The 127,681-nt window shown below is 38.8% G+C and overlaps 2 protein-coding genes and 1 long non-coding RNA gene across 5 annotated transcripts in view; 2 read left to right on the forward strand and 1 right to left on the reverse strand.

Moving 5' to 3' along the window:
• Window positions 1-34,848: 34,848 nt before the first annotated feature.
• Window positions 34,849-94,167, forward strand: LOC127639603 (protein phosphatase inhibitor 2-like). Its single transcript, XM_052121714.1, has 6 exons — window positions 34,849-35,155; window positions 76,631-76,738; window positions 80,353-80,436; window positions 88,339-88,439; window positions 88,717-88,893; window positions 91,983-94,167. Exons 1-6 carry the CDS (start codon window positions 35,031-35,033, stop codon window positions 92,000-92,002), a joined length of 615 nt encoding a protein of 204 aa, XP_051977674.1. The 5' UTR covers window positions 34,849-35,030; the 3' UTR covers window positions 92,003-94,167.
• Window positions 94,168-103,924: 9,757 nt separating this feature from the next.
• On the reverse strand, window positions 103,925-106,415 carry LOC127639608 (uncharacterized). Its single transcript, XR_007969988.1, has 3 exons — window positions 106,347-106,415; window positions 105,315-105,517; window positions 103,925-104,357 (listed from the first exon to the last, which is right to left on the reverse strand). It is a non-coding gene; the product is annotated as an uncharacterized LOC127639608 (long non-coding RNA).
• Window positions 106,416-108,185: 1,770 nt separating this feature from the next.
• Window positions 108,186-127,681, forward strand: part of LOC127639594 (arf-GAP with coiled-coil, ANK repeat and PH domain-containing protein 2-like) — a 139,330-nt gene continuing 119,834 nt past the window's right edge. For all 3 annotated transcript variants that reach the window (XR_007969983.1, XR_007969984.1, XM_052121700.1), the window contains exon 1: window positions 108,186-108,482. Coding sequence is in view for 1 of the 3 variants with exons in the window: in XM_052121700.1 (XP_051977660.1) it covers window positions 108,430-108,482 (53 nt within the window). In the remaining 2 variants the exon portion in view is untranslated. The remainder of the gene's footprint in view (window positions 108,483-127,681) is intronic.

A 127,681-nucleotide genomic window follows, 5' to 3' on the forward strand; every position in this document is an offset into this window, starting at 1 on the left:
CCCCTCCATGTTCATGTGTCTTGTTTTCATTGTCTTGTTATCTCGTTTATTAGTTCAGACTTGTGATTGGTTATCTTGATAATGTGTTCTCCCAAGTCCATGTATTTATACCCTCATGTTTGCCATTGTCCTTGTCTAGTATTGTTAATGTAACTTTGTTGTTTTAAGTTAACATCAAGTTAAGTTACATCAAGATTTAGTCAAGTCATGTTTTGTTTGTGTCAAGTCTAGTTTAGTCAAGTTCATGTTTATGTTTCACGTTTCTAGTTAGGGTATTTGGATCTCACTTTTGTTTAATAAACTGCAATTGGGTTTGTCACTCCATCGTCATCATCTTCATCATTGTCCTTGCCATCAGCATCATTACAGAATACTTGACCTCACAATGGACCCAGGATTTCAGCTTCTGAACCTCTGTCAGGGTAATCGTCTCCTGGAGAACTATGTGATGGACTTTTGCTCTCTGGCCAGCCAAGTGGACTTTAATGAGGTTGCCCTCAAAGACATTTTTTGCTTTGAACTGATTGAGGCTATCACACCCTTGATGCCTGGCAGTCACAGTCCCCTCCATCTGGCCCAATATATAGACCTCGCCCTGCAGATCGGTGGTTCCACGTTCACTATGGGAAGGAGGACACCGAGCCAGAGTTCCACGACATGATGTGTGCATTGAGTTCACGACAACAGAGGTCACAGCCATGCCTCAGCCTGCTCCATGCCATGTCACAGCCAGGCCTCAGCCAACAGTTGTAAACTACAACAACAGCAACTAAATGTGTGCATTGTGAGTTCTGCACAAGAGGAATAAAAAACAAAATGACGACATGGACAAAGATTCAGAAACAAGTATTTCTCCTGATCAACAACAAAAGGGTCTCAAGCATCAACATGGAGGTGTAAATGCAGCAGTGACACGCTTGATGACACAGATTACAACCGCTATGAACTGTAACCAGCCCAAAGATGTAGAGATGAAACTTGCTACTTTGGATGAGGCTGTTATGTGGTTTCATAAGATTTATTACATGTACCATAAAACAATAGAAGATTATGATGATGACCTTGATGCTTCTAAGGGCTATTTAACATCAGTCCTACGTGATGTTCAAGACTTGCAGCACACAGTCTTGAGCTGGCCTGAGGACTTTAAACCATCAATGGAGGATCCAAATATAGAATCTTCAGATGCACTTGTTTTCCAAGAGGAAGTGTTAATGCTTGATGAAGCTGTTAAACATCCAATGTTTTCTGACCAACTATCTACCCAGCTTCAAGGGTTACAAAAACTAAGACAGAAACAAATGAAAGAGTTTTCCATGCTTATAGTACAACAGGAAGAACGCCTGTGTGCAGAGTTTAAATTACAACTTCAGCATGCCGAATTGGAAATGGATGGATTGAAAAGCTTACTGAGACGCTGAGTTAACAACAATAAATAAAGACTTTTCAACTCCTGTCACAGGTAACCCATCCCTTAACTTCAGTCCATCACTCTCAGCAGTGAACAAGAATTATTTATGCCAACTACTAGAGCTGTCAAGGCAACAATATCAGTCACACATCGATGATATACACCAACCCCCTGTTGACATCATCAAGTTCGATGGAGAACCCTTAAAGTACTGGCAGTTTATGAGATTGTTCTCCTCTGTGATTGATAAAGAGACAGTGCCAGATCAAGAGAAGCTCACTCGACTGCATCAGTACACTGTCGGCCAAGCTAGAGATGCTATCTCACATTGCTTGTACAACCCCAATTCTAGCCTGGGCTATGCAGAAGCCATGGCTATTCTGAAGAGACATTTTGGCAATCCACATGCAATTTCACAAGCATGGGTTGACAAGGTTCTTAATTACAAAGACATTAAAGACAACAAGCAGTTGCAAAGCTTTGCGGACATTCTGTGCATCTGCAGAGACACTTTAAAGGCAATGAAGTGTGAGGAAGAGCTGAATGGTGGATGCACTTTGCTACAAATTGTGGAAAAGCTACCTGAAGACATAAAGAATAGATGGCTCACAAAAAACTACGAGATCGTCAAGTCTGGGCATTTGCCAAAGTTGGATGACATAGTCAGTTGTTGAATCAGAAGCTGCTAAGAGGGCAGATCCTATCATTGGGAATCTTATTAGCCCTGCCAGTCGAAATTCTCCAGCAAGTTCTAAATCAAGTACTAAGTCAAGTTTCAGTAAGAAAAGGCAGACTTTCACAACCGTGTCAGTTACTAAACAATCCACCACATCGTCCATGCCAAAGACAACATCAACATTTAAGTGTCCAAATTGCACTGAAGGGCACTTTCTGAAACGGTGTCAATCCTTTAGGGCTCTTTCTGTTCAAGAGGGTTTGACCTTTGTTCAGCAAAAGCAACTCTGCCTGAACTGTATCATGAAAGGACATCGCAGCACAGTCTGTACTCGCAGCTGGGTATGCAAGGTGCCTGGATGTGGAAAAAACACAACAGTTGGCTGCACTCTGCCATTGTAGCTTCTAACAATGACTACAGACAATCTAATAGCCAATCTACTGGAGATGAGCCAGCTGCTGAACCGCCACAAGCCATTAAAGCACATGCCACCAGAAAGTGCAGTGAAAAGAAGATTGCACTTCGAAACTGGATGATCCAGAGCATGTGAAAAATGAATCATTGTCAATAGTTTACAGGCAAGTTGTGAATATATGGATCAAGCAAGCAGTCACTACACACTACCAATCCCTTTCCAGGAACATAACCCGCAACTACCCAGTAACTATGCAATGGCTAAACATCGGCTGGACCTTCTAGGAAGGCGGCTGAAGAAGGACCAAAAAATTTCCCCCTGCTGGAAAAGTTTGCTGCAGGTATCTGTGACTCTCTGCAGAAATGCTATGCATTAGAGGTTGTTGACATCAGCAGAGATGATGGTTGTGTGTGGTACCTGCCACATCACCTGGTACTACATCCATGTAAGCTGGGAAAACCCACTAGTTGCTTGATAGCCACCCAGCTCCATCACTTTTCGCACACCCTCGATACTGACTACTTTATCAATGACTTACAGCGATTTATCGCTAGGAGAGGCCCAGCCACGGAGATACGATCGGATAATGTGTAGCGCAGCCACATAAGGGATGAATATTTATATCGCTGTTAATTACCCTAATTATGCTTGTAAGACAGCTGTTATGTTTTAACTATTCTTCCTGTGTTTATTGCCAAGATAAGTGTTTGAGATCCCATTTTACTCACGCGAGAGTTCTGTCGCGTAGCTCCAAGGAATTCCCAGTGACGTCACTCCAAATCAGCTGGGTGACTTTTTCTTCCGTTTAAATGGAGCCAGGAAACCGGCGTTCGAGAGCGACACGTTTATGCTCAAGGGGATTTGTGATCGATTGCGCGAAATCCTCCACCATAGGCTGTTACAGACTGTGAACAGAAAGACACTGTGGGATTATCTTTTTTGTTGATTTTTCACCTTTGGATTTCGTCACAGAACAGCGCTGCTTCACATCGAGCTCACGGACATAACATAACCACCGGTGAGGCCGATTCAACATACACACATAAACAGGACATTGTACGGGACTCCTATAGTCATTCCATCTACTTTTCATTTATTTTATTTTTTTGCACATTTGTATATATATATGTATGGATTCACTTTGATGTTTTTTCTTCTACTTATTGTAAATACACCTTGGGTCTAAATCGAGTTGTTGTCTTCATAGTTTTTTTTATATAAACTTCATCACCCTACAAACTTAGGGTCAAGACCGTATTTTATTTGTGTACCATCTCCTATAAATCTAGGCTGAGCGTTACATATTGGTGGCCCGTACGGGGACCCTTTATTGTTATTACTGTGTTTGTTTGGGGTGGGGTTTTTTCTTTCTCTCTCTCTATCTCTCTTTTTTCAATTTACAAAATGGATGTGACAAATGTTGATTTGGTGGAAGTTCCTAATAAGAATATTGATAACCCTGTTAAATCTGGAAATGTTCAAAATGATGTTGAACAAACAGAGGTGGATTTTACCACAGGTTCATTTGTAACCAGGCGTAATCCGCCTGAAGAAATAACTTCAATGATTAGTTAATTATACATGTCTGACACTGAACAATCTGATGATGATGATGATGATGATGATGATGAAGGTAGCATACTTAATATAGGCATGGTACAATTGATGCATACTGACTTGACTCAATGTAAAGGTAATTTATTGGCTCTAAATAAAAAATTACAAACTTTGGAACAAGATTTCAAACAGTCAATGGACAGTACATTGAATAGGGAAGCAAGCTTTAGGCAAGCCGTGGACTCTAGCTTGGCAGGGTTGGAGGATTACTTCGTTAAGGCACTGGAAAAATTAGAAAAGGCTGTAACAAATTGTTTTTTGAGGAGAGATGCAAAATGGGAAAGTCAAATGAGAAAAATGAGGCTCACTAGCACTCCCACACTCTCCAGATTACAGGCCTACTCACCAGATTCCTCCCATTTTTCCACTGTCCGTCAACCACTGACCCCAGCGCTAGTATCTAGAGAGAAAATTCCCACTCATAAATCGATCAATGATACTTATGTTGTTCAACCTCAAGTGCTTGCTCACCATCCTAATGTGCTTACCTCCTCTGTAGTGGCAGGTGCATCCTCATTCTGTGCCCGACCTCCTATCCGCATCGAGTTCCCCTCTTTCGGAGACTCCTGTGAGACGGCAGAGGTGCTCAACTTCATCGAGCAATGTGAGAACTTCCTGGAGATCCGGCCCCTTCCCTGTGCTGAACTACTAGGAACCTTGAGTACGGTACTGAAGGGACCCGCTCTGAGCTGGTGGAAGGCAGAGAAGGTCAAGGTAACGGATTGGAGATCCTTCAAAAGGGCATTCGTGGCTGATTTTCTTCCAGATGATTACCTCTCAGAAGTGGAGGAAAAGCTGAGGACGATGGTTCAGCAGCCACGACAACGCCTGAGGGACTTTGCATATGACTACCGGGCCTTATGTCTGAAATGGAAGCCAGAGATCTCTGAAGAGGAGCTAGTGAATCGTATACTGAACAACATCAACCCCAGAGTCGCCGGGTGTATGAGAGGAACAGTCAACTCTGTTGAACACCTGGTGAAAATCGGATCCATGGTGGAAAAGGACTACATGGGAGCTAAAGACTATTGGCAACGCCTGAGGGACTTTGACAACGCCTGAGGGACTTTGCATATGACTACCAGGCCTTATGTCTGAAATGAAAGCCAGAGATCTCTGAAGAGGAGCTAGTGAATCGTATACTGAACAACATCAGCCCCAGAGTTGCCGGGTGTATGAGAGGAACAGTCAACTCTGTTGAACACCTGGTGAAAATCGGATCCATGGTGGAAAAGGACTACATGGGAGCTAAAGACTATTGGCAGAAAGTGGGAACTCAGAGCAGCAAAGAAAAGACCAACAAGAAATCTGCTGAACGTACCTTCAACAAAAATCTGGCCAGAGTAACACTAGCTCAACCCCATCCAGTGTCATCTCTCCTTGTGGTGCCTGTAAGGGTAAATGGCAAAGAAGTGAAGGCAGTGTTAGACACAGGTAGCACTTACACTTTAATGCAAGAAAACCTGTGGAAACAGTTGAGAGGTGAGATTCCATCAGTTGTTACCTTCAGCCCACAGCGGTTCATTATGGCAGACGGAACAATTCACCAGTCCAGAGACCTGCAAAGGATTAGGTTTCAATGGCATGACCACGAATGCAGTATGGATACTTACATCCTAAAAGACACTCACCTCGCCTTTCCTCTTATTGCTGGTCTGGATTTCCTGAGGGCCACGGGAGCAGTCCTGGAAGTGGGACGAGGCAGGTATGGGTTAAGGTCTGACAAAGGATACACCTATTACCCTTTCTTGCCATCACAGATTCCAACAGGTCCAGCCAACCCGTCTGGTCCAGTTCTTTCTCATATGGCTACAAAGCTGAATTTATACTATGCCTTACCCACAACTGGTAGACTTCCCGAACTCATGTCTGTTTCCACTGAGATCACTGCGTGGGACTCTGACAATCAGGAGGAGTTAATGAAGTTGATCTCTGCCTGGCCACACACCACTTCAAACACCCTGGGTAAGACATCAATAGTACAACACAAAATCACATTATCGGATGACATACCTCTCAAATCCCGAGCATACAGAGTTTCTCCTCTTAAGAAGCAGATCATTGAGGAGCAAGTAGATCAGATGCTACGAGATGATATCATTGAACCATCCTTCTCGCCTTGGTCTTCACCTGTAGTCCTGGTCCCCAAACCTGATGGCGCTTACAGGTTCTGCGTGGATTACAGGAAGCTGAACAGCAAGACAGTACCAGACGCTTACCCAATGCCATTGATTCACGACATCCTTGAATCCCTGGAAGGAGCTTCCTGGTTTAGTTCCTTGGATCTGCAGTCTGGGTACTGGCAAGTGGAAATGGATGACCAGAGTAAGGAGAAAACTGCTTTTATCTCAACCAAGGGGCTATTTCAATTCAAATCGATGCCGTATGGGCTCAGAAATGCCGCTGCTACCTTCCAACAGTTGATGGAGAGAGTACTGTTGGAGTGGTGGTGGCGTAGTGGCTAAAGCACAGGGCTGTTAATCAGAAGGTCACAGGTTCTAACCCCATGGCCACCACCATTGTGTCCTTGAGCAAGACACTTAACTCCAGGTTGTTCCGGGGGGATTGTCCCTGTAATAATTGCACTGTAAGTCGCTTTGGATAAAAGCGTCTGCCAAATGCATAAATGTAAATGTAATGTACTGTCTGATCTGAGGGGGACAATTTGTTTTGTCAAGTCAAGTCAAGTGGTTTTTATTGTCGTTTCAACCATATACAGTTAGTACAGTACACAGCAAAATGAGACAACGTTCCTCCAGAACCGTGGTGCTACATAAAAACAACAAAGGACCAACACAGGACCACATGAGACAACACAACGAAATAAAATACCTATATAAAAAACCTATATATACCTATATAAAGTGCACGTGCAAACATGTGCAAAAAGTACAGGACAGTACAACAAATTTCTGACAATGAACAGGACAATAGACAGTGCAGCGCCGACCAGTACTCAGTAGTGCAAAAAGATGACAGTTTCTAAAAATGTAAACATAACATACTATGAGATAGTGTTCTATGCACATAGCAGTTATTGAGGTAGCAGACAGTTATAAAGTGACAGTAATTAAAGTGCAACTCAGGACACGTGTGTGTCAAACCAGTCTCTGAGTATTGAGGAGTCTGATGGCTTGGGGGAAGAAGCTGTTACACAGTCTGGCCGTGAGGGCCTGAATGCTTCGGTACCTCTTGCCAGATGGGAGGAGGGTAAAGAGTTTGTGTGAGGGGTGTGTGGGGTCGTCCACAATGCTGGTTGCTTTGCAGATACAGTGTTTTTTGTAAATGTCTTTGATGGAGGGAAGAGAGACCCCAATGATCTTCTCAGCTGTCCTCACTATCCTCTGCAGGGCTTTGCGGTCCGAAACGGTGCAAGTCCCAAACCAGGCAGTGATGCAGCTGCTCAGGATGCTCTCAATAGTCCCTCTATAGAATGTAGTGAGGATGGGGGGTGGGAGATGTGCTTTCCTCAGCCTTCGAAGAAAGTAGAGACGCTGCTGGGCTTTCTTGGTGATAGAGCTGGTGTTGAGGGACCAGGTGAGGTTCTCCGCCAAGTGAACACCAAGGAATTTGGTGCTTTTGATGATCTCCACAGAGGAGCCGTCGATGTTCAGCGGAGTGTGTTCACCTTGTACTCTCCTAAAGTCAACAACCATCTCTTTTGTTTTGTCGACATTCAGGGACAGGTTGTTGGCTCTACACCAGTTCGTCAGCCACTGCACCTCCTCTCTGTGTGCTGACTCGTCGTTCTTGCTGATGAGACCCACCACGGTCGTGTCATCGGTGAACTTGATGATGTGATTCGAGCTGTGCATTGCTGCACAGTCGTGAGTCAGCAGAGTGAACAGCAGTGGACTGAGCACACAGCCCTGGGGGGCCCCAGTGCTCAGTGTGGTGGTGGTGGAGATGCTGTTCCCGATCCGGACTGACTGAGGTCTCCCAGTCAGGAAGTCCAGGATCCAGTTGCAGAGGGAGGTGTCCAGGCCCAGCAGGTTCAGCTTTCCAATCAGGTGCTGGGGAATGATTGTGTTGAATGCTGAGCTGAAATCTATGAACAGCAATCGAACGTATGAGTCCTTATTGTCTAGGTGGGTGAGGGCCAGATGGAGGGTTGTGGTGATGGCATCGTCCGTTGAACGGTTTGAACGATACGCAAACTGCAGTGGGTCTAGTGAGGGGGGCAGCTGGGTCTTAATCTGCCTCATGACGAGCCTCTCAAAGCACTTCATGATGATGGGTGTAAGTGCGACGGGACGGTAGTCGTTGAGGCAGGACACTGAAGACTTCTTTGGCATGGGAATGATGGTGGTGGCCTTGAAGCACGTTGGAACGACGGCGCTGCTCAGAGAGATGTTGAAGATGTCAGTAAGAACATCTGCTAGCTGGTCTGCACATCCTCTGAGCACTCTGCCAGGAATGTTGTCTGGTCCAGCAGCCTTCCGTGGGTTGACTCTACGTAGAGTTTTCCTCACATCTGCCGTGGTAAGACAGAGCACCTTGTTGTTGGGAGGAGGGGTGGACTTCCTCGCCATCACGTCGTTCTGCACTTCAAACCGAGCGTAGAAGTCGTTCAGCGCATCTGGAAGGGAGGCATCTTTGTCACAGGCAACTGATGTTGTCCTGTAGTTGGTGATGGCCTGGATGCCCTGCCACATGCCGCGTGTCACCGCTGTCCTGGAAGTGACTGTGGATTCTCTGGGCGTGTGCGCGCTTTTCCTCTCTGATTGCCCGTGACAGTTTGGCCCTAGCTGTTCTTAGGGCTGCCTTATCGCCTGCTTGAAGGCGGAGTCTCGGGACCTCAGCAGCGTGCGCACCTCCGCAGTCATCCACGGCTTCTGGTTGGAGCGTGTGGTGATGGTCTTGGAGAAAGTGACATCATCAATGCACTTGCTGATGTAGCTGGTCACTGATGCTGTGTATTCCTCCAAGTTGGTAGAATCACCATATGTTGCAACATCCCTGAACATGTGCCAGTCAGTACACTCAAAACAGTCCTGAAGAGCAGAGATGGCTCCTGCTGGCCAGGTTTTCACCTGCTTCTGAAGCGGTTTTGTGCGTCTGACGAGCGGTTTGTGTATATTGACGACATAATAATCTATTCCAAGTCACTAGAACAACACATTCAACATTTCAACATGGTTCTACATAGACTTACCCAAGCCAACCTGACGCTGAACATGAAGAAATGCCACTTCTTCAAGCGTCAGCTCAAATTCCTCGGCCATACAGTCTCTGAGAGGGGAGTGGACATTGACCAAGAGAAGACCAGGGCCGTTGCAGAGTATCCCCCACCGCAAGATCTGAAAGCCTTGCAACGATTTCTGGGACTGGCGGGGTGGTATCATAAGTTTATTGCCCACTTCGCTGACATTGCTGCTCCATTGAACCACCTAAAAAAGAATGGAGTTAAGTGGGAATGGACCCCAGAGTGTCAAGCTAGCATGGAAGAACTAAAACAAGCTTTGCAAAATTCACCGGTCCTAATACAACCTGATATTAACCAACCCTTCCAGGTTCATACCGACGCAAGTGAGGTAGGACTGGGAGCCCTCCTCACTCAGCATTCAGAGGAGGGAGAAAAGGTGGTAGCCTATGCATCTCGGACCCTAACTGGAGCAGAGAAAAATTACAGCACTTCTGAAAAGCAATGTCTAGCAGTGGTTTGGGCGGTTGAAAAGTGGAGACATTACCTGGAGGGAAGACCCTTCGACGTCTTCACGGACCATGCGGCTCTCGTCTGGGCATTCAACTGCCCTAAAACATCCTCACGCCTTACCCGCTGGACACTCCGCCTGCAACAGTTCAGTTTTCAAGTTCATCACAGGAAAGGTTGCCTCAATCAGGGACCTGACGCATTGTCCCGGGTCCTGGAGAAACCTATTGCTGATGATGCTCCTTGTCTGATCACGTCTTCACACAATGCATCTACATTACCTCACTCTCTGGAAGAAATAATAAAAGCTCAAGGTTTGGATGATACCATCTCTCACCTGCAGTCTAACATGAACCCTCGAACAGTCAAAGACCAACCCATCACCTTTGAAGACCTCCAAGGGGTGTGGTACCACAGAGTTCCTATGAAAAATCAAGGAGTGAAATATCAACTGGTAGTACCACAATCCTTAACATCTGATTTCATGCATTACTATCATGATAATCCACTTGGAGGGCATCTTGGACGGTTGAAAACTCTGCTGAAGATCCTAGACGTGGCATGGTGGCCGTCCGTCCGGAAGGACGTCTGCCAATACATTAAAACCTGTGAGATATGCCAGAAATACAAGCCCAGCAATACCAAACCATCGGGACTGATGCAGAGCACATTGATCACAGAACCTGGACACACGTTAGGGGTGGACCTTATGGGACCCTTCCCCAACAGTAAAAAACAGAACACGTACCTCCTTGTCATTGTGGATTATTTCACAAAGTGGGTAGAAATGTTCCCACTCAGAGACAGTAAGACCCAGAAAATAGTGAAGATTCTGCGGGAGGAGATATTCACTGCTGGGGGTACCCAAATACCTGGTGTCCGATAGGGGCCCCCAATTCACTTCCAGCCTTCTGGGCGATCTGTGCAAAACATGGGGATGTGTTCAGAAACTCACCACGAGTTATCACCCACAGGCAAACCTAACAGAGAGGATCAACCGAACCGTAAAAACTATGATTGCTGCCTATGTGGGACAACAACATCAGTCCTGGGACCAGTGGCTACCTGAATTCCGCTATGCCATTAACACCGCCCAGCAAGAAACCACAGGAAAGTCTCCTACAGAGCTCATGCTGGGTAGGCAAATTCTAGGACCACTGGAACATCTTATCCACCGACCACCTTCACCAGATCAAGCTGCTTATTCCCTGGTAGAACAACAAAACATCATGATGGAGGAAGTGAGGAACAGAATGAGGATGTGCCAAGCCAAACAAGCTAGGTATTATAATAACCGTAGGAAAAATGCGCAGTTTCAAACGGGTGACCTAGTTTGGATTAAAACTCATCCTCTCTCTAGTTCCTCAAACAAATTCTCTGCCAAGCTAGCGCCCAAGTGGGAGGGTCCAGCTGAAATAAAAAGTAAAACCGGGCCAATAAATTACACTGTGTGCTGGGGCAACCCACAAAGAACAGATATATTAAATGTGGTAAACCTGAAGCGCTATTATGGACGCTCTCCTCCTATGCCGCTGGGGATTATGTAGCGCAGCCACATAAGGGATGAATATTTATATCGCTGTTAATTACCCTAATTATGCTTGTAAGACAGCTGTTATGTTCTAACTATTCTTCCTGTGTTTATTGCCAAGATAAGTGTTTGAGATCCCATTTTACTCACGCGAGAGTTCTGTCGCGTAGCTCCAAGGAATTCCCAGTGACGTCACTCCAAATCAGCTGGGTGACTTTTTCTTCCGTTTAAATGGAGCCGGGAAACCGGCGTTCGAGAGCGACACGTTTATGCTCAAGGGGATTTGTGATCGATCGCGCAAAAACCTCCACCATAGGCTGTTACAGACTGTGAACAGAAAGACACTGTGGGATTATCTTTTTTGTTGATTTTTCACCTTTGGATTTCGTCACAGAACAGCGCTGCTTCACATCGAGCTCACGGACATAACATAACCACCGGTGAGGCCGATTCAACACACACACATAAACAGGACATTGTACGGGACTCCTATAGTCATTCCATCTACTTTTCATTTATTATTTATTTTTTTGCTTTCTTATTTGTCTTTTTGTACATTTGTATATATATATGTATGGATTCACTTTGATGTTTTTTCTTCTAGGTACTTATTGTAAATACACCTTGGGTCTAAATCGAGTTGTTGTCTTCATAGTTTTTTTTATATAAACTTCATCACCCTACAAACTTAGGGTCAAGACCGTATTTTATTTGTGTACCATCTCCTATAAATCTAGGCTGAGCGTTACAAATGGGACTCATTTTCTTGGGATTACGAGAGATGCGGAAAGCCTTGAATGATAGCGTAGATGGCACCAGGTGCAATATCTGGCTCAAAATGGCTGCAACCAAAGAGAAATCTTCAAGTAGGAGATCTTTTGCTTATTCTGCATGAAAACACACTACACATTCACTGGCCGCTAGGTCTGCTTACTCAAGTCTATCCAGGTGCAGACAGAATTGTGCGTACTGTGGAAGTGAAAACACAGGCAGGGGTCTTCATCCGTCCTGCAGGAAAAATCTGCCTCCTGGAAGCCAGTCTTGTCAGTTGAATTACTTTAATTGAGCTTTCCTAAGAGACATCACCATTAATTTGCTTGAATGACCTGTTTTTTGGGTCATTGGTGCCCCTTTAAGGATGTTAATTTCTGTGGGTTCATGTGATCGCCTAGAAAAAGGCACAAAAAAAAGGGAAAACTTGGGGAGAAAGCCATGTTGTTCTTGTGTTGAGACTTGTTAAATTTCTGTAACAATTGCAGATGAAATTATGACTTAAAATGATCTATTCCCAGCATGGTTAGTAATACTTCTGTTGTTGTAAGTTGTTACCTTTTACCCCAGCGGCGCTCTCAGCAGCTGTGTGCAACAGTTCGTTTAGTTCATGTTCGTATAAATGATGAGTTGGACCGGATTATCCCAAACATTTTTCCCGGACTTCATTACCCATAAAACACTCCGTTAGAACTACAAAAACCACAGTCTTACAATCTTAAAGTAATAGTTCTCCCCTCCACAACAAGTATATTGATGGTTCTGGATGTATGTCTGTGTAGATCGCTATTTGCGATTATTTTTGCGCATCGCCTAAACGCCTAATGTTATACACTTGTTTTTTGATGTTTGTGTAGACATCTACTTTTTTATATTACCTGTTGAAATATTCTTTCAATATATGTTGCATTTGGTTGGTAAACAAAGTTTAAAGACATATTTGTAATACAGAGACTGTTTCTCCGTATTGATGGTTGTATCACATTTGTGATAATGTTTCATGCAAATATGTGATATTTTGCATTGTAGGGGATATCATTGATTTATAAGCAAATACTTTAGTGTTTATCATCTAAAAGCTGATGTTATAATTTTGTATAGATTTATTTGGTACAATACTGGAAATTCATTTTGAATTGTTTTATTTTACAGTTTGACCACATAAATGTGCACATAAATACTCAAAACTACACGTAAACTACAACAACAGCAACTAAATATGTGCATTGTTTGTTCTGCACAAGAGGAATAAAAGTCAAAATCCAAGTTAATGTTATAATTTCATGGGTAACAACAGAGAAGTTCAAAACAGAATGATTCAGTACAAAACAAAAAAATCTTAGAACAGTTCATTTAAATTAGATTAGGCCTAGATTAGATTCAACTTTATTGTCATTGTGCAAAATACAAGTGCAGAGCCAATGAAACAGTACAGTTCAGCACAGAACAGTTCCATTAATTCAGTACAGTTCAGTTCAGAATACAATGAAACAGTTCAGTACCTGTAAAAAACAGAATAGTTCAGCACAAAACAGTCCTGAAGAAATCAGTTCATTCTGTAATTATTGCCAAAGATTAGGGTTGGCCTGTTGCTCTAGCCATAGGATTGACATATGCTTGACTGGCTGTGCCCTCCATATTATATGGTCATGCATGATTAACATGCATGATTTACTTGCTTACAAAAGAGATGGTGAGAACTACAATTGACCTTTGGTCTGAAGTTAGGCTATAAACAGACAGATATCGAATAATTTCAGTGTCAGTGTCATTTCACTACTAAAACCATGACCATGCATCATATCCTTCTGATTATTGGAATAATTGTTTTATCATGCTTTAATGGAGGTTTGACCATTAATCCCAATAAGTACTTTTCCAAATGTTTCTATTATTCTTTTTTTCTCTCCAAACAAAGAAATGAAGTGTAAAAGAATAAATGTATTTAAAGAGGAGGTGGAGAGAGGACTGGGTAGCTCAGCAAGTAGACTAACCCCCCTGGAGTTGCAAGTTCGAATCCAGGACATGCTGAGTGACTCCAGCCAGGTCTCCTAAGCAACTGTAAGCCCGTTTATCGGTCCAATGGCGGTCTCCAATAATACGGGTGAAGGTCTTGCGTTACTGTCTTTCTTTGTACGCAACACAACAAGATTAAATGAAATACATTTTCTCTTATGTATTACCTCGTTATTTCATCTGACTCCATAAATGAAAAAGGTTTTTAATGATATCTGAGCATCATTAAAAGTGAGCGAATGTTTGATTATTCTTTTGAACTCCTTTAATTATATTTTACCTGTTTAGATTAGGAAACTATGTCGCTTTGAGGTCCTCGCGTGTTTTTCTCTACACCGCGGGTCTCACGATCACAAGCGGCCAGTATTGGATCATCAAACAGAGGTAATTGCTATATACGGTCACATTCACGCTCACTCAATCAAAGATACTTCAGTATAGCCCCCATGGAATTGCATACATTTGAATTTAACTTAACCTTTTCTTCAGTAGAGGTCACGGCCACTATTACAGATGTAAGTTGACCAACATAACTTCTCTTGTAATAGCTTTGGATTGGCCATGCGTGGTTTCCCACGTACACTTATCTGGAGAAACATCAAATCAAAACAGAGGTAAGACACACCCGAATTTAGATTGGTCCAGCAGCATTTGCTGTTCTAAACGGAAATTCCCTTTTTGTCTTTGTCAAGTACACTTGAATTGATGCCAAATATTAGTCGTCACTAATCTGACGCAGACTTGCGGTAACATACGAATCCTTTAATCTGTTTGGGAAACACAATGTCAGAGTCAGTCAGAATAAAATCAAATGTTGACAATTTATTGACCAGGTAACATAATCAATTCATCAATTCCAATTAGACAGTGATAAGTCAAAGTTAGACATTTTATCAAAACATAAGAAATTCGAATTGCAATCACCTGATATAAATTCCACACAGTAAACTGTGTGGAATCGTCTGACTACAGAGAACCCTGAGCAATGTGTCACATCTCCTTAAATACATAGATAATTCAATATGCTTACCAAATGGTGGTGTCTGTCATTATAATTAGATTTTGGTCCCCTGTTGAGGGGGTTCCTGTAGATTTAAATACAGGAGGTATGGAGGATCTGGGGGAGGGCACACCTTTAAGGGGCACACCACAGTTCTCATATTTTATTACTTCTTTTTGCTTTTCATTATGGCTGGGAGGATGAGACCAGTTTACCAGGCGCACTGAGACACTTTAAATGATACCAAACATGTTATAGTTACTTTTTTGTACACACTTCACATTGCATAGGTTTTTAGTGAGCTTTAAGTGAGGAGGAGGAGTGAGATGAAGAGACTTTAGAAGGGAGGTGTTAGCTGCACAGTTTGTTGCATCTCGGATGTTGCTGTTAGAGAGTTCAGATGTTAATTCTCATGAGAGCCTTTTGTTTTCTCGAGGAGTAGCCCAGACTCACTGGCACCCGCCTTACACAACCAAATTGGCTCGGTTGTTAGGGAGGGTAGAGTCACATGGGGTAACCTCTTCGTCGTTGCTATAATGCAGTTCACTCTTGTGCAAGGCGTGCGGTGAGTTTTGCGTGAATGCCGTGGAGAATAGCCTGCACACATGCTATGTCTCCATGGTAATGCGCTCAACAAGCCACATGATAAAATGCATGGACTAACGGTCTCTCAGACGCGGAAACAACCGCAGATTTGTCCTCCGCCAACACGAGCACTTAGAGCACATTGGGGATTGGGCATTCCAATTTGGGGAGAAAATTAAAAAAAAAAAATTTAAAAAGAGGAGGACCCAAAGTTCTGGAATGTTAAAGTGAAACAGGCTCTGAATACGGCACTCTCTATGAAGCCCAACATGCATCGTGCTGAAAATCTCATCCTCTTCCTCAGAGATGGTGATGTGGGTGGTGGTGGCGTAGTGGCTAAAGCACAGGGCTGTTAATCAGAAGGTCACAGGTTCTAACCCCACGGCCACCACCATTGTGTCCTTGAGCAAGGCACTTAACTCCAGGTTGCTCTGGGGGGATTGTCCCTGTAATAAGTGCACTGTAAGTCGCTTTGGATAAAAGCGTCTGCCAAATGCATAAATGTAAATGATGTACTGTTATTTTGCAGTGTGGTGGGCCTCTAATTATTTTTATGACATATTTTTTCTATTTAATCTAATTCCTCTTTATGCACATTGTATTCATTTTCCATCCCAGCATGTAACGATATTGTGGAATAATCTTGCATTATATCTATTTGCTTATAATAAAACTTACCAATGGATAATAACAAAATATACATTTGCCTAAATATACAATTTTATTTGAAGTGATGAACAAAGTTTTAAATAAATACACTTATTTTGTGAATCTGTGCACATGTGTGCTTTAGAGTTGCATAACATATTGTTCTTGACCTGTGATAAGGCATGGGAATTAGCACTACAACCAGGATCCTGAAGGGACAGATGAATGGACAGACAGGAGAAATCATCGTCCTGGCCATGGACACATCTCCTCATCTCGCTCTGTCCAAGGTACACAAAACTATCTCTGTTCGTCAGTATGTGGAGTGTGAAGTAAACCAAGCAGAACGATACAATTTAGTTTCTTTATTGTTCAGTACAGAACAGTTCAGTTACTAGGGTTGCCACCATGGACCTGTAAAATTCCTGGATACCTTAATCAATAATAACAACAACAAAAGTAACAGCATTTAACTAACTATTCAGCAACAAATAAGAAGATGTAAAATTGTGTTGAAGGTATTCTGAGTGAAGCTTAAATGAATTGTCCTTTAATACAGTTCATCTACATTAATCATATGAGAGGAGAGGACGGTTTATGATAGCTTTATATATTTTTTTTTATTTCAATTTAAAAGTACTTTATTGGCATGATTGTGTTTATATACAATATTGCCAAAGCATTAATACACAAAACAGATAATGAAAAGACAAATAATAATAATAAAATGGTAACAAATAGCAATAAAGATAGAATTAAAATAAGGTGCCAGGTAATGAATCAAATAAAATAAAAACTATAATAACAATATACACTATACAATATAAAATAAAATAAGCATTTAACATGACATTATAAACATAAGAGAATAAAAGTACTGTGAATTAAGTACATTAAGGCAGTAATTGGTTTCTAATGAGGTGCAGCTCAAAAATGAATTTAGCTGCAACTGATGCATGATTGTCCTCCCCCAGTAACACCTGCATCTGATCAGTTTCTGCCAAACTGGAAAACTGTGGCATGAGGTTTGAGAGTTTGTGGAGGTATTTCGCTCTCACCTCTGTAAATTTCTCACAGTGAAGGAGAAAGTGTGTCTCTGTCTCAACCTCACCCATGTCACAGTGAGCACAGACCTGTTCTTCCTTTGGAAGCCATGTTTGTCTGTGTCGGCCTTTTTCTATGGCCAGACTGTGATCACTGAATCTGTATTTGGTGAGGATCCATCTCTGTTTTGGATCTCTTTCAGTGTGCAGATATTCTGCCAGATTATATGTTCTGTTTAGGGACCAATAACATTCCAATTTGCTTTGGTTTTTACTTTCATTTTCCCAATGGTCCAAATATGATTTATTTTATGATTTGGTTTATTCTGGTTTGGTTTAGTTCAGCAGTGCTGGTCTGAAACTGGTGTTTGTTAGTTGTTAGTGGGTTTGTGAGTTTCAGAGCCAGCTGACAAAGGGGACTGGTTTTAGGCTTCAACTCTTGGGTTTTAAGGACTTCATGTTGCAGTGTGTTAGGGGAACTTGAATTTAAGTGTGTCCAAAATTTGAGGGATCGTTTTTCAATATGTATAATAAGGGGGTATCTGCCTAGTTCGGCCCGGCATGCATTAGTATGTGTTCTTCTCTGAACTCTTAGAATGTTTCTACAGAATTCTGCATGCAGGGATTCTATGGGGTGTTTGTCCCGTCTCGAGTAATCTGCCAGAGAGAGTGGACCCCAAACCTCACATCCGTACAGAGCAATAGGCATTATAATACTATCAAAGATTTTACACCAGATTGTTACAGGAATGTCAACTTGGGTAAATTTGCCCTTAATAGCATAGAATGCTCTTCTAGCTTTCTCTTTTAGTGCATTCACTGGCAGACCAAAACCCCCTGAAGCACTCATTTTTAGACCGAGGTAGTCGTAGTTTCGGGTGTGTTCTATTGTAGTGTTTCCCAGAGTGAATGTGTATCTGGTGTCCTGTAATCTGGCTTTTTTTCTGGAAAATCATAATTTTAGTTTTTTTCAGATTGACTGTCAGGGCCCAGTTCTGACAGTAGTTCTCCAGCAGGTCCAGGTGCACAGGTAGCCATTGTGCAGTAGCTGACATCAGCACCAGATCATCTGCATAGAGAAGAAATTTAACTTCAGAATGTTGTTGCAGATTGTTCCAGTAGCACTGCTAACTCATTAATGTAAGTGTTGAACAGAGTTGGACTCAAACTGACTCCTCGCCCTTGAGTGAAAAATTCTGTTCTTTTATTGCCAATTTTAACTGCACACCTGTTGTCTGAATACATAGATTTGATAGTGTTGTACATTTTACCCCAATGCCGGATTGTAGAATTTTATAATATAGACCATCATGCCAGATGGGATCGAATGCTTTTTTAAAATCAACAAAGCATGCATAAAGTTTGCCTTTGCTTTTTTGATGCACGTGCTGGTTGACTATCGTGTGTAGCGTGTGAATGTGGTCGGTGGTGCGGTGGTTTGGTAGGAATCCAATCTGACTCTTACTTAAGACATTGTGCTTGGTAAGGAAGGCCTGTATCCGGGCGTTCAGGATACGGCAGAAAGTCTTCCACAGATTGCTGCTCACACAAATGTCTCGGTAGTTATTGGGGTCGAATTTGTCTCCACTCTTATATAATGGGTGTATTACCCATACTCCAGGTGTCATGAAAATAGCCAGATTGCAGAAAGCAGATTGAAGAGTTTTAACAAGGCCTCTTGCAGTACTGCTGGACTGTGCTTCAGCATTTCTGTTCTAATGTTGTCTAAACCACATGCCTTTTTGGGTTTTAGTTTCTTAAGTGCATCTGCCAATTCTTCTCTGCTAATCTGATTGTCTAAAGGGTTTTTGTTATTTTTTTATTGTAGATTCCAATTGTCTGCTTTTCTGGTCAGGTGTGAGATTTTCTGGAGAAATGTCTTTGAATAAGTTTTTAAAATAGTCTTTCCATAATTCTCCATTCTGTATGGCTATGTCCTGGCTGTGTTGTTTATTCAGACTGTTCCATTTTTCCCAGAACTGATTATTATTAATTGAGTCTTCAATTTCATTAAGAGTGTGGTTTAGGTGTTGTTGCTTTTTGTGGCGTATTGTATTTTTATAATCCCTGAGTGCTTCACAATAATTTTGTCTGGTATCAGATTTGTGTGGCTCTCTGTGTTTTTGGTTAGAGATCTGTCTGAGTAGTTTTCTTTTAATTTTACATTCTTTATCAAACCAAATTTCATCTCCAGATTTAAGTTTAGTTTTCTTGTTTGTACAGAGTAAATTTGCTTTGACTGACCTTTGATAAATGTAATTTATTTGTTGTACATATGTTTCTTGCAGAATAATGATGTCCTGGTTATAAATGTTTTTCAGAAAGTCTTGGCCCCTAAGATTGTGGAGTAGGGGCCTTGAATATTCCAAGAGCTTATAGTGAAGGAAGTCATAATGAAATAAAGTGAGGTGTTTTGGTGGTCCAGATGGCTTACCCCAGTATTCTACAGATGAGATGTAGAAGATGTTTCACCTCTGTAATATCTGAGGAGTCTGTGTGTATTTTGCCCTTCACTACGTCAGCATAAGTGAGCTGCTGTGATTGTGGAAAGGGCTGTGCTGTTCTGTCCAGTGCATCCTGTTGTTGTGTGTGAGGGTCCATGTTTGTAGGTTTACTGGAGCTGGGCTGAGAGTTTGGTTGGGCTTCAGTGTGTTGTGGTCTGGTTGGTTGCTCTCTTCTTATTGGAGTGTGTCTGGTTTTTGGGCCCCTTTGTGTAATTGAAAGTTGGTTGCCACGATGACTGTTGGAACTTGTAAGCCGATGTTGTGAGGGTGCAGATTGGGAATTTCTGCAGAGTAATGAATTTTTTAGGTTTTTAGCAAAGACTCTTACACTCTCCTGGCATAGGTGCACATGGTTATATAAATCCTCAGTCATTAGACTTGGGTGGTAGGCAATGTTGATGGCCGTAAGGCTGGAACATGCAGTTGTTATCCTCTGGTTGATGCTATTGATCAGGTTGGCAGGGTAGTCCTTCCTATGTAGCAGGGTTGAGATGGTGATGTTGGCCTGCAGGAATTCCCTGCGAGCCTTCTTAGCCACTCTTATGACACTATCTGCAACTCTTTCCCTCTGGGTATAGAGGTCGTTGGTTCCTGTGTGGATGATAATGTTCTGTGGGTTGTGCAGAGCGGCCTGACAGAGGATTTGGAGTGCGCTGTTTGTTGTGGGGCACCAGAATTTGCCAACCGTGTGTTTAGGGAAGAGCTTTCAGTGGTGCAAGAACTTACCATTTGAGTCTATAAGAATGGCTGTTTTTGGTGGTTGTAGTTTCTGGATTTGAGGTTTCCGAGAGTGCTATGTGAGGGTGTGGTGAGGGGTTTGTGTTTGAGGAGGACTGCGCTGAGCTGGCTGTGTGACAGTACTGTCACTGGTCTCCTGACTGTTCTCTGTAGCTGGTTGCTCCTTGTCTGTCTGTGAGTCTGTGGATGAGCAACTGAAATGCACTGTATCGGTGGTTCTGTTTACGTCTTCCAGTTTTTCATTAATGCTATGAATAAGTGTGTCTTTTTCCATCAGTTCTTTTCTCAGTTCAGACACTTTTTCATTTAAATTATTGTTGTCTTTTAGGAGATTTTTTATTTTCATCTCCAGCAGTCCTATTGTGGTGTGGTATTTTTCTTTGAAAGCCTTTAACTCCTCTCTTAGATGTTGAGAAGAGTCCGTTTCTTGGAGTTTGATTTCTTTGAATTCGGTGAGTTCCATTTCCAGTTGGGAAAGGCACTCCTGAATGCACTGAATAGAAACTGTTGATCTTGGTGTGTGTGGGTAGAGAGGGGCAGTTTGTGTTCGTGATGGTGAAGCTGTGACCTCCTCTGCTGCTGTTGTTGGGGGGAGAGAAGACTTTTCCTTCTCAGCTAGGACTTTTAGTTCAGCAAAGTGTCTCTCAAATTGCTCAAGTCTGTTCTCGGTGCCCTGGACCATTACAGTGCCATTGTGCTACAGGTTGATGTTGAACTTTGGCATAGTGTCCAGATACAGTTGTCTCATGGCTCTGTTTCCACCCATTTTTAAGTCTTTAAAATTGGAGCAGAGTGCTGAGTGCCAGGCATTTGGGCACTCTGTATAAAAGAGCAGGTCTGTTTTTACTCTTCTGTCGTTTATTTCCATGAAGTCTGTTCTTCTTCTGGGAATTCTCTGATTCGTTTGGTTTTGAATTTCTTTCTTGCAGTCTCACTTGTTACATCGTCAGGATATGTGATGGCCACAGTGTTGAGGGCCCACCCTTCTGATGAGGCATATCCATCCATTGTCACCTTGATTGCTTTGGGCCTTTGAATTTTAAATAGATGTGAGGCTATACAGGTTTCAGAATTTTTGATTGGATTAGCTGTTCTCAGACTCTTGACCTCTCAGTGTGCTGTTCAGCCCTTTGTTTGGCTTAGATGCTTTCACACCTTCCACTTTGCACCTCCAGAAACAAAATCTTGGGTTGCTGTTGAGCAGGAAAGCAGACCTAGAACTCTCCCATTGATTATTTTATGTTTTAAACTTAGCTGTTTGTTTCCCTTAAATGTCCAATATTTCAGACTTTTAAAGGTACTATCTGCACACTGATACCATCAGATTCTCCATGCAGCTTCTCTGTTGGCTGGTGCTTTGTTTCAGGTGTGTTCTTTGGAGTCCTTAAAATGCTGAGATTTCCAGAGTGTTTAAATTCCAAAAATCCAAGTTTGTTGAAAAGTAATTTAAATCCAAATGATACTGATTCAAATCAGTGTAAATATAATCCAATATGATCTTGCAAACAATCTAGCAAAAAATCCAATAAAATCCTGGTTGAACTAGCAAAAATATTAGTTTTTTGTTTTTAATTAGCAGGAGCCCAGGAGTGCATGTCTATCTCCAAATGAACCAATTCACTAAAATGAATCAAACTTTCTAATGAGAGTGGTTTAGTAGAGTGTGTTTGAACAGTTTAATCTCCTGAACATGAGGCTTATGTACATAAAAAAGTGCTCCTAAGGGTGAATGCATTGGGGATTTTATGCATCCTGGAATGGATTTACATTTTATTTACTTTTATGCATTTGGCAGACGCTTTTATCCAAAGCAACTTACAGTGCACTTATTACAGGGACAATCCCCCCGGAGCAACTTGGAGTTAAGCGGCTTGCTCAAGGACACAATGGTGTTGGCTGTGGGGATTGAACCAGCAACTTTCTGATTACCAAATTACCAGTAATGTGATGTAGAAAAAGGAAATCCAAGGCACTCTTCTTAGGAAAATAAAGAAGCCTTTATTGGACTGGCTATATCATGACAGAAAAATTAATTAAAACATGTGGGGGATATTCATATATATTACAGGCCACAGTATATCCTGGTTTAAATGAAGAAATAGATTTCAGCCCTTTTCTGTGATTTTTTTTTTTTTTTTTTTTTTTTTTTGTTGTAACCACCTCCCAGTGGACCTTCTCTGTATGTGCAGGCTATTTGTCATCCAGGTGTTTCCAATTAGCATCTATAAAAGAGGAAATTGTTTGTTTGGAAAATATACCCTGAAGAAGGCTGTTTTGTGCCGCTACGGGTTGTATCTTTTCCCCCACATGTTTTAATAATTTTTTCTATCATGATATAGCCAGTCCAATAAAGGCTTCTTTATTTTCCTAAGAAGAGTGCCTTGGATTTCCTTTTTCTACATGACATTGAACTCTCGACCCCAAAGAGCACCTTCATATACTTTTTTGAACTCCTTGAGCACCCTGGACATACACCAGTAATGTGCTTTAGACCACTACACCACCACCACTCCCATTTTATCCAGGAAAGATGGCCAAAAACCTGGATGATTACTGTGTTGTGCAGAAATCAGGCTCCCTGACAGATTCTTACTCCCTGCTACCTAACTGGTCCCTGAAGCCCACCACTTTACCTAACCCTAATTCCGGAAAATCTTTTTTTTTTTTACATTTCTGTTGTTTCATGAATCCTTTTGTGCTTCAAAAAGAGAGGTGTGGTTTTAGTGAGGGGCAATTTTGAAACACTGGTTCACAAAACTTCGAGACTTTAGGAATCTTTTGTTTAAGATCAGTGCTTCAGATCGCGTATCAAGTCACATAATTTCAGCAAAAGCAGCTTCACTTTTCTGAAACGTGAAGAGAGTGGTGATCCCACAGCAAACCCCTGAATCAGTGTCAGATGTATGGCTGTAACTGATTTTGAGTCAAATAAAACAATAAGTAAGATTTTATTATTTTAATTCAGTCATTGCAAAGTGAAGTCTTTGACACAAGTCTTTGCATTGTATTTACACACCTGTGATTAACAGATGTCCTCAGCATGCTGTGTTTCAAGTGCTTCCAAACATTTAATAGTTTTTTAAATCAGTTCAGTTGTTATGATGTTTTCGGAAAGTGTTGTCTCTCCCATCACTTGTAGATTTTGTTCATGCTTGTGTTTTATCTGTTTGTTTTGTGTGTGTGTGTGTGTGCCCTTACGCAAAGAAAATATATTTCCTTATATATTAAGGCTCAATATATTAAATAATTGTCAGTATATTCATATATTATATAGATACATATATATAGAAATACATTGTGTTAATATATTACAATATACTAATACACTTATATGGTGGCTCAGTGGTTGAGGCTCAAGGTTACTGACCAGAAGGGCGGGGGTTCAAGCCCCAGCACCACCAAGATGCCACTTGGCCCTTGAGCAAGGCCCTTAACCCTATTTGCTCCAGGGTTGCCGTATCATGGCTTACCCTGCACTCTGACCCCAGCTTAGCTGGGATATGTGAAAACTAATACATTTCACTGTATATATGCAAAAAACTGTGTATAATGTGTAACCAAAATAAAGGATTCTATGTGATGAATTTTTTTATTTAATATATTTTATTTATTTATATTATATATATATATAAATATTGAGTATAAACACATTTTAACATATATATGGAAACATGTATGTGATCTATATGTTCACAATTCTGAGCAAAATTTTTACTGAAATATTTATCCATTTATATAAATATATATATGTATATATATTGAGTATACATACATTTGAACATATATGCACAATATTTTAACATATATATGGGAACGTGTATGTTAAATATATATATACACAAATCTGAGAGAAATGTATTTTCTAATATATATACATATGTGTTAATTATATAAATATATATATATGGCCAATCAGGGGCAGACTGGACAGTGGGCGAACCGAGCAGGCTGAATGGGCCGCGATAAGCAAAAATGAGCTGCAGAACAGACCACAAAACCGCCGGCATAAGCAGAAAAGGACAACGAAACAATACTTCATAAAAGAGTTCTAAGCCATGAACTAAACCAACCAGCTCTATAGAGGTGAATCACAACCTTACAAACTTTGATTTGAAGCAAAAAAGTATTTGAAAATCAGATTAAAAAAAAAAAACAAAAGGTAAAAGACTGTGTATTTAAAGTCTTTAATGAGGAAATTAACTTAAATCCTATGAAGCATTGCGAATTACGTAATCAGATGAAAAATGGAAAATATAAAATGATTGATTAACTTCTATCTTCTTTATATATTATAATTATATAAACCATATATTTAAAATGTATTGGAGACCAGTTCAAAGTGTGTCAAGAGTGTGGGCGATCTTTTGCCGCACTCTGTTTGCCGCAATTCTCTGATTGGTGTACCGTTTCCTTTCACAATCATGGGTAGTCTAGTTCTTTAGCAGGAATTCCACTATTATTATTATTATTCTCATTAAATTGAAATTACATGAACTGATGGCTTGGAGAAGCATATATCATCATTTAACAACATTGGAGCTCATGATCTTTAAAGGTTTATAAACATGTATTAGCCTGTGGAAAAAAAAATCGTTGTACTGCTCGTTGAACTGCTGGCATTACCATCACACTAAGCATTTTAATTACAATTAAGTTTTTCTAATAAAGTTAATATTTGTTGACCTAGAAAATTAGTAAGAAGCAGTTCTTTAACAGGGCAGCGGAGCAACAGTTTGAAGTTCTAGCTAACTTGTTTTTTGCTTTTTGTTTTTTCTCTAAAAAGTGAGAAATTACAATCATACACCATTACCATCAAACACAATATAAAGTATCAACACCATCACAAATTAAATCAAAATCCACTTGAAGTTTGATCAAAGTCTTGATCACATTTTTATTCCAAGACATGTGATACTGAATGTTTTAACAGCAGAAACAGAGTGCAATTTTTCAAGATTTCAAGTAGTCAGAAGTGCCCCTAATTTAGGAATCACCCATATATGGCTTAAGAATGACAAACTTCTTGTGTCTTTTAGGCACTTCGTATTCAAAAGCTATGGATGGTAAGCACTATACTAATGCACTTTATGGCAATGGTCCAGGAAACCAGATTGTGAACGGAGTTCGCCCTGATGTAAATGAGACCGTCTCAAGTAAGATTTATGAGATTAACTGTAATCCCCTCAGGTGTAAAAGAGCATTTTTAAAGGCATAGCACAAGCTGTGTGTTTTGAAAATACTGATACCCCATCTTGCGGTCGTGCATGTTACTGCAAAATAAGGAAACATATCTTCATTGCAATCTATTATTAAAAAAATAGGTCTTGTGAAAATGCTGCCATCAAAACCAGTATGACTTTCTTCAATGTGGCAGAAAAGTAAATGTGTAGCAGTATGTTCACGCTGCTCATTTCTATACAATGAATGTGAAACTGACTATGGCTGTCAAGCTCCAAAAAAAAAAAAAAAAACACCATAAAAGTGGTCCATATAACATGTGTGCCAAGAGCATAGCAGCCACGGGGGACATGTCCCCCACAGTCTTTACAATAGTGATTTTGGTCCCATTCACTATTTCAATCTAAACCCTTAATAGAGTATTCTATGCGTTTTGATACTTTGGGCTTATTGAGGAACCATCCAGCCAATCACAGGTGAGTTTCATGAGCCGAAACAACTCTTACGTAACAGGCCATCAGTCAGACTGCCTTTTCAAACTAATTTCACACAAGACACACATTTGTCACCACCTTCTGGCATCACCAGAAATGATCATTAAAATCATTAAATGGATCTGAATGAATTTTGGTGAGCCACTTGAATAAACTGAAATCCCACAATGCTCAAGCACAGAGTAAAAATTGTGCACATGCACAATTATCATTATTGTAATTGATTAAATATTTTTTTCAGGACTAGCTTATGCTCAGTCTTTTATTTAAGCAAGTGCTCCACAGGAAGCCCTTTAGTTTTGCAGCTAATTTAGCAATATTTTGCAATTAATTTACAATAGGCCTACTTGAATATTAAAATACTACAAATACAAGTATATAACAGTTATATATTAATATAATACTTATATCATACTTATATATTCATATATACTGTAAAATATTATTACTGCATTGTTAGTTTTGGGTTGTGGGAGCCACCTGCTGAGAGCTTTTTGTTATTCTTGGTGGTTGACAATCTCAGACCCCATTTATTTGAATTTATGGGGAAAAAGCATAAATTGTGTTCCTAGAAAGAAAGTCATAAAAGGTTTGAAAAATCACAAGGGCAAGTAAATGTTGATTTTTTTTTTTTTTTTTTTATTTAGTTTTTTTGTGTGAACCATTCCTTTTATACTTCAAGTTAATGTGATGTGTAATTTTTTTCAATATTACTATATTTTCTCCTAGCCCAGCTAAGCAGAGAGCACTATAAAGAAAGCAATTGTTGGCTGATGAAGACATTGCTCTATTTGCTTAAGCATCCTGACACAACAACATTGTCATACTTGTATAACCAATGGAGTGAATTTGGGGAAGGTCTATCCGTTTGTCCAACCAAACCTGAAAATAATCATTTTTAAAATAGCCATAAGAAGCAATTATTGAGGTCCAAGCACATGCAAAGAGAACATGACCAAATAGCCAAATGTGACAGAATAGATCCTGTGGATGCTGTGGACAGAGTTGTTTTTGGTATCAAATTTCAACTGCTTTCAACTTTGATCAGTTAGGATTATCTTAATTTATAGCGGCACCTAGCATTAAAGTTGGATCAAATTTGGCATGTGACCTCAGAATGTCCTGATGTGTTCTAAGCTTTATTAGGTTTGAATATTGCACAAAATAAACGCCAATTAGTCAAAATGGGCCACCCCCAAAAATGCATTGGCTCAAATCTTATAAACATAAAATGAATCAAATTTCTTTTGATGGATTTTTGTCAGGAGCATCTCTAGATGATACATACCAAATGTCATACAAATCAGACAAACATCCTAGGATGAGTTTGAAAATGAAAGTTTTCTTGCGGATATGGACATACATAAACAAATGATTTGGGGGCACTTAAAGATGCAGATTAAAGAGATGTTTGGTTCAGAAGCTATCAGCAAATAGTTACATTTGCTTTATTGCATCACATTGTGGCCAATTCTCACAAAATTGGGTATAGTCTAATTTTTCAATCTGTTAGTGGATGCTATATTTTATAATGATGGGCCGTTCACAATGCAAGATAATAGATACTTAAATTGAATAAAGGATCACTAATCACTTGGTTATTGTGCCTCCCATTGGCAGAAGTAGATAACAGTTTGTGTTCATCCTCAAATTGGCTTCATGTTAAAGTTTACCGAGATTCATAACATTTGGACAATGTGTTTAGAAGATATAGGTTGATAAGCAAAAATAGGCACTGCCCCAACATTTTATTGACCTGTAACTCTGAAGCGCTTTGACAATTCAAAAGTTTGTCAGGACGGTATGTAGACTGTGCACCAAGGGGATTCTTTGGTGTTAAGGTTCTTTCTCCTGGCAGTAATGAATATCTTCTGCAGGCTGCTCTTGATTCAGAAACTCATGGTTGTGAGGATGTTGCCATTTTTTCCAAAAGTCCAATGTCCTTCCTCTTCCACGGAGTCCAGGAACAAAGTTACATAGCTCATGCTATGGCTTATGCAGCCTGTATTGAGCCTTACACTGTCTCCAATTGGAGCTAGAACCCACAAAACCCATTGAACCCAATGGCAACTATGCAGTTTCCACTCAGTTCAGTCTCCTACTTCTGGTGTTGGGCTTTGTGTCTTCTCTCCCTGACATGATGCCACTGAATGGAATGAGGAGCATTTCTATGAACATACAGTACTCAAAAATGCAACTGCAACATTTGAAGCTCACACTGCGAAAAATCAGTTTCTAAATCAATTTTATGTATTTATTTCTGTAAGAATATCTAAACATTCTTTAAAAATCCTCTGTGAAATTATCTCAGTTTGGACTTTTGGAGTTCAGGCATGCAGGGGTTGTCCTACACTTCCAAAGGTGGCGGAGCAAAAATGTATTATGTTTTTTAAAATATCATGCCCAATGATGATAGTTTTGTGAAGTGTGCATGATATCAAGACCACTGTGATTTGCAGTTATTTGTTTTATTTTTTCAGGTGAAAAAGTGGCTTGAAACAAACCATTGCAGCATCACAGTTTGAAATGGCTAGTATATTTCGATGAGCAAATTCTGTAAATGTATTGTGAAATTTTATATATTTTACAGTAATTGCATGAAATTATTTATGTGTCCATTTTACAATTTTTTTATGGAGCATGAAAGCAGATCAATTCTGAAATTTGACAATAAAGAACAGGATTAATAATAATAAAGCAATCTCAGTCTCTTCCATTTCATCTGTTGTCTAGAACTGTTGACCATCTGCAAATCTGTAGTCTTTATCACTTAAGAAAACATTCCCCACTTTAAGGGCTATTGGCTGCATATTTAATCTGGATTGTATGAAGACACATAAGGGAGTGTTTATGGGGCCTATTAATCAGAAAGGGGTCTGCAGTATCACAATGCAATTTTATGAAATAGTAGATGTCTTAAAACCTGCACACTTTCCCATTACCAGTACAATATGTACTTAAATTAACCTAAATAATTGGGATTCAATTTGCTTAGTTTTGCCAGTACTTAATTCAGTTCTAATGTTTGTGATATTCTACTATATTTTTTATCTCTGTACATCAATCTCAACCTTTGGCTAGGTTTTTTTTTAACATTGCTGTAGAGTTTTCCAGTTTGCCCAAGGCGTTTGATTTCATTGATTACTCTACTCAGACATGGCACTCAGTTTTGCAGATGCAAGTGATTCTGCACAGTCTTGCAGGGACCATCAATCTGAGATGACTTTACCACAATCTGTGTCATCAGTGCATCAGTAATATACCTGTAATAACAACTGCATCTGTACAAATCTAATGTAGTGAATCTGTGGGCTCTATTGAGTCAGTCTTTCTTAGTGGCCAACTGATCCATGGTACCTGATGGCTTTTTGACATCCAAGTCTGCCAGTTTTCTACTAAAAAACTGTTTGAATCCTTGCTATCCTACAGAAGATACCGCAAAAGTTCTTACTGTAGCTGGCTCCGAGATATTCTCAATCATGCTAAAGTAACACCTGAAAATTCATATAGCTTTGATAGGCAACATATTAAAGGAACAGTCACCCAAAAATCAAAATTCTCACATCATTTGCTCACCCTCATGTCATCCCAGATGTGTATGACTTATTTTCTTCTCCAGAACACAAATTAAGATTTTTAGATGATTATCTCTGTAGTTATATCTCTGCAGAATGGTGGCCATAAATCTGAAGGTTCAAATATCACATAAAAACATCATAGAAGTAATCCATAAGACTCCAGTGGTTTAATTGCAGTGATCTCAAGTGATCAAGTTGGTCTTGGAAGAGAACTGACCAAAATGTAGCTCCTTTTTCACTATTCATCTTGCCTTTGCAGTCTTTAGGCACGGTCATGATTTTAAGCTCGATTACACTTCCTAGTGCTTGCCACACATGCAAAGCACCAGATGGCGCTAAAGGAAGTGTAATCAAGCTTAAAATCATGATCGCCAATGAGACTGCTGTCAAGATGTATGGTGAAAAAGGAATTATATTTTGGTCTGTTCTCATCCAAAACCAATTGGATCGCTTCAGAAGAGATTGATTAAACCACTGGAGTCTTATGGATTACTTTTATGATTCCATCATGTGATATTTGGACCTTCAGAGTCCTGGACACCATTCACTTGCATTGTATTGACATACACAGCTGAAGTCTTCTTCTTAAACTCTTTGTTTGTATTCAGCAGAAGAAAGTCATACACATCTTGGATGGTACAAGTAAATGATGAGAGAATAAATGCACAAATAAATGATGAGAGAATTAAAATTTTTGGGTGAACTACCCCTTCAAGTCCTTTTTTTACCATAAGATCTTCTCCCTGCCCAGTAGGTGATATGCACAAATTATGACATTACCAAAAGAAGAAGAAGGAAGAGAAAGTGGAGATTGATAGTTAAAAGTCCTTAAATATTGATCTGATTTTTACCCACACTTACATTACATCACACAACGTGGGTAATAAACCAGAAGCGTTTTTTTACAAGTTGGAAGGATCCAATTCACTTAAATGTTTTTCACGGTCACAATGTTTTCAGATTAACAATTTTTATTGATTTTCATAAATGAACACAGAAAAATATAACATAAACACAGAATCAATCCTATCAAAACTATTACCCCTCCTAATTCCAAATCCCAACCTGACCCCAACAACATCCCAGTGGCCGTGCATTATGTAGACACACATTTTTTTATCAAATAAAAAAATACAAATAATCACCCATTCATATATTATATATACCCTCCCCATTTCTCCACGAACCTGTTGTATTTCCCCATTTTTCTAAACAACCCCTCCTCAAAGGTCACCACTCTTCCCATCTCCGACCTCCAACTCCTTAGAATGATCTGTCTGGCGATCATGACACTGGTTAAGGGTCGCCATCCAAGGTTGCCACCCTTCCCATCTCCGAGCACCACTCCTGAAAGGAGGGTGCTCCAGCCGACCTCCAACTCCTTAGAATGATCTGTCTGGTGATCATGACACTGGTTAAGACCCAACTTTTAATATGTCTATATTCAAGCCAATGACTGCCTCTTCACCCAAAATACAGAGTCTGGGGCCAAATGATACCCAAGTGCCTAATATATCGCACACTGTACTTTCAGCCAAAGCTCCTGAATCTCAACACATCCTCAAAAGACATGGGTTATATCTCTATCCTCTGATTGGCATCGCCAGCAGGTGGGTGTGTCTTTAAGACCAAGCTTATACAATCTAGAAGGGGACCAATAAAACCGATGTAAGATCTTGAATTGCATAAGGCGCACCCTTGTATCTCTAGATGCAGTGTTGAAGTTTCTCAGAATTCCAGTCCACTCCTCCAATTCCAAGTTTAAATCTTTCTCCCATAATCTCTTGAGAGTGGTTGAGGTTCCATCCCCCAAACTCTGAATCAACAGGGAGTAATACACTGATGCCTCATGACCTTTTCCAAAAGCAGTTCACGTTCACAATGTTTAGAATTTCTTTATTTATCTTGGGCACTGGAGAAAAGCAGTTACTTTGTTTATCCATTTCCCCATCCAACATGGTGGCGGGGGCGTTTGATGACATTCTCAATCTAAAGTATGTCTTCAGAAGACTTCGAATAATACACACAGATTGTATGGACTACTTTCATGATACTTTTGGGTCCTTTTTAAAGCTTTAAAGTGAGGCACAATCCAATATACTGAAATGATGGAGCTAAATATTTATTACAACATGAATAACATTATTCATGTTAAATGGTGCATTCACGTCAGAATCACTGTAATGATGAGATTGCAACTCGTAGATTCTACTTGGATCTATTCCCGTCCTCAGACCTCGCTTCTATGGCAATACTTGTAACGCCAAAATGGCTTCTTTGCTGATAACAGTAAAATGTTTATCACTCCATTAATTCATTAACTCACCTCTATATATTTTAAGAACAAAAAATAAATAAAATCCTCTAGGCATCAATGGCATAATAAAATGGCACAGAAATATGTGTTTGCTTCCTTCTACTGTTTTAGCTGCTGCCATATTGGTTCATTTTACATGATATCAAGACTGCCAAGTCAGAGCTTTCATATATTTCTGACTTTAACATTTTTAATTTCCCTATGAAGATTCTATGAATGATTTTTACTATTTGGAATCTCGTAATTAGTCTTTGATAATTCCGACATGAGGTGATTGCACTATAAAACATGAATAATAAAATATAAACTGTTAAAACGTATATGTTGAATGCACTGTTAGTCACTTTGGATAAAAAGCATCTGCCAAATGCATAAATGTAAGTGTAAATGTAACATCAAACAAGTAAAATCATGTCAATTTTATTTGTATAACGCCTTTCACAACACACATCGTTTCAAAGAAGCTTTACTAAATCACATAAACTGTTAAACAGAAGGTCACTGGTTCGAGCCTCACAGCCACCACCATTGTGTCCTTGAGCAAGGCACTTAACTCCAGGTTGCTCCGGGGGGATTGTCCCTGTAATAAATGCGCTGTAAGTCGCTTTGGATAAAAGTGTCATCCAGCCATTCAGTGACACTAATCTACTATAAACCTCATCACCACTACGTGCAAGGAGGGGACCAGAGCATATTACAGTGTCTGACATCCTTTTTGCAAATTCACACACCTCTTTAACATTATCTTAAGTGATCTCCGATTGGCGATGACGGACATCGTTAGTGCCGACATGAATAACAATTTGATATTTAGCATTAGCCAGCACTTGTACATTTTATTTGATGTCAGACGCTCTGGCACACGAAATGCAATTACAATAATGGCTGGAGTCTCTATTTCCACGTTCCTTACAATAGAATCACCAATAACAAGAGCTCTTTCAACATGATTCTCAGTGGTTGCATCACTGAGTGGGGAGAATCAATTGGAAACCCTAACAGAACTGAGCAAATATGCCACCAAGATGTCACCCAAATGCCCTGCTGCGGGGGCTCTACAGCCGGAACCAAAGTGTGTGTGTTGCTCTCTGTACTACTCGCATCCTAAACAGTATCTACTGGCTTCTCTTTCTCACTGACCACCACTAGCGTTTCGATGCGTGTCTAACTCATTACCCTTCTCCGTCAGCCTGACTAATTCCTTACATTTATCACATGTGAATCCCTCACTGCTGACAGAGGAGGCTATTGTAAACATGTGACATGCAATGCAGGAAGAAATAACATGAGCGAATGCCATGACTTACCACAAATTGTTTGTTGTTGTTGTTGTTTGTTCCTGAGCGGTGAGGGTTTGAGATTGATGTGAACCCCTCACACAATTGTTAGTAGATGTTGGTTGTTCTTGATAAGTGGTGCTTTGAGATCGATGCAATAATCTGTGTAACACCGTTAAAAAAAAGAAAAAAAAAAAGGGGTGCGTGATGAAAAACGCAGTTTAATTGCGATAAAAATAGAAAGCGCTGAGAATATTGTTCTTTATATAGCACAATACTTGTTTTTGGGAGTAAATATTCAGTACTTTTATACAGATATTTGGATCCCTATAAACCTATTAAACTCAATGACCATTTGACCTAGAGACATTAAACCACCTGTGCTATATAAAGAATACTATTCTGAGTGTTTTTCAGTTGGCTTCATGTCTCTATAGGTCACACGGTCATTGAGTTTAATGGAATTAGATTATTACAAACATTTACACCACGATATTTATTTGAAAACATATAGAGTCAATTCCACAAACAAAGCTTTGTGTCATGAAAGGGATATTTTAAGAACATTTTATATTTGTTGTGATTTCATAATATCAAATGGTTAAATAGTTTAATTGATTTATAGAGCTAATAAATGTATACAAAAAAAATCCATTCATGCATATCTAAGTTGGTTTGGCTTGAAAATGTGATTTGCACTGAGAGTTGAATGAGTATTGTCGCGAATGTCAAATATAAAACTAACTCAACCGAAGTGCGGTATCCGTGGGGCGTCCGGGACAGTTCAACTGGTCAATTATGAATCCGAATATTTCATTCAAGCCAACAAATTTCCGATGGCAATGCCCATTAAACTTAAGAATGCGCTTCAGGTGTCTTTCTCTTATAACGTAGGCCTACCCGTGTCTTAATGCCAGAGACCGCACTATATATTTATATGAAAGTCCTAATTCAAAGTAAAATGTTATTTAATTAGTCATCTCCATCTCATGCCGACTGATGTAGCATATGGTTACAGTGACGGATGTCGTTCCCACAACATGAGATCTCGAGGCCACGAGTTAATATGTCGTGGCCACGACAAAACCAAGTGAACCGAACATGTCTCCTCTCGGTCGCCGAACACCATATTTCAAGTATATTATTTTAGTGCTTGCTGCTTTTATTCCTGCCTGATGGTATCAGTGGTGCAATCATAAAAAAATATTAAAAGTTTAAAAGGTTTACGTTGGTACGCAACCAGACGTTTTTGTGACCTAATTTACACAACAAACATGGCGCTACTCGCAGAACAAATAAGCGTTCCGTTGCTATAGCAACACTGCAATTCTCGCGATACGTTTGAGTGTGAGACTGACTGCGGCGCCCTATTTCCTTTCCTCTCGCAGTGAGTGGACAAGTGAGCGAGCTGTGAGAGAAATCAAGTGTTCAACGCTCACTAACTTTAGTCACAAACACCGTTTAACTTTGACTAAAGGCGGGAAACACACCAGAACTTACTTGGTCAAGGTGGTGGTTTTGCTGGGTGTGTTTGAATTTTAAACAGTGAAAAAAGGAGTTGTGGTGGGTTTGGCGGTTATGGCAGCACCGCGACCCATTAAAGGCATCCTGAAGAACAAAACCAGCACCAAAGCCCCACCCGCAGAACCAGCCCAGGACACTTCAGAACAAGGAGTCCCTACAAACCCTGAAGACGACCAACAGTGAGTAAACAGCCCAAAAAACAGGTTCAATCAGACTGACAGGCCGGCTATAGCAGAGACCATGAGAACTGCCAACCAAACTCTGGATGATAGTGAGAGTGAGTCAAACTGGCGTCCTGTAGGTTCACTTTTATAGGAGCCCAGGGTGCTAAACTGGTTAGCTACTGACCTGACATGCCAAAATGGCAAGCCATTCTATTGTAATAAGTACAGGCCTTACTAACCGCTGTTTTGTGATCAGTAACATGAAAATTACTGGGTGTTAAATAACTGATCCATGCGTATGTTCATACTTAAGATGTTATTTAGATACAATGATATACAGCAGTATGGAGTATTGGGCTAAGTTTTCATCAAAGGAACATACTGATTTAGGCATCAATCATTAATCACTGTCCACAGCCTGTTTATTTAAAAAAAAATTAATGTCATTGATGCACTAATGGGTAGCACTTTCATTATTAACATCAGCTACATTATTATGTTTCACAGATGATTAGTTCATGCACATTCAGATGGTTAAAAATGAATATTTGAATGTACTTAAAGTATTTAGATACATGAAATTCACTGAATTTGTGAAGAACGTCTTTTAGAGCAACATCAAAATAAATAAGAAATTACATTTGTAGCATAACATATATGCCTATTTTAGTACCATTAAGACATTTTGTATTGTGAAAGTTTTCCACATGTTGACATATTATAAATTTATTTATCATATTATCATTATAATTAGGCTAAGCATTTAAAAAACGTAAAGCAAAAAAAGGCTATTTGATTTAATTATTCATAATTATAGTTAAGTCAAGTCATTTTTATTTGTAAAGCGCCTTTCACGAAAGCAGCTTTACAGAAGATCAGGCATTAACAGAAGATAAAACTGTAATATCTATAATGTCTTGGAGTCATAATTGTGCAGTTTGATAAAATACGATTGTGAATTGTGTTTAAAAATAAGTAATTAAATAATAATTATATATATAACCCCAGTGAGCAAGCCAAAGGCGACTGTGGCAAGGAACACAAAACTCCATAAGATGTTGTTTAATGCAGAAAAATAATCTTGGGAGAAACCAGACTCACTGTGGGGGCCAGCTCCCCTCTGACTAAACATCATGAATATAATGTAAATATTACTTATGTATGGTGCAAGTCATGGTTTAAAATTATTAAACTACGAAAGTGTTAAGGGACAGTATTTAAACAGAATTTGTATGAACTGTAAGATTTTAATGACTAGAGATGCACCGATCGACCGGCCAGGGACCGGAATTAGCCGATTTTCCGCATGCTCGGCCCGGACCGGTGATCGGCCGGTCAGCCTCACGTCTTACCGATTCCAAGCCGGTCTGTTTTCTTGCCAGCAGCGCAGGCAATAACGTCACAGCCGCATGTAAACATTTCATTGGCGTGGGAGATCTTCACTGTGAGTGAAGAATACATAAAGTTCGAAATGTATAATAAATGTTAGGCCAAAATAAACCGTGGGGGATCCACCACAATAACTTGTGGATCAACAAACCTAATTAGACATTTATAACACCATCACCCAGCTGAAAATGCCCATTTTAAAAAAGAAGCTAAAAAGTGAAAGCGGCTAAAGCTAGCCAGAGCTCAGAGCCAGCCACAAGTCAGCAGCCTCTCCTATCATTCCTTGGTATGAGCAACGAAAAGACCAAAGCAATTACGAGGAAACTTGTGGAATTCATGGCCCTGGATGACCAGCTGTTCTCCATAGTTGAGGACAGAGGCTTCAGAAATCTGATACATTTCCTCGATACAGAGTAGGAGGTACTTTCCGATGTCGCGTTGCCCGAGTTGTTTAATCACGTGTCATGTAACACATGCAGCCTGTTATCTGTCAACATTTGGGTACACAAATCCGGGAGAGGGGAAGGGGGGTGCTAGATGGCAGAGGCAGGCTAAATACATACAAATTGTGCCGTTGTGATTTAACGTAATTTTTCCCATCGTGTCCGATATTAAAATCAGTGCGACACACATTGCAAAAGGCGTGGGCATTGTCGATATGGCTTTGGGATATGGAATTCAATTCTTCCATCCAGCTGTTGTTAAATGTACATGTATATTTAGTTTTTTTTTCGCCAGAGCACCAGCTGCTTGCTTTAACATCCTGCGTCTACTGCCTGCGCGGATATCAACAGCGCAAATGGGTTTCGGTTGCCAGATTGAGGTCATACATGATTTGTAATGTGTATGATGTGTCGATTATGTGAGTAGGATGCGTTTCATTCAAGATCTGGCAACTGGACCTCCTTGGAATAATATATTGATTTGATTATTCATATAACGTGGTTTGGGCCATACAAATTATGGGAGTTTTTTTTGGGAGAAATAACAAAACGGGAGACTCGCGGGAAAAACGGGAGTGTTGACAGGTATGCAAGCCGTTCCCGAAGCAGTGCTCAGTTTTACAACTGATATTTGTACATCTAATGTAAGTTGAGCATATTGGACACTGTTAGATGAGTAATAAAGAGAAAAAGGTCCATTTATAAAAATTTTGGAAAATGACATCTGTTATATAAAGCAACTCATTTGCATATGGTTGGAGTTGACATCAATTCATCCTATGATGTCCATCGTAATAGACTGAAGTGATGTTTGGCTGGCACCGGCTACTATTAGTCATCATCACATAGCGACACGTAGCAGTGGAGTCCAACACGAAGCAGGAATGGAGCTGGATCCAGCCGGTTCTGGTGACCTCAGGATAGGAGTCCTGAGGTTGAGACAGGGAAACAAATAAAATGAAATTAGCATAGATGCCATTCAATTAATTGCAGAGTTAGAGATCATGATCACTGTTTCCGGCAGACCTAAATAAAGCAGCCAAAGTGTTAGTTGAAGGATAAATTAGGTGTATGCCTGGCTAAATAAATTAGTCTTTAGTCTAGACTTAAACTGAGTGAGCGTGTCTGCATCTCGAACAGTGTTAGGGAGACTATTCCATAGTTTAGGAGCCAAATATGATAAGGATCTACCTCTTTTTGTGGATTTTGATACTCTAGGAATTATTAACAGGCCCGAAATTTGTGATCGTAATGAAGGCGATGGAATATAGTGTGCCAGAAGGTAATTTAAGTACTGTGGAGCTAGACAATTCAAAGCTTTGTACATAGTTAACAGAATTTTTAAGTTAATACGAAATTTAACAGGTAGCATATATAACGATGATAAAATGGGGCTAATAGGATCATATTTCTTGGTTCTCGTCAGCACTCTGGCTGCTGCATTTTGAACCAATTGAATTTTATTTATTGATCTTGATGGACATCCTCCCAGTAATGCATTACAATAATCTAGTCTTGAGGAAATGAACACATTAATTTGTTTTTCGGTATCAGCAGGTGGAAGAATGCTGTTCTACAAACATTGGTAATTTGATTTTCAAAGGACAGATTGGTAGAAAATATAACACCTAAGTTCTTTGCTGTTGAAGATGATGTCACAGTACATCCATGGAGAGTCCAATTATATTTTAGTGGCTTATTTTTAGAGGTTTTTGGTCCAATAATTAGTACCTCTGTTTTGTCAGAATTGAGTAGATGGCATTTTCTGGCCTCCCAATCTTTTATTTCATTGATACATGGGTAGTTGACAAATGGCCAAGAAAAAGTACTTTATTTGGAAAACATAACTTTTTAAGAAAAAATACATATATTTATGGAGTATGAAAACTGTAGTTTCAGAAAAGAGTAGTGGTCACTCATTTTGTCAATGACTTCACATATTTATTTTACGTTTTCACTCATCAGTACTGTAAATGTGTCCTATGGTGTGACATTTAAAAAGTACTAAGAAATTATATTAAATAACATAAAAAAAATACTTGAGAGAATTGTTCACATTATAAAATTTTTTTTTTATTAAAGTGATATTTACTTTACATGAAAGTACTAATTTGAATAATTTTCACCATGAATAGATGAAGTTGATAAACTTTTCCCTACGAATGTCAATAAAACTTTTTCGCCAACCTTACAAAACTGTTTGAAATTGTACCCATCTAAGAGGAGATATTATTGTAACTCCCCTAATGCCAAACTTGACTCTTTTTTTAAAAGATATTTTAAAATAAGTATATTTTTCTGTTGTTTTATGTTTGTCATACCATAGGACAAAACGTCACACCAAAGGACAAAGATAGTCATTGCATAAAAAGAGTCAGAATATAGTGTTTATTGTAACAATTATAAAGGAGGACATTTGATTTTATTTTTCAGCAATATAAACTGTGCAAAACATATCACAGCAAAAGTAACTTTGATACTTATAGATCCATCAATAAGAAAACATTGATGCTTATAATATCTTTGAGAAATTCAGTAAAATGCCATTTCAAAACAATACTGTGACATTGTCAAACTGCAAAATTCATCAGTTAATGTCGTGGAATATTGCGATGAATCTCTCTAAGTTGTAAGAAAACTCTCGGAGTCTTGAGTTCCAGATGCCAAAATTGTAGTTTATTGAACACCAACAAACATGAGACCGGCCAGCTGTCCGTTCTGACTGTCTTAGTCCAAAACCTCCACTTCTATACAGTTTGTTATCTGGCATTACCTCATTTCTGTGCCCCTTTGTTATTTTTGTAACCAATGGATACTATTTGCCACCATTATCTCACAGAGCCTTTTGATATCTTTTTACTGGTAGAAACTTGGCTTTAGTCTATCTTCAAGGTCCTTAGTCTCATTATTTTGTTACAGCTGGGTGCTCTTTGTGGCCTCTGCAGCATCAACACTTTTAGTAACCTCATATGCTCTCTCCTGGGTCACACAAAGGCCAGGAAACTCATATAAGTATTTTGATATATAAGAAACATACTAGAATATTGAAAAATATACTATATATTCCCACCTCTGAGACTTAAAAAGTGTCACACTCTATTTCCCTCAAACCAGAGTGCAGTCACACAAGCTAGCCTGTCCCATTTCATCATGTAGCCAAAGTAGGCCACTCAGTCCACTATCCAATGCCATTTTTATGGGGCTGCACTCTGCAGAACTTGGGACCAAACCTCTCCATCCACACTTAACTAGGAAGGAGTAAAAGATCCCAGTCCTCTAGCTAGCGCTGTGCCTGGGGGTGGGTGACAAAAATCAACTCATTTGTAATAAGCATGTGCATGCAAATGTGAAGCCTTGCGTGATGTAGAGTACAATTGATTATCCATTGAGTAGAAGATATATATATATATATATATATGCTTTAACAAAACACTATTAAAAGTAACATAGTAATATTTATCCTTCGTTGCCAGAGGAACTCACAGACAATTCTGGTAGCCTGGAGCGCTATCTGGTGGTGTGTTGGAGCAGACAGCGGGATTTTAAACCACCAGTTGAGTCTATTTGCTCTTGCAGCCAAGCACTGAGGTGCTCGTCGCTCCTGTCTTCAAATATAGCTCTTATATGTCTTCTCTTGGCAATAACTTCACATATACATTATATGGAACCATAATCTTCAAAAATGCTACTTCTATTTGGTTAGATGCAGTGTACTAAAGATATACTTCACCAATAAGTAATGAGTAATTGGTTACATTGATAATAGGGGAATATGTCAAAAATAACAAACAAAACACCCTCTAACTCCTTTCTTGAGATGCTACCTATTTTGTTATGTAAAATGAAAGTACAATAGTCTTGCTGTCTCCCTTACTATCAAAAACATGAGAAAAGTGTTCAAAAATAAAATTCCCCTACATTGTTATTTTCTTGATTGCTTCTCAGTAAATCTCATCAAGTTCATCCAATCCTGCCCCAATGGTATATTGTCTGGTTGCTACACTTGTTTGCGTTGTCATCATTGATACGGCTACCATTTGCTTAGCCTCTGTTCTAGTCATAATTGATCTCAGAATGGGTATAATACAACATAACAATAATGCAAATAGGGTCAGTCCCATAACTACTATTATACCTATTTTCATTAGCCCCAACTTCCATGAACCAAAAAGATCATCAAACCATTGCCCAAACCGCTGATCTCTCCCTACATTAGATTTAACTTCCTTTCTCAGGTCATGCAGTTTCCTCATCGCCTGGGTAAAAGTTCCTTCTGGGGATGTATTATTTGGTATGTATGTATATACAGCAATCTAAATCTAAACCTAATCACATTATTATTAAAAAAAACATTTCATCATCTAAATGCCATATTACTGCACAATTGCCCTTAAATTGTCCTACATTCGTTTTTCCTTTAGTTTTGTTAAAGCATTCATACACCAGTTGACAATTTATTTTATATGATAATGGGCTTTCTTTTTCTCATTATCCACACATACGTCTAATTTTTTGCATTCATCTCCCCACCCTATCATCTTATACTATTTATCATATTCGGATGACCCAAGAATGCCAAACATTCTGCTGGGCAGAACACTGTTCTCCCTGTTTTACCACAATTTTTTGGCATAATACTCAGCGTAATGCTTATAATCATACTGATTTGGGACTACTACAAATTTTTTCAATGGAGTGGGTGAGCACATTACACAGTTTGTCATTTTTGCTTGCTTAGCTGTATATCTGGCCCATTTATACCAGTCATTTTGATTTTCATATTGTAATAGTTCCTCTGTTCCTGCTGACTCTATGGGTTCCATATCATTTTCTAAATTTATTGGCTTTTTCAGTCTTTGGGTGATTATTTTGACAGGTGTCTTTTGAGGCGGATTCTTCGGTTTGTTCTGCTTAGCCAAATTGCTTATCCAGATTCTTTGCTTTTCGGGTTCACCTTTGTTTAGTGATCCAGGCGTTCGCTTCTTTCTGATTTCTCGTGCTATGTTATCTAGTCTCTGCTTATTAGGGAGAATAATATTGAAGGTCTGAGATGTCAATTGTAGGAAATTCATCATACCATGGTCGTTGTGATGGTCCCTCGCCTGGGGAGTCTGGGCCTTCCTGGATTTCCTCTCCGGTAGGCCCTGTATGGGATGCAATACCTGTCCCAAATATGTTAGTAAGATCATTATCCACACTAGTACCTCCTTGAGCTTCCATTCTTTTTTCCATGTCCCACAATGCTTCATTGAATGACTGCGCTTGTTGGCCTGCTTCATGTCCTTCAGTTGCTTCTGAATCTGTTTCAGCAGGACGATCACTTTCTTCTTGTCTTTCTCCTTCACCTTCTTGGTCCTGTTCTTCTGTGACATGTACTTCCGTCTCACTTTCTATGCTTTCCTGCTCTACTGCGGCACTTCAATCCCTTTTTCTGCCGCAGTGTGCTCTTCCCCTACTTTCGCTTGTCCTTCTACTTCCTCTTCTCTTTCCTCAGATTCTGTAGCCGGTTCCTGCTGATCTTCTTCTTCCTCGGGTTCTTAGTTTTGTGCTTGCTGCTCTTCTTTGTCTGAATCTTGCCTCGTATTCATCGTTGGGAAGTCCATATTCATAGTTTCTTCGATATAGTCCGTCAAGTGCTCTGTACTTTCTTAATTCACATTCTGGAGTATTTCGTTTTAGGTCAGCTTCATTGGAAAGGCCATCCAAGATCCCCAAGGCTGATTGTAGGGAACCCACTCTGCAGTATGCTTTCTTAGAATTGTTCATCTGGTGATCCTGATCCTTCTTGGGACGTTTCTCTGGTAGGCCCCATCATTGGGGGCAACACTTGTCCCAAGTATGTCAGTAATATTAATATGGATGTTATGTCTTTCTTATTCATTGGTATTGTAGGCCGCAATTGTTTTCCACCTTCTCTCCTTCAGCGGGTCATCCTGTCCTAACTTGCTTCAATGATGGCAACAGCATGACTATTTCATTTTATATGCATAAAGAACACTGTAATCACCTCATATGGTTACATGTTTTATATTAACTAACAATCATTACTTTCTGCATTCATTTGATTAATATATTAAATGATTTTCCTTATTAGAGTCATTTGCTACACACACATTTGTTGCATCTCATTTCTAGCACTAAATAACACATGGGTCCTCTGCCTCCTCCAGGCAGGAGCCAGGCATAGCCTGACTTTGTTCCAATTAAAAACATTAGATCATCCCTTTAGTATCTATACACAACATTTTTCATGGTCATTCACAGAAAGGGTCATTCACAAAAGGCTATAATTCTCCACAGAGGAGGTAAACTACCACAGGTGTTCCTTATCTTAAAACTCCCTACTCATTCACTTATCACATACATTTCATTTCCTCCTGTTTCCCAAGGACTCTCAATGTCTGTATCACATTAATTAATTTTCCCTGCAAGCTAAGCTGTTTTTCATAGTTTCAGACTATATCAGAGTAATTCAGAGTATTAAATCAATAAAAGAATTATCAAATATATAACATATCATTGGAGGAATCAATTTCCTCCCAGTTTGGTCTTTCTGTTGCATTGGGCCATTTACATTGATCAGTACTTCATCTGGTTTTTACATAATTATTTAATCAGTGGTAACACACAATATAATATTATTCCCTCTCAAGAATTGTTGTTTCAATTATTATACCAATTGTAGCCAACCCTGCACCCTATTTCTTAATTAATTCCATTTATATTGTTACAAACAAACAAGACAAGCAATCTTAATCTTTAGTCACCACCATGTATCTTTTCCATTCCTCATTACTTTTAAAATGTACATGAGTTCAATTAAATCATAAGTAAAAGTAATATATCATCGTCCAGTCTAAATTCATTATCATACAAACATTCCCCATGTTTGTTTAATACTTCTATAAAAAGTCAAGCACTCCTTTGTCTGCAATGGTTCTCAAAACTTTACCACCAAAATCAATCTATAAATAATCCTCTACACAGGGTATAATCCCCTGATAACACAGTGACAGAATGCTTAAAATGCAGTCGGGTTCAGTGGAACTTTAAATTTTTTTTTTTTTTTTGGGCAGGTCTCTTCTAGACCTCCCCTTTTGATGCTTCTAATCTAAGAGCATTCATCCACTTCCTTAAAACCCTTTCAAACCTTCTTGGGCGGCGACGCCATTGTCAAGTCTTACCCGTCATTGGGTCGTCACCTCTTGCCACTGGTCTTGATGCTGCTCAGTCCTCAATCCTTAATAATTTGGTATCAGTAAACAGATATTTTCTTTTTCAGGGAGTATCACCAGAGAACCGACACAGCCAATGGAACATCTACAAATGCTTAAATATGGAGACAATTCAAAACATGGTTAAATTCAAAAAAGCATTATTAAAAATTCATCAATCTATTAAAATTGTCCAAAGTAAAAGTAAAATATGCTAAAATTGAACTCATTTATAGATAATTAATTTCCATTCAGATTTTATTTCTGCTACTTTAGCAAATGTTACACAAAACTATGTATCATGGTGGGGACTAACATCAGATCAGAGCCTCTCACGCTTCTAGGAAGCTTAATTTAAAAACATCACCTTAATTCAATAATGGTCTCTAGATAGTTTTTGAACCTACATTTATTCTTTCAGATGAATTTTCAACTTAATCTGTTGTTTTCAGTATAAACCCTTAACTTTAGATTGCCCTCTGAATATATAAAATCTTTAATCATTGATGAGGAGAGCTGTTTGAACTCCTTCATATCACTCTATCTAACATTATTGTCAAAGCACATCATTTTACATATAAAAATAAAATCAAACCAAAATAAAATGAAATAAAACAACTTATTGATATTTCTTCAAAATCTGCTCTTGTGTTTCTGTTTCAAGCAGACATTTATCAATTTTAGACTGAGAGTGAGGAGTGGGGCATTACACTGTTTCACAATAATACATTTAATTTATTCTTCAACAGTAAAAATAGTGATATTTATAATAACTGATTATATTAATTGCTTTCAAACTTTCTCATCTCACACCATTTAAAAACAAAAACTACTCTCATCTTACTTTCTTCTGTCCATTCAAACAACATACAAATAACCTTTCTAATCTTTAATAAAACAGAACACAATGTCTTTTTCGACATTCTCTATATAATCAATACAACTTATGTTTAGCCTTCTGTTCATGCAGAGCTTTACATTTACAACACCTATCTTATTATTAATATATTATAATCCCTTTTTTATTATTAAGTAATAATTTATTATTACTACTTTCTCCATTTCTTACACTTTCTCAGGTGAAGGAACTTCCATTCTATCTAATAAAATAATATAAATCAAGTTTTTAAACTAACAGAAAAGTAAAAGATTAAACAGAATAAAGTCTTAAAGACAAACATATCTAAAAACATATCTCTTTTCTTGTGTTTTGAAATAATTGCTCAGTAAGATACACTACGTACTTTTAATTTTTCATGACTCTTACATTATTTATTTTTATTTATTTATTTATTTTTTATCCAAATGTTTCATCATCTTTTAACAGTTATCACTATTATACCTCTAAAATGATACTTTCATGTATTAACTATGGCAAACTAAAATAGTAGTAATAGAAATAGACACTCAATCAGCACTTTGTAGTACACACTAAGCTCCTTTTTTTTTTTTTCTTTATTATGAGGGTACTCTCTGGAAAATTTGGGGGAGTAACCAATCCAATAGGTAACTCTATAACTTTGCCACATGTTTGTAATATTTACTCTTCAAATCAATAAATCAGTGGTTAGCTGCTGGATTTAAATTTAGACCCTCAGAACAATTTAGACACAGGCATTAAACCCCATTGATGGCATTCTGGAAAATCATAAAGTGATCGTATAGGACTGAAATAAACTTTTCCAGAGAAATTTTAATCCACATTATAAATGGCAAATCAATAATGATTACCAGCAGCAATGAGCTTAGGAGGATATATCAGATCAGTCACATCATTTTCAGTCTTCTTTGTGTCCTGATTTCCTCCTGCAGCATTAGTAACTTCTATAAAATCATCTTTATCAGCCATCTGCAATGGGGAGAAACTAGTTCCAGAATGAGTTAGTGAAACAACACACATAATAATAACAAATGAAACACAGAATAGACACATGAATATGAAGTTATTAACATTCATATATGAGGAAGGTATGATGTTCAATTTAATCTTAACCTTTCTCCATGGGCTTCACCCGCCCCCAAGACCAATGTTTAAATGATCCAAATCATTCTTAAATTTATTTTCCTTTAGTCTCAAATGCAGCTCCTCAGTGTACCCATGATCAACCAAGACCTATTCTGTGTATACCAAACAAAAAATAAATAAAATAAAAACAAAATATCTATCTATCTGCTATCTGTCTTTTTCTAAAGTCGGGGCCCCTTTCTGTCTGTCTGAAGACATCAAGAGAGGCCTGTTTCCCCTCAAAGTCATCCTCAATGCCCTCATCAGACAGTCCCTAACAAAAATAAAAAATCTCTGCCTATCTTTTGTTGGTTGATCAAGTTTACACCTGTAGCGTGGCCACATAAGGGGCGTTTTATATAACTTTAAATGTGTGTCATTTATATTTATTAGTTATATTGCTTTCCCCTGTTTTCTGTCATTCCCCTCAGCTGTTGTGTGTTATTCCCAGAGCTCTGTTCACGCGAGATCTTCGCGTGAATTCATCTACGTGTTTTCCTGCCACGTAAACAGGAACTAACTTTCGGTTTCTATTTAATGAACCGCCATGCCGATAAACGGGGCTCATTTGCGAGTACTCTCACTACAAACCCGTTCATTCATTAAATTGGATTACGCTGGTGACTGAACTGGGAGCGCTGAGACGCCGTTCCTCCTGGAGGTTATTCGTTTGGCTCGCAGCCAGGATTACCTTTTATCAGAGGGCATTGGTCATTCATCAATTCATCACTCCATCACTTGGTCGTGCTCACGGACTATACAAACAACCGGTGAGGCTGATCTGGACACTGTAAATAACTCTGTGCACTCTGGACTTCACTACTACATGTACATACACCTTGTGTTGTTATTGTTGTAAATATTATTATTGGTTTTGTAATACACTTGGGTTTATTGATTTTTCATCAGTGTTGGTATTTATTTTCTCTACTCCACAACCTATCATTAGAAACGGTACGGAAGATCCCATAATTAGTGTAAACTCCTCTTTAATATATTGGAGAGTGTTACATAGTGGTGGCCCGTACGGGGAACTACGTGCCGTTTCTATTTGTTGATAGTATTTTTTTGTGTGTGTTTATAAAAATGGAAGACATGACACAAGCAAATGGTGGAATAATCAATGCACATAATTATGAAATTGAGACTGACGTGCATGAGTTCAGGGGTAGCTCTGATGAAACTAAGGATGCTGATTTCACTGCGGGCCCGTTTGTTACCAGACGTAACCCGACAGATGAAATAGCATCTATTCTTAGTTCTTTGTATAACTCTGATGAAGATGCTGATGATGATGATGATGAAAAAGAAATGATGAATATAAATGTTGTACAGACAATGCAAATGGAGATTGATAAACTCAAGGGTGATTTATTGGCTCTTAATGCAAAAATACAACATAATGAACAGGAATTACAACAGTCTGTAGATAGTTCCCTTAATAGGGAAACTAGTTTCCGGGAGTCAGTGGACGCTAGTTTAGCAGACTTAGAAGATCATATTCAGAGGTCTGTAGAGAAGTTGGAGAGAGCAGTGGTTGATTGTTTCCTGCGGAGAGATGCAAGATGGGAAAATCAAATGAAAAAAATAAGATTCACCAGTACCCCATCTCGATCTCAAGTACAGACTTTTTACCCTGCCTCTTCCCCATCTACAGCTAATGTCTTAAATACTCCCGTACCAGCTACCAGACGTAAAGTCCCCCCGGTTAACAGAGACAACGTTACCTATGACGTCACTGCTGGAGCACAAGTATCTAACCTGGCTCACCCTTCATGTATGCCCAGTATGTCGTCTTTCTGTGGGAAACCCCCTATCCGTTTGGAATTTCCTTCCTTCGGTGAGGCTAGCGAGACATCCGATGTACTCCATTTCGTCGAACAGGTCGAAAATTATCTGGCCATTAGACCCCTACCTAGTGGGGAGCTCGTTGGCACCCTGAGTACAGTGCTCAAAGGACCCGCTTTAAGCTGGTGGAAGGCAGAAAAAAACAAGGTAACAGATTGGCAATCCTTCAAAGATGCTTTCATGTCTGCTTTTCTTCCAGATGATTACCTCACTGAAGTGGAGGACAAGTTAAGATCACTGGTGCAGCAACCCAATCAGCGTTTGAGAGATTTCGCCTATGATTACCGAGCCCTCTGCCTCAAATGGAAGCCAGCTATCACTGAAGAGGAGATGGTGAGCCGCATTCTTAACAACATCAATCCAAGAGTTGCGGGCTGTCTGAGAGGGACGGTGAAATCAGTGGAACAGCTGGTGAAGGTGGGATCTATGGTGGAGAAGGACTGGATGGGAGCAAAAGATTACTGGCAGAAAGTGAGCAAATTGAACAGCAAAGAGACTACAACTAAAAGACCACCTGAACGCCATACTGCTAAAAATCTAGCAGGAGTATCCATTGCTCAACCCCACCCTATGACATCTCTTCTAGTAGTGCCTGTGACGATAAAAGGACAAGAGGTGAAGGCGGTACTGGATACAGGGAGCACATACACCCTTATGCAGGAGAGCCTCTGGAGACAGTTAGGAGGGAAGCTAAACCTGACCCTTCAGCCCCTCTTCAACGGTTCATTATGGCTGATGGAAAGATGCACCAGGCGATTAACAAGAGATCAGTCTGTTATGAGTGGCATGACAAGGTATGCAGGTTGGACACCTATGTAATGAAGGATGCTCACCTGGCCTTTCCCCTTATAGCTGGTCTGGATTTCCTGAGGACCGCTGAAGCCATAGTGGACGTGGGACACTGGAGATATGGTCTAAAAATGGGCAAAGGATATGTTTATCATCCATTTCTAACTGCACTTCTAAATCCTCTACTGTCTTCACGACTAATGGGTGAAAACCTAGGCATGACTGCTGCGGTGACTCTCTATTATGCCGTACCTCCAACCTGGAATCCAGCCACATACGACTTACCCACACAAATTGTTCCCAGCTGGGACTCCGACAATCAGGATGAATTGAAAAAGCTGATGGAAAATTGGCCTCATACCACCTCTCAAGTCCTGGGAAAAACATCTGTGGAACAGCACAAAATTACACTGTCCGATGAAATGCCCATGAGATCCAGAGCTTATAGGATCTCACCATTCAAAAAAAAGATTATTGATGCACAAGTGGAACAAATGCTACGGGACCATATCATCGAGCCTTCTTTCTCTCCCTGGTCATCACCTGTAGTCCTGGTCCCCAAACCTGATGGTTCCTACTGGTTCTGTGTGGACTATAGGAGACTGAATAGTAAGACCGTACCTGACGCTTATCCAATGCCAATCATTCATGACATCTTAGAATCCATGGAAGGCGCCTCCTGGTTCAGCACATTGGATTTGCAGTCAGGGTACTGGCAGGTTGAAATGGAGGAAAGTAGCAAAGCCAAAACAGCCTTCATCACCTCCCAAGGACTATTCCAATTCTGCTCCATGCCATATGGATTACGGAATGCCGCTGCCACCTTCCAGAGGCTGATGGAGAGGGTCCTAGCAGAGTTGAGAGGGATGTTTTGCTTAGTCTACATTGATGACATCATAATCTATTCAAGGTCTTTATCAGAACATGTCCAACACCTGAACACCATTCTACAGAGACTAAACCAAGCTTCACTTACACTAAATATGAAGAAGTGTCACTTCTTTAAGAAGCAGCTGAAGTTCCTGGGACATATAGTCTCAGAGAAAGGAGTGGAGGTCGACCCTGAAAAGACCCGAGCGGTTGCTGACTATCCTCCTCCCAAAGACATTAAAGCCCTCCAACGCTTCTTGGGATTAGCCGGGTGGTACCACAAGTTCATTCCCCATTTTGCCGACATCACAGCTCCCTTAAACAATCTAAAAAAGAAAGGAGTTAAGTGGGATTGGACACCTGAGTGCCAAACCAGCCTTGAAAACATCAAACAGCTGTTACAAGACCCACCTGTATTGATGCAGCCTGACCTCAATCAACCCTTCCAGGTTCATACAGACGCCAGTGATGTGGGCTTAGGAGCCATCATTACCCAGCACACTCCAGAGGGGGAACGGGTAATAGCTTACGCATCACCTAACATTGCGTGGACCTGAACTGAATTATTCTACGGCTGAAAAAGAGTGTCTGGCGGTGGTCTGGGCAGTGGAAAAGTGGAAACATTACCTGGAAGGAAGACACTTTGACATCTATAGTGACCATGCTGCCTTAACTTGGGCCTTCAACAGTCCTAAAACCTCCTCTCGGCTGACCCGGTGGACTCTTCGGTTGCAGCAATTCATCTTCCAAGTACATCATAGAAGAGGATGTCTGAACCTGGGACCAGATGCCTTGTCACGAGTCTGTGAAGCTCCTGAAAGTGAAGGTGTGCCCTGTCTAGCCATAATAAAACCAAAATGTGCCTCTGACATACCCCACACGTTACAGGAAATCTCACAAGCACAAAGTCATGACAATACGGTGTCTCTCCTCCAACTGGCCCAAAAAAACAGAAAGGTTCAGGAAAACCAAATTACCTTTGAGGTCCACCAGGGGGTGCTATATCGCCGAGTTCCTGTCAAGAACAATGGAAATAAATTCCAGCTGGTTGTTCCTCAGGCATTAATTCCTGGTTTCTTGCACTACGTACATGATAACCCACTGGGAGGACATCTGGGATGACTAAAAACTCTGCCGAGGCTCCTGGAGGTGGCGTGGTGGCCTACTGTCCGTAAGGATGTCTGGCAGTATGTAAAAGGATGCGATACATGTCAAAAATATAAACATGACAATACAAAACCCAGCGGTTTTCTACAGCATACTCAAGTGACAGAACCAGGTCACACTTGGGGAATGGATTTCATGGGACCTTTCCCGACCAGTAAGAAACGAAACGCTTACTTACTGGTGTTTGTGGATTATTACACCAAATGGGTAGAGATGTTCCCCCTTTGAGATAGTAAGACCCCTAAGATCGTAAAAATTCTAAGGGAAGAAATCTTCACCCGTTGGGGGGTGCCAAAGTACCTCATTTCCGACCGGGGAGCCCAATTCACCTCCAATGTGCTCGCAGAGCTATGCAGGTCCTGGGGAAGCATCCAAAAGCTCACTACCAGTTATCATCCTCAAACAAACCTCACTGAAAGAATAAACAGGACAGTAAAAACAATGATTGCGTCATATGTGGGACAACATCATGATAGATGGGACCAGTGGTTGCCTGAATTAAGGTTTGCTATTAACACAGCACATCAAGAAACTACAGGTAGAGCACCTGCTGAATTAATGATGGGCAGACTCCTACACGGTCCACTAGAGAGGTTGATCCTCAAAAACCCCACTCCTGACCAGACCTCGTATAACCTAATTGATAGACAGAACACCATGGCAGAGGAGGTAAGGCTTCGAGTAGGAGTGCAACAATCTAGACAAGCTAGATACTACAATGCCCGACGGAAAGATGCGCAGTTCCAGCCGGGAGATCTAGTCTGGGTTAGAACTCACCCTCTCTCGTCTGCCTCCAATAAATACTCTGCTAAGCTAGTGCCCAAATGGGAGGGACCAGCTGAAATAATAAAAAAAATGGGGCCAATAAATTACACCATTCGCTGGGGAGACCCATGTAAAACAGACAATAAAAATGTGGTTAATCTGAAACGCTGGTACGGACGATCTCCTCCTATGCCGATGGCTGGGGGGGGATCTATGTAGCGTGGCCACATAAGGGGCGTTTTATATAACTTTAAATGTGTGTCATTTATATTTATTAGTTATATTGCTTTCCCCTGTTTTCTGTCATTCCCCTCAGCTGTTGTGTGTTATTCCCAGAGCTCTGTACACGCGAGATCTTCACGTGAATTCATCTACGTGTTTTCCTGCCACGTAAACAGGAACTAACTTTCGGTTTCTATTTAATGAACCGCCATGCCGATACACGGGGCTCATTTGCGAGTACTCTCACTACAAACCCGTTCATTCATTAAATTGGATTACGCTGGTGACTGACCTGGGAGCGCTGAGACGCCGTTCCTCCTGGAGGTTATTCGTTTGGCTCGCAGCCAGGATTACCTTTTATCAGAGGGCATTGGTCATTCATCAATTCATCACTCCATCACTTGGTCGTGCTCACGGACTATACAAACAACCGGTGAGGCTGATCTGGACACTGTAAATAACTCTGTGCACTCTGGACTTCACTACTACATGTACATACACCTTGTGTTGTTATTGTTGTAAATATTATTATTGGTTTTGTAATACACTTGGGTTTATTGATTTTTCATCAGTGTTGGTATTTATTTTCTCTACTCCACAACCTATCATTAGAAACGGTACGGAAGATCCCATAATTAGTGTAAACTCCTCTTTAATATATTGGAGAGTGTTACACACTGACAACGCCGCACTCACATTTAAATTGTTCTCCAGACATTTTTTAAATCATAGAAAAATCAAAAACAACTTTCTAGTGTTTAATTTAATAATGTTAAAATAGTATTCTCTCATAAACTGGACCAGACAGAACATAAAACAGACACATGAATGTGAAGTTTTCACATTTAAGGTTTAACTTAATAAGATACAAAATATAATTTTCTTATTATTTATTTTATCATCATATCATTGGCCCTCTTTTGCCATTTGCTTGAATATAACAACACTTATCTTATATACAACCTTGGTTTAAAATCCAATAACTTATTTGACTTTAGTTTAACGCAATACACTCGACTCAAAGCTTTGTTGTTTGTCCAGATAATGTGATTTCCCAAATACAATTCAATCACTTTAACGTGATCACTTTTTTATAATCGAAATATTCTTACTCGTCACTTTGATATAAAAGGAGTTATGATCTGACACATGTCCATTCAACAGCTGCTCCCTCTCAGTTTAGTTAATCTTATATCAGGCTTCATTCATGGGATGAAAAGAACAGCCCAATAATAAACATTGTCCAGTCCGCTAAGAGTTAACTTTTTGATTTCATGCACATTTTTGTTTTACAGCTATTTGTTTGTTTATACTGTATTATATTTATCCTTACACAAACACACACACACACACACACACACACTTACACAGACATACACATATATTTTTTATCATTGGTTTTCATTCTACAATCATAATATTTATTAAGTGCCCTCTTTGTTTTTAATCATCAGATCACTTCTGCCTCTTATATTGATGAAAATAGTCTAAATAGATTTTCTTTTATGTATATTTCATACATACTCCTCATTAGTTATGCAGCAAAGGATCAACCTCTCTATCTGGATGGATATTTATAGGGCTCATATAACATACACTTCCATACACAATCACACTTCAGTCATACTTCCCATACTTTCAAACACAGATACTCTCACAAACACAGAAACTTTCACACTTTTTACAAACACAAGGCCTTTATAAACACAGAGCTCTCAAAAAATATTAAAACAAACCTATTACTTCTGCCCCTCCTTTTGCTCTCCTCTTTTTATCCCTCTCTCTCCTTTATTTCCATAAAAACACTCATTATTTACAGTGGTTGATTGCTATATCTGTTACTTCTTTTTATATTAAAACTCATGTACTTCCACCCACAGAGGTCACATCCATTTTGGGTCTCTGTTCAAGACAATTTCTACATTGGTGCTAATTCTCCTTTACTCTCTCTATTAAAAATCACCTTAACATTTTTGACTGTATTTAATTTGTTCATAACTCCAGAAATGATCACTAATTCCCTGTGTTTCTATTATTAATCTTTTTAATTCGATTTCTTTTCTCCTCTCATTTAGTCTCCTCTCAAATTCAGTAACATCTTATTTCCACATTATGATTTCTGCTTCAGGAGGAAAACTGAGACAAGGAAAAAAAGGTTTCTCTGTGCCTGCTCAAAGCCCTCCCTTTACAGCTCCCTATTCTCACTCTAGCAGCCCCTCCCTTCTCTCTTTCCCAGCACTCAGTCTCCAGCATACTGTAAGAGAGAGAGAATGAAAAAATCAACAACTGTGCTCATTTATCCGAGTCTTATCAACTATACTTCTGGATAACATCCAACTAAATAAACAAAATATTTATTACTACTAATACTTATTTATATATTTATTATACTTATTTTTATTTCTTATCTCTTCCCCTTATATTTATTTATTATCTTTTATTTCTTTCTTTTTACTCTTTTTGTTATCCTCTTTATTTTCTTAACTTATATTTTCTCTTATTCTTTTATTTTATTATTTGCTTATGTTCCTTGTTTTATTGCTTATATGGTTTCACTTTATTTCTTCTCAAAACCAACTATTTGTTTATTCATGCTTTATGTTTGTTAATATAATCTTATTTTGTGATTTACAAAACTTTTCTGAAAACATGGTTATACCTCACATACTACTTATACATACATCTTGGGTACAAAGTCTAAACTGGATAACATGATTATACATTACTTATTTCTTATACATACAGCATGGTCACAAGTGTTTAAACTAATGCATTCATTTTTCTAATTATTTGCTTTATCATGCATTATACTTTCATTTTTGATTACATATTTATTTCAACATGAGCAATACATTGCTTTCACGTAAGTAATGCATCATTATCTATGTCTATATTAGCAATACACACTTAAGTTTTGCATTCTGCCCTCTTAAAACAACGTTTCCCAATAATGTGCCACTTCAGATTTCAAGTAAGGAATATTCGCCTCCTTGACTGACACTTTCAAATGTCCCCTGTATATATCTATCTCATCTCTATGGCCTGTTTTACAGAGTGTAGTTATGTGATCCACAAATAATTTAGGATCTATGTTCCTAACCGCAACATCCAACCAGTTAACAAATGGCCACTCCTGTTCTATTTCTCCTAAATTCACCACTTCAGTTAAGGTTCTCATTAACTCCTTCTTTTTTGCAGTTAATTTTCTCTTCTGCCCTGCGTAATCTATGTACTCTGATTCTTTCCAAAAATGATCGCTGATTCCCTTTAACTCTATCAGCGCTCTTTCCAATTCTCTCTCCCACTCTTTAGATCTGCATTGATCTCCAACGTTACAAAACTCACTTGTCTCTGCATTTTTCTCTAGTCTTGTTCACTGTAATGGAAAACTTTTTGCCTTTTCTTTATCTTTTTCCCAATTATTCTATTTTTTGTCTTCTGAATCTCCCCTTCCCCTCACTCACAGAGCTGTCCGTTCAGCTGACCAGTGAGCGAGAGCAAGGCAGGGAGATATCAGAGAAGCCGGTGCCATTTTGCGTCTTTATACTTTTTCAACAATTGTTTTATTCAATTCACCGTTTCAATTAGTTTTCCACTTTTGCTCTCATTTAGCATTTCCTGCTTAGTGCACCTGATTCTCTGTATTATTCTGCCTTTGCACACAATACATCATCAACATTGCAATCATGCATTTGAATAAACACAAGAACAGCGCAATTAAAGCACACATGCACCAACAACATAGTTAGTCATGCACATTATTCATTATCTCAAACATGCACACATAGTTCAACAATTCCCGTTTTCTGCACAGTCCGGGTTCCGTCAAACACTGCAATAAATAACTTAATCTAACACCTGGAGGAATTTTGCGCGAATTTTCACTTCTCCACCCGTGTTAGGATTTTCACCTGTACAGGATTTTCAGCCACTCTTCTGGCAAAACCTTGAATAAATGCACCTAACCGGGAATTTTCACGTGCGTCGCTTCTCGACTCACCCCCAGGCTTTTTCTACCTTCTTCAAATAAACTTTCTTAAACTCTCTTTAAACAATCCCACCCCCCTATTTTTGAAATCTGGAACTCGCCTCTATTTTAGCCAATTAGTTCAAATTATTCTATGTCCGGACTGGCAAAAGTCTTAGGAAGCCACTTACCGGGACTCGCTACCACAGATCACACAAAAACACCTTAAGCAAAGATGCTTACCTCAGTTTCTGGCGCCGGTGTTTCTGTGCGATTCGTGCAAGCCGTCCCACCAGCGACCTCTGCCCCTTGACCTCAATGCCAGCCCCACGAGTTGGGTGCCAAAGATATGTCGTGGAATATCGCGATGAATCTCTCTAAGTTGTAAGAAAACTCTCAGAGTCTTGAGTTCCAGATGCCAAAGTTGTAGTTTATTGAACACCAACAAACATGAGACCGGCCAGCTGTCCGTTCTGACTGTCTTAGTCCAAAACCTCCTCTTCTATACAGTTTGTTATCTGGCATTACCTCATTTCTGTGCCCCTTTGTTATTTTTGTAACCAATGGATACTATTTGCCACCATTATCTCACAGAGCCTTTTGATATCTTTTTACTGGTAGAAACTTGGCTTTAGTCTATCTTCAAGGTCCTTAGTCTCATTATTTTGTTACAGCTGGGTGCTCTTTGTGGCCTCTGCAGCATCAACACTTTTAGTAACCTCATATGCTCTCTCCTGGGTCACACAAAGGCCAGGAAGCTCATATAAGTATTTTGATATATAAGAAACATACTAGAATATTGAAAAATATACTATATTAACAGTAACAGTGACATGAAAATAAAATCGCTAAAAACATTGCATAACATTCATGAACTCCATTCCATCTAAAACATAGTTTGTCTCTTCCTTCCTAGTGCTTTAATGTTGAATGTATCTAATTCCCCAAGAGCCTTCTTTTCATGATATCTGTTTGAAATAATGATAGAATATAGATGAATGGATCAACAGAGAAATTAATGTAATGTATACTTAATTATGAATAGAGGTCGAACGATTAATCGGCCGGCCGATTAATCGGACGATTTTTTGCATTTTTTACATAATCGGCATCGGCCAATATCCACGCATATCAAGCCGATTATTAGGCAGGCGCATCTGTGGGCAGCCTAGTGTTGTTGTGGAACACGTGTTCGACGCACGCTGCCCCAGAGTCATTTTCCAGCAGAGTGAGCAGACCTCATCCAGTGCCTAAGGAAGGAGCTAAGTTCCTTGGAGAAAACAGTAAGGGTTAAATTTGTATAACTTCTTTAGATTTAATTAAAAACTTTTGATATGTTACTGCCAACTTCAAGAAAAAACGTGACAAACGCGATAGTTGACATGACGTTCGGCTACTTTGGATATTGATAGCGTAGTTGAAGTTGCATTATCACAGCAGAAGGGTTGCTATCATGTCACAATAAGGAAGCAAGTATTTTGCAATTACAGACAGTGAATCTGAGACTTTTATTTGTTCTGTTTGTGTGTCTTGTATTTGAGAGGGTTGTCACTCAATGCAGATAAATAAGTAATACAAATATACCAACGCAGTATAGGCTATTGAAGGACTGGCTTTGGTAAGCTCGGACGTTATCGGTTCTGCTGTCGGTACTGGAGAAATTAAGAAAATACATTCTTTATTGCTATAAAAAGAAAGTTATTTTATCTCGCCAGCCATTTCTATGTATAATAATATGAAACCATTCGTCTGTGATGCAATTTAGCTATTCGCAGTCAGAGAGAGAGAGAGAACTCGCTCACGCGGTGCCACAGCGAGCACAAAACGAGCCCTGCTTAATGAGTGACAGAACTAAACATTCAGACATAGCCTGGTTTAGATCTGTGATTATTAGTCTGATTTTATTTTAGATTTCGCCTTCCAAAGATTATAAAAAGAATATTTATACATAAGCCGCATTCTGTCTAGCACAACTTCCTTCCCTTCACATCGGTGCACTGACATTTCTCCCTAAAACTCAAACTTAACGTCAGAATCAGCACGATCGGTGATTGTTGTAAAATGCTACTGTTGCTAAATTGCGGGACGCGTTTAATAATAAAAAGAGCACAAGAGATACCGTTCCCAAGGCGTGGCGCTCGAAACACACATCAAAGAGACAAGCAAAGTATAGGCTACTTTGGGTTTCATGTGCGCGTCTAAACGATCAACTATACACAAAAATATGTCAAAACGACCGGCTTGGAGATTCACTTAAACACAGTTTATGTCTTAAATGGACATAGTTAATGAAATAGTTGGGGAGAAAATATGCTGCATCATGAGCCTATTAGATCTGAACTCTGTCTTAAAGGGGAAGCGGTCTATTAAACATGTGACGATTGAGCCATTACTGCGAATCAAACAACAAAAGGCAAAGAGAAAATCACTTACAGCTCTTGAATGAATAACTTCTGCATTAATAAGCATTAATCTATCTATGATAAACTATGCAGTGTTATTTTACAATTGATTACTTTATTAGATTTCTTTTTAGACCACACCTGAACAGTAATGTTAGTAGACCTTCCTGAAATTAAATCACTGTGCCTATATAACGTTTATATTTGTGTAATATATATATATATCAAAAAGAACCGATAAGAATACCGTTAAAGTACCGGATCGATAAACAGTATCGGTAAGATTGTAATACCATTAAAACCTTAACGATACCCATCCCTAGTTATGCCTGTGCTTCTCTTGGATGCTCTGAATATTGGATTACATGTCTGGATTGCCCCTTAATTAAAGCTGCATTTGGATCTCAACCTTCGTGTCTCGGAGCAGTTCGTAACACCTGCTTTGTTTATTTAATATATTTGTTATACATTATTTATACAATATGTTTTTACATTACACATTTTTAATTTAAGTGTACAAGTGCAGATTGGTCAAGTGTTCAATAAATGTATTTGTTGAGAAATTTTGTCTATCTTAAGTAATTATTTGTGTTACATTTTATCTTTCAAATAAAAGGTTCAAATAAGAGGTTAAAAACAAGCACATATCGGCCAAATATCGGCCAAATATCGGCCAAAATAAATCGGCTGCATTAATCGGTCATCGGCCGACCCGGATTTCAAAAGATCGGCATCGGCCTGAAAAAAACAATATCGGTCGACCTCTAATTATGAACTCATGACCTACTGTGTTTTCCCAACAAATGTAACCACTTATCAGTTTCTTATAAAACACAATATAGATTATTATTCTGTAATAACAAGCTTATTATGTAACTATTGTTGAACCTGAACCTCACACAGGTTTATTCTGATACTGAATAATAAGCAGTCACTCAGCAAGATCCCTGAATTATTTTAAGATAAGTATATGTGTATGATGTATATGGCTACATTTCAGTTTGATTTACTTTCTCCGTCGTTCTCTTAGGATCGCATCCGTTCTCTGTGGATCCTTTTAAATTCGCTCCCTATACTGTCTGGTCCTCTCTTTTGCACTCATCTCTCCTTCAGTTCTTTCTGTTCTAAAAAAGTTAAGTTGCATTATAAGTAGTAGCACTGTATTTATGTACTTTATATTTGTTTATAGTTGTTACATTATACATTATAATTGTTTTAGTAACACTTCATAAAATTTTATGTAGTCTCCAAAAAACGGCAATAAACAATAAAATGTAAGTCATTATTGATTTTAAAATCATCAAAACTGGTCAAAAAAGAATGAAAAGTATGTTAACAAACTTTATTTATTTGTTTTAATAGCTTCTTAAGGAGGTCTTGTCCTATTGTGTGACATCTGTGTCCTATGGTGTGACAGGCCAAAGTGTCACACCAAAGGACATTTTCTGTCACACCAAAGGACATTTGAGCTTTTGTGGCATATTAATAACCATGCTAATGCTAGCTGAACTGTCATTAGCAATTGGCATGATGCATTTGCATATTATTTAGTCCTGCTTTTAAAAATACAAATTTGAATTAAAAAATTAAATTTAGTTGTGTCACACCAAAGGACAAAAACACTTAACAACTTCAGTGGTCTGAAAACATAGTTAAATATTTGAACAATTCTGAAAGAAATACTTACCATGTGCACTGCTCATGGGCTTCATAGGGGTATTCAGTCACATGACCTTGAATGGGGTCTTTCAAACAAATGTAGTTGTCCATGATATTGCCCAACTTAATATCAGGTTATTGCATAACACCAAAGGACATTTTTTTCTGTGACAAACTTTATAAAATTCCTACACTTTAAAAAATGTATGTATAGGAAAAGTGATGGCCACTTAGTGAAATAGACACTTGCGCAATTATGCCAGGAGTGTCCATTAAGATTTTTAAACATTATTTCCTTTATTTATAAAAGTTAATATTTATGAAATAATTTTGTCTACCGTCACACCATAGGATGAGATTTGGCTCAAAGTTGTAAAAAAATTAAAAATAACTCTGATATTAAAACAACAAATTCATGTAAAACAAGAAAATGTTTAACCATTTACAGTATTCTAAATGATGAAAATGTGAAATACTTTTTTTTTCTTTCTTCTGTGACGGTGAAAAAGCCACGTCACGTCAACTACAGAATTGTGAAATCTCATCAGGTTTGAAGAAATATAAAGTTGGGTATCATCGGCATAACAGTGGAAATTTATTCCACGATTCCTGTTAATATCTCCCATGGGAAGCATATACAAGGAGAAAAGCAGAGGCCCTAAAACTGATTCCTGTGGCACTCCATACTGTATTTTTGTTTGGTTTGACCATTCCTCATTGACAAGGGACCTGCTAAATAGGACCTAAACAGAACCAGATATTCCATTGCAGCACACGAGTAATGAATTCAAGCATTTCTTTACTGATAAAATTTAAATAATCAGAATTATGGGATTATGCTTGGTTGGTATTGGACATGTGGTGGCTTTTGATGTTTCTATAAGTTTTGTTAGCTCTTCATGACCTATGACAGCGAAGTGAAGTTGCTCATGAGGAAAATTATGAGACACTGTTTTCTGAGGTGCTATGACAGATGATTGCATAATCCCATAATTCTGGTTATTTAAATTTTATCAGTAAAGAAATTCTTGAACTCATTACTCTTGTGCTGCAACAGAATATCTGTTTTTTTGAGGCTTTATTCCTAACCAATTTAGCCACAGAACTGGAAAAACACCAAGGATGTTTCTGGTTCTTTTCTAGTTTGCTCAAATATGCTGACCTGTTAACTTTTAGTGCCTGTCTGTAGCTACAGACACTATCCTTCCTTACTCCGCGAAATGACTCTAATTTTGTATTGTTCCACTTGCGCTCCATTTTCCATGCTGCTCTCTTGAGAGCACGAGTGTGATCATTTTACCATGCTAAAATAAATATATATATATATTAGTGTCTTTACTTCTTTTAGTTTCTGTCTGACTTGCACTTGATGAGTACATTTTGACCAGGCAAGATTTTTGTTTATTCAGTTGCCATGACAACTAGATTCGCACCTTCCAAGGGCTTCTGAGAACAGAGCGTGAAATTGCGAAGCTAGCAGTTTTTGAGACTAGCTACCAGCAGCTACTGCCCGGATTATGCAAACCTGTGATTCCATTCAGTGCAAGTCATCAGAATAAGGTAAATGCCATGGCTATTGTAATCTATTGTGCTGCAGGTGTTTTGGGTTTAGTGTTAAAACTGAATGATATCAACATTGAACATTATTATATATTTTATTTATTTAATTAGAAGATGAATTCCATGTAGGGATACATGAAGTAGTCCCAACAAGCAACAAGACTCCACTTATTGAGTTGGTCATTTAAAAGTAGATCGTCACACAAAAAGGTGTGGGCACCCCTGACATAGTATGTAGATTAACATGGCAGAGGCAGAGCTGCATCTTCTACCAAATAATTACAATTCCAATGTTTGGAAACTCTTTGGGTTTTATAAGAGAGGTGGAGATTTTGATAAAACCATGCAGTTTGTAAAATATGTCATGCCTCTATAAAATATACAGGCAGTATGACTAATTTAAAAACACACTTGAAGTGCCGACACGAAAGCGCATTCCTCTGCTGGCAAGTTACGGAACTTTTCTTCATTGTTTATCCCTGAGCGTCCTTAAATTGTTTTCACTGTAGTGTGAACTGTTAAAATTGTAACTGGAGACAGAACAGGAAAAGAACATCTGGTTTTATTTAATCTTTTTTTTTTTTTTTTTGAACTACAAAGGCGTTTTTGCGAAAGGTCCATGCGTTACAAATCAGAAGGCACTTAAGTTAATTTATTATTTGCTGTCTGTCTGTACCAAAGAAATAAAAGCAAACTATCCATAGCCTACCATATTGAATTGCATAGCATCGTATTTTTCCCCATTGCATCTTATTGCATTGAATCTCATTGTGTTGAATCGAATCGAAATCGGATCGCACTGCATCGTAATAGGGGTGTATCACATCGCATCAGTAGCTGCTTCATATGTATCTTTTTCAGCTTCTGCAGCTGAGATTGGGCTATCCTCAAAATACTATGACTAGATTATTTGTTTTATTCAAACAAGATTTGTCTTCTGAAATATTATTAGTGCATTGGTAATATCTTGCAGTGTTATTTATTTATCTTTATATTTCTGACAACAGTGTGTTTTAAGTAGAATTGTATCTCATCTTTGTTCCTCATACTTATAATTTCCTCATACCTCATACATTTTTGACATATATAATTTATGAGATTCTTCTGAACGTGTACTGGAAACATCATAACGCCACCTGTAAAAACATTTTTAAAACAAGCTTTCAGCCAAGGTAGGACCCTCGTTTAATTAGGATCCATGTGTTTACTGATATTAAAGTATTATAGTGTTATAGTTGTGCTGAATATTCAAGTTAAGCTATTAGGGGTGTGAATCTTCAATGGTCTCACGATTCAATTCGATTACATTTATTCGATTCGATATCACGATGCATCACGATACATTGGGTCCTCAATTTTCAATATTACTGCACATGGCTACATTTATGTCAATGAATACAAGCAGTCAGATATATTAACATTTTTTATTTTATCTGCTCTAAGAAAGTAAACTTCCTGAATGTAGCACACATCAAACAAAACTTAAGTCTGAACATAGCAGACAACAGGAGCATTTAGAACTAATAAACACTAGTAAATACTAAACGTTCATGAAACTGTCAAGTACTGTACTTAAGTAATTGTTGTGGCAGGGTGGAGGGCGGGGCCAGGTCGTGATCATACACACCCGGTCCCTTATCAGGCTAATCAAGCCTCCGAGAGGGATAAAGGCCGACTGGGGAGGATTGTGCGGTAGAGAGAGATAGTTTACGGACATGTCCGTCATGTGTGTGTTTGTGTCTTTTAAGTTTATCATTAAAACTATTATTTATATTGTCAAGCCGGTTCTCGCCTCCTCCTTTCCATTGACTGCTTTACATTTGTATATAGTGCAATGTACTTCATAGAATATTTAAATATTAACAAATGTATAAACATTAAATTATAAACCAAAATCAGTAGTAGAGGCCAATCCTACTTATTGTATTAATTATCTTCAAACACAAAACATTCTGCAGTACTCTAATATACAAAATAAAAGCAAATAACAAATATAAAATAACAGCACAGGGCACTTCCTGAACGTGCCAAATGTAAAAAAGAAAAAAAAAGTAACTTCTCAGCATTTGGGAATTTGTAGGTTTTTCTGTAAGAACTCTAATTGCTCTGGTTTGAGAGTCACCTTGCGTTCAGACCATAGGCATCGATAGCGTCAAATCGACCGGAAGTCATTCATTTTCTATGACAGCCAGCGTCTCTTGGCGGCGAGAAGCGGCGCGGCGAGTTCGGCGGCAACCTATTGGAGTATAGAATTGCTCCGTTATAGCGAAGTCTAGAGAACACAACCGTGTAAACTTTGGTTCCCACCAAACATTAGTTCCGAAGACAAAATGGAGGAGAAACTGATTATTGCCGTGGCGGGTTTTCCCGTAATATTTGATCTGTCCCCGTTTGCTTCCAGGGATATAAATAAAATAAAAAAACGATGAGTGGACAAAGGTGTCTGAAATTGTTAGTGTGCCAGGTGAGTTGATGAAGTGGATATTGTGGTTTATATAATATTATATAATAATATATTAAAATATTTCATGAGGATATACGCTACTTGTGATATGTCGTCAAAAAGATACCGGTCGACATGTCTGGATGTTTTGTGGCCCCTTTAAATATAGTTTACAAAACCAAGCATTCTGAACAAACGTTGCCACCTATTTCAAATACGTCAGAGTGTCCACGAATTTTCGATAGCGTTGTTGGCAGGGCAGCCAGAGCAAATTTTGACGCTCTCGCCGCCTCTGTTCTGAACGCATGGTAACTCTTTTAGCAGTGACCACATCTCCTGCAGTGGAGAAAACTCGCTCTGCAGACACGCTTGTTCCTGGGATACACAAGTATAGTTTTGACAGCTGAGAGAGAGAAGGGAAAATGTGACCTCATGGACTGCCACCAGTTCAAAGGGTCCTCCGTGAGAAGCAGAGATGAAGCTTTACAGTATGTCTCCATTTCCTCCTCAACCCTGGCATAGGGGGTCTTGGGTTCTACTTTACCTTCAGTGTCAGTGAAAGACTATCCCAGCAAATTGACGAGCAGCAATGAGGCCTTTCGTTTGGGAGCAGAGAGCATTCGATAATGTCGACTAAACATTTCAGCCCTAATGCAAATGATAATTAGCTTTTAAGCTCACCTGCTTTATTTGCTTGAATTAATCCGGGTGTCTTGTCTTTCAGGTGCTTTATTAAGTTTGATGTATTTCCTCCTTTCGTCAGAAAATTGTAAAAGCACTGTTTACAAATAGGTTTTTGCTGATCTATGATGTTTCCCTTTTCATCAGCCTCAAATACAAAGAATTTCCAAACCTGGCTTTTTCCACTTTTGTTTTTGACAAGATTCAGTTGAGACTCCGCAGCAGCTTTGCTTTTTGTCATCTTTTGCTTGTTGTGAGCGTTCAAAAGTTCCAGAATCTGCATGGGTACCGGGTAGACCCGGTACTCAGTACTCCGGTACATTCAGAAATTCTGGTATCATAAACATTTTTTTGTTTCAGTACCGACTTGGTACCGGAGTACCGGTATTTTTGACAACACTATTCTCTACATTTTTTATTAGTGTGTGACAGGCTTTACCCGCAGCATGTGACTTGTCCAGTTCGTGCTTACCAGTTTGTTCATAAAAGCCAAAATATGCCCAGATGTCAGATTTTATAATAGTGGGTGCATTTTTTTATTACTTGCTTTTTGTGTTTCACCTCCCTCTGCCATTTTACGGTAGCGCGACAAGTGCGTATGCACCTAATGACGAGAAATTATTAATTTCATCACCCCAATAAGCTATTTTAACAGATTTTCTCATTCTTTCACATTTTTAGCTGTTGATGTTTACATTAGGGCTGCAAATAATGATTATTTTGATAATCGATTATTAGAATGACTATTCAGCGATTATTGCTAAGTTGTATTAAACGTGCTTACTAACATTAAAGAGGACACAATCATCTTTTAAAAATATCTCTAAATGACATTCACTGAATTAAAGGGAAAAAAATACTTTTTATAAGTTTAATTCCGTAAAAAATTCACTGCAAAAAATCCTACTGTTATCAAATGTATTTTTGTGTATTTTTTAATTGGTTATACTTCTGTGAGTGCAGTAAAGACAAAATATTATTTTATTCAAGATCTATTCTCTAAAAGCAAGTGTAAATATCTTATATGCTGCTTCTCAGGTGAATGCATCTTTTTTTTTTTTTTTTAAAGGATTTTTTGATATTTTAAAATATTTGTATTTTTCATTTTATATTCAACATTCTTGATAAAAACAAATATTCTGCAGTATAGCTGCTAAAGTAAATTTCTGTTGTTTTTAAAGGAGTTTTAGATATTTATATTAGAAAACAAGCCAAAACAAAAACAAATCAAAAACATATTTTGTTGCAGTGTATAATGGGGTGAAGACTACCCTCTCTCATCTTTCTGTTCACTTCAGTCCACCTTTGACTCTCAAAAAATAAAAAAACTCTCTTATTAATAAAGCTGCGTATTACCAATTGTCTTCACCATAAGAAACACATTGACACATATATTATGATTGAATATGTCGCGAGTCATAGCGTTATAATCTAGCTGCAGCAAGCATGTGCGCTTGAGGGACAAGTGTCCCCGTGACGGAGTGTGCATCAGCCGGATGCAGTTTCAGTCTCTCCCCCTCAGATCGGGACATTCACACAACTCATTGAAGAGGTGCTGACTGCACAGTAAAATGCCAGTTTTGGAGTTTGTTGTTATTTACATGATCTGCTTCTGTATTATTTGAACTTTAATGAAGCTATAACGCATTAAATATAACTGCATTAAAGATGTAACTAATTAAATATAACTGCATTAAAGGTGTAATGTCGAGGTGTTTCCTTTAAGGACAATCGACATGCAAGTTTTGCTTCAGCAGAGCGGCAGCTCCAGCTCCACTTATTCCACAATAAGTATTTACTTATTTTGTATTTTTGCTAGGGCTGTCAATCGCTTAAAATTTTTTATCGAATTAATTACATGGTGTAATCGCATTTAGAAATATTTGCTGAGAAAGCCCCTCATATAACAATTATTCAATACATAATGATGAAATAATTATACATAGTTATCTTTAAATATTAAAAAATGATTTATTTATACATATACAGGTGAAAGTCGAAAAATTAGAATATCGTGCAAAAGTTCATTAATTTCAGTAATTCAACTTAAAAGGTGAAACTGATATATTATATAGACTCATTACAAGCAAAGTAAGATATTTCAAGCCTTTATTTGATATAATTTTGATGATTATGGCTTACAGCTTATGAAAACCCCAAATTCAGAATCTCAGAAAATTAGAATATTGTGAAAAGGTTCAGTATTGTAGGCTCAAATTGTCACACTCTAATCAGCTAATTAATCCAAAACACCTGCAAAGGGTTCCTGAGCCTTTAAATGGTCTCTCAGTCTGGTTCAGTTGAATTCACAATCATGGGGAAGACTGCTGACCTGACAGTTGTGCAGAAAACCATCATTGACACCCTCCACAAGGAGGGAAAGCCTCAAAAGGTAATTGCAAAAGAAGTTGGATGTTCTCAAAGTGCTGTATCAAAGCACATTAATAGAAAGTTAAGTGGAAGGGAAAAGTGTGGAAGAAAAAAGTGCACAAGCAGCAGGGATGACCGTAGCCTGGAGAGGATTGTCAGGAAAAGGCCATTCAAATGTGTGGGGAGCTTCACAAGGAGTGGACTGAGGCTGGAGTTACTGCATCAAGAGCCACCACACACAGACGGGTCCTGGACATGGGCTTCAAATGTCAAACGCCTTACCTGGGCTAAAGAAAAAAAGAACTGGTCTGTTGCTCAGTGGTCCAAAGTCCTCTTTTCTGATGAGAGCAAATTTTGCATCTCATTTGGAAACCAAGGTCCCAGAGTCTGGAGGAAGAATGGAGAGGCACACAATCCAAGATGCTTGAAGTCCAGTGTGAAGTTTCCACAGTCTGTGTTGGTTTGGGGAGCCATGTCATCGGCTGGTGTTGGTCCACTGTGCTTTATTAAGTCCAGAGTCAACGCAACCGTCTACCGGGACATTTTAGAGCACTTCATGCTTCCTTCAGCAGACAAGCTTTATGGAGATGCTGACTTCATTTTCCAGCAGGACTTGGCACCTGCCCACACTGCCAAAAGTACCAAAACCTGGTTCAATGACCATGGTATTACTGTGCTTGATTGGCCAGCAAACTCGCCTGACCTGAACCCCATAGAGAATCTATGGGGCATTGCCAAGAGAAAGATGAGAGACATGAGACCAAACAATGCAGAAGAGCTGAAGGCCGCTATTGAAGCATCTTGGTCTTCCATAACACCTCAGCAGTGCCACAGGCTGATAGCATCCATGCCACGCCGCATTGAGGCAAAAGGGGCCCAAACCAAGTACTGAGTACATATGCATGATTATACTTTTCAGAGGGCCGACATTTCTGTATTTAAAATCCTTTTTTTTTTATTGATTTCATGTAATATTCTAATTTTCTGAGATTCTGAATTTGGGTTTTTCATAAGCTGTAAGCCATAATCATCAAAATTATATCAAATAAAGGCTTGAAATATCTTACTTTGCTTGTAATGAGTCTATATAATATATTAGTTTCACCTTTTAAGTTGAATTACTGAAATTAATGAACTTTTGCACGATATTCTAATTTTTCGAGTTTCACCTGTGTGTGTGTGTGTGTGTGTGTGTATATATATATATATATATATATATATATATATATATATATATATATATATATATATATATATAAAATATTCAAATAATTAAAATGCATTACATTCTTGTAGCAGAAGAGTTAATCAATGATAAAACAATATAAAAGCAGCTTTAGAATACAATGTATTGTTTACTACCATATTATTGATCATAAGTCAAGATAAGAGTATTTAAATAATATATAAAAATAAAAAAATTCTCCAAAATACTACTGCGTGGGCACATTCCCAAAAAAGATGAGGGGCAGATTTATCTACAGTGTTACAGTAGCAGCAAAGTGGATCTATTTAAGGAAGCATGTTTCTTAAATAAAGATTATCTGGGTAAAAATGGTGTAACAGTTTAAAGGACACCTCCTTAACCTTGTTGGTAATTAAATATTTGTGAGGTAAAGACCATACGATAGGGTGACAACCTGGCTATTGCTCTGTTGCAGGTCAGCAGATTTGATTTTGCGGGACAATGCAGGACATGAGGGAGAGATAACTTATTATTATTGTACTAGGTGAATAAATATTGATTTTATATTAGATGTATTTTTGCAGTGATGTTAATGACGGCGCTGTGAACGTCACTCAGTTTGGCATAAGGTCTACGATACAAACTAATTTTAACAGCTGAGACCTACTCAATGTAAATATAATGAAGTCAAAATAATAATCTAATCGTTAAAAAGCACATTTCCAAATAAGCACATCAATTCCATTATTAAAGACTAGAAAGATTAAATGCGTTCTTACCTGATTTAGTGCATCTTGAATTCAATTTTTTTGTCTGATCTGGCTGCTTCGAGTAGGGCCTTCTCATTCATTATGACTGTAGAACTCCTGGCAGGTGTAGGTGTTCACTTTCACCTGGAGTTCACTTTTGATGAGGTCCACAGATGCTCAGTTCCTTGTCTCTGTCCACGCAGCGGTCATCAGTGAAAACACTCTCTCCACGAACGCGTTGGTGACAGGAATGCTCATAGCCAAAGATATCAGAGCTGTCATGTTTGGGGCACTGAAATGCTTCAGCAGAGCTGTCTGTGAAACTTCGGTGGCATACCCTGAACTCTCCTTTTTTAGGGTCACCTGTAACTGGTTTTAACCATGTATATATTTTCTCCAATTCTTTATTATATGAACAAAGACACTTTTTCTTCTCGGGAGCTCCGGATAGAACCATTTTTCTGCTGCAGTTTTTTTTTTTTTCAGTGTTTTCCCACTCTTGATTTTGTAATTATAGGACAATGAAATAAAATGATGCCGAAATAATAATAAAGATAAAAAATTATACAAACAAAATTGAAATGCGGGACACTGCTTATGACTTGCGGGACAAGGCTTCCAATTTCGGTACTGTCCCACAAAATGCGGGACTGGTGGTCACCCTACCATACGACCTGTGTCAGACATGCTTGTGTCGTGTCTCGGGTGTGTTGCGTCATAAAAATTAAATGTTTAGGTCACTGTGTCAAGTTAAATATAGTTTAATACTCAATCTTTAAACACATATTGAGAGCCCTTAGTTCGCATTTGAACCCTTAGTAACGCATATCTGTGTCGTTTTCTTCACTGTATAAACTGTGTGATGCTCACGCAGCTGAAATTTCACTTACTGCCCTCTGGAGTATACAGGTGGTACTACAAGCATGCGATTAAATGCGTAAATTTTTTTAACACGTTATTTTTTGTATTGCGCGTTATTAATGCATTAACTTGACAGCCCTAATTTTTGCATTATAATTCCCTCATACTTTGTGATCTACATCAACTCAAGCTGTTTGGAAAGTTTAGAGTGCATCTGGACTGATCTGTGTAATTCTTCCTCTCGTCAGTCAGGTGCGAGCTGCAGTGCTGCTCTCATCATTACAGTTTAAAGTGATCTCATGTTACATTAAATTAGATCAAACAACTATTTGAGAACAGAAATTTTTGTTGACAATTTTTTTTTATTGACTACATTTTCGATAACGTTGACTAATAATTTCAGCCCTATTAACAATAGTAGCACCTGTAGAGTCCATAAACATGCACTCTTTCTCTGTTAAATCTCTTGCCCTCATTAGAGAGCTTGTGTTCCCCTCATTAAAGTTCAAGCAGCAACCAGTGAAATATTAACTATTAATACAAATAATAACTAAATGAAAAGGCGGGGAAGGAATTTATAAATATTATTTTTTTATATGATATTAAGATACCATAATATAATGTACTAAATATAATGCAAAAATAAAATGGAAAAAAAAGTATAATGACAATTCACATTAAGTTTAATTGCGCCTATGTTTTATCAATTTGACACTAAGGTTTTTTGATATGTTAATATAGAGCAGGGGTCAGCAAATATTTTGACATGGAATAAACAGCGAGAGTGGATCAGGCTATTTTACTATTGAAGTGCGAGGAGACTCGCGCTGCATGCAAGCCATTCGCACATCACAAGCCTGTCAACTATTTAGCCATTTTCGGTGAATCACACCGGCAAAATCTTAACTTTATTTCCAGGTTTAATTTATATTTTGATTCGACTCAGATTTGTATGTTTTCTCTTTTAATCATTTAATGTAATTTTGAGTGTGACCATGGTTTAAGGAGTTTGTTCCTGTATGCTGGGTTGGAAAACTCAAGGATTAATAGTGGTCTTTTCCTTATTACATCACGTGTTGTTCTGAAAGCAAAAAGAAACAAATGAAACATTGAAATGTAGGCTGTCATCCGCGCAGCCTGACTGAAGCGAAGTGGGTGCGTTTACTCGCGTGATTAAGCAAACGTGAAACGCTGCTGGTTTGTGATGTGCGAATGGCTTGCACATGCTGCACAAGTCTGTGTGCAGCATGTGCACAAGTGCCTCATCACATTTTAACTTTTTGTTTAGTCTCCCATTCAGCTCATGAAAACATTTTGTGTGATCATGAGGAAGGATTACATCAAGATGTAGATTGGAATTCAGGTGCAGAATTTCATCTAAATAAAATAGTCTTCTACTCTCACTGTTTCTGGCATGCCAGTGAATACCCCTCCCCTGCTAGTGCTGGCACACGTGCCATTGGTTGCCTACCCCTGATATAGAGAAAATGTTGTTAGCCTAAAATTCTTGTCTTATTTAAAAAAGCTTCTTTTTTTGGGCAGCAAAAACTAGGCAAATTTATACTAGTGGGAAGAGGAAAATTCAATTAATTGTGACAGTGTGCAGAAAGCTTACTGTAACAGTATAAGGACAGGCAAGGAAGAGGCTGGAACTGGCAAGGAAGAGGCTGGAACTGGCTGAACAGTCAACTGTAGGATATTTGGTATGCTAAATTTAGAAGGGAATTTAGGGTCTTGAAATATGTGAGCTATGAACTAAATTAAACTGTCTTTATTGTACCTTATTTAGGGCTGGGCGATTAAAACTATATCGATATATATCACGATAAAGAAAATCCACGATAAGCTCGATATTTACTGCATGTCGCTAAAACACAAGCAGTTCGGCTTTCTCAGGCTGCGTTTCCACGGGGGTGGACAAAATCCGCTCAAAGGTGATCACAGCGCTAGGAGAGAGCTTGCTTCGCACCGCTGCCAAACTTACGATCCACCTTGCAAGCATGACGCTCTGCTTTCATAGGAATTAATTAAAAACGCTCTCAGCTTCGCTCACAACGCGCCAGTAGGGTCAGACTGGACTTGCTAATGCTTGCTGCCTTGCTAACAATTAGGTTACGTCGGACACCGGATTGATTCCATCCACACTGCAAGACTTCATGACAACGCTTGTGCTCTCTCATCGTCTCTAATGAAGAGCGCGACAGAACAACGGTGATGTGGACAACAGCTCTGATCTTTCTGTGCTGTAATCTTGAATATTGCTCTCTAGCACAAAACATGCATAATTTCTGCCCTGTCCCGCTCCGCACACGTTGCCTCTTTTCCCTGCATTTTTGTAGACATGAAGCACCGCACGAGTTAACGTGGTTTCAAAGGACCTTTTAGACCATACCTTTTTTTCCTTCTAAATGTATCTTTATTAATCAGTATGTTACAAGTCTTTAATAAGAAACAAATCAAATAAACAAATTGATTTCTGTTCTAATTTTGTGAAAATTAATTAGATGTCTGGAATGGATAAGGAAAGACTAAAATTACTAGTTGGTAGACTAGTCTCTCACTTTAAGGAAAATATAAAAATGTTTTTTTTACATTTAAAAAAAAAAAACGTTTTCTAAAGTTTCTCTCTGGACACTCCTGAACCCACATTCAGCATTATTCCACAGTCACAAGGGCTTCTATGCCCCATACTTGGGTATCTGTATCTAAAGAAATATAAAAAATTAAATTTAATGTAAAAATATTCCAACAAATACTGGACTGCTTTCACTATGCTTCAGAACAAACAGATGATCTTTTAACATTTTCAATTGATAAACGGTAAAAAATGGTAAAATTGGTAAAAGATCCCACAGACCCCACTGCTTTGGCCATCTCTGGACCCCCTGTGCAGTTTTGTAGAGACTATTTTGACTGTTTCAAATAAAAAATGTTCTTCTTCTTCCGTCAACTTTGAAATAAAAAAAAGAAATGCAATGTGTAAATGTATATTGTGATAAATATCGATATCGAACAATATGAAAAAGATTATCGTCATAACAATTTTGTCCATATCGCCCAGCCCTTATTACGTAATGAAATGTATAACGGAATAGCTAACACAGGTAGGTGAAAAGTGACAAAACCTTACAGTCTACATCGGATTACCCAAATTATTTAATTAATACACCAGCACTTTGAGCACAATATTGGAGATGTACTTGCGTTCTTTGTGGTGTTTCCTTGCGTTCTTTGTGTTGCTTGGTTCTTGGCGCTTGGTCAAAAGTTTGTTCCGTCGAGATTTTTGACCTCTGTAAGTTTGAAGTTATTGTCTGTATGAATGATGATTTTGGCTTTGAAGCGAGTCCTTCTCATGGGTGTGTGAACCGTAGAGAGTGACGAGCTTTCTCGGGACGTCGAGTCCTGGCAGTCAGCAGAGTGACCAGACGAAGCACGTTCAGGCAGAAGAGAGGGAGAGAGAAGAGCTGAAGAAGAAGAGCAAAGAGAAGAGGACGTGTTCTTCCTGTTTGGAAATATTTTATCTGAAATTGGTCGCATCCCCAAAGGTTGCCAATCAGAAGTGACTTTTCAGATTCACATGGTCAACTGGGCTGTCTTTTCCGACAGTTGATTTATGATCCTTTGTTCCAGAGTCTTACAAATCTCCCGCTCAAAAATAGTGCATATTTAATCATGCATTTTTATGTCTTGAGAATGGTACAAGGGTTGCAACGGTATGAGATTTTCACAGTATGATAACCGTCTCAGAAAATATCACTGTTTCACGGTATCACGGTATACAGTATTACACAATTACTATTATTAGTGAAAACAGAAGGGTTATTTTATTTATTTATTTATTTATTTTTGAGCAAACACTTTATTATAATTGAAACTTGAAACCATTTATATTATTGAAGTATGTGTTACACTTTTAAGAATGATGCTGTTGCGGCATCCACTCTTGGTATATATGTGTAAAAAAGTCTCCCTTTTGAAAATAAATAAATAGAAAAAATAAGAAAGCTAACAGAATTATAATAAACAGAATTATACATTATAAAAATATCATGTAACTATAACTTTATATAACTAAAGCATGTTAGTTTACATGTTAGCATAGCATGTTAAATGAACTACTAAATGAAAAATAACATAAGCTTTTAATGTAATGTGCTATGATTATTAATAATTAACATACTAATACTGTAGATGCGCGACAGCACAGCCAGACTGCTCCTATCTGTACCTTTATCTCAGTTATAGTATTAGTTTTTGTTTTATAGCATAGTTTTGTTCATTGTTTTCCAGTACAAGGACATACATCAAGTGTCATTATTTCTGATGATGATGTCAACAACAAAATCTAGGCTCTTCAATCTAAAATTGAAGAGCATATATACTTATACAAGTCCATTATTATCCCGTTTGTTACCTAATATTACATATTTATACACATATTACACAGAAGGAAACATTACCATGGTTAGGTCAGTGTGCTAGTCTTAAATAATAGTAATAATAATAATAAATTAATGTATTTATGAAAAATAAATACGCTGAAACACATCTTGAAACTTTAATGAAAACTGCCACTGTTGATATAAAATGAGGTCTAATAGATTCTACCTTTTAGATTATTTCATATGAAACTATACCATTTTGTCAGAATATAACTTTTTTTTTTTACTCATGTAAAATCCTTAAACAAATTTGTAAAGGTGATGTGTGTAATTCTTAATATTTTTAACTATTTTGGTAAAGGGGCCACATCGGGCTTAAAGTAGTGCATAGGGGGCCACATTGTATTGCTTTTGAGATACAATGTTCTACATTGATTTGGTTTCTGTATCTTTTAAGCCCAGAAATAGTTGTGTACTAAATTTTCTGAAGTGTATCTGTGACTAATGGGACTATTCTGCAATTGCCTAAAATTGATACATTACAAAGATAGATACTTTTCTGTCAGGCATTAAACTGAATAAAGGCCTGAATAAAAATCCTGATCGGAGCATCCCTAATTACTTCTGACGTAACTTGTTAATTTCATGTCACATGCATTTGAGGACAAGGTGGTAAAGCAAATGATAGTTTTCCTGGGAAACAAATGACTAAAGGCCATAATGTAGGCTACATACTTGAGATTTAGGTGAGATTGTAAAATTTAAGATGTTTTTGTATTACATATTTAAACCCCCTGTTTCAAGGCCTGTTAGATGAAGTGAAAAGCTCACCAGCTCAACCGCCCTGCACGACTGCGGCGAAGCAGATATGTTTACTCGCACGATTCACCAAAATTGAAGCGCTGTCTGAAGCGCTGATGCACAAATGGCTTGCACATGTTACACTTGTCTGTTGACTACAGCAGACTCTGTGCACTTTAATAGTGTTTGGCTTTCCATCATTACTACTCAAAACATGATCACTTGATACAGTATATCAAGAGGTAAATTGGAATATAAACAAAATACACACATACAGTCTCTCTCTCACCAATGGTAGCATGCATGCTGTAGGTTGCCGACCTGTCATACCGGCAAGGCATAATGTATGCTTTGGGCTAGGACTGGGAAAACATACTGTTGTTTTTTTGACCTTTTACTTAAACTTTCTTAAAATCCCAAGATTGATCTTTAACTTTTACTTTAAAGTTTACTTAATCATAACATTGTGTTGCAAAACAAATCCATTGCAGTTGAACTGCATTGTTTGGGACCTGTATTCATATTTTCCTAATGCACCAAATTAGAAGGTTCATTTTATAATTAACAGTATTAATTTATTTCATATGTAAGCAATATGGACATTATAACTGAAATATAGGCTTTCCAAATGTATCACAATCAAATCATTTTCTTGGAATAGGAATCCAATCTAGAGCTTGTGAAAAGGAATTAAATCTGTATAAATACCCAGTCCTAAATGTTGTTTGGTGTTTTTGCTATGATTTCTTCCAACCATCTCCCTAAAAATTATTTTCTTTGTCCAAACAACAGTATCTTTGGTTCTGTGTTGGTATTTTGAAATGCTGCATTTAAATACCATCATGTTTTAAATCCTCCATCAGGTTTGAGTGGATTTCCGCTGTTGCTATAAACCTAGCAGCACCTCTTCCAAATGCTGGTTGTGTAACTGTTCTTCCGTGTGGATTAGCATATTAAACTGCTCCTGCAGAAGCATTAGTGGTCCAGACTAGTGGATTTATGTCACTAAATACACTGACATAATTTTAATCTGACTATAGAGCACCAGAAAGAACACATTTAGACCTCCAAAGCTTTTGATCATTTGCTTTAGTGGAGTGTCAGTGTTGAAACTGCTTGAAGGGCAATATATTGCTCTCTGTTGTAAAGTGGCTTTGTCATTGCATGTAGTGGGTGTTGATTGCAGCGGCAAAGGCTGAAATCGATTGATTGAGGTCATGTTTTAGCTCTGCTGTGCTGTCGCATAGTGGGTTATTGACGGTCCTTACAGCCAAGTGCAAAGTTATCAGCCCTCTCTACACAGCCGTTCTCACCCTTGAATGGACTAGTAAGAAATAATAGATCATTTCTGCAGGGTTTGTGGTCATAGACTGTAGTTCAGCATAATGTAAGAGAGGTTGTGCTCCATTTAAGATATGCAGGACCACAACTATACCCATTCATTACTATTAAAACACTGCTTGCACATAGAAGATGCAGCCGTTAGTTCTCAGTGTGTTTGCCAGTCTTAACATCACTAATGTGTATGCATATTTCACTTTATATGCCACTTTGTGCTATTTATTTTTTTATTTTTTTTAAAGGTGCTCCATAAAGTTTAAAAGTGGAGCAGAGTCCATGGTTAAATGTAGCAGATCTCAGTGGGAATATTTGCACGAGGGCTAATAGTTATTCTATAATTGAATGCTAAGCTCTGTGTTTGGACCCATTCTTTCAGGAAGAAGTCACAGAAATGGGATGAAATGAACATTTTGGCCACATATCATCCAGCAGATAAGGAGTATGGGTTAATGAAGATTGACGAACCCAGCACACCGTACCACAGGTGAGCAGCACACTGTAAACTGATATTTTTATATTGTGATAATTGCTGACATTTTTTATTTCAGTATACTATATAACTGCAGAATTGTATTACATGACAAAACAGGTTTGTATACAACCTTTGTTGTTCATCTTAAACCGAAAGTTCACCCAAAAATGAAAATTCTGTCATTCATGCCATCCCAGATGTGACTTTCTTTCTTCTGCAGAACACAGATGAAGATTTTCAGAAGAATATTTCAACTTTGTAGGTCCATACAATGCAAGTCAACAGGGTTCCAAAACTTTGGAGCTCCAAAAAGCACATAAAGGAAATATAAATGTAATCCATACTACCCGAGTGGTTCAATAATGCCTTCTGAAGTGATACAAAAGGTGTGTGAGAGAAACCAATCAATATTAAAACTTTTGAACTATTAATATCTCTGCTTACAGACCGAGTTCCTACATTCGTTCACAATAGGGCCAAGTTCACACGGACTCTCGTGCCACGTAAGCGTGTTGGCATGTTCACGTGAGAACTGACGAGTGTGCAAAAAAAAATATAAAGGAAAAGACACAATCTGCCAAGTTCTCTGAAATTTGTCAACGTGTAATTGCACCCATTAAACCCATGTACCTTTTAAGCCCACAAAGGAAGCCTAATTTATTTTTGCTTATTAGATTTAAATAAGTCTTGTTTGTTATTTGGTGTTATTTTCATTGCAAGCCGATAAGATGAGCCCAAATGTAGTAAGTACTCCCCAGAAAAAACATAAGAAGTTGCAGAAGAACTTTGGTGTGAAGAGACCCTGCAAAGGAACAAATATTTCATTTATTTCCAATCAGTTATTTGGTAATTGTGAATTGTTTATGTAAATTGAAGAGATTAAAGGCTTGATCTTTGCATGTAATGAAAGATCAGTCTGATAATAATTACCCTTCATATTGAACTGGAAAAATTTGTTTGATCTAGCAAACACACCACATGGCCTGGTCAGTGGATTAGCTTCATAATGTGGTGTACTGCCAAAGCATCAAGCATGTTAACTATGCTAACTTTACAGTTTTAGTTGTATTTCATAACATATAACTCATAAATTGTTTTTGTCATGTAGTGTTTTGGCATTCATTTCAGGTGGGCTTAAATGGTATGGTGGTACAAAAAAGCTTTGCAAGAGGGTTTTGAATGAAAATAGCAAATACGTTTTGTTAAAATTTTTGTTGTGTTTTACTTAAGTGAATATATTTTAAATCTAGTATGTTATCTTTTGCCACCACCTGCTGGCTAACATATGTAATGTAAAAAAAAATATTCAAGTGAAAAGAGACACATACAGTTTCTCTCAACACCATGTGCACTGCTCTTACACTTAAGTTTAGAATGACAGGAACACAAGCAGTGTGACACACACAGTGAAGTGTCCAAACGCTGATGGTGTGAGACAATCAGTGTTCATGGAACGTCTCTCGTCCAATCAGATTTGAGGACCGGAACTAACTAACTAAAATCTGCTAAATTGGAACTAATTTTGTAGTATGCACTTTAGTTTGCCAAAAGCAGTGCTGTGATGCAACTATAGATGTGTTAAGCATGCCTGGTTGTGCTAAAATTGAACTATTCTATGTATGCTTAAGTACACTTTAAATATCTACCCTTGTATTTAATTTTTTAAATACACAGAATTGACTCAAAGTGAACTTTATAATTTATTTTTGTGACATTACTATTGCAACTCCAATATGCTGTAAGAGTGCTGGAATACATTAATTTTATACTGATTATGTATTGCAGGCCCACACCACAACTGATTTTCAGCTGCCATTTAATATACTGTATGTACTTCTAGCACTTCAATTCATAGTATTATAGATTGGGTATTATTGAGAAGAAAGTGGGGGGACCAAGTCTGTTTGGTCCATCTTATAACTGATCTACAAAGGCCCCTGTCTTATCTCTTCAAGTCACACAATGTCGAATGCAACATGCTGCTTTAAAAAACGGTAAAAAACACATGGCGCACTGTACATGTGTAACATTGTACAAAAAACAAAATTCAAATTGAGGCTGTTTTAAAAGATACATAAAGAAGTGGAACCCATACACAAGATCCCACAGTTGTACCAATGCAGTGTTCCAGTAGTATCATCATCAATGTATTATCATCGTTTGAGCAGCGGTTTGTGTGAATATATTTTAACTCTAGTATGTTAAATGTAGTAAGTAATATTACCTCTTTTTAGCCACAAATCACTGCTGTACCATTTAAGCCCACATAAGTTTATTTCAATGGGGAATTTCATCTTTTAAAATGTCCACTGTACTTTTACTTTGCTGATTCATAAAAAAAAAATGTGCATTCCATATTCTTTCTTTATCTCTAGTCTGCTGTTAGACTGAGCTCAATATGCATTAACTTTTATTATAATATTCTGACCACAAATTCTGATTGGATGGGCCTTGTTCAAAGCTGTTGTGAAATGACAATGAATGCTCACCTGGAATAGCACATCCTGTATGAATGGACGAATTCTTTATTAAGACTATTATTAAAGGAATATTCTGGGTTCAATACAAGTTAAGCCCAATAGGCATAAAATTGATTTACCACAAAAAAAAATATTTATCTCTTTCCTACTTTAAAAAAAAAAAAAAATCTTACAATGGAAGTGTATGTTGGCAATTTTTGAATGTTTAAATACTATTTCAAAAGTACAGCCACAAGTCATAAACAATATGTGTGTTAACATGATTTTAGTGTGAAAAAATCACTTACTAACCATATCTGTGTAAAGTTATAGCCAAATTTACAACTTTGTTACCATGACGATGAAATGTCAACAAATCCTAAAACCCTAAAATGATGAGTTAAACAACTTTACAGCTGAAATAATACATGTGTTCTAACAGAATAATTAATGTAAGTGCTTTTATAAAATTATAAGCTTCACATTTCTGCCTTTTAAACCCTCCAAAAATTTACCCCATTCACTTCCATTGTAAGTGCCTCACTGAAACCTTAAATTTTGCTTAAAGGAGGAAAAGGAAGAAAAGAAGGGACGATTCAAACTAAATTTTTTTGGTAATTAATATGCCACTAATGCTGTAAATTGAGCTTAACTTGTACAGAACCTGGAACATTCCTTTAACGGGTACACTTAACTTAAATTGCATTCAGCTCTTGAAACAGTTAACCTAGTGGGTTATTCTTCTGAAAACCCATCAAGAAAAATGTCCTTGTCCTATTTTACTGCAAAATCAAAAGAAACAAATAAGACATTATATTTTGCATACAGAAAATCAAGCCTATTTTTAGGCTTTTTTTCACATTGTAACATTATTTTCATGACAGTTAAACACATTTAACCCCCCTATTCTCATAACCTCAATGCAAACCCCTATAGTCATTCAAGATTGTACCATGAAGAGTACTGATTGTTCTGATCTGATCTCTTGCTGAGGCTGAATGGATTGGAAATAGGGCTAGTTGAAACCATTACACTCTGGATATGTTACTGCCCTTTCTGCAAAATACAAGAGAGGCACTCTGAGGCTGCAACTCATTATGACAAAGCAAATTTTCTCATGTCTTTCTCATATCGGGTTGTCGGCCAAAACTCTTCTGTTCCTCTTAGGATGGTTAGCGATGACGAGGAAGAGGGGGCGCTCAGCGACTCAGATGGGAATACGGTGCTTCTTGGAGATGACCTCGCAAAGAAGTAAGTGATGTCTGTGAGGAGTTTTCGGCAGTGCATCATTGCTATCACTGATATGTGCATACCGTGTCTGAACTTCTTATTGGTCTGCCGATGTCGCAGCAAAAGTTAACATTTTCTTTTAGTTCAGTGATGGAGTGAATCTGTGGCAAAGCTATGTAATGCCTCATCCCCATTGGAATCATCAATTAAATTGCTGCGTTACCTGTAGTTTTACTTGTTTATTCGTCTCATGCACACAAGTTTAGCCAAATACAATAAATGTAAACATGTTTTTAGAGCTTGTTTATCAACCAACATTCTAGCAGTGCCAAAATATTCCATTCTGATCACAAATGTAAATATGGAATGACATTTGGATAGTTTCTTCAACTTCAGGCACTTTCATGTCCCAAGTATTGATGTTTATTAAAATGAACCGATTTAAAAAAATAATAAAAAATCAAAATTATTACATCAAAACTGATTTGAAAACTTTTTTTACCAGGCCTTAATTTGTTTTTGGTAGTTTTCAAATGCCTTTATGCTTTGACCAATCCCATTGTTTACAAAAATGTCAGTGCATGCGCAGTTAGTGGGGGCAGTAAGCAAGGTAGACTAGATGATTTAACGAAAGTACGACACAAAACCTTTATATACACTGTCATAATATGGTAATAACGAACATGTAATAATGTTCGCCATACATGTTTGCTGCAAAGTTGTGAGTTGAAATGATCTCCTCAGTCCAGTCAGCTCTATTGATGTCTTGAAGCCACAGCTTTTCTCCCTATTTCACAGTAGCCAGTGCACAAAAGTCTTTCACTATAGAAACCGCAATCTCCTCCGGCATTTTAAACAGCACTTCCTCTCCAATGTAGAAAGTACAGTAAGTGGTAAGCGCTTTGAGTTGTGTAATTAATCAGTCTGTTTTGTCTCTCAGCTGGGATGAGCCGTAATGCTGAGGTTGTTCATTTAAAGCCTTTTAAAGCTATTTCCTAGCTTTAGTAGTGTAGTAGTAATAAAAGCAATGACGTAGAGCTGTTTTAAGTATACACTTGCTGATGCGGATTCACTTTATGTCACCTAACTGGCTCATATTACACACAAAAATTGTCTTTTGCCACCGCCTGCTGGCTAACATATGTAATGTAAAAAAATATATATTCATGTGAAAAGAGACACATACAGTTGCTCTCAACACGTGTGCACTGCTCTTACACTTAAGTTTAGAATGACACGAACACAAGCAGCGTGACACACACAGTGAAGTGTCCGAATGCTGATGGTGTGAGACAATCAGTGTTCATGAAACGTCTCTCGTCCAATCAGATTTGAGGACCGGAACTAACTAACTAAAATCTGCTAAATTGGAACTAATTTTGTAGTATGCACTTTAGTTTGCCAAAAGCAGTGCTGTGATGCAACTATAGACGTGTTAAGCATGCCTGGTTGTGCTAAAATTGAACTATTCTATGTATACTTAAGTACACTTTAAATATCTACCCTTGTATTTAATTTTTTAAACACACAGAATTGACTCAAAGTGAACTTTATAATTTATTTTTGTGACATTACTATTGCAACTCCAATATGCTGTAAGAGTGCTGGAAAACATTAATGTTATACTGATTATATATTGCTGGCCCACACCACAACTGATTTTCAGCTGCCATTTAATATACTGTATGTACTTCTAGCACTTCAATTCATAGTATTATAGATTGGGTATTATTGAGAAGTGGGGGGACCAAGCATATTGGGTCTTAAACCACTGTTAATCAATAATGATAACACTGAAGGTCTGTTTGGTCCATCTTATAACTGATCTACAAAGGCCCCTGTCTTATCTCTTCAAGTCACACAATGTCGAATGCAACATGCTGCTTTAAAAACTGTATAAAACACACGGCACACTGTACATGTGTAACATTGTACAAACAACAAAATTCAAATTGAGGCTGATTTAAAAGATACTTAAAGAAGTGGAACCCATACACAAGATCCCACAGTTGTACCAATGCAGTGTTCCAGTAGTATCATCATCAATGTATCATCATCGTTTGAGCAGCGGTTTGTGTGAACTGAAAATAATTACAAGCACATAGTCTCTCGCTGTGTGAGCAGATTTAAATCTTTTTAGTTTGATTGCGTCAACATTTGAACTATGTAAGGGGACAGTTTTTGACTAATAAACTCAGCAAAAAAATAAACGTCCTGTAAAGGGATTAAAGGAAAGGAGGCGGCGAGAACCGGATTGACGATATAAATAATAGAAGAACTAAACAAAAAGACAAACACACAAACGTGTCGACAGCTGCCTGTAAATATCTCTCTCTCTGTCCCACTGCAGTTTCCAGTTGGCCTTTATCCCTCTCTGAGGCATGTTTAGCCTGATTATGGGCCGGGTGTGTAGCATCACGGCCCTGCCCCGCCCTGTCACACGTCCCTTTTTCAGTACACTGTATTTTAAAGATAATTTTGTAAGAATCCAAATAACTTTACAGATCTTTATTCTAAAGGGTTTAAACAATGTTTTCCATGCTTGTTCAATGAACCATAAACAATTAATGAACATGCACCTGTGTAATGGCTGTTAAGACACTAATAGCTTACAGACGGTTGGTAATTAGGGTCACAGCATATAAAAACTTAGGACACTAAAGAGACCTTTCTACTGACTCTGAAAAACACCAAAAGAAAGAGTACATGTCTGCAAATTCTAGGCAAAGGGGGACTACTTTGAAGATGCTAAAATATAACACCGTTTTGATTTATTTTGGATTTTGTTTAGTCACATAATTCCCATATTTCCATTAATGTTATTCCATAGTTTTGATGACTTTTATATAATTTTGAGGCATAAGCAATTAGAAAATAACTTACTACCGAGAGATCACCCCCCCCCCCATAAAATATTACACGGTGTTATCGCTTTCAGCAATGTTCAAACAAGTTGTAGAATCATAAAACAGGTTGGAGATGGAAACAAGCACCAAACCAGTGTACTTTCTTAAAGTACACTATATTTGAACTTAATGTATACTTGCGCTTATGCATTTAGCTATACTATACTACTTAACCACTTCATGTGTAGTGATCAAAGTTTATTTGTGTGCATTTGTAGAAAACATAAAATAAGTGGTGGTGTAGTGGTCTAAGCACATAACTGGTAATCTGGTAATCAGAAGGATGCTGGTTCAAGCCCCACAGCCACCATTGTATCCTTGAGCAAGGCACTTAACTCCAGATTGCTCCGGGGGGATTGTCCCTGTAATAAGTACCCTGTAATTTTATTCGCTTTGAATAAAAGCGTCTGCCAAATGCATAAATGTAAGTGCAATTACATAGTATTTTCAATAAGTACATAGATATGCTAATGTATTTGTAGTACACTTATCATGAAATAAATGCATTTTAAATACTTATTCACAAGGGTGGTCAATTGATTTTCTTGTTTTAGCCTTGTTTTAAACTTTCAGTATTAAACTATAAAAATACTAACCGTTACATGTTTAAAACTATGATCATCTAAATAGAAAGGAAAATAAACCATTTTAATAATTATTTTGTGAAGCTGAATCATACAGAGGTTTATTTAATATTGTTTCCATCCCGGACCTCTGAGTAATATAAAACTGCTCAGCTTTGCTCTTGCATTTCCTTGCTTTCTTAGTCTGTATATTTGCCCTCTAGTTTGTCTTCCTCCTCCTTCAGTATTTGTTTCATCATTCCATCTCCTTTCCCAGCAGTCAGTGTGTGTCTGTGTCTGATTACTCCTGAGAGATGATTTCCTTACAGATCCTCTTATGTTAGCTACCAAGATAAATTTTGGTGTTCTCAAAATATTCTCACTTTAGTAATCAAACTTTTTTTTTATACATGTTATGAAAAATTACCTCAAGAAGCATCACTGAGTTTTGTTTAATCTGGGGTTGCCAAAGTTAACCCATTGTGAGATTAATCAACATTTAAGAGGGATGAGCCAATATTGACTTTCTGGGCTGATAATTCTGTTCATTGTGGCTAATACCAATAACATAATTCACGGCTCATTGTGGCTGATACCAATAACTAGTGTTGTCACGATATCAAATTTCAGTAGTACTGATACCAGTGAAATTGTTATGGTTCTCGATACCAATTTCGATACCACAGCAAAACATTTGCTAATATGGTAATGTGCTATTGAACACACATTTAGCCTGTTTGAAGTTAATTTTCAATGGAAGTAATACTTTAAAAGATATGCGTGCTTCCTTAGTGTTTCTCAATTAAGTATGCATTGCCTAAGTGTTTTTGAGCAGGGCCCTACTGAAATCAGTTTTTTAGCAAATCCTTTTGTCCACGCCCCAGTATTTAATGTTTTATTTAATTTAATCATCAACACTGTGTCTAATCAAATGAATTCTTACAATTTTTAACAAGTAAAACAGTTACTTTTAAACATTCCATTGCATTTTGAACACATTTTTATTCTGTACAAATAAAATATTGAAAATGAAATATTGCTTAATTTATTATTATTAATAATATTACTACAGTGAACATTACATTTTACTACACAGTTATTTTTATATTGCAATTTCTTCAATTTCAGGTATGCAGCTTTTATTTTGGCATGTGGTTTGACGGAAGCTTCACTTGTCCAGATAAACAGTTTGCTACATGGCCCATTGTGATTGTAAATGCATGAATGCTGTGATTTAGTTATATAGATACATAGTCTTCATGTAATACGTACTTCACAGTGGATTAGTGCTCTGCTCTTTAATCTCATACAACGTGAATTCTCAATGTCTTTTGAGTTTCCAGTGTATGAGCGGTCGGTTTCACAAATCACTTAAAGCATGCAGCTCAAATGCAGACTAAGATTGCAGTCTTTCGCGGTTTAATAATCACACTAGGAAATATCACAATTTTAATTTGATTTACTTCTTTTATGCTAAAATAGACAGTTAAAGTCATGTGTGAGACAGTCAGCGTGCAGGTACTGGATTTAGTCAGTGCTCTGTACTACCGATACTGCAGAAACACTGGTGTCGTGACATTTTATTTTAGTACCGATTTAGTACCGGTACTTCGGTACCGTTGTCAACACTTCCAATAACTGATCCATTCACTGCTCCGTGTGGCTGATACTGATATCCGATAATTCACAGCTAATTGTGGCTGACACTGATAACAGATAATTCACAGCTAAATTTGTCTGACACTGATACCGATAATTCACAGCTAATTGTGGCTGATACAGATAATCAATCATTTACAGCTCATCGTACCTGATACCAATAACCAATAATTCACAGCTAATTGTGGCTGATACTGATAACCGATAATTCACAGCTAATTGTGGCTGACACTGATAACTGATAATTCACAGCAAAATACGGCTGACACTGATAACGATAATTCACAGCTAATTGTGGCTGACACTGATAATCGATAATTCACAGCTAAATGTGGCTGACACTGATCACCGATAATTCGCAGCTAATTGTGGCTGACACTGATAACTGATAATTTGCAGCTAATTGTGGTTGACACTGATAACCGATAATTCACAGCTAATTGTGGCTGACACTGATAACCGATAATTCGCAGCTAAATTTGACTGACACTGATAACCGATAATTCACAGCTAAATTTGGCTGAGACTGATAACCGATAATTCACAGCTAATTGTGGCTGACACTGATAACCGATAATTCACAGCTAATTGTGGCTGACACTGATAACCGATAATTCACAGCTAAATTTTAAATATTCTGGGGTCACTATTGCCCTCTGCTGGGCTGATTTTTCTTTTTGCCCCACTCCATCCTAGATGGATCATTTTACTCTTTAATGAACAATAATTTTTGTTCTACAAAGTTTTACAAGTAAGGAAAGGAACTGTTTTGGATATGTATGGAAAGTAATAATAATAAACTTTTTTCATGATTCAGGCTTTGTGAGTAAAGAATACTGAATTCAGTAATGTAAATTGAACCAAATCCTTATGCCCTTTATCATTTCTGTTTTTAAAAATGATATTTTAATAAAATACAGAATCTTTTTTTGATCCAGTTAATCGATTAAATAATCGAAGATTAATCAATTATCAAAATAATCATTAGTTGCAGCCCTACTTGAAACAAATAGTTGTTGATTAAAAGCCTGGAATCTAGACTTCACAATCTGAACAATGCTTAACTGCAGGTATTTAAGGTTTGACAAATGTAATATGAACAAGAAGTGTGACTAAATTACAGAGATGTATGCTGATTTGAATGAGGAATTAAACTATTTTACCATATCCATTTATTGGAGTATTTATGGTAATCCTTGTATCTTTGTATTTTCATACGAGCTCAAAGAAAAAGTAAAACCAAGATGGCGAGATAAATAACAATTGTAATTATAATTACCGTAATTCCCAGACTATTGAGCGCACCTGAATATAAGCCGCACCCACTGATTTTTAAATAAAATATTATTTTAAACATAAATAAGCCGCACCTGTCTATAAGCCGCAGGTGCCTACCGGTACATTGAAACAAATTAACTTTACTCAGGCTTTAACGAAACACAGCTTGTAACAAAAATAAATAGGCATTAACGAAACACGGTGTGGCAGCGGAGCGTGGTCAAGCGCCGTCCGGAGAGAAAGCGGTAAGAGCGCTTACACCTGAGCTAAATTATGTCTAACACCGGTGTCTAATTTCAGTAAGCATGGTGAGAGCGGCATAAAAAGGCAGAAGCCAGAGAGCTGAGAGAGTGACACACGTCAGTCTAGTGTTGGCGCATAGAAGAATTGAGAAACTTTATAAAATTGATTGTAAACATTGCTGTGGCCATTAAAAGCTTTACCTGGAACGTCAAGTGCCCTGCTGAAAACTGTCACACTGGTGCCCGTGTGACAGTTTTCCCAAGAAGGACACGTGAAGCAGGGCACTTGAAATTAGACACCGGTGTTAGACATAATTTAGCGCAGGTGTAAGCGCCCTTACAGCTTTTCTCTCCCGGACGGGCGCTTGACCACGCCCCCGCTGCCACACACGGCTTGTAATAAAACATTTGCAGTAAACAGTAGCCTACCAAGAAAGTCATTGGTCACTATCTTCCTCGTCCTGTGCACTGGAACCACTGAACCCTTCGGTGTCGGAGTTGAATAGCCTCAGATTTAGTTGTCTTTTTGCACTGAGTCAATTCCTCACTCTGCTGTTTCCAGCGTCTTATCATCGACTCATTAAGACCAAGCTCCCGTGCAGCAGCTCTATTTCCTTTTCAACAGCCAGATCAATCGCCTTCAACTTGAAAGCAGCATCATATGCGTTTCTCCATGTCTTTGCCATGGTGAGGGTGACAAAATTACTACCGTAATCAGAATGATGGGAAGTTTGAGCGCGCGCAATTTAATCTAAACAGTAAACAAAAAAAGTTGTTTTGACCTTAACCCGTTCGGCAATTTCATTGGTCTAATGAAAGCTTCACGCCGCCAAAAAACTGAGCACGTCACAGAATGTTTTTTTTTTTTATATATATATATAAAATTTGAAAGCGGGAAAAATCCATATATTAGCCACGTCATTGTATAAGCCGCGAGGTTCAAAGCGTGGGAAAAAAGTTGCGGCTTATAGTCCGGAAATTACGGTAACAAATCAATACTGAGAAGTACACACAGTTATGGAGTACTGCATCTTTGCTTGGCAACATGCTAATGGAAAGCTCTATTGAAATTAGTTTAGTTGCATTTCCTTTGCACTTTTCACTTGAAGAGAGCTGTTTGTATGATGCATGAAGTTGCTGCCTATGTATAGTGTTCAAAATCAGTCACTTATGAAGTTCTATTCGAGATAGGATGTAGCTGCCTTTCTAGGGAGTAGGCAGCAAACACAGCTCACTAGGTTTTGGAGCTTATAACAATTACATTCTGTCTGTCAGGCTGGCAGCAGCGGTGGAGGGCGCTGAATCTCGCTTCATGAGGGAACCAGAAGAGGAGAGCAGTGAGGAAGAGGAGGAAGAGTTGACTCGAGAGGAGCAAGGTGACGTGTCTCTCTCGTGCCCTCAGCTTCACTTCTGTGTTTACTCTCACACTGATGTACATTAACACAGGTCACTGCACCATCAGCGGGTGACTGTTCTGCTTAAATTCTGAAACACACACTGATCCTTAGTTGAATACTGTATTCAGAAATATCTATGCAGCAAAGGATGTTTCTCCCATGATTCAGTGGTGTAGTATGTTTTTCTTATTTTGTCAGTAGGCATAAATCATTGGATTCTTGTGTTTAGAGCTGTTTATTTCCTGTCTGTCCTCAGCCAGAAAGAAGCAGTTTCAGATGATGAGGAAGATGCATTATAATGAAGGTCTTAACATCAAACTCGCCCGAAAACTCATCCCCAGTGAGCTAGAGGAGGAGGAGCAGGAGGATGAGGATGAAGAGATGAAGGATGACACAGAGACAGAGTACATCACTTTTGACCCCCCACAAGATGGTAAATAAGGATGACATTTAAATATTCACCTCTTGACACATCTGTAGTAAACAACTAAAGATTTCATCATAAGGTTTTCATTTTCAGAACACCTAAGCAACTAAATAGCAATGCCTAAGCAATCAGATGTCAAATGAGATATCGATTTTCCAATTGTATAAATTGTACCTTATAGTATTACTCTACATACCCAAACAACCACTCTAAATTATGACGCCTTTATTCTTCTGGCAAACCAAAGGAAGAACAGGTATGATGTCATTTCAAACTAAATCTGGCCAAAAAGGAGGGATTTTTTAGCACAGACTTTCAGGAAAATTTCGTACCTGCTGTTATAACACCTTCATACTGTTATTTGTCCACGTGATCAGTGGGTGTGTCCCGGTGCTCCACCTACTTTGATGCAACATCTTTTTTCGGTTCATTTCTTCAGTCATTTGAGATTAGTCAACATGAACACACTGAAGTGCAGAGTTGCCGAACTGGTGCAGTCTACATTTGTTAGATCGTTTGATAAGCCTTGATACGCCTCTTATCATGATTCCTTTTCATATGTTGCCGGCACGGTATTGCAGCGGTTAGCACTGTCGCCTCACAGCAAGAAGGTCGTGGGTTCAAACCCTGGTTGCCCCGGCCTTTCTGTGTGGAGTTTGCGTGTTCTCCCCGTGTCTGCGTGGGTTCTCTCCGCGTACTCCGGCTTCCTCCCACCATCCAAAAGACATGCAGGCTAGGTTAATTGGTGTCTCCAAAAATTGCCCTAGATGTGGATGTGGATGTGGATGTGGAGGTGAGTGTGAGTGTATGTCTGTCTATGTGTGGCCCTGCGATGGACTGGCGACCTGTCCAGGGTGTCCCCCGCCTTTCGCCCAATGTTAGCTGGGATAGGCTCCAGCCCCCCGCGACCCTGTACACAGGATAAGCGGTTGACGATGGATGGATGGATGGATGGATGGATGGATGGATCTTATGTGGATTGTTTTCACAAAATGTATCAAAATACAATAACAAATGGTAACCACTGCATATTAAGGCATTTTCCATTATCCTTTTTTATTTATAACTAGTAGGACTTAATAAACAAGCAAAAAATAAAATAAAATCTGGAGCAATTCGTTTTTTCTAAAAGAGTTATGTCCACCTATGTGGACAGCGGGACTATTTAAGTAAATTTTTTCATCAAATAGTTTATTCTGTGTCCAGGAGTGTTAGTTATTCATGTTTTTGACACTTTATAGAGTTATGCAACTGACTTTCTATATAGCTGAATAAATAATTCTGATTAAAATAATACAGCATCATCAAATCACTGCCTACCAACCATTTTAATATACATTTTTGCATTATAAATTCTGAATCTATTTACTGATTATCACAGTCCCCTTTCTGTTAAACATGTTGAACATCATCTGCAGCCTGAAACGGAACTTATGCTCGGATTTTAGGAGTGCTCCCTATTTAGTGAATGACTTAACCTCCAGTGTGCTGTCTGTCTGCACTGGTCTCAGAACAGTTAGAAATGCACCTTATTTTCATTCTAACTCCATATAAAGCCTCTGAAAGAAAATGTTTCAGCTTTTGCATGAACACATTTATTCTCAATGTAAAAATGCACAGTAAATACAGTATATAGTATTGCATTTAGTAAGGGATAATGTACAGTAAGCTGGTTGTTATCGCACAATAAACCCCGGCGCAATGTGAAAGAGTCTTGTATCACACTGTAGGGGATTATTTTGTGATAACCAACTGACATTGTCCCACTTATTGCATGGTTACTTACCAAATAAATAAATACATGGAGATAACAGATTTGCGTTGAAATTATGTAATTTGAGAAAGAAATCACTGAACAGCTGGAATTTTTTCCAGCTCCGGTTTGCGTATTGATTTTTATTTTGTGAAAATGACCATCTGACTCCTCAATAATCAGCCTATTACAAGTCTACTTGCAAAATAAATTAATAAATGTATATGAAACACTGATTTATGCTGAAATTGTGTAATTATGCAAGAAAGAATAAATCGCTGAACCTCCGGTTTGCATCAAAGTTCTTTTGGTTTTTACCTTGTAAAAATGACCATCTGAATCTTCATTATTTAGCCTATTACAAGACTACTTGCCAAATAAATAAATAATTGCACATGAGTTAAAATATTTGATTAGCTTACTTGTAGAGATTGCACAGTGATCCGAGAAGCAGGAGAGATGGCTTGCATCTCATTGCATTGACATTTCATTGTCTGAAATGTCTAAATTCCCAGATGTGTGGTTGTTACAGAGCAATGTCTGACCGCTGGATGGCACCATTGACAAATCAGAATCGAGGATTCCAGAGAGCATGTAATAACTAATATTAATGAATAGAACCGTATTGTACAATGATAACAAAATAAAATTTAACTCATTTTAATATAAATTGAAGCGAAGTGACCCACAGATGTTAATGTTGAAAAATATTTTAAATAACTAGCATGTTTTTTTTTTTTTTTTTTCAACTTTTGATGGAAAATGGTCCCAATTTCCACATATGTGGGCATCATGTTTGTCAGCGTGCTGATACACGAAAAATGAATGTTTTTTTTTTTTAAAGCGGCTTATCAAACTAAACTAGAGATGCTACTCTTAACAACCAGGTTTCAATCAGGGCCTGGGTAGTTCACAGAGTATTGACGTTGACTACCACCTCTGGAGTTGTGAGTTTGAATCCAGGGAGGATAAAAGCGCATTGGGAATTGGCTGTTCCAAATTAGGGAGAGAATTTTGAGGTTTCTTACCAGACACTTTTGTTGGCGCTGTGCCCATGGAAGCGCATCATGGAAATGCTTTTGTGTCACGTGACATGGTTCGCCAGAACTTTTACCCTTAAATGACAATGTAGATTCTTGTAAACCGTATTCAGTCAGTTTAAATTGATTTAAATTATGTGTTGTGTATAGCGAAGCCAAAATACAACGCAAAATACAACATGGGGTCGCACAATGTTCGCACAATGTGTTTTTCTTAGAATGAAAAGGATTAAAACTCTTTTAAACATGTAACCACATTATGTTTGGAATCAAATTGACTCCTGTCAACTCCTTTTTTGCAGCTGATTCCTTGGATTCGTAAGGATGTAAACTATTTCTCCTTCAACCCCTGCCTTGTTACATAAACCTCTTAAAGGCACTGTGTACTCCACCAACGCTGCAGTGTCACGCATATCAGTCGGCTCCTTCATTTGCCAAACATTTATTGTCAAACACTCGTGCCCAGGCGCAGAAGTTTTTATCAGCTGATCTCTTGGTTTGACTGTTGACTTCCACAATGAACCATATTGTTTCTTTTATTTCCAAACACAAATGTCCATTTATTTTAGATTAATTGAAGGGAAAGCTAACCCAAAATTAATTAATGTGATTTGAACAAATGGGTGTTTTAGCATGCACTGGCTCTACATTAATGCAGAAATTTGAGATTGAAATCAAGGGGAATGATGTGGCCTTGGGCTTTTTATTGTGACAAGCACATATAGCCTGCGTTAAACTGCTCAGATGAGCTCTACTGTATGCATGGCTTCTGAAAACCATGTATCATTACATTAGCACTAATTGTATCTCTGCCCTGTGTATGAATTAACAGGTGAGTATTACTTAATTAACTTTAAAACTACTGATGAGTAGACCGAAACCTTTGGTTGCCATCTTTATTTGAATTTGCCTTTTTTTTTTTTTATAAAACACTTGTGATGGGAGTTATTTTTTGTGATAATTAAAGACTAGAATTGTCTCTCCCACAATACCGAAATAAAAATTAAGAGAACTTTCAGGATAATTAAGCACATTTTCCTCCTTAATTCTGATTACTGTGACGCAAAAAACAATCTCTTTAAAAACTATTTTGTGTAAATTGTAAAGTATTTTTATTTTATGGTAGTTTTTCTTGCATTGCCTTTAATACACAGTGTGATGTGTGATTAAAAAAACATGTTTATTAGAAATATGTGGAGGCATTACGGTATTAAGAATTTGAGTAGCTTTTAATTTTACAGTACTTTTCTGCATTTATGTACTACATAATTACAACAACTACAGTAATTACTACGTATAAACCTAACCTTAACCCATATTAAGTACATGTAGTTACCTGATATTACTCAGTACTTTCTTGGCTAAATTCGCTGTAAGTTCATTGAAAGTGCATGTACTGGAAAATAAAGTGCAATCAGAATTTGCATAAAAATAAAGTTACAATGAAAAAAATCTTATTGGTCCTAAAAATAGGCTTCATTTTCTTTATGCAAAATATAATTTCTTCATGTGATGGTGTGAAATATGGACCATACTGTGAGATTCGCCCATATAACGTGATTGCTTTTTGAAAATGTTGTATTGTCTTTCATTTGTAATAGTTTTCATTTTGATTATAATACAAATTTTTTTTATTTATTACAGTAATAAGAATTCTAACTGTAAAATCACAAATGTCTTTAGTCTTTAAGGTAATGATAATTTGGGGGGGAAATGTGCTTAATTGACATGAAAATAATGTCACAAATATAATTTCTTAATTTGTTTTTATGGTGAAATATGGACAGATTTGTGTGAGATACAAGGATTGCTTTTTAAAACAGTGTTTCAGTTGGAATACATAAAGACCCTTCTCTCCTCAACATGAAATGTTACAATCATTCATTTGAAATCTCAAAGTGTCTTTTTTTCACAGGGAGTCTTTTTGTTCCCATTGGTATGAAATAAATGACCAAGTCTTTGACTGAAGATGTTAGACAGATGTGTTGAATTCTCCTTCCAGTCTCGAAGGGTTGTATATGGTTATAATCTGATGGTGTGTTTTACACTGGTGGAATGGAGATGAAATGTAAATTCGGTGTTGTTATGGCAGGAACGGCAGGTGTCTGTAATATCCCATCGGTCATTGACATGGTCTGCACAGCACTGAGCTTGTACTGTCAAGATATATATATTTGTACATTAAACACGAATGATAAATGCCTAAACAAGTGCTTTGATTATATGATTATGTTGACCTTACATTTTTCTTTGTGTCAATTTAGGTAATTTGGCAACTTCTCTGTGTCCATAATTTAACCTGGAGATTTGTGTTGTTGTGTTTGTGCAGTTTTGGCAACCATTAAAATATTGATATAAACTTGTTCTTTCAATTTATCTTTCAGGAATATCTTTAAAAATTGTAATGCATTTAAGATTCACCACGGCAACCATAGTTTGCCCCAAAATACTACAGTTATTGTTTACTACATTCAAAAGAGAAACTAAATAAAATAACAAATTCTGAAAGCTTCTTACTAGGTCCAACTATAATGTATTACAATACAATTAAACAATAACCAGAGGTGGGACCAAGTCATTGTTTTACAGGTCACAAGTAAGTCTCAAGTCTTTGCATTTAAGTCTCAAGTCAAGTTCCAAGTCCTCAACTTTAAGCTTCATGTCTTAAACAATTATTAGTGCTTTTTGCCCAAATTAGTGTCAGAGTATTAATTACTATAATAAATTCACATCAAGAAGGCATTTAAAGTATGTTCATCACTTCCCAGTTCAATATCATTTGAGATATATTGAGTATATTTTCACTAGGGGCACCAATCTATCTCTGTTCAATTTGCCTAGGGATGTGCTTAAAAGTTACGAGTTTGTCTTAAAGGAATATTGGCTTAATATGAGCTTAACAAGTTAAGCTCAGTCGATAGCATTTGTGGCATAATGTTGATTAACACAAAAATTATTTAAACTCGTCAATCCTTTTATTTAAAGCAAAATTTGAGGTTTCAGTGAGGCACTTACAATGGAAGTGAATGGGGGTCAATTTTTGAAGGGTTTAAATAGAAATGTGAAGCTTATAATTTTATAAAAGCAATTAAATTAATTATTCTGTTATAACTCATATATTATTTCAGCTGTTGTTTAAATTGTAATTTTTATAATAATTTTAGGGTTTGTTGACATTACATTGTCATGCAATGAAGTTAAAATTGACTATAACTTTACACAGAAAAGCTTAGTAAGGGATTTTATCACACAAAAAGCATGTCAAAACATCGTGTCTATGCTTTTGAAATGTTATTTTAACGTCATAAATTGGCCCCCATTTACTTCCATAGAGTTTTGCTTTTTATAAAGAAAAGGATGGATGAGTCAAAATTACTTTTGGTGGAAATCAATATTATGCAACAAACTGCTTTCTATTGAGCTTAATTTGTATTGAACCTGGAATATTCCTTTAACAAGCACAAAAAAGCTTGTTAAACTTTAACAAGAAATGAGCATCTCACAGACTCGGGCAGGTGCCCTGCTTTATTAACCAGAGAGAAGTCTCTCTTTTTTTAGCACATCTATGCAACGTGTGATTAAAATTAATATTTGTTTTTACTTTTTTATCTGGCTGTAAAGAACAGGAAGGATATTAAAAGACACATTTTTCAATGAATGTGAAGTGTGCCTAATGATTAATGGACACATTACACGTAAGACATTTTCTGTTTTAATTTCAAGCACTTTGACAAAAAAAAAAAAAAAAGATTTTCAAGGTATTAAAATACTTACATTTCTAAAAGCTAACTGTAAGCACTTCAGGGACCCTGCAAACCCTGTAAACAGTGTAGAAAAAAGCACAGTTGGGGTCAAATCATGCAATAGAGTGATTATGATGTTTGATGTTAGTTTGATGTAAATTTCGCAATATCGAGTTTTGCCTCGATATGATTTGTCATTTTGTTTGGTTTGTGATATATCAAAATTTGATATATTGTCCCATCCCTAATAGCTAGCTAACCCAGCTAATACAGTTAAGTTAAATGCTACTGAACCTTAGCTGACACGTAAAAGTTAACAATTCCAACATTGGCCTACCTCAGTCTGTGGGTTTTGGACAAAATGGGACGTTGTTGATAAAGCATCTGTAATTTTTTTAACCACAGATTCTACATGTTGCAATCCTTTTATTGTCTTCAATATTGTATTTATATCCAAAAGAAATTACCTTTTGTATAATTTAAGCAATGCTTAAATGAATGATCTTCAGTCTTGGTCCTGTTGGTTGACTGGTTGAATGTGGAGTGTGAAAATACAGATTAGAAAATCAAATTAATTGTTTATTGAGTAAAATGAATCGTTAATTTGCTGCACATTTTTAAATGTACAACTCTGATATTTGGTTTTAGAAGGTATCAAGTCTTAGCCAGTCAAAGGGCTCGAGTCCTAGTCAATTCGCTTGTCATTGTTGTCAAAGTCTTCTTTGATTATATCGAGTCGCAAGTCATCAAATTTGTCACTCGAGTCCAAGTCAAGTCTAAGTCATGTGACTCGAGTCCACAACCCTGACAATAACTGAAGTTACTATGATGTCACCCTGTCTGCGAGCGACGCATCAAAAGCATATAGATACTTCCGTCGCCCCGACAACAGACGGATGTCTTGTTCTCTATCTGAGGCGCTGCTGAGCTACTCCAGACACTTTATTAACTAGTCCATCTTAAATAAAACAGATTTACATTTGTTTTCTATTTTCTATTTCTTCTGCTCCAACCTTAATTCAAACTTACTTCTCTGTCTGCTAGTATGAATGTAACACATCATAAGAAGTTGTTTCACCGCTGTTCAAATGCACTTTGGATTACATCATTTATATGTATAAATGTTTTCCATCTGAAAGGACTAAATATTAAATCAAACAAATGACAATAAAGTGAAAAGTAATCTCTTCAGTAATCAAAATACTTTTTGAATGTAACTATTCTAATTACCAATGATTTAAACTATTAACTGTAGTGGAATACAGTTACTTATATATTGTATTTATATTTTGCAATATATACATGTATTCCGTTACTCCCCTACCCTGACTGCAGGCATGGCTTGACGTGACGCTCCGGAACTGACAGCATTATTGTTTAAAATGGGAGCACGTCCAGTGTAGATGAGTGTTTGAAATTACAGTACCAGTATATATACACTGGTGGCCAAAAGTTTGATATAATGTACAGATTTTGCTGTTTCGGAAGGAAATTGGTACTTTAATTCACCAAAGTGGCATTCAACTGATCACAAAGTATAGTCAGAACATTACTGATGTAAAAAACAGCACCATCACTATTTGAAAAAAGTCATATACAGATTAAATCTTGACAGCATCCATCACTCCAACACCTTATCCTTGAGTAATCATGCTAAATTGCTAATTTAGTACTAGAAGATCACTTGCCATTATATCAAACACAGTTGAAAGATATTTGGTTCATTAAATGAAGCTTAACATTGTCTTTGTGTTTGTCAAGTCAAGTCAAGTGGTTTTTATTGTCGTTTCAACCACATACAGTTAGTACAGTACACAGCAAAACGAGACAACGTTCCTCCAGGACCATGGTGCTACATAAAAACAACAAAGGACCAACACAGGACCACATGAGACAACACAACGAAATAAAATACCTATATAAAATACCTATATATATATATACCTATATAAAGTGCACGTGCAAAGTACGGGACAGTACAACAAATTACTGACAATGAACAGGACAATAGACACAGTGCAGCGCCGACCAGTACTCAGTAGTGCAAAAAGATGACAGTTTCTAAAAACGTAAACATAACATACTATGAGATAGTGTTCTATGCACATAGCAGTTATTGAGGTAGCAGACAGTTAAAAAGTGACAGTAATTAAAGTGCAACTCAGGACACGTGTGTGTGTGTGTGTGTGTGTGTGTGTGTGTGTGTGTGTGTGTGTGTGTGTGTGTGTGTGTGTGTGTCAAACCAGTCTCTGAGTATTGAGGAGTCTGATGGCTTGGGGGAAGAAGCTGTTACACAGTCTGGCCGTGAGGGCCCGAATGCTTCGGTACCTCTTGCCAGACGGCAGGAGGGTAAAGAGTTTGTGTGAGGGGTGTGTGGGGTCGTCCACAATGCTGGTTGCTTTGCGGATACAGTGTTTTTTGTAAATGTCTTTGATGGAGGGAAGAGAGACCCCAATGATCTTCTCAGCTGTCCTCACTATCCTCTGCAGGGCTTTGCGGTCCAAGCGGTGCAAGTCCCAAACCAGGCAGTGATGCAGCTGCTCAGGATGCTCTCAATAGTCCCTCTATAGAATGTAGTGAGGATGGGGGGTGGGAGATGTGCTTTCCTCAGCCTTCGAAGAAAGTAGAGACGCTGCTGGGCTTTCTTGGTGATAGAGCTGGTGTTGAGGGACCAGGTGAGGTTCTCCGCCAGGTGAACACCTAGGAATTTGGTGCTCTTGACGATCTCCACCGATGAGCCGTCGATGTTCAGCGGAGTGTGTTCACCTTGTGCTCTCCTAAAGTCAACAACTATCTCTTTTGTTTTGTCGACATTCAGGGACAGGTTGTTGCTGATGAGACCCACCACGGTCGTGTCATCGGCGAACTTGACGATGTGGTTCGAGCTGTGCATTGCTGCACAGTCTTGAGTCAGCAGAGTGAACAGCAGTGGACTGAGCACACAGCCCTGTGGGGCTGTGCTCAGTGTGGTGCTCAGTGTGGTGGTGGTGGTGGTGGAGATGCTGTTCCCGATCCGGACTGACTGAGGTCTCCCAGTCAGGAAATCCAGGATCCAGTTGCAGAGGGAGGTGTCCAGGCCCAGCAGGTTCAGCTTTCCAATCAGGTACTGGGGAATGATTGTGTTGAATGCTGAGCTGAAATCTATGAACAGCATTCGAACGTATGAGTCCTTATTGTCTAGGTGGGTGAGGGCCAGATGGAGGGTTGTGGCGATGGCATCGTCCGTTGAACAGTTTGGATGATACGCAAACTGTAGTGGGTCTAGTGAGGGGGGCAGCTGGGTCTTAATGTGCCTCATGACGAGCCTCTCGAAGCACTTCATGATGATGGGTGTGAGTGCGATGGGACGGTAGTCGTTGAGGCAGGACACTGAAGAATTCTTTGGCATGGGGATGATGGTGGTGGCCTTGAAGCACGTTGGAACAACGGCGCTGCTCAGAGAGATGTTGAAGATGTCGGTAAGAACATCTGCTAGCTGGTCTGCGCATCCTCTGAGCAGTCTGCCAGGAATGTTGTCTGGTCCAGCAGCCTTCCGTGGGTTGACTCTACGTAGAGTTTTCCTCACATCTGCCGTGGTAAGACAGAGCACCTGGTCGTTGGGAGGAGGGGTGGTCTTCCTCGCCACCACGTCGTTCTGCACTTCAAAACGAGCGTAGAAGTCGTTCAGCGCATCTGGAAGGGAGGCATCTTTGTCACAGGCAACTGATGTTGTCCTGTAGTTGGTGATGGCCTGGATGCCCTGCCACATGCACCGCGTGTCACCGCTGTCCTTGACTGTGGATTCTCTGGGCGTGTGTGCGCTTTGCCTCTCTGATTGATTTTTGAGTTGCCACAGTATGTAATAGACTGGCATGTCTTAAGGTCAATATTAGGTAAAAAATGGCAAAAAAGAAACAGATTTCTCTAGAATCTCATCAGTTCAATCATTGTTTTGAGGAATGAAGGCTATACAATGCTTGAAATTGCCAAAAAACTGAAGATTTCATACAAAGGTGTACACTACAGTCTTCAAAGACAAAGGACAACTGGCTCTAACAAGAACAGAAAGAGATGTGGAAAACCAGATGTACAACTAAACAAGAGGATAAGTACATCAGAGTCTCTAGTTTGAGAAATAGACGCCTCAAATGTCCTCAGCTGACAGCTTCATTGAATTCTACCCACTCAACACCAGTTTCATGTACAACAGTAAAGAGAAGACTCAGGGGTACAGGAATTATGGGAAGAATTGCAAAGACAAAGCCACTTTGGAAATAGAAAATCAAAAAGAAAAGGTTAGAGTGGCCAAAGAAACACAGACATTTGACAACAGATAATTGGAAAAGAGTATTACGAATCTTAACCACATTGAGGTATTAGCTATTGGTACAGTATATTGAGGTATATTGTGGGATGAGCTAGACTGTAAGGTGCGTGAGAAGTGCCCGACAAGACAGCCACATCTATGGCAAGTGCTACTGGAAGTGTGGGGTGAAATGTCACCTGAGTATCTGGACAAACTGGCAGCTAGAATGCCAAGGATCTGCAAAGCTATATCAGTCAGGTCCATAAATATTGGGACATCGACACAATTCTAATCTTTTTGGCTCTATACACCACCACAATGGATTTGAAATTAAACGAACAAGATGTGCTTTAACTGCAGACTTTCAGCTTTAATGTGAGGGTATTTACATCCAAATCAGGTGAACGGTGTAGGAATTACAACAGTTTGTATATGTGCCTCCCACTTTTTAAGGGACCAAAAGTAATGGGACAATTGGCTGCTCAGCATGTGTGTTATTCCCTCATTATCCCATTTACAAGGAGCAGATAAAAGGTCCAGAGATAATTTCAAGTGTGCTATTTGCATTTGGAATCTGTTGCTGTCAACTCTCAAAATGAGATCCAAAGAGCTGTCACTATCAGTGAAGCAAGCCAACATTAGGTTGCAAAATCAAAACAAACCCATCAGAGAGATAGCAAAAACATTAGGTGTGGCCAAATCAACTGTTTGGAACATTCTTAAAAAGAAAGAACACAACGGTGAGCTCAGCAACACCAAAAGACCCAGAAGACCATGGAAAACAACTGTGGTGGATAACCGAATTAATTCTTTCCCTGGTGAAGAAAACACCCTTCACAACAGTTGGCCAGATCAAGAACACTCTCCAGGAGGTAAGTGTATGTGTGTCAAAGTCAACAGTCAAGAGAAGACTTCACCAGAGTGAATACAGAGGGTTCACCACAAGATGTAAACCATTGGTGAGCCTCAAAAACAGGAAGGCCAGATTAGAGTTTGCCAAACAACATCTAAAAAAGCCTTCACAGTTCTGGAACAACATCCTATGGACAGATGAGACAAAGATCAACTTGTACCAGAGTGATGGGAAGAGAAGAGTATGGAGAAGGAAAGGAACTGCTCATGATCCAAAGCATACCACCTCATCAGTGAAGCATGGTGGTGGTAGTGTCATGGCGTGGGCATGTATGGCTGCCAATGGAACTGGTTCTCTTGTATTTATTGATGATGTGACTGCTGACAAAAGCAGCAGGATGAATTCTGAAGTGTTTCAGGCAATATTATCTGCTCATATTCAGCCAAATGCTTCAGAACTCATTGGACGCGCTTCACAGTACAGATGGACAATGACCCGAAGCATACTGCGAAAGCAACCAAAGAGTTTTTTAAGGGAAAGAAGTGGAATGTTATGCAATGGCCAAGTCAATCACCTGACCTGAATCCGATTGAGCATGCATTTCACTTGCTGATGACAAAACTGAAGGAAAATGCCCCAAGAACAAGCAGGAACTGAAGACAGTTGCAGTAGAGGCCTGGCAGAGCATCACCAGGGATGAAACCCAGCGTCTGGTGATGTCTATGCGTTCCAGACTTCAGGCTGTAATTGACTGCAAAGGATTTGCAACCAAGCATTAAAAAGTGAAAGTTTGATTTATGATTGTTAATCTGTCCCATTACTTTTGGTCCCTTAAAAAGTGGGAGGCACATATACAAACTGTTGTAATTCCTACACCGTTCACCTGATTTGGATGTAAATACCCTCACATTAAAGCTGAAAGTCTGCAGTTAAAGCACATCTTGTTCGTTTCATTTCAAATCCATTGTGGTGGTGTATAGAGCCAAAAAGATTAGAATTGTGTCGATGTCCCAATAGTTATGGACCTGACTGTATGTATGTGCTGTAAATCGGCCACTAGATGGCAGACATTTACAAAATATACTAACTGTAAGAGAACGCCTATTTATAACGACTATCTACTGTGTGTATATATATATATATATATATTTAAGCAATATCACACGAGCAAGAGTGCGATATGGCCCTACATCAGCACCGCTGTGATTCGGCCGCAGGCACGAATGTAGGGTCATATAGCATGATTGCGAGTGAGATATTGCTTATTACAACTATATATGCTGTTGCTAGTTTTAATAATTATTATTAGTAGTAGTAGTAGTACACAGTTCCACCGTTTTAATGGCTTTCTTGTTAGAACGGATCTTAATGAAATCTATATAATTTACCGTTTCCTTAAGCACAACAGAGAGTAGAGTCATCAGGTTGTTAAATATGCATTACAGTATGTATATAAAATTGAAGTAATATAAGGATCAATTTAATTATATGTGTCACATTTTCAATACTCTTATCACTATTTACCCCCAAAAATAAAAACATTTGCATAATACAATTAAAGCCAATAAACAGATTGTCAATAATCTAGCCACAGCCACCTGTAAGAGAATATAGTCTTGATCCATCTAACACATACAGTGACATCATTGCATTGAAGGAAAGGAAAAACATCCCCCCCCCCCCCCTTTTTTTTTTTACTTTACATAATTATTACAAAACAAAAAACTTGTAATTATGAGCAAATCTGATGCTAAATTCAGACATTTAGGGGGCTTTCACGCTTGGTTCGATTGCCTGTTCCGAACCCGAGTTCGAGTGCTCCCCCCTGCCCCCGATGGACTGTGTTCACATTATATATTTGTATCCGAACCGCGGTACGCTTGCGTCATCAAGCTGCAGCTGGTGCGTAATCGTGTTGCTTGATAACCGCGAAATGAACAGGCGTCAAAATTCAATGAATAGACTTGCTCGGTTCACATTTGTTCTTTTTTTTAACCTTTGGTTTGGTTTTCAACATCAAGATACAGAAACACACTTGCGTCTGTCTGCCGCAAAAATACTGAAATCGTTCAAAAGACAGCGGGCTGTCCGCCGAAGACAATTTTTGTGAAGGCAAGCAGAAATCATCTCTCTGCTTGCAGTGCGTGTGCTATGGAGTTAGAATCATGCCAAAACCTCACACACACACACAAAACGTGTTTTACTCACACCCAACGATTCACAAACAAACTCAGTGTGGTTTGCAAATACAAAACATCACTCACAAACTAATGCATTTTGTTCTTCAACTAAAAAATGTACCTATCAAACAAATACAGTATGTTTTACATATACATAGAAACGTATTTCTTCAATGACAAAAATATCCTCCAAGTACAAACTAAAATATTCCAAGTACAAAAAAAAATATTCCAAGTACAAAACTAAATTCTACAAGTACAAAACTAAATTCTACAAGTACAAAACTAAATTCTACAAGTACAAAACAAAATCCTTCAAGTACAAAACAAAATTCTACAAGTACGAAAAACTGTCACGTGACTTTTGGCACTAATTTTCCGCCTTGCTGATCCACACACATATGCCTTCAGATCCACACACATGCTAGTAAATTGTCATGTAATTCGCACTCCACAACATCAGGTGGCGCTGTTACCGATTTGCTTGGCGCCGCCACGGACATGGAAAGAGAAGAGAAGAAGAAACGTTAGCGTGGCGGATGTTTTGAACATGATGAGTGGCCAACAGGAAATTACTTCACCATGAATGACTACCAAGACTTCACTGTATTTAAGGAAGAACTGATTGCCTGCCTTCAAACATGTGACACTGATTTGGATTGGTATAATGGCAGTGCTAAAATGTAGCTTCTTTCAAAGGCAGTTCATGTTTTTGTTCAGTTTGTTCAGTCGTCCACAAACAGGGAGCGAATGTCTTCGAAGAATTCAATAAATGTCTCCTTTATCTCTTAGTCCTTCTACATTTCCCCATATCTCTAAAATCTGATGCAGCCAGTTTGGTTCTCTTTAATCTTTTTTTTGTCATCTTTTTGACACCTTCAAAACCTTTTATTTCAACATTTTCCCCGATGTGACCACGTTGCATTGTCTCCTGGGTTGTTTGTTGTCAGTTAAACATAGTTATTGTATTTTTTTTGGTTGTTCCAACCCCCCAGATATTTTAAGATTGTATTCACACTACAATAAAAATAATATAATCTACATGTCTTTGGTTTGAACATTCATTATGATATTAAGAGAGCTGAAAGTCCGCTGCTAGCACTGCTTGTGGAAAGCTATGCTTCCTGCTGGTCTGATTTGATTTAAACAGAGAAAAATCAAACATGAGACAACCTCACTGATTCAGAAATATTTATTTGGTTTTAGTGTGAAAAGAAATTATAGGCCTATACTGTAACATCTCTTACAGGCCTATACTGTAACATCTCTTACAAACCAGTTATTAGCAGGGGCACTCTTCTGTAAATAAGTGTTCTTTTTGTTACCCAAATGTATGTAGAGAATGTGAGAGTGTATTTGTGCTACAATTGCATCGAATCAGGTCCTTTGCTGAGTACGTTTTACTGTAAGCCTTGTAAGTGCTGGACATACTGCACAGTAAGTAGGTAGATGTCTGAGCCATGTGATTGGGAGTGTCCCAGGGGATTTATGGCTGCCCTTAGTGCTGCCATTTGCTCATCACTCAGTACATCGCCCATCTCAAGAACAGTGACACCATGGTGTGGCTCATCAGGCAGACCACTGTCCTCCCAGTCCAAATGTGGTAGGTACAATCCCTGAAAAGACATGTAAAGTGTTTATGTAGAGCAGTGGTTTTCAATCATTTTTACATCAAGGACCCAGACCACATTTGATAACATTTTGAAACAAACTCCAGAAATACACAATATTTATTCTGAGACTGAATACTTTCTGTCAATGTATGTTCAAATTAATGTCAATGGGATGCATTTTTGGTGAAATTTATAAAGAAATTTGTGGAAAAATAGTCTATTTTTGGAAAAAGTCCGAATTAAGAAGTTGTGTGTATATTTATTTATATATATAAGACCCCCTTGAACCTCCCTCAAGGACCACTGGGGACCCCACTTTGAGAACCACTGACGTAGAGCATAAAAAATTGCCAAGTTTATTCTTAAAACTGATTGAATATACTTTAATTCAATTAAAATCTTCGCACATGCTTCATTCGTATAGTACTTTTCAGCAAGGGTTAAACAATGGAGCAGGTTATGTCTCAATTTTCAGCTTAGAAATAATGCAGCACCCATGTGCGCTGAGAGCCTGCAGGTGTGAGCCTTGACAGCAAAGCAATGTTAAACAGGCCTTAGTAATGAAGTTAATGATCACTCAAAGTTAACTGAGCATTAATGGTGGAGCATTTCACTTCAGTATTACAAACGAGCAATGTACATCACTGCATCTCATATGTAACAGCTATGTGTGTGCGCCAGTGGAACTCACTGAATGTGTATGCAAAATAATTAATAATAAAAGCACCATGAATTCAACAAATCATCTAAATTAGATTAACATAAGACTCACACCATGCTCATACAAGAAAGACAACTATGTTGACCTTGCTTCATAGTACATCCCTCTGTTTAGATAAGTGCTTTTCTGGATTGACAAACTGAAAACATAAAAGCACAAAATGGCACAGGCATTTTCTGGTTCTGCCATGGCATGCTGAATGTTCCCCATCTCCCACAGCTGATTGGGTGTTAGGTTACCCTCAGTTCTGAGTGGGTGGTTATCCCATCCACTGGTGAAGATATCAAGACTAGCTTGTAGTCTGGGCAGAAACGCATAATGACAACTGAAGAGGTGTGCAATGTTTGACAAGTCAAGCAAACCATCCTCCTCTAGTGAATGCAGCACACTGTAGTATATGCTGGTCACAGCACACCACACATCTCTCCAGAGTCGTTCAATTCTGGGAAGAGAGTTAGAGCAAGATTAGATATGGTTTACATACAAAATACAAAAGACATATTTTTACCAGTCTTTCAATTGTTATCAGCCTCTCATAACGTCGCCACTTCACATTAACTTGGAAAGGTAATAAAAAAAAAAAAAAAACTTAAGTAGTCTTTCTTCAAATTATTCACAATAATTCCCCATTATTGTTGATGTTATTGTTTTTTACCACACAGCACGGCATGTAAAAGCATTGAAATACCATAGTTCACCTGTTAGAGGTAAAGTGCAGATCGAGGTGCACAAAGCCGGTTTGTTTGCAGCATACATACCGCACTGTGGCTGTTTCTTACACTTTAATCTCCTGTAGTATTTATAACTGCTCCATGAACATATTAGCACCAAATATCTCCACATCTTTTCACGTGAATTAGCGCGAGCAGCGTTGCTAAAAAAAGTTTGCGCTAATGACATTTCAACTCCTATAAACTCTTAACAATTAAAGCCTCCCGTTACTTTGTTATTTCAGTGACTTAACATGACTCCTCAGATGGTGCTTAAATGTTTGTGGCCTGAGGTGGTCTTCACTTCAAAATTCCGCCTTAAGACCAAGACGTATCAAGTGTAACATTATATGTGACCATAGTATAGTTTAATTTAGTTAAGTTAGAAACAAAATTAAAAATTTGCCTAATCTGTGTAAACTAGGTTAGCTCCTGCGGTACCATAAGCTACACACATTTTAATATGTATATGTATATATATCTCACCCTACCCACGAGAGACATTCCTGGATTTTAGTTAGTTAACATTTGATTTTTCACCAGCAACGACTGCAAACTCACCTGTTGGCCACTCATCGTGTTCAAAACATCCGCCACGCTACCGTTTCTTCTTCTCTTTCCATGTCCGTGGCGGCGCCAAGCAAATCGGTAACAGCGCCACCTGATGTTGTGGAGTGCGAATTACATGACAATTTACTAGCATGTGTGTGAATCTGAAGGCATTTGTGTGTGGATCAGCAAGGCGGAAAATTAGTGCCAAAAGTCACGTGACAGTTTTTCGTACTTGTAGAATTTTGTTTTGTACTTGAAGGATTTTGTTTTGTACTTGTACAATTTAGTTTTGTACTTGAAATATATTTTTTTTGTACTTGAAAGATTTTAGTTTGTACTTGGAGGATATTTTTGTCATTGAAGAAATACGTTTCTATGTATATGTAAAACATACTGTATTTGTTTGATAGGTACGTTTTTTTATTTGCAGAACAAAATGCATTAGTTTGTGAGTGATGTTATGTATTTGCAAACCACACTGAGTTTGTTTGTGAATCGTTGGGTGTGAGTAAAACACGTTTTGTGTGTATGTGTGTGTGTGTGTGTGTGTGTGTGTGTGTGTGTGTGTGTGTGTGAGGTTTTGGCATGATTCTAACTCCATAGTAGTGTGCGTCAATCCCGCTTTTCGTCAAGGTAAGTGTATACGCACGCACGCGAAAGTAAACCCTTTCTGCTCATTTTGAAAGTGACGTGTGTGAGACTGACGACCACATTATACGTCATCAATAGTGGTTCACTTCCGCGGTTTGGTTCGATTGCGTTCATATCAGCAGCGAACCGTACTGGAGTTCACATGAACCGTACCCCAGACCACCTTTTTAAGCGGACTCGAGTACGGTTTGCAGGTGCGCACCCAAGTTCGGAAGACAGCGTTCACATCATCCAAACGAACCGAACTCTGACGTCATTCGAACCGGGGTGCGCACCAAAAGTGCTAGTGTGAAAGCCCCCTTACAATTGGCATGATGCTTTTATCCAAAGCAATTTACAGTGCACTTATTACAGGGACAATCCCCCTGGAGCAACCTGGAGTTGAGTGCCTTACTCAAGGACACAATGGTGGTGGCTGTGGGGATCGAACCAGCGACCTTCTGATAAACAGTTATGCGCTTTAGCCCACAACGCCACCACCACATGTATGAAAAGTGTATGGCTGAAAGTGTCAGACGGGAATTGGAAGGAGGGGAAATCGGGATTAGCTTTTTTTTCTGGCTGTAACTCAAATTCCTTGGGCACCAAATGTTACTGTCGTGAGACACTAAATGTTTTCTCCACCAGAGGCCCTTGGCGGCTCAAAGCACCGAATCTTCCATTGGGCCACATTCAAATCATTTTTTTCTTATTGGAGACGTTTTTATACTGGAAAGCATAATTGTTTAAAACTATTATAGCCAATAATTAGATTCTTGACATAAAAAATAAATCCGCCCATTAGCTTCTAGAAAATTATTAAAGAATATATATTATCATCCTGTAATTACAAACGACAGTAATCGGTTTATCCTGACAAACGCTGAGAAAAGGAACAAGAAACTACGTGACATTGCAGTCTTTCTACTTCTTCGTTTGTCAATAATTTTCATAAACGCAATGTATTTTAAAAAATGAATAACCATTTGAAAGTGCAAAATATGAAATGATAAAGATATATATTTGTCCATTTTTCCAAGACACGTATTTTAGTGTTATCAGAAGTTATATTTCATATACACAATATGCCGCAAATACCCTCCCATTGCAGAGTCTGCCGTTTCATGCTAACTGCCATTCTACTCAATGATTCCAGTTTCTAAATGCAGTCTAGACAGACAGTTCACTATGTTTTGGGACACAGCCTGTCTTTGCTCCTCTACACTCATCAGATCAGTCCACTCTCTATTACTGCAGGAACTACAGACTTCAAAAATCCTTTCTACAGATAGAAGTCCAACTTTGAAGCGACCAGACGGGACTTTAGCGCTCATATGTGGAGTTTATTTGTGAATCTCGAGTGATTTGAGCAGAAGTTTGAGTTGGTTTTTAAGCTTTTACAGGCGCTAATGTTAGCCTGTTAGCTCTTATTATTTCCCTATAAACCTCTGATCAAATCAACATGAAGATCACTGTGGATTTTGAAGAGTGTCTCAAAGATTCACCTAGATTCAGGTGAGAAAGACATATTTCACTTCTCAACATATCAAATGCTTGTGATTGTTGTGGTGAATGAGTTTTAAGTGGATTTCCATTAGCGAATTTTGGATTACATTTACATTTATGCATTCAACATAAACACATATACACATACACACTAAACAAATTGATACTGATTATGTATTAATTGATATAATAGCTAATGTTATCATAAATGCTGTTTGCATTGTTTTGATTGGTTGGATTTGTTTTTATCTTGGTGTCCATTATGACATTATGATCTTCACATCGCCTTTACAGGAAAGTACTGTGATGATAATAAATTATAATACAACTAAACTGAATGATTACCATTTAATAATGATTTAAATACATGGCATTTCCATTTCCATTGATACTTTTGCATACAACTTTTATCTGTCATATGACTGTATCCTCATACAGAATAATGCAAAGTTAATGAAGATGATTGAAAATGCATTTTAAAGGTTGCATGTATATCAGCTACACAGATTATTGATATTTTCTAACAAGAATACATGTAAGTTGACATGTTTGGATTTTTAACAGTTCTGAGACTTGTCTTATAGTTGTGTTGCCATATGTGAAGGTGTTTCAACTGGTTTCTCATTACTGTTGATGTGTGGTGTTTTGGTTAACTGGTTAAAGTTATTACATTTCAGTCTTTATTCGCTGAAAATCTTTACATGAAAAACTTACGCTGTAGCTCTCGAAGCTCATTTGTGCTGATGTTCGACTTCGAAATAGCACCTTTAGAGGCATCATGTCCAGTTTCAGTGTTGGGCCAGTTACTTAAAGAAAGTTATCCACTACAAATTTCTAAGATAAACTAATAAGATTACTGATTAACTAATGGGAAAAGTAATCACAATACTAATTAATTTACTTTTAAGTTACTTTCTAAAACATTATTTTATTCTACTTTTTAAATTAAAAGTATTGAGGTAACTGTAACTGAAATAAAAGTAATTTGATTGCACACAACACTGAATATCATTATCGCCAAATGCAGTTGGTTCTCGTGTGCCATGTGATCTATTGTGATTTTAGAGCTGCAAGGTAAGATTTTGGTAAAACATGTATTATATTTCAGCGTTCGTCTCATACATCTACATTATGCCTTCAGAAGACTTGGAAATCACACACTATTTATATTGACTACTGTAAAGGGATTAATGGAAAGGAGGAGGCAAGAACCGGCTTGACCATATAAATAATATTTAATGAATAACTGAACCAAAAAGACACAAACACACACTGGTGTCAGGCAGCTTCCCGTAAATCTCTCTCTCTCTCTCTGTCGCACTGACGTCTCCGGTTGGCCTTTATCCCTCTCAAGGGATTGATTAGCCTGATTAGCAGTCCCCATTCACTTTCATTTAATGGAACAGAGCAGCGTGAACATTCTTCAGAATTTCTACATTTGTACTCCACAGAAGAATAAAAGTCATATACGTTTGGAAAGACATAAAGTTGAGTAAATAATGAAAATTTTAAGATTTGAGTGAACTATCACTTTAAACTCCGGTTGCTCTAGTGCGACTGAACCTGTTCTAATTAAAATATGCTTTAAGGTAAATTACTAATTAATCTACTACAAATCGCAAAAGTCCTGAGATCTGGACTGGTCTCTCAAAGTGCTGAAGTGCTATTTATGTTTTCTACCCCAGCTCTCCTCTTCCTCTATCGTGTAACAACATCCTGTCTCAGAAATAAGAAGCAGATGTAATCAAGTAATTTGCAGAAAACATTGAAAGAGCCTTTTTAGTGTCTGTGTGAGTGCTTTATGTCAGTGGTTCCCAACCATTATTAGTGGTGCTTGCCAAAGGCAAGGCATCACTATTGTTATTCGTCATACTTATTATTATTAGTGGTGCTTGCAAAGCATCACTATTGTAATCTCACATACTTATTTTTCTTCTTATTATTATATCTCCGTACAAAACTTCGGCACCTAACTCGTCCCGCACCGTTTGGCGTAGACCCACGAATGAGGTGTCAAATCGAACGGCCTATTGATGACACGTGTGCTATGACTTTTATAAGCTGATCGAGGTACGGTGTTTGCCCCAGGGGCAAAAAAGCGCCGAAAAATCCCATAGACTTAACATTAGCGTCAAACTTTGACGCGTCACAGCTCCGAGCGAGGATTTCGCAGAAACGTGTGATTTGCCACATTTGAAGAGGCTGGCAGGCTCTGTAAGAGCATACCTCAATATGGGGTAAATGTTGCACCCCTGGGGGGCAGGAGCTGCCCAAAGTTGCCCCCATTGACTTACAATGGTGTAGGACGGCCCATGAAATTAAATTTCAAAGGGATTTAATATTGAACATAGCTCTGGATCACAGTGTCATAGAGACAAGGGGCAGGCTCATTTCACTCAGATGACCAATCAGTCTCTCAGGATCATTGTGAAGCTATCAAGCCACGCCCTAGCAACAATTTAAAGCACCTTAGCAACAAGTCCCTTAGACTTCTAATGAAAGACATCGAAGGGATATCTCCGGATAGAAGTGTCATAGAAACACCAGGGTGGTCTCGTTTGACTCGGGGAAGCAAACAGCCAATCATGAATCACCTGAACACTTCCTAGCCCCTCCCTAGCAACCATTGTCGAGCACCTTAGCAACCAAAATCCATAGAGGGATATCTTCCATTCTGAATGTCACAGAGGCATGGGAGTTGGTTTATATCATTCATACTGACAAGCAGCCTTTGGAGATTCATGATTGGCAGCTGCCAAGCCACGCCCTAGCAACTTAACAGAGTACCCTAGCAACCGAGTAACAAATCACATATTTCTGCACCAGAAAATCGTACAGATTTCTGGGTTGATTTATTTCAACCAGGATGGCAAGGAGACTTCATTAGTATCACTATGGTAACTGCCTAGCAACCAGATGGGCTTACCCTAGCAACCGAGCAACAAATCACATATCTCTGCACCAGAAAACACTACAGACTTCCGGGTTGACTTATTTCACTCAGGATGGAAAGGAGCCATGTATTGTATTACCTTGGTAACTGCATAGCAACCACACGGGCTTACCCTAGCGACCGAGCGACAAATCACATATTTCTGCACCAGAAAATTGAACAGACTTCTGGGTTGATTTATTTACGACCATAATTTTTGCTCTTTTCAAGTTATAACATGCTGTTTCACGAGTTTTGCCACGGCAAGCACCACTCACATTTTCTTCAGGATATGTACATTCTAGTTAGTGGTGCTTGCAAAGCATCACTATTGTAATCTCACATACTTATTTTTCTTTTTCTTATTATTATTAGTGGTGCTTGCAAAGCATCACTATTGTAATCTCACATACTTATTTTTAGTGGTGCTTGCAAAGCATCACTATTGTAATCTCACATACTTATTATTTTTATTTTTATTTTTATATCTCCGTACAAAATTTCGGCACCTAACTCGTCCCGCACCGTTTGGCGTAGACCCACGAATGAGGTATCAAATCGAACGGCCTATTGAGGACACGTGTGCTATGACTTTTGTAGCTGATCGGAGTACGGTATTTGCCCCAGGGGCAAAAAAGCCGCCGCAAAATCCCATAGACTTAACATTGCGAGAAACTTTGACGCATCACAGCTCCGAGCGAGGATTTCGCAGAAACGTGTGATTTGCTACATCTGAAGAGGCTGGCAGGCTCTGTAAGAGCATACCTCAATATGGGGTAAAAGTTGCACCCCTGGGGGGCAGGAGCAGCCCAAAGTTGACCCCATTGACTTACAATGGTGTAGGACGGACCATGAAATAGGGATTTTGTATTGAACATAGCTCTGGATCACAGTGTCGTAGAGACAAGGGGGTGGGCTCATTTTACTCAGACGACCAATCAGTCTCTCAGGATCATTGTGAAGCTATCAAGCCACGCCCTAACAACAATTTAAAGCACCTTAGCAACAAGTCCCATAGACTTCTAATGAAAGACATCAAAGGGATATCTCCGGATAGAAGTGTCATAGAAACACAAGGGTGGTCTCGTTTGACTCGGGGCAGCAAACAGCCAATCATGAATCACCTCAACACTTCCTAGCCCCTCCCTAGCAACCATTGTCGAGCACCTTAGCAACCAAAATCCATAGAGGCATATCTTCGATTCTGAATGTCACAGAGGCATGGGAGTTGGTTTATATCACTCATACTGACAAGCAGCCTTTGAAGTTTCACGATTGGCAGCTGCCAAGCCACTCCCTAGCAACTAAACAGAGTACCCTAGCAACCGTTTAGCTACAACTATATCTCTGCACCAGAAAATCAGAGAGACTTCTGGGTTGATTTATTCCAATCAGGATGGCAAGGACACTTCATAAGTATCACTACAGTAACTGCCTATTGTTGTGAACTTTTTCTTCGTCGTCGAAGCAGAGACCAGGAGACGTTGGGATATCTTTTAAGCAGAATTTACTCTTTATTGAGAACTCGTTGTTGCATCGCTGTAGTCATCCAAGTCTGTCTCTATAACTCAGTACGATAGAGTTTTATACCTTTCAAGGGTGAGGGGACTTGATTATACATAGAGGTGGAGACACTCTGAAACAAAGCATGTAAATGAGGTACAGGAGTCACCTCGTTAAAGGAAATTCCCCAGCCCTGATCTCATCAGCATAACTGTGATTCGCAACTAATCTAATCAGCTGGACTATTTAACGACTGGGTCAGGGGCTCCAAGAGTCATTTAAAGACAAAAGGTGATAGTCTCAGCAATCCGACTAATTTAACTTACAATAGTGAGATCAGGACAGGCAGGAATCTCCTGCTGGAAAGCCTGACAGGCAGGTCTATGACATTCATTTATACCTCAAATAGTAAATTCAATCTACTAAACTTTCTCAGTTTATAAACTAATGTATTGGAACCTAAATTAAACATTTAATAAATTTGTAAATCAACAGTCCCCTCTTTGAGAGTTCTAATAACTCTCACAAAATACAAATTTAAACACTTGAAAGTTCATTCATGTAACCTGTGATCATTACAGGCACATAGCGCATGCTCGGTGTTGATTTTCTGTAATTGCATGCTGACACCGAAACAAAGATGCAATTAGGGTCTGTGAAGTTCTTCACGGGTAATAGTCTTTTCTATTTGGAACTGTCATTTCTTCGTGATGGGTGTGATTCATTTGTTGAATGAAACACTTGATACAGTAGATGCATAGATAGTACGCCAGTAGAAGAAAACAACAGCAGAATTGCTATTTTCTTGATCCACAGCCAGGGTTAACCTAACAAGTTTCCAAACCATGAAGAATTCTCTTCAGTCATCTGGTGTAATTTTGCTGAAAAATCAGGAATGTCTTGTTGGATGGTTATTAGTACGACAATCTTGATCATGTTGATGGATGACTGAAGGTTCCCGTATGCGAGTCTCTGTGTTGTGTATTTTTTTTTCCTTTATCTTTTGTGATAGTTGGCTTGGCAGTGGGTCTAGTTGTGGCCTCATACACAGGTGAGGAGGTCGATGCCCATGGGTCTCGGGACAGCCATCAAGTGGTATCTGCAAAGAGGGTAGAAAGAAAAAAAAAACAAAAGACAGTAGAGCAGTATTTGTTCAAACACCAGGGTTGTGTCCTAAAACAAAAGACAGTAGAGCAGTATTTGTTCAAACACCCGGGTTGTGTCCTTTTCTGAGTCTGCTAATGTTGTTCCTTCTTTCCCTATTTCATAATTCCTTTGACACCTAAAGAACAGTGAGGTAAGGATGGACTAGTGGATGGGGAAGGCCTATGAGGGAGTCTTCACCACAGGGTTTGTCCCCCGATGCATATGGCATTCGGTTCTTCCCTGGGCTCCTCACTGGTCTGTGTCCTATCCTATCCCTGTAGGTGGGGAACAACTTTACAGTGTGACACATGAGTCCAGGTTTTCCTTCCCTGACACAATACTGCAGCTGCTGTAATCAACATCACTTGATGTGGTCCGTGCCACTTAACACAATCTTGTGTCATTTCTCCTTCATCCTCTAACAAAACTTCAGTCATTGCAGACATCATACATGAGGATGGGTTCGTGACTGGTGCACGCTGTAAAACAATGTTCGGGGCTGTGAGAATTGCTAACCAATTTCCCCAACGAGAGGAAGTGACAGAAGTGACTTTTGCTTGATTCATTAGTGCGGACACTGAGTGAGGGCATCTTACGTTTACAGTCTGTCCTAACACCATTCCTGATGAAGCCTGAAGCGCTAGATGCCTGTTACCAGAATAGTAATGAATTGGGCCAAATTGTACATCTATGGGTGGGGTTTCATACAAAACAGAATCTTCACCTATTACGCCAGTTAAAGAAAGTTTGGTTTTCTTGTACGGGATGTCTAAACCTTTAGCCAATTTTGTAGGAATTACTGTAATTTCTGTACCTGTATCAAGCAAAAAATCAATCTCTTTCTCTTGTATGCTACCTTTCACAAAAATCATTTTGTCATTATGATGGATTACAGGGGAAAGGTAGCTACTCACAGCCCCAACAATTAGTTTTTTCCTGGTCTTTTTGTGCTCTTAGAAGAGCCTGAACGAGCTGTCCTAAAGTTTCAGTGGACACTTGTGGAACTGCTTCAGGGTTGTAAACGGGCTGAGGAGGAGCAGAATTATGCATAGCATTTATTTTTGTATCTTGCAACTTCTTCCTACACTCTTTCTCCCAATGTCCTAATTTTCCACAGTAGTGGCATTTGCCTTCTTTTTTAGACCACCGGTTTTCTTGTTTTGCTGTGCTAAATGTAGCTGCTGCTGCTACTCTCACTTTGGCTTTAACATCAGCATCTCTTTCCCATGCAGCCAAACTGTCTAAATTACTTCTGAGAGTTCTGTTAGACCAAGTTAGATCTAGGAATGGCAAAGCGCTTTTGTATTCGGCTACAAGGCCATCTGACCAGATGCAGACTAGGGGTCCCTTGTCATCTAACACACTTTCAGAATTATCAACAATTCCACTGTAAGTTACAGCTGACTGACAAAACCTTTCAGTGTATTCACTCACAGTTTCTTCTTTCTTTTGTACACAGCTAGTAATTCTAGACCAATCTATTTTGGGTCCTAGGATATTCTTTAGGATTTTCAAAACACCTTCTCTTATATCGCTTCTACTGGCATGCTGTAGTTCAGAAGTCACTGCAGATTCAAAACTGTTGAATTCGGATTCAGTTAAAATTTGTGACATCAACTGTGTGACTTCTGTTAACGACATGTCATATAGACGCATTTTGCTGATCAATGCTGTTCTAAATTCAGAAAACTGTGTGCGTGCTGATGGTAAGCTCTGGGATAGTCTCTCTATATCTTTAGGTCCAAGCGCTTTTGCAACAGTTTGTATTTGGACAACAGAAGAGTTGGTAGAAACACTTTCAGTTCCCTCAATTCCCTGAGATCTTTTCCTAGCAACACACACATTGACTGAATTTACAGGCACATCAGTTACTGATTGGAGAGCTACATCTGTTTCAAAGAATGCTTGTAAGTCAGGGTAAATGTTATCTGGCTGACTAACTTTTTCTACATCAGTTTTTTCTATGGCTTTGTTGCGGTTCAATTTCTTGGTCAAAGAGGAAACTCTAGCACGTAGCTCTTTGTTCTCTTTCTCTAGCTCTGAGTTACGCTGAGACTGTTGTGTAGCTAGTGCTAAACCGAATTCTCTGTGGCAGCAGATAATGCCTTTCACATTGTTCTTGCGAATACTTGCTCCTAATACCTTTTTACACTCATCTACCGACCAAGTCTTGTCTGGATGAATCTCATATTTCTGAGTTAGTTCTTGTCTAATTTTCTCAGTGACTATTAGGTTAATTTGTACTCCTAACAGTGATTTGAATTGCTATCTGACCACAAAGGAGTCGCAAGACCACCTTTTTCAGTTGTGGGGATCAGTCTAGCATTTTTCCTAAACATTTTGTGAGTTTCTTTGTTACCACACAATCAAAAACACTAAAACGTCTCTGATCAACAGAGGGTACACTTGTTAACACAGTTCAACTATTGTTAACCTTCTTTGACCCAAGCAAAGGATAACACAAATTACTAGCACTTTATGCTAATCTTCTCTGTCTAAAAACAGAGGGTAACAAATATTCTTCTCTGCAGATACAGAGGATAAACAAAATATTAGCCTTTTATGCTAATCTTCCCTGCCTGAACAGAGGATAACCAATTCTTCCCTGCCAAAACAGAGGATAACCAATATTAGCATGTAATGCTAATCTTCCCTGCCTGAACAGAGGATAACCAATACTTCCCTGTCGAAACAGAGGATAACCAATATTAACACGTAATGCTAATCTTCTCTAAAAAGACAATTTTAGAGGATAACTTAGTTAACCAAACCCTACAGCTGTCTGTTAACTCTTCTCTGACGGCGCCGAGGATAACACATTTGTACTGGTCTTAAAGGTTCTTTTGGATAGAGTGGCACTCACCAAATCGTTGGATGTACGGAAAGATTCCGTCTGGAACTCAGTCAGAAAAGTTAATTCTTTGTTGAGATCTTTGTTGAGCTTGAAGTTTCAAGATTCAGGTGAGTAGCTCTATCCGGGTCACGGCACCAAAACTGTTGTGAACTTTTTCTTCGTCGTCGAAGCAGAGACCAGGAGACGTTGGGATATCTTTTAAGCAGAAATTACTCTTTATTGAGAACTCGTTGTTGCATCGCTGTAGTCATCCAAGTCTGTCTCTATAACTCAGTACGATAGGGTTTTATACCTTTCAAGGGTGAGGGGACTTGATTATACATAGAGGTGGAGACACTCTGAAACAAAGCATGTAAATGAGGTACAGGAGTCACCTCGTTAAAGGAAATTCCCCAGCCCTGATCTCATCAGCATAACTGTGATTCGCAACTAATCTAATCAGCCGGACTATTTAACGACTGGGTCAGGGGCTCCAAGAGTCATTTAAAGACAAAAGGTGATAGTCTCAGCAATCCGACTAATTTAACTTACAATAGTGAGATCAGGACAGGCAGGAATCTCCTGCTGGAAAGCCTGACAGGCAGGTCTATGACATTCATTTATACCTCAAATAGTAAATTCAATCTACTAAACTTTCTCAGTTTATAAACTAATGTATTGGAACCTAAATTAAACATTTAATAAATTTGTAATACAACACTATCAACCACATGGGGTTACCCTAGCAACAGAGTAACAAATCACATATCTCTGCATCGGAAAAACGTAGAGACTTCCGGGTTGACTTATTTCGCTCGGGATGGAAAGGAGCCGCGTATTGTATTACCTTGGTAAATGCATAGCAACCACACGGGCTTACCCTAGCAACCGAGTAACAAATCACATATTTCTGCACCAGAAAATCGTACAGAATTCCGGGTTGATTTATTTACGACCGTGATTTTTGTTCTTTTCGAGTTACAGCATGCTGTTTGACGAGTTTTGCCACGGCAAGCACCACTCACATTTTCTTCAGGAAATGTACCCATCTAGTTTTTATTTTTATTTTTATATCTCCGTACAAAACTTCGGCACCTAACTCGTCCCACACTGTTTGGCGTAGACCCACGAATGAGGTGTCAAATCGAACGGCCTATTGAGGACACGTGTGCTATGACTTTTATAAGCGATCGGGGGTACGGTATTTGCCCCAGGGGCCAAAAAGCAGCCGAAAAATCCCATAGACTTAACATTGCGTCAAATTTTGACGCATCACAGCTCCGAGCGAGGATTTCGCAGAAACGTGTGATTTGCTACATTTGAAGAGGCTGGCAGGCTCAATATGGGGTAAATGTTGCACCCCTGGGTGGCAGGAGCTGCCCAAAGTTGCCCCCATTGACTTACAATGGTGTAGGACGGCCCATGAAATGAAATTGCATGGTCATTTTGTATTCAACATAGCTCTGGATCACAGTGTCATAGAGACAAGGGGGCAGGCTCATTTTACTCAGTGCCAAGCCACTCCCTAGCAACCAAACAGAGTACCCTGGCAACCGTTTAACTACAACTATATCTCTGCACCAGAAAATCAGAGAGACTTCTGGGTTGATTTATTTCAATCAGGATGGCAAGGAGACTTGATAACTATCACTACGGTAACTGCCTAGCAACCACATGGGGTTACCCTAGCAACAGAGTAACAAATCACATATCTCTGCATCGGAAAAACGTACAGACTTCCGGGTTGACTTATTTCGCTCGGGGTGGAAAGGAGCCGCCTATTGCATCACCTTGGTAACTGCATAGCAAACACACGGGCTTACCCTAGCAACCGAGTAACAAATCACATATTTCTGCACCAGAAAATCATACAGACTTCCGGGTTGATTTATTTACGACCGCGATTTTTGTTCTTTTCGAGTTACCGCATGCTGTTTGACGAGTTTTGCCATGGCAAGCACCACTCACATTTTCTTCAGGAAATGTACCCATCTAGTTAGTGGTGCTTGCAAAGCATCACTATTGTAATCTCACATACTTATTATTATTTTTTTAGTGGTGCTTGCAAAGCATCACTATTGTAATCTCACATACTTATTATTAGTGGTGCTTGCAAAGCACCACTATTGTAATCTCACATACTTATTATTTTTATTTTTATTAGTGGTGCTTGCAAAGCATCACTATTGTAATCTCACATACTTATTATTTTTATTAGTGGTGCTTGCAAAGCATCACTATTGTAATCTCACATACTTATTAGTGGTGCTTGCAAAGCATCACTATTGTAATCTCACATACTTATTATACTTTTTATTTTTATTTTTATTATATCTCTTAACAAAACTTCGGCACCTAACTCGTCCCAAGACCGCTTGGCGTAGACCCACGTAATGAGGTATCAAATCGAACGGCCTATTGAGGACACGTGTGCTATGACTTTTATAAGCTTATCGGGTACGGTATTTGCCCCAGGGCAAAAAACCGCCGAAAAATCCAATAGACTTAACATTGAGACAAACTTTGACGCGTCACAGCTCCAAGCTTAGGATTTCGTAGAAACGCGTGATTTGCCACATTTGAAGAGGCTGGCAGGCTCTGTAAGAGCATACCTCAATATGGGGTAAAAGTTGCACCCCTGGGGGCAGGAGCTGCCCAAAAATGCCCCAATTGACTTATAATGGTGTAGGACGGCCCATGAAATGAAAAGGCATAGGGATTTGTATTGAACATAGCTCTGGATCACAGTGTCATAGAGACGAGGGGTGGGCTCATTTTACTCAGACAACCAATCAGTCTCTCTGGATCATTGTGAAGCTATCAAGCCACGCCCTAGCAACCATTAAGAGCACCTTAGCAACAAGTCCCATAGACTTCTATTGAAAAAGATCAAAGGGATATCTCCGGATAGAAGTGTCATAGAAACACAAGGGTGGTCTCGCTTTGACTCGGGACAGCAAACAGCCAATCATGCATCACTTCAACACTTCCTAGCCCCTCCCTAGCAACCATTGTCCAGCACCTTAACAACCAAAATCCATAGAGGGATATCTTCCATTCTGAATGTCACAGAGGCATGGGAGTTGGTTTATATCATTCATACTGACAAGCAGCCTTTGGAGATTCATGATTGGCAGCTGCCAAGCCACTCCCTAGCAACTACACAGAGTACCCTAGCAACCGCTTAGCAGTAACTATATCTCTGCACCAGAAAATCAGAGAGACTTCTGGGTTGATTTATTTCAATCAGGATGGCAAGGAGACTTGATAAGTATCACTATGTTAACTGCCTAGCAACCAGATGGGGTTACCCTAGCAACCGAGTAACAAATCACATATCTCTGCATCAGAAAAACGTAGAGACTTCCGGGTTGACTTATTTCAATCAGGATGGCAAGGACACTTCATTAGTATCACTATGGTAACTGCCTAGCAACCAGATGGGCTTACCCTAGCAACCGAGTAACAAATCACATATCTCTGCATCACAAAAACATAGCGACTTCCGGGTTGACTTACTTCAATCAGGATGGCAAGGAGACTTCATTAGTATCACTATGGTAACTGCCTAGCAACCAGATGGGCTTACCCTAGCAACCGAGTAACAAATCACATATCTCTGCATCAGAAAAACGTAGAGACTTCCGGGTTGACTTATTTCAATAAGGATGGCAAGGACACTTGATTAGTATCACTATGGTATCTGCCTAGCAACCAGATGGGGTTACCCTAGCAACCGAGTAAAAAATCACATATCTCTGCATCACAAAAACATAGAGACTTCCGGGTTGACTTATTTCAATCAGGATGGCAAGGAGACTTCATTAGTATCACTATGGTAACTGCCTAGCAACCAGATGGGCTTACCCTAGCAACCGAGTAACAAATCACATATCTCTGCATCAGAAAAACGTAGAGACTTCCGGGTTGACTTATTTCAATAAGGATGGCAAGGACACTTGATTAGTATCACTATGGTATCTGCCTAGCAACCAGATGGGGTTACCCTAGCAACCGAGTAAAAAATCACATATCTCTGCATCACAAAAACATAGAGACTTCCGGCTTGATTTATTTTAATCAGGATGGCCAGGAGACTTGATTACTATCACTATGGTAACTGCCTAGCAACCAGATGGAGTTACCCTAGCAACCGAGCAACATATCACATATCTCTGCACCAGAACACACTACAGACTTCCGGGTTGACTTATTTCACTCAGGATGGAAAGGAGCCATGTATTGTATTACCTTGGTAACTGCATAGCAACCACACGGGCTTACCCTAGCAACCGAAGTAACAAATCACATATTTCTGCACCAGAAAATCGTACAGACTTCTGGGTTGATTTATTTATGACCATAATTTTTGTTCTTTTCCAGTTACAACATGCTGTTTGATCGAGTTTTGCCACGGCAAGCACCACTCACATTTTCTTCAGGAAATGTACCTATCTAGTTATTTTTATTATTTTTATTTTTTTCTTATTTTTTATATCTCTTAACAAAACTTCGGCACCTAACTCGTCCCAAGACCGCTTGGCGTAGACCCACGTAATGAGGTGTCAAATCGAACGGCCTATTGAGGACACGTGTGCTATGACTTTTATAAGCTTATCGGGTACGGTACTTGCCCCAGGGGCAAAAAAGCAACCTAAAAATCCCATAGACTTAACATTGAGACAAACTTTGACGCGTCACAGCTCCAAGCTTAGGATTTCAGTAGAAACGTGTGATTTGCCACATTTGAAGAGGCTGGCAGGCTCTGTAAGAGCATACCTCAATATGGGGTAAAAGCTGCACCCTGGGGGCAGGAGCTGCCCAAAAATGCCCCAATTGACTTATAATGGTGTAGGACGGCCCCTGAAATGAAAAAGGCATAGGGATTTGTATTGAACATAGCTCTGGATCACAGTGTCATAGAGACGAGGGGTGGGCTCATTTTACTCAGACGACCAATCAGTCTCTCAGGATCATTGTGAAGCTATCAAGCCACGCCCTAGCAACCATTAAGAGCACCTTAGCAACAAGTCCCATAGACTTCTATTGAAACAGATCAAAGGGATATCTCCGGATAGAAGTGTCATAGAAACACAAGGGTGGTCTCTGCTTTACTCGACAGCAAACAGCCAATCATGCATCAAATCAACACTTCCTAGCCCCTCCCTAGCAACCATTGTCGAGCACCTTAACAACCAAAATCCATAGAGGGATATCTTCCATTCTGAATGTCACAGAGGCATGGGAGTTGGTTTATATCATTCATACTGACAAGCAGCCTTTGGAGATTCATGATTGGCAGCTGCCAAGCCACTCCCTAGCAACTAAACAGAGTACCCTAGCAACCGCTTAGCAGTAACTATATCTCTGCACCAGAAAATCAGAGAGACTTCTGGGTTGATTTATTTCAATCAGGATGGCAAGGACACTTGATTAGTATCACTATGGTAACTGCCTAGCAACCAGATGGGGTTACCCTAGCAACCGAGTAACAAATCACATATCTCTGCATCAGAAAAACGTAGAGACTTCCGGGTTGACTTATTTCAATCAGGATGGAAAGGAGACTTCATTAGTATCACTATGGTAACTGCCTAGCAACCAGATGGGCTTACCCTAGCAACCGAAAGTAACAAATCACATATCTCTGCATCACAAAAACATACAGACTTCCGGTTTGACTTATTTCAATCAGGATGGCAAGGACACTTGATTAGTATCACTATGGTAACTGCCTAGCAACCACATGGGGTTACCCTAGCAACCTACTAACAAATCACATATTTCTGCACCAGAACATTATACAGACTTCTGGGTTGATTTATTTATGACCACAATTTCTGTTCTTTTCAAGCAGGCTATTTGATCTAGTTTTGCCACGGCAAGCACCACTCACATTTTCTTCAGGAAATGTACCTATCTAGTTAGTGGTGCTTGCAAAGCATCACTATTGTAATCTCACATACTTATTTTTATTTTTCTTCTTTTATTATTATTCTATCTCCGTAACAAAACTTCGCACCTAACTCGTCCCAAGACCGCTTGGCATGAGACCCACGTAATGAGGTGTCAAATCGAACGGCCTATTGAGGACACGTGTGCTATGACTTTTATAAGCTTATCGGGTACGGTAATTGCCCCAGGGGCAAAAAAGCGCCTAAAAATCCCATAGACTTAACATTGCGACAAACTTTGACGCGCCACAGCTCCGAGCGAGGATTTCGCAGAAACGCGTGATTTGCCATATTTGAAGAGGCTGGCAGGCTCTGTAAGAGCATACCTCAAAATGGGGTAAAAGTTGCACCCCTGGGGGCAGGAGCTGCCCAAAAATGCCCCAATTGACTTACAATGGTGTAGGACTGCCCATGAAATGAAATGGCATTGGGATTTGTATTCAACATAGCTCTGGATCACAGTGTCATAGAGACAATGGGGTGGGCTCATTTTACTCAGACGACCAATCAGTATCTCAGGATCATTTTGAATCTATCAAGCCACGCCCTAGCAACAATTTAGAGCACCTTAGCAACAAGTCCCATAGACTTCTAATGAAAGACATCAAAGGGATATCTCCGGATAGAAGTGTCATAGAAACACAAGGGTGGTCTCGCTTCACTCGGGCAGCAAACAGCCAATCATGAATCACCTCAACACTTCCTAGCCCCTCCCTAGCAACCATTGTCGAAAGCACCTTAGCAACCAAAATCCATAGAGGGATATCTTCCATTCTGAATGTCACAGAGGCATGGGAGTTGGTTTATATCATTCATACTGACAAGCAGCCTTTGGAGATTAATGATTGGCAGCTGCCAAGCCACTCCCTAGCAACTAAACAGAGTACCCTAGCAACCCTTTAGCAGTAACTATATCTCTGCACCAGAAAATCAGAGAAACTTCTGGGTTGATTTATTTCAATCAGGATGGCAAGGAGACTTCATTAGTATCACTAAGGTAACTGCCTAGCAACCAGATGGGGTTACCCTAGCAACCGAAAGTAACAAATCACATATCTCTGCACCAGAAAATCAGAGAAACTTCTGGGTTGATTTATTTCAATCAGGATGGCAAGGAGACTTCATTAGTATCACTAAGGTAACTGCCTAGCAACCAGATGGGGTTACCCTAGCAACCGAGTAACAAATCACATATCTCTGCATCAGAAAACGTAGAGACTTCCGGGTTGACTTATTTCAATCAGGATGGCAAGGACACTTGATTACTATCACTATGATTACTGCCTAGCAACCAGATGGGGTTACCCTAGCAACCGAGTAACAAATCACATATCTCTGCACCAGAAAATAGTACTGACTTCCGGGTTGATTTATTTCACTCAGGATGGCAAGGACACTTGATTACTATCACTATGGTAACTGCCTAGCAACCAGATGGGGTTACCCTAGCAACCGAGAAACAAATCACATATCTCGGCACCAGAAAAGAGTACAGACTTCCAGGTTGATTTATTTCAACCAGGATGGCAAGGACACTTCATTAGTATCAATATGGTAACTGCCTAGCAACCACATGGGGTTACCCTAGCAACCGAGTAACAAATCACATATCTCTGCATCAGAAAACGTAGATACTTCTGGGTTGACTTATTTCAATCAGGATGGCAAGGACACTTGATTACTATCACTATGGTAACTGCCTAGCAACCAGATGGGGTTACCCTAGCAACCGAGTAACAAATCACATATCTCAGCACCAGAAAATAGTACTGACTTCCGGGTTGATTTATTTCACTCAGGATCGCAAGGACACTTGATTACTATCACTATGGTAACTGCCTAGCAACCAGATGGGGTTACCCTAGCAACCGAGAAACAAATCACATATCTCGGCACCAGAAAAGAGTACAGACTTCCGGGTTGATTTATTTCAACCAGGATGGCAAGGACACTTCATTAGTATCAATATGGTAACTGCCTAGCAACCAGATGGGGTTACCCTGGCAACCGAGTAACAAATCACATATCTCTGCACCAGAAAACAGTAGTGACTTCCGGGTTGACTTATTTCACTCAGGATGGCAAGGAGACTTCATTAGTATCACTATGGTAACTGCCTAGCAACCATATGGGGTTACCCTAGCAACCAAGTAACAAATCACATATCTCTGCATCAGAAAAACGTAGAGACTTCTGGGTTGGTTTATTTCACTCAGAATGGCAAGGAGACTTCATAAGTATCACTATGGTAACTGCCTAGCAACAAGGAGGGGTTACCCTAGCAACCGAGTAACAAATCACATATCTCTGCATCAGAAAAACATAGAGACTTCCGGGTTGACTTATTTCAATCAGGATGGCAAGGACACTTGATTAGTATCACTATGCTAACTGCCTAGCAACCAGATGGGGTTACCCTAGCAACCGAGTAACAAATCACATATCTCTGCACCAGAAAACACTACAGACTTCCGGGTTGACTTATTTCACTCAGGATGGAAAGGAGCCATGTATTGTATTACCTTGGTAACTGCATAGCAACCACATGGGCTTTCCCTAGCAACCGAGTAACAAATCACATATTTCTGCACCAGAAAATCGTACAGACTTCTGGGTTGGTTTATTTATGACCATAATTTTTGTTCTTTTCCAGTTACAACATGCTGTTTGATCGAGTTTTGCCACTGCAAGCACCACTCACATTTTCTTCAGGAAATGTACCCATCTAGTTATTTTTATTTTTTCTTATTTTTTATATCTCTTAACAAAACTTCGGCACCTAACTCGTCCCGCACCGCTTGGCGTAGACCCACTAATGAGGTGTCAAATCGAACGGCCTATTGAGGACACGTGTGCTATGACTTTTATGTTTATCGGGTACGGTACTTGCCCCAGGGGCAAAAAAGCAGCCTAAAAATCCCATAGACTTAACATTGAGACAAACTTTGACGCCACAGCTCCAAGCGTAGGATTTCAGAGAAACGCAGTGATTTGCCACATTTGAAGAGGCTGGCAGGCTCTGTAAGAGCATACCTCAATATGGGGTAAAAGCTGCACCCCTGGGGGCAGGAGCTGCCCAAAAATGCCCCAATTGACTTATAATGGTGTAGGACGGCCCCTGAAATGAAAAGGCATAGGGATTTGTATTGAACATAGCTCTGGATCACAGTGTCATAGAGACGAGGGGTGGGCTCATTTTACTCAGACGACCAATCAGTCTCTCAGGATCATTGTGAAGCTATCAAGCCACGCCCTAGCAACCATTAAGAGCACCTTAGCAACAAGTCCCATAGACTTCTATTGAAACAGATCAAAGGGATATCTCCGGATAGAAGTGTCATAGAAACACAAGGGTGGTCTCTGCTTTACTCGGACAGCAAACAGCCAATCATGCATCAAATCAACACTTCCTAGCCCCTCCCTAGCAACCATTGTCGAAAGCACCTTAACAACCAAAATCCATAGAGGGATATCTTCCATTCTGAATGTCACAGAGGCATGGGAGTTGGTTTATATCATTCATACTGACAAGCAGCCTTTGGAGATTCATGATTGGCAGCTGCCAAGCCACTCCCTAGCAACTAAACAGAGTACCCTAGCAACCGCTTAGCAGTAACTATATCTCTGCACCAGAAAATCAGAGAGACTTCTGGGTTGATTTATTTCAATCAGGATGGCAAGGACACTTGATTAGTATCACTATGGTAACTGCCTAGCAACCAGATGGGGTTACCCTAGCAACCGAAAGTAACAAATCACATATCTCTGCATCAGAAAAACGTAGAGACTTCCGGGTTGACTTATTTCAATCAGGATGGAAAGGAGACTTCATTAGTATCACTATGGTAACTGCCTAGCAACCAGATGGGCTTACCCTAGCAACCGAGTAACAAATCACATATCTCTGCATCACAAAAACATACAGACTTCCGGTTTGACTTATTTCAATCAGGATGGCAAGGACACTTGATTAGTATCACTATGGTAACTGCCTAGCAACCACATGGGGTTACCCTAGCAACCTACTAACAAATCACATATTTCTGCACCAGAACATTATACAGACTTCTGGGTTGATTTATTTATGACCACAATTTCTGTTCTTTTCAAGCAGGCTATTTGACGAGTTTTGCCACGGCAAGCACCACTCACATTTTCTTCAGGAAATGTACCTATCTAGTTAGTGGTGCTTGCAAAGCATCACTATTGTAATCTCACATACTTATTATTTTTATTAGTGGTGCTTGCAAAGCATCACTATTGTAATCTCACATACTTATTATTAGTGGTGCTTGCAAAGCATCACTATTGTAATCTCACATACTTATTATTTTTATTTTTATTAGTGGTGCTTGCAAAGCATCACTATTGTAATCTCACATACTTATTAGTGGTGCTTGCAAAGCATCACTATTGTAATCTCACATACTTATTTTTATTTTTCTTCTTTTATTATTATTCTATCTCCGTAACAAAACTTCGGCACCTAACTCGTCCCCAAGACCGCTTAGCGTAGACCCACCGAATGAGGTGTCAAATCGAACGGCCTATTGAGGACACGTGTGCTATGACTTTTATAAGTTTATCGGGTACGGTATTTGCCCCAGGGGCAAAAAAGCGGCCTAAAAATCCCATAGACTTAACATTGAGACAAACTTTGACGCGCCACAGCTCCAAGCTGAGGATTTCAGAGAAACGCAGTGATTTGCCACATTTGAAGAGGCTGGCAGGCTCTGTAAGAGCATACCTCAATATGGGGTAAAAGTTGCACCCCTGGGGGCAGGAGCTGCCCAAAAATGCCCCAATTGACTTACAATGGTAGAAGCAATACGTAACTGAA

The sequence above is a fragment of the Xyrauchen texanus genome, chromosome 48, assembly GCF_025860055.1.
Source record: "Xyrauchen texanus isolate HMW12.3.18 chromosome 48, RBS_HiC_50CHRs, whole genome shotgun sequence".
Lineage (NCBI taxonomy): Eukaryota > Metazoa > Chordata > Actinopteri > Cypriniformes > Catostomidae > Xyrauchen > Xyrauchen texanus.

Excerpts from the sequence above, each read along its gene's own strand:
- LOC127639603 (XM_052121714.1), top strand. The coding sequence starts at position 35,031 with ATGGCAGCACCGCGACCCATTAAAGGCATCCTGAAGAACAAAACCAGC. Across the intron at positions 35,156-76,630 it reads AACCCTGAAGACGACCAACA|GAAGAAGTCACAGAAATGGG; the intron begins GTGAGTAAACAG and ends CCATTCTTTCAG. Across the intron at positions 76,739-80,352 it reads CCCAGCACACCGTACCACAG|GATGGTTAGCGATGACGAGG; the intron begins GTGAGCAGCACA and ends TGTTCCTCTTAG.